At 39.8% G+C, this 144,179-nt stretch overlaps 1 protein-coding gene across 1 annotated transcript; it reads left to right on the top strand.

Annotated features, from left to right (window-relative positions):
• The first annotated feature begins 8,971 nt into the window (after positions 1-8,971).
• On the top strand, positions 8,972-88,964 carry si (sucrase-isomaltase). Its single transcript, XM_030108794.1, has 70 exons — positions 8,972-9,110; positions 9,562-9,653; positions 9,791-9,911; positions 11,114-11,223; positions 11,485-11,636; positions 15,116-15,287; positions 15,682-15,790; positions 16,324-16,436; positions 16,534-16,659; positions 19,087-19,218; positions 19,303-19,422; positions 22,452-22,565; positions 23,105-23,189; positions 23,822-23,939; positions 26,581-26,752; positions 28,513-28,629; positions 30,907-31,061; positions 31,975-32,059; positions 36,433-36,489; positions 38,747-38,871; positions 38,994-39,082; positions 39,357-39,406; positions 39,943-40,134; positions 41,329-41,478; positions 41,572-41,778; positions 41,961-42,115; positions 42,892-43,060; positions 44,132-44,228; positions 44,756-44,868; positions 45,054-45,179; positions 46,745-46,873; positions 47,034-47,147; positions 47,268-47,330; positions 47,443-47,559; positions 47,639-47,735; positions 47,862-48,000; positions 48,172-48,305; positions 49,118-49,152; positions 50,330-50,446; positions 51,955-52,103; positions 53,076-53,160; positions 53,281-53,337; positions 54,320-54,444; positions 54,815-54,903; positions 56,368-56,417; positions 57,646-57,837; positions 61,247-61,396; positions 61,494-61,700; positions 61,781-61,935; positions 62,450-62,618; positions 64,149-64,245; positions 64,773-64,885; positions 65,318-65,443; positions 67,052-67,180; positions 67,342-67,455; positions 67,576-67,638; positions 67,751-67,867; positions 67,947-68,043; positions 68,170-68,308; positions 68,480-68,613; positions 69,445-69,479; positions 70,554-70,670; positions 76,238-76,386; positions 77,533-77,617; positions 77,744-77,800; positions 78,807-78,931; positions 79,302-79,390; positions 81,076-81,125; positions 84,176-84,343; positions 88,652-88,964. Exons 1-70 carry the CDS (start codon positions 8,972-8,974, stop codon positions 88,721-88,723), a joined length of 8,211 nt encoding a protein of 2,736 aa, XP_029964654.1. The 3' UTR covers positions 88,724-88,964.
• The last annotated feature ends 55,215 nt before the right edge of the window (positions 88,965-144,179 follow it).

The raw sequence follows: 144,179 nt of genomic DNA on the forward strand, positions 1-144,179 counted from the left end.
GTTTATGGAACACACAGCATTTGAAATGCTTTCAACTACAAGTAAGTGAAAAATAAACATTTGTCCTTTGTTTTTGTTTTTTTTTTTTCTACCTTTATGATCACTGAATAGTGTTTTACGATCTCCCTGAACTTTTCCTGAACTTTACTTCGTCACTCAAGATTTCACAACACGGTTGATGTCAGACGGCGATAGCAAGAAAAATAAAGAAAGCATTCATACGTGAACCTTGTTACAGCAGATATCTACTGCTGAACTTTGTGCCAAGCGAAAAACAACATGCGGCTCACAAACCAATAGTGATTAATCATTGAGCTAAAGTTAATGCATGGCATGTGAAAACTAGTCATCCTGGGTAAGCATTATTTTATGAGAGCACGTACTCACAGCACAGTGTGTGCACATGTGAATTTGGTCAAAGGGGGAGTGGAAATCTACTCCCGTCAAAGCACGCAGAGAGTACCGGCAGGATGGAAGACGTCCCTCGAAGGAATGACAAAGCAGAAGCTTGGAGTGTGAGTACGGGGTTTAAGCTGTGCATATGCGTTTGCCTCTTCATTGCTGCCCCCCCCCCCCCCCCCCCCCCCCCCCCCCCCCCCCATACGGGTGTAACATCTGTGCCATGCTTATGGGGAAGGCTGCATAATGGGAACACTTAGATAGGCCACCTGCATAATATGGCTGATGCAGCCAGTGGTGATATAACAGCTACAGACACTCACACACACAGCCGCACACCGAGAACAACAGCGACAGCGCAGTTTAATTGCTTGATGACTTTGTCTCCGAGAGGGCTGAATAACTATATCAGCATGGACAGTTTATTGTTCTGGCTTCATTTCTTAAACTTTACTACCACGAGGCTGAAAGGCATCGCTTTCGTTAAACCGTAAACCATATAATTTGGCAGCAGATTATCAGTTTAGGAAACGGGACTTATCAGAGCCATTACAAGCTACAATAAAATATGTTAGTATTTCACAATACAGCGAGAATAAAAAGAAAAACAGACACTTCATTTTGTGAATTAAATGACATTGAACAAACAAACTTTCTTCCTTATTGATAAATTATGTTCTTTCTGACATTTCTGATAGTGTTGATTTTAGAGTGACTTACTGTGAGGAAATTGAATGATCAGGACCACCGCCACCCAGAAACCAGTTTGCTTTGATCAACACTACGTCACTTATTCTCTGCAGTTTTTACTCACAACTTAAGATGCATGTCCAATTTTGGGAATAAAACCCTTCTGTGTGGAAGTTGCATGCTTTCTCGACGCACATTTGTGTGACTTTCAGCTACTCCAGCTTCCACCCACAGTCCAAAGACACTAAGTGTGTTTGTGTTCATGTGAATTTCTGTATTTCTCTTTGACAGACTGATAACCTGTCCTGAGTGTGTTCTGCTCCTAACCCGTTTGCTGCAGCCGCTTGCTGCTCTAAGTTTAAAAAAGCAGTATAACTACAAGTACATCGGGACCTTTGTCACCCAGTAACAAGCTAGCTTTGATCAAAACCATCTTACACTTATTTTTCATAAAGGAACGTGTCTCTGCACAGTGGTTTCATGGTTGACACAACTTTCCTACAACAAGAAGAATGAAGTTGAGTTATGTGTTTGGGACCTTTCTGTGAGGGGTATTATTTTACAGGATTGTTTCTAGCATGTGCTTCACCCCACTAGTCATTGATATGTTCATTTAAATGGTGACTCTAACTTGTGGGTAGGTGCGAATGTGTGATTGTCTCTCTCCGTTTGCCCTGTGGTTGACTCAGTTATTTGCATTGGCTCCACTTCTCCATAGATCTCCAACATAAGATTGGATGGATGGATGGATGGACAAACTTTACCTCATTGAAGAAAATACAGTTTTACAGCAAAGGGAATCATCATCTATAGAAAAAAGCAATAGAACCTGGTGCTACAGTAATATAACCATCATTAATAACCAATTAGTTTTAGCTGCTTTTTAGTGCGGCTGGGTTTGTATTATATATTTAAAAATGTCAAAATTGATCACCCAAAATGACATAAATACCACAGTGAAAAGGGCGTCTTAACTCACTAACTGACAATCTGGTCACTCAAAAGCTGCAAAAAAGACCAAATACATGTTTTGTTTCAAGAAGAAAACAGACATGAGATAAGTATTTATTGTTCATTGACTGTAAGTAATAAAGTAGCAGGCAAAGTACAGAAAAATAGAGTCATTTGTGTTGTAAAACGTTTTCCATTGGCGTTCACCCACACTCTCTTCCATGAGTGTTCGGTGTGTATGAAGCACTACCAGGCTTTCATTTTCACACGCAAAACCCTGGGACACCAGGTTAATTGGTGATGCTGCTGTCTGAGTGCTAAGCAGTATATCTGCGTGGACTATAATTACACCCTGCTAGACGCTTGTTAGGCAGACAAACTTACATTTAAGGAAACATCTTACAAAATGGTGCATTCCTTGAGATCGGAAACTGTATAAATGTCCAATGTAATGGCACTAATGCCATTAAAAAAGAGGCAGAGATACATGTTGATGATGGCAGGACACAAACTCAGTCATGTGCGAAACTTATTCAGCTTTTAAAACAGCCACACTCTCTGAAAATATGTGAAAATGAGCTGGAAAATCTGTATCTGAATGGAATTTCTTAGATCTAACTTGGAACATCTCCCACTTTAACACTTTTCTCTTGAAATATAAAGTGTTTGGACGCCATGCTAATACCAAATTGGTGTTGACTAGACCAGCTTTTGGTTTTCTTGCAATGAGATTGAAAACATAATGAGTGGTATCACAAATTTCTAGTATTTAATCTCAACTGGCAGGATGTGGAAAAAAACAAAACAATTCATGATGAAAGTAACTGCAGCATTTTCTGTGAATGTATAACAAAGCTCCTTATTTATACACGTATTTAATAAGCATAACCAAGTAGAAGTAAATGCAGCTGCAGTTTAATCCACCGATGTTTTGCTTTATATGAACCCACGGCATCTGAGCTGATTTCAGAATGTTACAGCCAAAATAAATCTTTCACGAGCAATCTGACATTTAAACACGTGACTACAGCGGAGTAAAAAGTCTACACGAAAACACTTTAGGGCTTATCGTTTGCATTGTGCACAACTTTATGGCTTTCAGGGTTCATTCTGCACGGAATTAAACTGCAGCATGTGGGCAGAGGAGCCACAGTTAGCAGCACAAACTAAACAAAGAATGCCGGAATCCAATTAAAATTGCATGAGTTCGAGCGTGCTCACGGGACAAAGACAAATGGATCGAATGCAATAACTACACAATATTAATTTTGGGAGCTGAAATTAACATTTTGAGAGGATTTTTGTACTAAATAATCTAACTACAGCTAAAACAACTTGACAACATCATGTTGAGGAATAAAATGAAGTGATACATTAGCCCTCTACAAAGAAGCAAAAAATAATGTTTACTCTGTTGTGCATACAGATAATTAACAAAAAAAAAAGTACACTATGCATGGCACTAGCAGAAGTGAAATCACCTTATAGCAACAGACAATATAGTGATTAATTTGTCCCAACAGGTGGCGGATTACTCACTTCCATAAACTGAGGCTAACATAACTGATTGTGTAGGTAAAAGCACAAACAAGAATCATCTCTAATCTCAAGCATTAGACAGAATATGTATGAGTATGCGTCCAAACAGCAGTTAAGCTTGCCATACCTTAACGCTGTCAGTTATTAATAGAGCTGGCATTTATCACTGGGGGGGGATACGTTAGTGTCGACATATAATCAGAGAGCTGGTGGAAAAATAAAAATCAGCATAAACACGTTTAATCAATCTAGACCTGAGAGAGTTCCTCTGTCACCAGCGGTGAAAATGTGATAACAGTTAAATGGGAACAGTATCAATAAAAGATCATGTGTACATTTCCATGAGAAAATATATGATTAATATCTGGTAGAATGTCAAAGTGCCTTTCTTCTGTGTTGGCGGGGAGTTTCCCTTTGTATACCGAAACGCACACAAACAGAAACATATGTGCACAAACACACATGATCCCGACTGGTTGGCAGCTCTCAATGTGGAGTGCCTAGTTTTAAAGTGACTAGATCAATACAGGGGAGTGAATTGCCAATTTCAGTTTGTTCTATTGAAATTGGCTGGTGCTGCATTCTAGTGGGAGAGCACCTGAAATTGGCAGTGGCAGAGTGGAATTGGATTTGTGGGGAGAGAGAGAGAGACTGAAGAGGGAGCAGAATGATCACAGGAACACTTGGACAATCACAGTCGTACGTACGTGCAGTTGCACGCAAAGATGCTCTTATGCTATAGTTGCACACGTAATAACGTTGAAAACCTGCGAAGACAGCGACACATCCCCTTTCACATCCTGCCTTATAAACGGCGATACTTACACACACTTGTTCAAAGCTCATCTCACCTTCTTCGATCGTCCAGTTCACCGCAATCTAGCTCTGTTGGAAGAGCGAACAATTCTGTGTCTGAATGGCTCCATGACTTGATCCTCTCCATTCTTTATATTGGGATTATATGGACTGAAGCTAACAACAACCTGCAGAGTACCGTGACCTTGTTGGACGTCTTGTCACAGAAACTGCACACGATTTCAACTGTAGTGATGCAGTTTTTTTAACAAGCTTCACAAGCTGAATTTGCAGATAATGTTGAGTTCCTTGAACTTTCACATCCAAATTATATTCAACAGGTGGGACTGAAAAACAAGGCCAAAGGTGGATCAATAAAGTCAAAGTCAAATCATCAATCAATCGATGAGTCAGTCTATCTGTCCATTTGTCTGTCAGCGTGACAGACACATGACATTAAATCAAGGACAGAGTGCAAACAACCTTGCCAGATCAGTCCGCCAACACAGAAAGACACAAGCAGTTTAAAGTCAGTCCTCACTCTAGAAAGTGTGTGTGCGGATTGTGAGATGTACCCGGTCTACCATGAAGTTTCACCCACAGACTCCAAGTAACATAATATAGGCATCTCTCATTGAAATCTTGTGCAAATGGTTCCTGGACCTTCCTCATAGAGAGCATTTTAAAGCTGCTATGGACGGTTTTCACACAGCATGTAGAGAAAGCAGCCATTGAGTGTTTTTCTGAAAGACACTAGCGGATATGGTTAAGAGGAGATGAAGCATAAATCAAACAACCTTGTGATTTGAAGCAAACCTGCTCTACCGACTGGGCAATAGTAGTTTGGGCTTTGGGCATAAAATCAAGGAAACTTCTTTCATCAACAGGTTATTTAGCAATGCTAATATTTAGTTTTGCTTGAAAAAAGGTCAAAGATTTCTTTTTTTTCTCTCTGCTTTCTTTGGCTCCCACTCAGCAGCCCAGAGGTGAGTATTCATCACAAGTGATGACCTGCTGCACAACGGCGACTGTGTCAATGTTAGTGTCACAACACAATTATCTGTCTTCATCCCACAAATCTCAGCGAGCACTTTCGCATGTCAAAAACGGTGCAAAAATGAGTCATAGTTCCACTATCCACTGCAAAGTCGGCAACTCTAGCCGTGATAAACTATGGAGCGCGGATAGCAGCGACAAGGTGAAGACTTCACTACAAGAATAGCTCAAAATTTAGGACAACGCTTATGTGTTTGTATCTTTCTGTATTGTAATATTTAGATTGGATGGTTGATTTATTCCTCATGTGGAGCCAAAGGAAGCATTCTTTTTTTTTTCATTAAACACAAGAAACAATACATTTTAGAAAAAAAGCATCAGTCCAAAAGTTATTGATACCTTTGACCACCTCTCAGTTTAGTCTCAGGCTACTGTTCTGACTGTAACTAACCAAAATCATTATTTGTTTAATCACTTAGCATTTATCTAATCCATGATTTTTGCCATTTGATGAGCACTTTGCAGTTTGCACACAGAGATGTCTCAGGGTCCTCTTGTGGTTTGTGGAAGTACGTAGCAGTGAATTAATCAAGAAAAACAGGAAAAGAGGGGACCCACGCAATGCTAGAAATGATATCATTTTGTAATGGCTTATCAGTGTATTCTGCAACATGGGATCTTGAATGAGCAGAACATATTGAAAAGCCTCATTTCAAACAGGTGGGCTTTCACACAGTGATAATGTATTTTTCCTCAAACAGGTCGCCATCTGTCACTGTGATGAGTGTGATGTGAAATAGTCTCCTCAAAGAGCTGTAAAGCATGATGAATATACCAAAGTATTTACAGGGGATAATGATAATTCACATTGCTTATCTGACATAATGGCTAAAGCACACCAAAAGAACAACTGGACTAAGAGTTAACACTTTCAGCTATTGGAAAAGTAAATATGGATCGAGACACCTCCAGACACATCCGAGTCAGTGGACTTTGGACTGCGTGGTTAGGACCACTAAATAGAGCCATAAACATTTTTGCTTTGTTGAGCTTTTAGTTTGATCGGATGTCCCATGAAGGAATATATTAACAGATTTCGGTATATCTCTTCCTAAAACCAGTCGCAATACTAATACTAATGATAATATCCTGCTTTATGCAAGTACTGTGTTTGGTTTAATGACACCTTGCATAAATTGAGCTGCATTGCATGCTCATATGAATAGAGTACACTTCTACATGAAACGTGTGAAGGATCTGCTAAAATTTGTCCACAGCAAGTCAACGGAATTGTCATTTCCTTGTTCAAATACTGCAAAACCCTAGAAGGGGCACAAAATGGATGATATTCTATAATAAAGTTCACAACTAAGAGTTCTTGTGAGCCAACTGGGGACCTGTGTCTCCCGACAGTAACAACACAAAGAAAAAAAATAAATAATCACAGCAAAAAAAAAAACAAAAAAAAAAAACAGGAATATTTAGGACTGTAATGGATTGTGTTATTGTTTTGTGCAATCCTTATTGCACGTGAGGAGATCAGCTCCAATGTTTGTGTGCTTGAAATATGAACTTTTTAATCCGATTTTATATGTGCAAACTTTCAAAGGATCAATTGAAAAATACACTTGAAAACAGTGTGAGCATTTGAACCATTTGCATTTGTTTTTTTGTGTTTCTGCTATCAATATTTGACACCAGATGAACATATGAGTGGATATCCGAGTACAATTACAGGGATGTAGCGACGGCGCGGTAAAGATTACTGCTGTTGAGTAACATTTTACAGTACATAAAAAAACCAAAGCCAGATGTTGTTCTCGAGGTAAACTGTAACCAATATAGCAATACAAACTTTGACAAGCATAACACAGACAATCGCGAGAATTGTGGAATCAAAGAGGATCGAGAGATCGATTACAAAACGCTGATGTGGTGGTAATTTGCAAAAGGTTATCTAACTTTTTACGACTACAAGGTTTGTCGGATGAGACTTTAACAAGGACAAATCCGTTTTACACCGGGGCTGTAAAGCAGAGGTGATCATGTGACCACAATGCATCCTGTGGATTATAAGAGTGCCTCTGGCTTGTGTTGCACATTTCAGACACCACTGAAGAGAGCCAAGGTAAGACCACCACTGCAGTGTGCTTTCATGTCTATTATCACATGATAATACACTTATTACAAACAAATATTATCTGCAATGCTGTCAGTCTCTGTCACTATAGCATTTAGTTCATAAAACAGCTTCATTTACAGACATCCTGAGGAATGATTATCATTTTGACATAGGTGGGGTTTAATAACTACAATATCAACAAATGATAATTGGACGAATTGATCTGTTTTTGAAGTCACGGTCAATATTGATGTGGGTCTGCAAGAAAGGGATGTTTGGGGCCTTTGTTTTGTTTCTTTGTTTGCTTTTGTTTTCAGCGTTTTGTTGCTCACAGATGTTTGAATTATGCAGTTCTTCTGACATTAGCACAGACAGCCTGCAACTGCGTTAATGGTAATGTTGGTTATGCACAGCTCTCTGCGAGCAGAGTAAAAAGAAATCTACTGTAAATTGCAATGCAGCTTAGAGGAACAGATGTCTGTGGAGAGTTTTGCAAGCTGATTTTATTTATTTATTTACTTTTAGCTCAGATACACACTACACTGATGCACAGTGTTTTTTTTTCCTTTAAGGCTTAAACATAATTACAGGAAACAAACTGCCTCTAGCTTTTACTTTTGCGCATACTTTCAAGCGCATTTAACCACTGAGGTACAAGTAGTGCGTTAAAGTTATCATGAAAGGTTATATCTCTATATCAGAAATTTCAAACTGCCTGAAGCTATGGGGAAAACACCAGTAAAGCAAAAAAAAAAAAAAAATAAAAATAAAAAAAATATATATATATTGCTGGGGGCCGCTGGAGAGGTAACATGATAACCTGTATGGAAGCTATTTTTAGCCGATTAGTAAAAGTTAAAAAAAGAAGCGGTTTAAACCCAGAAGGGTTTGTCCTGTATGAATGCTTCTTGTCTGCGTATTACCTCGCATGTTCGCAGACGTCTTTCTATGTTTCTACCGGAAGCACAGCTGATTGCTGATGCACAGGGGCGTGCACACATTTGGCTCTCCATCGGTGCCTCTCTGTGCCCTCACCTGCTCTTCACAGCACATTAAACAGGACAGCTATAAGCCTCTCAAACACCCAAACAGAGATATACCCACCCACACATACAGACATTCACCTTGCCTTTGTCGCTTGGAGTACACTGGAGTGAAGCCTAATTACTTGAGTGATTTGACAGGTGCCTTTGCAAAGTCCATCTGTTATTATCCTGTTTAAATCACTTCCTGTCTCCAAGTTGTTATCTTCACATTTTTATTTGTCTCTTGCAATGGGAAATTGTACATCGTATGTGTTTTCTGAATACTTAGATTTTGTGCATATGTGTTTGATTGTGTCATTAGGTTGACACACTTCTCAAAGATTTGACATTTCACCTTTGAGAGACACTGGTTGTTATAACTGGATGTTAATTATATTGGAATTTTTAAGCACTAAAATGTGTTTGTGTGTGTTTATTTCCTGATGTGCATTAGATGAAGAAGAGAAAGTTCTCGTCGCTGGAGCTGGGCTTGATAGTCCTGCTCATAATCATGTTTGCAGTGGCCATAACTTTCATCGTCTTATTTGCCGTTGATGGAGCTTGGTCCAGTGGAGATACGGGTCCGAATGAAGGTAGGAAACGTAGACATACAAGCACATCAATTGCCTTAAGTCAAGAGTCACTGCAACACCACACGTCGCTACTTGTTAACATCCACATACAGATGACATCTTCATTCAGAACGGAACAGCAAAACCAGTATTTTAAACTGTCCTTCAGCACAACTCATACATATATTTCATATCGCTCAGTATTTTGTGGCATGTTCAGTTACCGCTGTTAAAATGTGAACAGGTGGTTATGCAATGAAATTGTCATGGTTGAGAGTCGTGGGGGTGGGGGGAAATCTCGGTTTCTGTGAATAGAATGAATAGAAGACTACACTCATCTGTTTCACGACTTGCATGTTTTTAATGGTGAACAGTGAACACAATCAATACTTTATCATCAACATAAAATCTTGGGAAAGTGCTATTTTTTATTTCTTGTTTTGCTCCAAACACACATTTCTTCCATTGACAGATACAGGAGATGATGATGTGGGTAAAATCACATGTCCGAACATCGAAGTAGGCCAGAGAGTAGACTGCTTCCCTGAAGGTGGAGCTTCGAAGGTAATTCAATTTCCTCTCCAATGCTTTTGTGGAGAACAGGCTGCCTAAAGACCTTCAGTGGTCTGTAATCATTTTGAAAATGATGCTGATGTTACGTGTGAACAATGATTACAGCATCAGTCTCCCTATTTGCGCAGCAAAAATGTGAAGCCCGTCAGTGTTGTTGGCAACCGTTGAATGAGAAGAACGCTCCCTGGTGTTTCTTCTCAAGTGAACACGGTTACTCTGTGGTAACATTGACGAAACCAACTGATTATGGTAAGCACCTCCTCCTCCTCCTCCTCCTCCTCCTCCTCCTCCTCCTCCTCCTCCCTCTTTGCGATGATGCCTGATGGAGCTTGTATTCTAACCACCCCACATCTCGACAAGCTGTTGGTCCTCCGCGAATCATACAAATTTCCGTTTTGGCTTACTTTGCCTAAGGCGTGGCTTTCTGTGAAATATGACATGGATGGCATATCAGAAAACATGATTGACTTTGCAGGATGCAGGTTTTTCTATTTTCTGCTTGATCTCACTGCCTTATGTGAACTCATTTGTTGTGTAAAGGCTTGAAATACATTGGACAATTTATATTACAACTGAGTGCAAACATTTTCAATCACAATGTCAATCTATAAAAAGGTATCTTAGAAACAACCACAATGTTTCAAAGGTGAGTAAAAACACTGATGATTTCCTATAGACTAAAAACTAAAGGGTTTACCCAAGACAATAAAACAAAGGCAAATCATCCCCATTTACTCTGAGATGGGCTTTGTAAACATATTGCATCTTTGACGACTATGGGAAAATAATAACCTTGGAGTAGATTTGTGCAGTTTCCAGAATGACCTTAATCAGTGTTGAATTATGTTGTCATTGTTGCAGTACAGTCATAACTGGAGCAAATAAAGTCTATGTCCAAAGGTGTGTCGATGGCGTTATGTTGTTCTCGTCCAGCCTGCTTTCATGAAGTTCAGATCTCAAGTATTTTCTCTAAAACTGATCAGAATTGAGTAACTAAAAATGACATGAAGTGAACTAGGTCAGAGGTTTTGGCTGTATTTGTTTTTTCATCATGCTTGCTGGATGCCTGTTGGCAGCCAACTTGCAAAGACCACAGGAGGCATTGAAATAACAACTATTTATAGGACCACTGCGAGGCTGCGTTCACACCAAATCGGTCAAAGCGGCACCTCCCCGCAGCGTTGCACGGAGGTCTGGGTGTGTCGCTACACCGCAGTTTTGTGTGACATTATATTGTAAACATGCACTCAAGATTGGCTTTCTCAGTTAAATGTTTTCACCTCAACAGATTTACTTGTGATCAGACAATCTTTATGCAACAAGCCAGCAAGAGCAAGCACTCTTATTAGCTGTTTTGATGTGAATCCAGCCTCACTGTAACACATGCACAGTACAAATGTATTGTTGTAAATTAACTTTACCATTCTTTTACAATCTGTTTGATTTCACAGAGATGACAGCTAGGCTGAAGAGAAAGCCCTCTGCTTCCTTATTTGGTGGAGATATACAGGAGCTGGCATTTCACGCTGAAATGCAAACAGGCAATCGACTCCGGTTTAAGGTGCGCACTAAAGCTACACATGCGCTAACTGTCTCAACAATTCACTCAGCCACAGTTTGATGGGACGAGAGGCACAAGGAGATAGATTTAGTCAATTTAAATTACTTTTAAAAGGAGTTGTTTAATCAAAGGACAGTTGAGATGAATGCCAAGAAGAACAAAAGAGAATCAAAATAGCAATGCACACAACAAAGCGGAAACATGACTGCGAGCTCGGAGGCCGGGCTCATCCTCACTGAACACTTGTTTCCTTTCCCTCAGATCTACGATGCCCACAAGCAGAGGTTCGAGGTCCCTCATGAGCACATCAGAAGCGTAGCGAGCAACCCATCGAGGCCGATCAGTGACACACTGGAGATCACACGGGAACCCTTTGCCCTCACTGTGCGCAGGCCAGACAACAAAAAAATCCTGTAAGTGCTCACTGTGTGTGTGTGTGTGTGTTCCCTTTGTGTGTTAGAATTTGAAATTCTATCTATCTACGTATCTTTATGTATAATAAATAAACGCAAACGATAATGATTGTATGAGGGAGTACGATCATGTGAATTGAGCCATGCGCAGTTATTTCTTTTTACTGATACTGTACTATTATGGGTACCTTTACCTGTTCAGAATGAGGGGCACATTGATTTGTTGAATCATCAAATGCAACTTGAGATTATTGAGAAGTACAAGCTGAAAATGGCACAGCAACTTCTGTGAGCAGTGGATTGTACAGGCAATATTTCTGAAGTGCCACAGCACATCAAACGCAAGCAAGCTCACTTTGATGAACATGTGATGTAGCGTCTTAATTCTCCCCTCCCTGAATTCTCACCTTTGAGAACTGACAGTTGCCAATAGATTAGCATTGATCCTGTGGGTCTCGATTGATGCAATTATCTCAGAAACCCCCTACGGCCTAGTGCCACATCATCTCATTGTCATGCATTATTGCCACATAATGGCATATTGCTCCATCCAGTGCTTGCACATTCTTTTCCCTGAGCAATAAATAATTATGGTCATGTTGGTCCAGGGCACACTTGGTAGCCCCTGGGTGATATCACAGTGATAGACTAGCTCTCATAATTGTGTGCCCTCTCACAAACACCATAAGGCACTAAACCATTATTATCATCGGGCAGTATGGGATATGCCAAGTTATGACCGCCAGTGCAAAATAGTCCTTGTTTATATGAATGTCACAAAGTGATGGACCATGGGTGTGACTTCAAACAACAGTAACGCCTGATAGTGCTTTGAACATTGTTAAGATCTGATGAGTAGTTACGGAGCACAAAGAAACCCCTGACTTGACATAACTTTATCTTAAATATAGATGACTGACATCACAAGAGGGAGAAATATTAGGCGCAAGTGTGATATGCTGCAATTCGGTTATTGTTTTGAACTGCTTGTTAGAAGTAAGGGATGTCAATAGTTTTGATGCCTGCCAACTGTTGAGAAATAACTATATTCAGATAGCTGACCTGTAAAAAAAAAATACCATAATAAAATAAATAAAATAAAATAAATCCCTCTAAACATAATAAAAGCAGACATCTCTGTTAAGGATGATATATGATTTCTTTCAAAGTGTTAAATGCAACCAAAAACAACACAACTGCTTCTGGGCATTACCAAATAGACAGATGTCATTATGCCTATCTGTAAGACACAGATTTCAAACATGTCTCTACAAATCAGGCTTCATGTGAGCAGAAGTATTTCACATGTTTTAAAAACAGGGTACAAAGACGACACTTGCTGGTTGTGGTGCTTGACTACCTAAAATAAATTAGAAAAAACAGTTAAATCTTTTTTTTCTTCCCTTCTTCTCTCTCTTAAAATTGTTCAATTTTGACCTCTAAGTTGGTCAGTCAGTCGGAGCAGGCCGAGGACCAAGACACAGAAAAGACCATGACGTTTTGGCACATTGTCTCATTAGTTTGTTTGGCTGTGTAACATTTCATCCCATACAGTGCAACAGCAATGCAAAGTGCACAATCAGTTCATCACAGCTTATTGTATGAAAAATATAGAAATACCTCCTGGAGCTCATTAGCAGTAGGAAAACAACAGATCATGACATGGCAACATGTACCAAGACTCATACATATTGCTGACTTAAACTTACAGGAAAAATATGAATAATAATGCTCTTCTATTGATTCTGTGATTTCAGCATTTTTTCTTTGCTGGCTTTCACAGCACATCAAAACATTTTAACTTGTCTTAAAGGCTTTAATTTCCATTGAGCAGAGTTCTTATTTAATTACTTTCACACTCGCACATCAACAGGAAGGCTGGTGTCAACGCCGCGGCAAATCACAACCTTTGCTTTGAATCGCTGACTTGCGCCACAAACCAAGCAACACGTATCAAGTAGCACTTTTACCCTCCATAACACTAGAGATGACCTTCAACCAGAAGCTGCAAGATTGCGCTGCAATTTAGTCGGTGAAGATTAGTGGTCATTTAGTAATCAGAAGCTCCAGTGTTGCGCTCACACTGCTGTCTTTATGAGTGCACTTGCAAGACGACTTCCTATTCTAATTTGCATCACTTTATTCAAGGAAAGACCAGCCTTTGGCTCTTCAGGAGGTATTTCTCCTTCAAGTGTTCTTCGACATACTGTATTTTCTGATTACAGCTTTGTCAAATCACAACAGTAAATACAAAGATCATAAAAGTCACTGTTCAGCAGACAGAAGGACAAAAGCAAATATTTGTATTTTTTGTTCTGTTGTCAAGAAATAAGCTGAAATATTCCTGGGTTCAATGCTGTATTGTAAATGTTTTGTCACTTTATTAGTAAGATTAATTACTAAAACATTTATGCCGTGCTGAATTGGCGGACTGTTCTACGCACTACTCCATTACCACTTTTGCAGCTGTAAAAAGATCACATGGAGCTTCAGCACTTCAGTGTGATCTATGCATAAAACATTGACGATCCCCCCCATTGCCCCCTTTTGGGCTGTTCTGGCTTTGCTTTTGAAACAGTGTTTAAGCTTGTTTTACAATGTTTTAGAACATCTAACATAGCACAGCAGAACACTGCAATGTTTTACATTGAGAATAAGAAATATATATTCGCAAAAATGCATACAATTACTCAACATACTCAAACAGTGAATTGTGTCGTTCTATAATTGTTTTAATCAATTGAAATGTTAGTTTTTTTTTTCTTTGCAAACTGCTTGTAAATCAAACTTGGCTTGAATATGTTGAGCATTTCTCTTGCTGTTGACTGATTTCTGCCTCTGTCAGCAGACACATTGTCCATTACTGGCCTAGTCATGCGTCACTGTTTCACAAGGTAAAGGGTAAAGGTCAATACCTTTCCATGTATGGAGTCTGCATGTTCGCACCGTAAAAACCTACGTGCCGTCATTCCAAGCTACCTTGATCCCCCCCGACAGTTATCAGCTGATCTCATAAGGAGAAATGACTAATGAAACAAGTCTTTGCTTCTGCCATTTGTTTTTATGACTATTCAATAACAATGAGTATTTACATCATTTACTTGTGTGTTTTGACAGCTGTTTGCAGCTTCAGCAGCCTGAGCATTTCAACTAACAGAGTATATCTTGTTCTGGAGACAGGAGAAATGCTACCCAGAGGGCTTATTAGAGCTTGATGGGATGGTCTGTCTTTTCACTGCTTTTTTTTTTTTTCCCAGCTCAACTTCACCACAAGTCCTTGTCTCGCTCTTACTTTCTCTTCTTGCTGGATCTCACTGTAATATTATTTTTTACTTCTTTGTCTCGCACATTCTCCCTCATACACCTGGTTTTCTTTTTGTTCACATCCCAGTGCTGCCCCTCAGACATCATCCTGATAACTCTCTTCCCAGTTTTGATCAGTGTTTTTTTTTTTTTCTTGTCTTTCTGAAAATATTCAGGTTTGACACCAGACTGACTCCGCTGGTGTTTGCAGACCAGTACCTACAGCTGTCTTCCATGCTGCCCTCTGATTACATCTACGGTCTTGGAGAACACGTTCATCAGAACTACCGCCATAGCACAAACTGGAGAACCTGGCCCATTTTCACAAGGGATTCTTTTCCTAACGGGGTAAGGAGGAGACCACATACACACATGCGTGACACACATGCAGTCGCATCTGTGTCATGGATCCCTCCGGTTCGAAGGGTTTGCTCTGACCTAAATTCATTTCCTGCAGACTTAGTCGAATCTGAGCCAGAACTACAATGTGCCAAGCCGTAACACTTGTCCTGCTCTGTAATCACTGTTCAGAAAGCATAGTATGTGATAACAAAAGCAAGTAAACACGTTAGTGGTTAACACTGTACATATGTCTGCCACATGTGTATTTTCCTGTTTCATTGGATTTATAATTAAATATGTTCAGAGGTGATTAAGTAGCATGGTAACCACACGTTCAATAGGTCTCCTACCTCTCTACTGCAGTTCACATCTCACATGCTATTTCCCCCCTTCTCTGCAGGGAATGCACAACATGTACGGACATTATCCTTTCTTCCTGTGTATGGATGAAACAGACATGTCAAGTGGAAGAGCATTCGGTGTCCTGCTACTGAACAGCAACGCTATGGGTAAAGGATGAGCGCAAACTCATAAACAAAACATGCATCAGTTACGATACTTTAAGATACAGAAACACACACACACACACACACACACACACACACACACACACACACACACACACACACACACACACACACACACACACACACACACACACGTGTAAACATTAGCTCTAGACTGCACTACTACAAAGAAAAACTTCAGGATACAAATTTAAAAGTTACTTGCCATGATTTTACTGATATGGCCCACTCAAGATGACACTAGAATGAGTTTTACTTGTTACATGAGTTTTCACATTATGTTTTTCCTTGTTCATTGTTTTTGTTGTTTTGCTTTGTTTTTTTTTTTTGGTTTTTTTTTTTTGTCTTGTCAGGTACATTAATTATCAACATCTTACTGTGCTTACATGCAAAACCCCAAATGACCCAAAGGATTAAGAAATGTTTAATAGTATTGTTAAAAAAAAAAAAAAAAAAAAAACAACATAATTTTATATTTTATGTCTGACTTTGGAGTGTCTTGGTTTCTTTCACAGAGGTGACTCTGCAGCCAGCCCCAGCAGTGACCTACAGGACTATTGGAGGAATCCTTGACTTTTACATTTTGTTTGGCGAAACACCTGAACAAGTGGTGCAGGAATTCCTCGAGGTGACTTCATTCATTTCAGTTTTCTTTACATGACTGTTTTGTGAGTTATTTTCACAGAAATAGTCACAATAAAAATGACTGTCTCTGTTCTGTGCAGCTCACTGGAAAGCCCGTCATCCCTCCCTACTGGTCCCTGGGCTTCCAGCTTTCTCGTTGGAACTACGGCAGCCTGAGTGAGGTCAAAAAAGTGGTGGAGAGGAACCGTGCTATTGGAATCCCATATGTAAGAGCTGACTTCCTTGCATTTCATTCTGCCTATTCTTATTTTTTAACATGATTTTTGATACAGTGTATTATGCTGAATAGTTTTTTTCATGCAGGCTTCCATTAACCGACAGTTACCTGTCATTGTATAATTGCATTGCATTATAACTTTAGGGTCATAAAACGTTATCATGTTTTGGAGACGGTCATGCCCCGTGTCTCAGCTCAACATTATAAAACTTAAGCTTATAAAGTCGGATCACGATTTGGATTGCTCTGTACTTATCACAGTGAAAGTACTATAAAGTCATACTAGCCAAGATAAAGATGCAGAGCATAAGCTTTCAAGTATCACAATATCTTTGTTACAAAAAAAAACAAAAAACAAAAAAACAACTGTGTGACAAGATCCAGAAAACATTTGGTCAGCATGAGATGTATTAAAGACAATTTGGGAAGTTTGTGTGACTCAGTTTTATTGTTATTGGCCATTTAAATATAAATCATTCACCTTCTAATCTGAGGAACAACAGCAGATTGGGTGCATAAACCTTGCATAAGACCTTGGTTGACAAATGATTACAGATATTTTCAGTATCAAGATATTTTGTAGCTTCAGTTCATAAAGCATGAGACCACCTCCATTCAAATGATATCATAAAAATACATGTTATGGATGGATGTGGATTTTTTTAGATGTGAAGGCAACAGTCTAACTTTTACAGGTGGTAGCAGGAGGTGGAAGCAATCAATACCTGACCTTGTGCATCCCTTGATATATTTAAGTTACTTGTGCACCATTGCGTGGGTCCAGAGGCTGAAGCCTTAACCACGACTATTTGTGGAGACGTGATATGAAGGTTGAAGCAGGAGCTCGACCGACAGTCAGAGTGATAGGGATGGCCTTTAGCTTAGACGGGGTAATCCAGCTTTCTGTCAAATAATGGAGAGTCTGCTGGGCTCTATGGGTTCAATACCAGGACCACTATTTTTCAAGCGTCACTGAATGTTAGTGCTGATCAAAGATCAATCGACCGAGTTCCTTTCATTATCTCATTCATCCTGATCTGAATGTTAAAACTACTTCAACACTTCTTCCCCTCTGAGACATGTGATAAATACCAGTTCTGGTTGACATTATCTTGGGAATGAGCCTCATATCTTATCTCTGCCAGGCCTGTGAATTCTAACCGCAAGAAGTCCTCTCTGTAGGTTCAATCATGTTTGATGGACTTGTTATGTCCTTAATTACCAATGTAAACATAAAAGTCTAATATTTATATTTCTACATAAAATATTCCTGCCATATTGGAATTCAGGGGCGATTGCCCCAATCACAGATGCAGTTTGAACGGAGTCTTATCTGAAGATCAAACACAAACAAATGTCCCACCCATCTTAATATTTCACTCTGATAATCTCCAATCTCTCTTTCATATCCAAAGACATTAGGATGCAGCTGCTTCCTTTCCTGCTATACTCTGGGACATGTTTGATACCCATTAGACAGACCACAGAGGGCATTATCACATTCTCCCTAATATGTCTGGAGTTGATTACCATTAGAGGGAAGGATCTGGCAGTGCCTTCCAAACCATCTGCTCCATTGATATGAAGTAGACTTTGGCAGGCAACAGGCAGGCACAGTCAAGCATAAAGTCACACCCAGGCAAAAAAAAAAAAAAAAAAAGAAAAAAAAAAAAGAAAAAGGACGTTTTAACACTCCCATTGTCCTCAAAGTCCAGCAAAGGCAGACCAAGAGACAAGCGAAAACTATTTGGAGGAGCAAAGTTGTTTGAAGTATGCAAACAAGACTGGATACATTCATATTGTATTAAGGGTGATTTTCAATCCATTTCATTCATATGAGAAGCAAATGTGATTTTAATAGCTTGAAACCTTTCCAGCAATTTTTTTTTTTGCACTTCCAATTGAGTTTGGATAGGCTATCTAGTGACAATTGCATTCTGAATGTGTAATGACAACAAGCCTCTTTTAAATAAACCTATTATGTTATCCATCAATCCATTTTCTTTGCCAATTTCTCCAACTGAAGCTTGTGAGTGCCACACCCGATTCCAGCTGATTATGGAAAAATGCAGGGTACGCATTAAATATGTCACCAGTCTATCACGGGTTAAATATTTGGTGAAACGACTACAAATTAACGCCAGGAGCAGTTTGGAGGCAGTTGAAGTAAACTGGGCCAGTAAACCTGAGGAAAACTCAGGATCACACGTGGAGAACATGCAAACTCCATCCAGAAAAGTCCAAATACTCAAAGTCTGCATATTCCAGCATTAAATACCTGCTGTGCTGGGCTTAATGCGATCAACACATCTCAATACAACCTGTAATGCAAAAGTAAATATTAAATGTGGCCTGTTTTGAATGCATATGATATTTATTTCTATATTTTTTATTTATTAATTTATTTACTTTGCAGGAAATTCAATATACTGACATCGACTACATGGAGGACAAAAAAGACTTCACCTATGACAAAACGAAGTTCAGTGAGCTACCTCAGTTCGCAGACTATCTTCATGAGAAAGGACAGAAATATATCCTCATCCTGGTAAGATGTACTCAGTTGTTACTCATCACATATGACATACAGATTTAATATCTTGTCTGATAAAATACTGTTTTTTGCGGCCAGGATCCTGCCATAGCCACAAGTAAGAGGCAAGGAAATGCTCCTTATGAGGCTTACGACCGTGGGACTGAGAGAAATGCTTGGGTCACCACATCTGATGGAAAAACTCCACTTTTAGGAGAGGTAAGATGCATCTGCATGCACATGAGAACACACTACTCCTTTCTTTTTTTAAGGGGTATTTATTCGTGATCATCACAAATAGTTTTAATAAATCTTAGAAACTCAGTATATAATTACTTACAAGTTAAATTCACATTAGCCTTCACCACAACTTGTTCTCTTCAGTTACCTTCTTCAATTGTTCATTTGTTCAGGAAGTCTGATCTCAGTTATTCTGGTTTGGACCTTTTTTGGACATGAACTATCACTGCGTTTTTAAAAGACTACAGAAAGAGGGATATAAATGAAGTGTGTGAAGGCGTCTGCCAGCTCGTTGTCACATGCTTTGAAAACTCAATCCAGGATCCTTTAGGACGCAGAGCTTATTGTGCTGAGTTATCTTGCTGATGCTTATCAGTACCTCTCATGTGGAGAACACGAGTCAGCAGAAGTTGTGCTTGTTAGCACTGAAATGTCTGAAGGAGGAGTTTTAATCTAACCTCTACATAAGTTCCATCCATTTTTGATATTTCTGTTTTGAAGTGAAGATTCTTTCAGCTAATACAGTGTAACAAGAGTTTACAACACCATTCCAACTAAACACTGTCTTCAAAAACACAAAGTCACACATGTTGTGTTGATGCACAACACTAAAATCTAATAATTCAGGAAGTCAAGCAGGTATGGCTACATGTGCCTGCTGACTTCAAGACCAAACTGAAATTCTACTGATAGCTTTTGCATGTATTTCCATTCAGAGTTAGAGTTAGATGCTACATGACACAACATGTCATGCAGCATAAATATATTCATTTGATAGGTTCATGTCTATGCATGCATGGCTGGTTCTTCACAGCATCTATCAAACCAACTGATAATCCTTAATGGAAGTTCAGACCTGCGGTATGTCATTTTTTGATCCTTTTTCCCAGAGAGCACATATTTAAAAAGCTCCCCCCTGCAGAGAGGATGGGGGTGGGCGGGGAAAAGTATGTTGCTCTCATGCTTTTATAGTGTTGCTTTTGATTACGCACACGATTAGCCCCAGTCCCAGCGCTAATCGCTTTTTCATGCTGTTTATAACAGGTCAAACATATGCATTGATTCTGCATTAGTGTTTAATCTTAAAATGTTCTGCACCGCTGCATCACAGACTGCATATATGTGTGTCTGTGTGTGTGTGTGTGAGAGAGAGAGAGAGAGCGAGAGAATGAAGAAGGTGGAGGAGAAAAGAGAAGAAAAACATTGTGTGTGTTCATCTATGTGTTTCCAATTCTCTAAATTAAAAGCTATTCTTAGCTGTTTGTGCTTTATGTCTGTGCACGCATGTGTGTGATTATAATTGATTCTGCTTTATTTCCATATGAATGTATGAGTCCTGGTTATGGAAACAGTAAGGTCTTGGCAAAACGACCTCTGCTCTCGCAGCTTCGTTAATAAAAGGAGTTGCAGCGGCAGGCTGGTATTTATTCTGCTTTTAAGATAGCTAATTGCTTGCAAAGATAAGGATAAAAGCTTTTCCGTCTGGCCCATATGTTCCAGGGTGTGAGTAAAATCACAGCGAGACCTCACTCACACACTTCTGTTCAGAACACAGATGCAAAAAAATGGATGGGTGTAAACAAACCTGCAGGGAGAGAAAAAGGACTCTCTGCGGGTTTAAAGGTAGGGATGACAGACAGAAACATGGGCGCAGGAAAAGGCAGGTGCAGGAAGACAGACAGACACAAATAATAGATTAGAGTGAAACGCACCGGGAAGACAGACTGGCTGTCTTGCTGAGTGGCACCGTGACAGGGACACGCACAGAAAGCCAGCCGGAGTGAGAGACAGGAGACAAAAAGACAGATTATTGGGTACACACAGTGAAAGGGACAGATGAGAATGGAGGTAGAGAGATGTTTCAGAAGAAGAAATAAGCAGACAGACAGATGGAAACAGGCGTAAGAAAAGAAAGACAGATGGGTAACAACACAGATAGGCAGACTGACATAAAAAACACGAGATAAAAAGTTGAAGATAGGATGAGATATGCCGCAACAAATTCCTGTGGATTTGTTGAAAGTGTTTACCCCGTTGTCAGCATTAGTGCGCTGTCGGAGGTGGCAAAATCGCGACTTAAAGGAAGGAATGACTTTACAAAAAGAGGAAGATGGCATATCTGCACGGGACTATCAATAAACTCTGACCTTGGAGTTCTGACCACCTGCCAAAAACATCAGCCTATAAATCTGTGTGTGTGTTTGTGTGGGCGCGTGTGTGTGCACACATGTGAGCATGCATAGGCATGATTCATGCCTTTGCTACAAACTGGGTTGTAAAGTTACTGGCAGTGGAAGTAAAGGTAAAAGATAGCTAGAGTGAAGCAACCTTGAGATTTAATATCTTCAGTGTTTGACAGGAAGGTTCACGCACAGACATGCACACACAAGAAATAAACGTGTGGGTTCTGCATTTTGGTACCAACAAGGTATCTTTGCAGATCTCACACAAAATCTATCGACTGCTCACACAAATACACATAGAACCTCTGCTTTTTGCTGTGGATTAATCTTTTTTTTTTTTTTTCCAATACATGTCATTAGAGACGACTTACAACACACAGTCACGTCTGCACATTTCTATTGCATTATTGATTTATCCTCTCCTCAGCTCTCTTCCTCAACTTGTCCATCTCTTTATTCCCACTTTAGCATCTCTCCCTCCAACAACAATTTGCTTCGCTTTGTTTCTGTTGTCTTCTCTCAGTTTTGCCAACAGCTCCAACAACACGCTCTCTGTGAAGCAGAGCATTCGCCCTATTGTGCCATGTGCATGTAGGCTGATTGTAGCATGGTGCCTTGCTCTATAAATGACACACTGCAGAAGCTTTTACACCTGTAGAGAAACAGAAAAAAATCAGATGTCACAAAACCAGAAACAATATGCATGAGTAAAACCTGAAGTGTACGCAGTCAGCAGAAAATCAACCTGTAATGCCAAGCCATTGCTCCAGAGTTTCATTTAAAGTGAGTGTAAATAAATATCCTTTTACATTCTCTCCTTCACAGGTGTGGCCTGGGGAGACTGTATTTCCAGATTACACCAGCCAAGACTGCATCGACTGGTGGAGTGATGAGTATGAGCGATTATACAGGGAGATCAAACATGACGCTCTATGGATTGTAAGTCAGTCTTGAATGCATCAGACAGATTTGTGTGTCCACAAATTAGCTGAAAAACATCTTGAAAAACACCTTTTGAGAAGATAGACTATGATATCTATGAACTATGATTCCAATGAACATCGATATTCTGGATTCAGCTCATCATTGAAGGCCACTGAGGCCAGTGCCAGTTAAAAATAAGGCAGGGTACACTCAAGTCAGGTCACCAGTCCAAACACAAGAAACACCTACAATCACACACAGTCAAATTCACAACTCAAGTACAATCAATAACCTCACATGTGTGTTTCACTAACCATCCCTGTGAACATGTTCTGAAGATCCATCGATATTGTGAGTGTACTCAATAGTGATTTTAAAATTATCAAAGCTGATTAAATGGTATCAATTCACAGTCCAGAAACCCAAAATTATTACCAGATTCAGCAATGTGAATATTTGTCGTGTGTTTGTTTGTTTTGAACTGCTGAGCTCCTGTGAATGCCTGTTAAAATTCAGTGTTCACAGTTGTGTTCCTCATGCCCACAACTATGCAGGACATGAATGAAGTGTCAAATTTCAAGAAAGGATCCATTGAGGGCTGCAAGGACAACAACCTCAACTATCCTCCCTACACTCCAAGTAAGACACGATAAGTTCTACGACGACACAATCATAGTCCTCTTTTTATACAACTGCGGCATATGCCAACTGTATCCTTTAAAGGATGTGGATGAGTCTCAAACCTCTGTTAGATCAGCATTGTTAGTCCCCCCTCCCCATTTCCAAAACTATTCTATAGTTTCTGACAGCCTGAAAGTAGGAGCACAAGGTTATCCTAATACAAGGTAACAGAGGATGTCAGCCTGCAGTACAAATACTGTGGAGAAGTTGATAAATTAGCCACAATAGCTCATAAAGTTCAGGGATGGAGGAAAACTCATCTGAAATAGTTGGTCCCTGGTGAAGAATTTTGAAAATGGCTCTTCTGCCATGTCTCTAATTCCGAATGTGTCCCAGACAGGATGATCATGACTGGAAAAGGCATGCTCCCTTGATGCCACCTTTTTTTTTATTGCACTCCTCCTTAGTCATCCTGTTCTTCCTTTGCGGTCCACTCTGTCATTTCCTCATCGTTCCCACAGCCTATTGATATTATATATCAATGTCTCTCGTTCCCTCTCTACCTCACCTCTTTGCACACTATATTTTATTTGTATTCCCTTCATACCTCCTCTCACCTAACTCCATCCTTCATCTTTCCTCTCCCCCAGAGATTCTGGATGAGGTGATGTACAGTAAGACTCTGTGTATGGATGCCAAGCAGGCCTGGGGGAACCACTATGATGTCCACAGCCTGTATGCCTACTCCATGGTGCTGGCTACTGAAAAGTGAGTGCATCCATAATCAGTGACAAGAGCGGTTTGGCCAGCTTGTGCTACGGGGGCCAACTTGCTGCCACCCCTTCAGAGCAATGAGGCATTGGCAAACTCCAAATGCACTGTGCAATGTGAAAATCAAGTGTTGTAGAATCAGGGGTTATTGAGCAATGGCCCTTGAACAGAATTATGGAGCTGACATGCAAAAGTGAAACAGTGAAATCTGTCTGTTCGGTGCAGTGAAGTGACTTATGCCCACCGCTAAATCCTTGCCTGCGACTCCTGCAGACCTATTGCAAGCTGGATCCCATGTGATAAGTGCAGAAATATGTTTTAACAAGCCCAGCTCCCAAGGTGCCTGAATGAATTTCTCATTTAGGTCTGCCACTGAAACAGTTTAAGGGCCCATTACGCACAGACCTACAAACCAGCATCAATGCATGCATTGCTTGTTATCACTGCAATTTCAGAATTCATGAAACACACGTGTGTACAGACACACACACGCAAGTGTGCATGCACACATCATTCCAAACATCTTGATTGCTACCTGCAAGTTCTTTGTGTTTAGACACATACTGTTGCCTTGTGCATTGTTCATGTACAGGAAGTAGGACACAAGCGGTTCTGTATGTCCTATATTTAAGTTATGCTAATGGATGTAAGACTCATTAAGATACATTAATCATGCTACATAAAGTCTGCCTCACCCAGGTGACTTTGCTTAAGTGCCTCACAAATGATACAATGAGGCAGGTCTGCTGTGGAAAAACTGTATTTGCAAAGCAATACAGCATAATTTAAAAGGTTCCCTCAAGCACATCATATTGTTTCTGCAATGACAAAATTGTGCAGCCGAAATAGTGAAATGACTCAGGGCAAGTCTAACACTTGAATAAGGTACACATAAAACAAAGCCCAACCACACATCACAGAAGTTTAAATGAATAATGCAGAAATTCCAAGGTCTCTAAGTCCTTCTACAGTCCTTGAATATAATGGTAAAGTGTTATCAGTAGCCATGCACACATGATGTGGATACGGTAAAATGCATTATCTTGAAAGCAGCACATACCTGCTCGACCAGGTTTTAGGCTGATGAAAAAGAACCACTTCTGACCCTAAACAAATACAATGCAAGCCTTTGTATGCAAAGGCATAGTGAGCCACTCATGAAAATAAGGAAAACATAATGTTGAAGGCTCAAGTGGAATCTATTTTCATGTTCAATTATTTTCATCAGTCATCATTGTTCTTTAATTTGTTTTTAGTATATAGATATTTTTAACATAATCATGAATATACAAACTATCAGAGTACACTAATTAAAAAAATGTTTCAGGGTCCTTTCGCTTTTATGCAGTACAACTATTATAAATATTATAATTAATATTATTATGGTTAGGATTAAAAGTTTATTTGTTCTAAATCACATATGTTAACCTCATTCCGCCTCTGGTCAGTAACAGGATACTGGACAGGATCCTGCTGATGCTTTGTTCATTATGCAGCTCACACTACTCCAAACACAACAAACTAAACCTTCAGCATTTTCTGTCCATTCCACTTAGGCATTATGAAAACATTTGCAAAAACAGGAAAATAAAACTGGCCAGAATTTTATGGATTGCATCCACTTTTTTTTTTTTTAATCCAGCTATTCTGCATGTTTTAAAGTTTGTTCCAATTCTATTGTAAAGCTCTGCAACTGTGTCCATATGAGGGCCGGCAGGCCTCTGCCTGAACCCGCAGGCAAAAAACTGTTAGAACTTAAGCGTTCAACTTGCTTATTTTATATTTCCATTAAAGATGCAGTTCAGCTTCTGTATATTTTAATATATTCTGCAGCTACTGTATCTGATTCTTCACTGCTATAAGCCTTAAGATGTATCTCAGATGCCAATAAAAAAATCAATGTATAAGGCCACAGTAACCTTTGAGGTGTTACTTTTTCCCCCTGAATATAGCTGCAGTGTTTTTTAATACCATATTGGTATGGCAAAACTGTCAAAAAGATATCACGGTATTCCACTACTATTTGATCTCAGTGGATTTTGACACACACGTATTGATGACATTCCTCGAAGGGTCTATTATTGCCTTCTCCAAACTGCAGTGAATACATACTGCAAAAAATATGCACACAAAGCGGACAATGCAATACTTGCTTACACACGGCACACATACACAAGTCTGCTCTCACAAGTGTGCACGCACACACAAAAGGTATCACAAGAGACTGAAATATAAGGTCTCAAGGCTGACTTGCTGAGTCACTCTTGCAGTAATAAAGCAAGCTCATCCCTTTTTGTCTCCTTTCTTACTCCCTACAGTTATTTTTACTCTCCCTACTTCCACTAATTAAAATGTATTATTGGCAGGAGACACAATTTGTAAACATCATCAGGGCTTGTGTATTGTCATAAAGATCAATGCGGCATTGATTACCCTCAAACAAAGTAGTATACAGTAAAGAAGAAAAAGCACTGCCAGTCTGCACATGACCTTTAGTTATCTTTCTTTTTCCTTCTTGAATGGCGATCCCGTGAACAGTTATATGCGTGCATTTAATGTGCGTCTCATTTGTGCATGCTCACTTTGCCTCCTGGGTGTTTTCCATGACGCAGCGTGTTTCCTCCTCTCCGTCCCACAGAGCTCTGCAGCGCGTCTTCGGACAAAACCGTACCCTGATGTTGACCCGGTCCTCCTTCCCAGGTGTGGGAAAATATGCAGGTCACTGGCTGGGAGACAACGCTGCCAACTGGAACGACATTAAATGGGCCATTCCTGGCATGCTTGAGTTTAGCCTCTTTGGAATTCCTTATGTGAGTAGCAAATCTTCATGAGGGTTCAAATACTGTTCACACTACTGATGCTACTGTTAAGAAGATGCAACATGTTTACCCATGCCTTTACACGTTTAAATATTGTTATAAAACAGTAATAACATTACAATCTGGAGTTCATCAACAATTTTGTTTCAGCACAACAAAATGTAGAGTTATATTTCATATTTACCTGCAACAGATTAAATTGTTATTAATGTGGCTTTTAATCCTGGTGTCAGATTGGGGACATTTTGTGAGCCACCTATAGCAAAGTCAAGGCTTGTTTCAGACCTCAGGATTTCTCTCCCCACCAGTCTCTGCTTTAATCTCTTCACAATGGGCAGTTTCACTCACTTAAATCAAGCAAGACCCTGATTTATGAAACATGTTGAAGCATCAAGCTTTTAATTTAATGGGTGACATCAGTTTTTGAACATTTCATCCTGGCAATCTTTATTGTTCGACTCACTTTTATATAATGTCAAAATCACCTGTCAAACTCCCTGTCTCTGTTCATCGTCCAGCGATCTCTGTGTGCAAAACTCAGTGAAAGCCACTATCAACTCAAATTCAAACAACTGTATTTCAAGTTTGTTCCAGTACAGTATACATTATAGGAAACAACAGAGGTTGTGGGAAACACTGGGCCACGGGCAATATTCAATTGCTCCGATCCCCTGTTCACAGGTGATCTGCCTGCCGGTATTCGTAAGGCAGTATATGGGTACATAGATCATTTGCATAATACAATGGGTCTTTCTTCATTTTTGAAGAGGATATAGCTGTTAATTGAGATTTATGTAAAGACATAAATACAAAGGTACATGGGCGGGCAAAGGCACTGTGCCGGGAATGAGATTCATTGTTATGCCAGGAAGAACACCAGTTGTCTTTGCAGGAACAGCAACATCCAGTTTAAAAGAATAGGCTTGAGAAAACGCGCTGCTAGTCGATGCCAAAGTGCACTCTATACTGTGTGCTTGCATGTGTGTGCCTCGAGAGAGTGCAGTGTGCAAACAGCAGTAAGAAAACAACAGGGAGTCGAACGTACACACAAACACACTGACACACATAAAAACACATGCACACTCCCCAGTTGTGCACATCAGGTGGTTTTATAGATGCCAACTACTCCTGGCGGGACTATGTCAAGCTAATTTTTGGTTCTTCAGGATACACACAGAAAAGCTCACCCAAACACAGACAGAGAAGAAAGGAGAAATGGGATTTGGATCGATTCCCTCCCATTGAGTCTCTTGTAAAATATGGCCAGGAGTAAACAATAGAAAGCAAGGAGTCTCTGTGGAATGGCCTTTGACTGAAGTCTCTTTCTTTTATTCCATTGTGCAATTAATGTAAATAAAGATTACTGCCTACGGCTATTGTCTGCCAGCAAATCTTGACTGAACTGAGCCAACACCATCAATGACATCTTTAAACACAAATATGTGGCCGGTTATCACAATGGTGCCCTTTTTTCTTTATTTTTGAGCAACTGTAGAGCATTTGTTGACTTTATATTCAGTTTCTTTTTTTCTCTCTCTGAAGGTAGACTGACATTTATTATCTGGTGATATGTTATTTTATTTTCAATATACCAAACTGTAATCCCCAACACTCCCTGGTCCCCAGGTTCGTCGAATGCCATTTCAGCTTTGTGTTTCCGGCACAACAATATTCATACATTCAGGACATTGGTGGATATATGGTGTAGGAAGCGGTTAAATGTCAACCTCTCATCCACTGATATGTTTCAGATTGGAGCTGACATCTGTGGATTCTTTGATGACTCCAGTGAGGAGTTGTGCCGTCGCTGGATGCAGGTGGGGGCTTTCTACCCCTTCAGTCGGAACCACAACGCTGAGAAATACAGGGTAACGTGTTCATGTCCAACAACACTCACACTGAACTGTCAATCTCTGTCAATCTTAATCACTCTCAAGTCAAAAATACTCCACGGTATGTCCCATATAACATAATTCAGTGTGGATGGTGATCAGAAACGATCTAGAGCAATTACACTGATGAACTCTGCCATTTGGTCTGACGCTGTTTAAAGGCATTTTGTGATATTGCTTTAGTTCAAGCTTTTCGACCAAAGGTACAAAGGTTCCCACCTCGTCTGTCTCATCATCGCCCTTTCTGTCATAAGATAGCGTCGCGAGTCACTTTAGGACAAAACGACACAAAGACAGAAGAAAGTGGACGATGACACTGTTAGATAAAACACTCACTAAGATGATGGATGGAATGCTTATCAACTCCACAAACTAAAAACGGACTAAACCCAGACACTCAAAGCACATAAAGTGTAACAAAGTTCAGAAGCTAGACACAAAACTGCTACTCAAAGAAGTGAAACTTTTATCAGTTAATAAAGCAAAAAGTATGGTAAAACTGTGACATGACTATAATCTAATGCACCATATTGCAAATACACCGCCACCACATTGTAAAACAATTATCTTGCCTTCATGTGCACAGTTCCTTTCAAAATCTGAGTCAGCGGATCTGTAGATACTGTATAGTGATATTGATTTGCCTACGACTGCATCCTTGAAGCAGAGCATGGTCAGTTTTGATTCATTTCAATCCAGGTTTATTTACTGTATAGGCCTATAGAGTCAACAAAATTGTCATCTTGCACCAATCACATTACAATAAAACAGAGCGACAAAATCCGACGGGAATGCATGGGCAAACACAGGTGACAGCAGAGAAGAAAAAAAAAACATCTTTTAAGAAGAATAAGCTTTCATCTAAACCAGATTCTCTCTCCACTCAGTACTTTGGAAACACACCAGCTGGACTCATATTTTAAATAAATGCTTACAAATGTTAACAGGAGTTAACTACAATGTTCTAATGTTTGCAAAAAAACAAACAAACTCAAAAAAATTGAACATTGTTACCTGTTGACTGCATCTCCATGAAGTAAACTAAAACCAAGAGCTTTTGCCACACCACGCTTCAGTTTTCAAGTTATCAGTAGAAAACCCTCGAAACGAGAAGAAATTTAATTTCAGCCAGGATTCTTGTTTCTTTGTTTCAAACCAGATTTAAAAGATCTCTCCCAGAAGGTACAAAAAATATGTTAACAATGTCGATGTATTGACGTTTATGTTTATCTTTGACAGCACAGCCTAAATTTAAACTATAGATTTAAATGCCATAATGTTGGCTTAATATCACTGAAAGACACAGGGAAGGCGCCTGCTGAGCCGAGAACTCTGTTTATATTGCCGCTGAGCTATTTTTGAAGATGAACACAAATAACTTGAGAGAGAAGTCAGTCTGCGGCATTGAATAGCGTGAAAATTGATGCTCTCACAACGTTCTTCATGTGACATTTTCATATTGTGCTCATCACTGCTTCAAAAATAGCTGCGGCGAGGTGGGGCGGATGAGGGGCCATGGAGAGTTTGGTCGGGGGCGGGGGGTGGGAGAGGGTGTGTGTGTGCATCTCAGAAGAGGAAAATGCAGGGAGGAAGTATTTTCTGGTTACAGGGAAATGATGATGATGATGATGATGTTGATGAAGACAAATTCAACGTACAGTTTCCACTCAATGAGACGGCTAACGTGTGACCTTTGGTTTGCCCTAATCATGACTCTCATCACATGCCAAACACACGAAGACACAAACAGACACACACAAGCCCAAGTCTACACACACACACACACACACACACACACACACACACGGACACACAGACACACACACTGACGAGTTCTCATCACAGTCTGAGAGGTGCTGAGGGCATAAATGATTAGCCAGATGAGAGGAGCGCGGACTGCCAGCGGCTAATCACCCTCTCACTCACCACTCTCATAGAAATGAAGTCATACCTTTATTTCATTTTGTAACTTTTCCTTTTCTCTTGTTTGACCTTGTTCTTTGCAGCCCCCTTGTTTTTATAATGGTCACAAAGTGAATTCCTGTTTTATATGACAAATGTAATTAAAATAGTCTTTAAAAATAAGCTGAAAATGCAAATAGTTCCCTTTTATTTCTTCATTTCTCCCAGGCACTGTCCCGTCAGGCTCCCTCTTTCATCCTTCCATTCTTGTCATGTTTTATTTCTCGGTGTGTAGGATATACTTCTGACAAATCCCAAACAGCTTCACTTTATCCATGTCTCTGTCTCCAGGACCAGGATCCAGCTTTTTATGGTGCTGACTCAACACTCGTCAGGTCATCTAAGCATTATCTGAACATACGCTACACGCTCCTTCCCTACCTCTACACGCTCTTCTACAAGGCCCACACCACGGGGGAAACCGTTGTACGTCCCATCATGCACGAGTAAGTCATTCTTTCATAGTCACTCGCAGGTTTTTAGTCAAGATACTGTATATAAATTCAGCAAAATATTAAACAAAATTATATTTAAAAAATCTGCAATTTTATATAAGCTGTAAATGTTCATAATTCACCACAAACTGATTATGGGAAAGATGTGTAACTCATTAGCATTGTAATCACATTAATGGTAGCACAACAAGCAAAGCAGCATTATGGTGAATCAATATCTGGTCAATAGATCCTGACTGAGTGTTCCCAGTCCGGTTGACTGCATGGATGTAAAGCACACATTCGTCATTTAATCTTTAGTCTACTTGTTCAAAATTACTTTCACGAGCAACGGCCAGGTGAAAAGTAACAGCCAATTAAGGAACAATGACAGAACTCAAAGAATGCAATGTACTGTAGATGGTGTCAACCTGTCAAAATGTTTGATTCTAACCACTTTGAGACAGAAGTGGATACTTTAGTAGCTGTATTGATATATTTATCATCCAGTGAGACGCGTTCACACCTGAGTCATGGTCATGCTTGAGAGAAGCTTTTTGAGATCAGGCAATATTTGGTCAAGACTATTGTCAGCATTTCAGCATCAGGGCAGTGATAATACCAAAGAAATATTACAAAAGAGAAAAAAAACAAAAAAAACAAAAGGTTATGAAGACAACAGCAATATTTTTGTGTCTGCCATATCCATCTGAAACATTAGTCATCATCATGAAACATTTTTTTAAAGAATTCTCTCGTATTGCCTCAAAGATTTACATAAAAATAATCCAGACATATCTCGGCTAGAGACTTACGGAGCGAGAGCGTGAAGGTTTTACAAGCCTATTTCAGTGTGAATTATGTCCTAAATCGCATAAACATTTATGCATTTCATGAATTCAGTACTCCTCTTTCTGTGATCCAGGTTCTACCATGACAGTACTGCCATGGTGGCGGACAGGCAGTTCCTCTGGGGAAAATACCTGCTCATTACACCTGTACTCGATCAGGTCAGTAAACTCCAACACTCACACAACCATGCAAATGAAACAACTACCCACTTGATATGTATAATATCCAACTCAAGAATGTATACACACACACGTACATGCACTTCATCAAAAAAATATGTTGTACAGATAAGGTCATCAGCTACTCTCTCACATGTCCGTACAGCCATAAGCACACACAGCCTGACCTCCACTGGGAAAACATGACATGGGATTTTCTTTGTTTCCCTCCCCTCCTCTCATCCCTTTTTCTTCTTCTCTCTTTCATATCCTCCCCCTTTTCTCGGCTCTAATGAGAGCACTGACCTCATTACTAGCAGATTAGAAGTGTAGATAGAAGTGTGCACACTTGTGTTCGTGCATTTGTTTCTGTGTGAGTGTGTGTGTCTGTGTGTAGCCGTATGCGTGTATGTAAATGTGTGTGCATATGTATTTGTGCATATGCAGTGATTGCGGTCATGTCAAAGTGGCCTGAATAATGAGCAATTTAGCATGGTCTCTTGTGTATTACTGAACAGTGGAAAAAAAAGAATTGGATTCATTGTGCGGCCGTGGATGAAGTAACTTCAATCAGTGTGATTGTAAAAGAAAGTTTCTAATATAAGAAGCGTTTGTGTGCTGAAGGAGGTTATGCTTGAAGTGCTTTGAGGCATATTGATCGCAGGCACAGGAGAAATCATGAGATTTGTAAACATTTGCAAAAAATGTTTTCCCGCAAACACCGAAAACTTTTATTCCGTTTTCGGTGTCTGTTTACACGACACTGAGCCACTGAAAATGCTCCTTTTTGGAAAAGGCTTGCAAGGTGGAACTTTTCCAAAATGCTCTGACTCTGTCTCCATGAGGAGATAACTCTATCTCCATCATTTTCAAAACGCTGCAAAGTAATTATTACTGTGAAAGTTTTCTGAAATGAAAATGCAAAAACTATGAATTTTCACTTGAAACTTTATAATATAAAGGGGGCGTAAAAAAGAAAAGAGAGAAAAAAAAAAGAACAAATGCCTCAGAACTTACATGTTAGGGCCTCATTTCAATTACGAACATGAGCTGGTAGCAAATAGCACCAATGAACTCATGAAGTTCATCTCCAGGCATACTTTGATTGCTTGAAAATACCACGGGGGGGATTTACAATGTCACAGCAGCAAAGTGACAGTACAATATGAAAAACAGAGAAAAACAACAATAAATAATGCATTTAAATTTGAAAGGAAACAAAAACACAATGTTGCTTTTGAAGGTGAACAAAGACCCACAAAGGACAAAACACTAGATAAACTCACTTTGTATGTGGATTGAGGAACCATGTAGCTATTGTGTGTTGTTGATGCTCTGAGAAATCACAGGAACACTTTGGGCAGAAAAAAGACATCCACTACTGCCTGCCTGACATTCACAAACCATGAATACAACTCTAACTTAATGCATCGTGGCACCGTGTGACAGCACTAGGGCTGGAACCAGCAAACTCAATCACAAATACAGTTGAAAGGAAAATAGAAAATATATGAATTTTTTTTTTCTTTTTCTTTTATACATCCCTCCTTGACAGTCTTTGAATCTGAAATTATTTCTGTCAACTTATCGTACTCTGTAAGCTATGGAGTAACAGACTTCTTGTTTGCGGACTTTGGGGTTTAACCAGAAGCACCATGCTTCCAAATCAATCCTGACAAGGCCCCTCGCCTGGATATACCACCTACTGCCTTCTGCATACTGAAGTCTATGTAGAAGGAACATACCAGCAGAAAAGGAAATCTGTAGGTGATAGAATCAGAGCAACGGTAACAACTAGCACTGATTATCAAATACGATCAAGTTAAACTTGAATTATCATCTGAAAACAAGTGTATAAATGAATCGTTTTGTGATACTTTAAAACAGTGGCTTTCAAGGTGTGAGGAGGCCCTCCTCACCTATAGTTAGCAGCGACTGACTCCAGGGTCCTGCAACTCTAATTCTTGAAGATGAAAAATGGATGAGGTGGGTACATGAATAGGCTAAATCTAAGGGTAATTAGGGATACTTTTCATCTGAATTTATTTTCTTTTGTAACTACAGCGGATAAAATATATATCATACATATCAATATAATTGCACAACCTATTGCATATGGGCCCAACCGGCCAAAAACAGGTATATATTCTAATGTCAAAAAACACTCAGAAGAGCATTTTCAGCTACAAAATACCTGCTTGTCAGACAAATCGTGTGTGGCGTGAATGTTGGGAGATCTGGTGCAGTTCAAGCTCTGTGTCTATGGAGCTCATCCTCACATACTTTGAAAACCATTCAAGCTATTTTATCAAGAACATGTGCAAATAACACCAAACTATTGAATGGGTTACGATGTTTGGCCTTGACAACATCGCTGCGGACAACACTGATAGGAAGGAGCACGCTGTAGCATACTGATCCCAGCTCTCAAAACATTTGGTTCTTTTGCTTTTCCACCTCTTTGTGTGTGAATATTCACTGAGCTGCTCCGTGGTATTATGGTCTAAGGCGAGAGAGAGGCCAGGTACTGAAACCAGAGTGCACGCTGCACGTTAGGAATGTGTCATACGCTGAAGGGCTGCATAAAGAGATAGTGTCAACCGCTTGAGTAGGGTCACAGGGTGATCTTTAACAACCCTTGACAACCTACTTTCACTTTATTTTTTTTTTCATAGCTCTCATCTCTCTCGGTCGATCTGTCTATCTCTGCCTCCCCTTTCTCTAATGATGCTCCGGCGCTACCATTCAGATCAGTTGATGCTTTAACCTTGATCTCTGTGATAAACTGGGGAGATCTCCTGCTCTCTTCTGCTCTCTCTCTCTCTCTCCCTCCCTCCGGTCTTCATCCACACTTCCTCTCCTCACGCCCATTACTCCCTTTTCTTTTTTGCTCCATCCTTTCATCAAACGTTGGCTCCCTTATCTAATCTGCATTCTCTTAATCAGCTGCTGTCAAGCCATCCCTATGATCCCATTTCATTTCATCCCGTCTGTCCTTCAGTCTTCCTGACACTTTCCCCCCTCTGTGGCACTCGCTGCCCCTCTCATCTAGCTCACCTACCATCTGATCATTCTGCCAGTATGAATCTTTGGCCCACCTGATCAAATCTTACCTTATGGCTAACACAGCTTCAGCACTCTAAATGAGGATACGGGCCTCACGCCGTGTCCCCCTCAATCACAGTTAGCAGCCATGCTAAGTCCTGCGGTCCCCTCCCATTAGTCAGCGCGGTGAGTGATAGGCGCCGCGAGCAAATCAGACACCAGAAAACGAGGTGTAGGGGGAGCATCCATTTCCCCAGGCTGTCATCCCACAGGCTGTGCAGCGGTTGTGACAGGTGATTTGCGTCAAACTGCTAATGTGGCCCTAAAGGGGACATAAAGTCCTTCAATTTGGTTAACAGGCCACCGTGTCGATATGCCTTTATGATCATTTCTCTTTTGGGTAGTTAACATCAACTTTTGACTTTTTTGGGGGTTGTTTTTCCTTTTCAAATTCAAAATTGTCTTTGTGGATGCTGTTAATACACTTTCTTTTGTTTTTTTTTTTTTTTCCCTTGTTGTCTTCCATCCTTAGTTTATGTTTCTAATGTCAGGATTCAAAGGGCAACAAAATAGGACCCTGCTGGAGAAAGGGAGACATTGATGCCATCAGTGCATTTGACAGACGTCCTTGGCCTTCACAGTTGACATAGTGTATTTCAACATTTTTTTTTTTTTTTAGGAGTAGGACCTGTAGTTTGCTCTTACTTCTGCTTTGACCCTGTGTTTATCTCTCTTTCCTTCTCTCACGCTCTGTGTTCTGCACTGTCAGAGAGAGCAGGGAAGTGACAATGCTATCAAAGACCTGGCGCTCGCCTATTGATTGTCCCTGTCTGTCCACCACCTTAAGCCATCAAAGGCTGTCACCTATCAGTAGCTGCTTGATGCGGCCTTCCTCATCTTCCTTTGCATCAAACCACTGTAGTCTGAAATGTCACAAGGCCTTTGTGGAAACTTTATATTTGAAAATGGTAAGTTTTAAAATAGCTTTTCCTCATTGATAGGAACATTTTATCTTTTTTTTCTTTGCCATTAAGTTCCAGTGATTTACAGCAGTAAAAGCTACCCACACTCCCTTTGTGCTGTACCATAGCTCTTTCCCACATGTTTGGCTTTGTGAGATTAAAGTGTCAGGACTGGTGCTGTGAGCTTTTAGAGGCATTACAGCCGCAAACACAAATCAAACACAGGCGTGCTCTCACACAAAACTACAAGTTGACACATTTTGGTGGCTATTGATACAAAGCTGATGTGAAAGAAAAATCAAACGAACACAACATGTTTTAATGAGCAGACAAATGAAGCAAATGATTTGTTCTTGTGTGTTACAGGGTGCGCATCACGTGGATGCATATATACCAGATGCTCGGTGGTATGACTATGAGACGGTAGGAATATTCTCTCTTTTGAAATAATTCCTATGAAGTATAATAATCCACCTTCACATTTAAGACAAAGGCCAATTGGAAATTGTGCAGTTGTGGCATTTCTTGTAATTGGTGCATTATTTTTTCACACATAGCACCCACTGAAAAAGTTACATAAGTGCATCATACTAACATGAAAAAGTAAAATAAAAAAAGAAACATATTATTATTATTATTATTATTATTATTATTATTATTATTATTAAACACCTGTATAAATAAAGGTTAAATAAATAAAATAAATGTGATGTGTGAGTGTTAAACCACAAACAAGTTGCTGCTAATTTGTGCTGAATATGCACATATAGATTACCTGAACCATTCTCATGGTTGGTAATGACTTCATCAATGTACAAACCAAGGAAAAAGTTTAATCGCAAATAGTTATAAATTATTCATTTTTAATTAAATGAAGCAAGGCCATTTTTACTGAAAGGTTGCACTAATTCTGGAAACATACATTTACTTTTTTGTGGAAACTCACGGGGGGGGGGGGACAGCAGTGTTGTTCCGATGTGAACAGAGTGCAACTCCATGAGATACTTCAACTGTTATTCTGAAGGGGATTTAGCAGCAAGTGTACTACACAATAGGTTTGCAGGAGTGTACAGCAAATCATTGCAAATGAGCTTATCAGTTTGGTGTTACATTACTCACAATGAGGTTTACGCAAAGTACACGGAATACATGAAAGCCTTTGCCTCCGGTCCTTTGTTTGGGACGGAGACTGAAGTGATAAGACAGACTGAGAGTGAGGACAAAGATCTAGTGAAAAGGGGGACAAGATGGGACTATCTCCCTGACAGAGAGATAAAAGAGGTGTTGAGTTCCTTTGGGACCTTATTTGGGCGTCACAGTGGCGATGTAAAGTGCTCACTGATCAGATGAGCGATTAGATTGGCTGTCTTGCTGCCGGTCCCTTGTCCTGGTTGGTCTCCTGTGATTATCTGGGTAGGAGGGTGGAAGTGTGAGGAGTGGGTACCGATGGAGTGAAAATGACCACGAAAAGAAGTTACAGAGAAAAGAAAGAAAACAAGAAAAAACAGAAGGATGACAGTGGAAAAAAAATAGATGTGATAGGAGATGAATGCAAACACGTTAGAGGGAAGGTAATGTGAAATGGAGAAGAAAAACAGACCCAAAAGAAGGGATGAGGAGGAAAAAGATGGAATGAAAATTACAGTAGGTGGAAAAATGGAGAGATTTGCCCGCTTGGAGCTAAAGAGAAGCAGAAAAGATACAGCTATACAAGACCTCCTGAAGGCAGATGATGAGGGGGTGATACTATCTGAAATTGCTTAAAGACGCTCCACTAACTCCAGCCCACACTCACACACACACACACACACACACACACACACACACACACACACACACACACACACACACACACACACACACAAAGCCATACTGTACAACATAAACTGATGCACCCCCCAATAGAAATGGAGAAAAAATTGGATTAAAACAATGTAAGCCGTATCAGGTCGAAAAAAAGGTAGAAGCATGTTCTCGCAAACTACAGGAGGTAGTTTGAAATACAAGTTTTAGGTCTGTGTGAAGTGTCAGTCCTCAGTGAATTGATAATTAACTGTGGTCTGTTTTGACACCTAGAGAAAAAAAAACAGAAAAGGAAAGAGAATATGATATGGAGAAATTTCTTCAAGAAGTACCCACTGGAACAAAACAGTTGCATAAAATCCCATGGTCATGTTAAAAGTTAATATACAATAGGTGAATAAATTGGTCATCAGATAAATCATCTCAGTCGCTTCAATTCATTTTGTAGTTATTTCTGAAATGCTTAATAAAATTTCATTCTTAAAAAAAGAAAGAGCATAAGAGAAACACATCTTAAGGATATCCTCAAAAAAGATTAATCAGGCTTATAATGTTCTACTAAGATTGCAATCTCTTTTACAAGGGTGATCTGGCCAAGAGGTCCACAGCATATTTAAAACCAACAAATTTAACAGTAAAAAAATGATAAAATACTTGTTCCCATTATGTCTGATGAGGTTCTCAAACTCGTCCTGGTCTAGTTCACGTTCATACTTTCTTTAAATACATCCCCAGGGTATGCACATGGCTGTTTTCTGCACTCAGAAGCAGTTTATCTCAGCTTCTCCAAATCTTTAGGGAAGCTGTAGCAACAGTCTTACCAACAAAGTACAATGAAGGTGAGTTAATATAAATATTTTCTTGTCCCTCTGATCAGATGGAACTATCGCCACACCGTAAAACGAAGGTGAGGTTGGACATGCCAGCCGACAAGCTGGGCTTACACATCCGAGGTGGCGCCATCCTCCCCACCCAGAGACCTAATGTCACTACCACATACAGGTAAACACAGACGAGCGAAGCCAAGCGTGCCGTTGTGTAGCTCTTGTTATACCTCATTTATCCACATTTGTTTGCATATGGCGTTTGTTTGGTGATGTGCGTGTCTATGTTTATTCCTCCAGTCGACGTAACCCAATGGGTTTGATTGTTGCCCTTGATGACAATGACCAAGCGCTTGGGGAGCTTTTCTGGGACGACGGAGATTCCCGACGTATGTCTGCTTTTGCTGTTTTGTTGTTGTTGTTGTTGTTATTTTGTTTTTGCATCTGCAAATGTTTTGCGAGAGTATCTTGATGCTACCAGTGATAATAGGTTTTTATGTAACAAAACATTTTTGTGCACACAAAGGCACACAAGTCAGTGTAAATATCAAATAATCTTGAGTCATTTGAAAAGAACAGAGGAGCCCAGTGACTGTGCGGTATTGGTTGTGTGACAAACAGCATCAACATCAACATTTTTTTTTTTTTTTTTTTTTTTTGCAGAAACTGTTGAGACAGGAAATTACCTCCACTACAAGTTCTCCGTCCTCTTTGTAAGTTTTCCTCAGAAGACCTCTTTTCCCGTCCAGCCCACATCATTCTTCGTATCTGCACTCACAAGTTCAAAGTTCAATACCACCAGAGGTTTTTGATTGTCTCAGCCGGGATCCTCAAGCGTGATTGATCCATGCTGGCGCCGCTAAAGCCTTGCTGGATCAAGTATCACATGTAACTACTTCACAGTGCACTGAGGATTACTTTGCATGTTTAATGAATGTGGTTGATGATTCTTCCCGTACATTGGCAATGCTCCAGGGTGGGAGGTTGTCCAGATTAGAAAATCTATCCTAACAGTTGCTTGACTGATCAAAAGGGGTTTACAAAGTTTGTACGCTCATTGCATCACCTGTAAACTTGATGGAAGGTACAACTGTGACACCTTCAGATGGAATTTTGATGTCTTCACTGAAAAGAGCGAATCTACCTACTTTTGAGAAACACATCTTGCAGTTCAAATTCAGGGGCTTATAAAACTTGATGCAATTAACATTGGCTGTGATGTCAAGATTGTGTGTCTGTTGTCTCGTAGGGAATCCTGAACATACAGGTGACCCATAACGGATATAAAGACCCAAACAACCTAAAGTTTGAAGACATCACCATCCTCGGGGTGACTGATTCTCCCACAACTGTGAAAGTGACCCAAGTTGGCACAGGAAGCAGCCCAGACTCTACAACTACAGTGCCAGACAGCAGTATAACATACGACAGCGTCAAGGAGGTAAAGCATGACCGTGCACCAAAAAAAAAAAAAAAAAAAAAAAAAATCAGCACTGTTTCATGATTGAATACCAGATGAAATTGCATTTTCAAGGATTAAAGAGTTAGATGATAAAACATACAACGTAACAGTAGTAAACCTTTATTTATCTTCTGTTCTCTTGGGATAATGTCACTGAGCACTGCCTCAGTGACCCTGCTGATGGTTGACCACTTAGTCTCCTGTGGATCATCTCTGACAGATACTGGCCATGCAGACTGGAGACACCTAAAAGGTGCTGCAGTGTAGACAATGGTTTGCTTGGTCCTGTTGAAAGAAAATAAATTGGGTAACACTTTACTTGAAGCCCACCTTTATAACACATTATAAGTAGTTATAAACACTAATACATGATCACAATGCTTTATAACTCACTATACAGCATAGGATTAGGGTTAGGGTTAGGTCATGGCATTGTGATCATCTATGAATGTTTATAACTATAGCTACACGTGTTATAATGGCATTATAATGCTTTATGAATGTGTTATAATGTGTTATGCAGGGGGGCTTCAAGTAAAGTGTTAACATAAATTGTTACCTTGCTCATTTTTCTAATCTGAACAAATGAACTGAGGAAGAAGAAGCAGCTCATTTGCCCTCTTTATATCCCACTCACTTTACAGTCACCACAATAAAGACATAACCAGTGCTCACTTCAACTGTCAGTGGTCACAATTTCATGGCTGGTCAGAGTTTAAGCAGTGTGTCTCTGGATTGTACCGTACCTGACCGTCTTTAATTTCTTTTTGTTTCTTGTTGTCTCTACAGCCTTGTCTTTTTCACTTTTCCCCCAAAAAACAATAATGAGCTAAGCATGATATCAAAGTAAAAGAATCTAAATGAAACACTGAGTGATAAAGATATTACATAAATGTGTTTATGAGCTGCATATGGATCAGATTGTGACTACAGTGAAAGGGTCTCCCCACGATTTGTTTTGAGAATGATTCATTAGGGAAAATAACAGCTGCCTCTTAAGCGACAGCACAAGCAACGTCAAATCCATATGTTTTCTAAGGAAAGTATGTCTGCTTTCTTACATGAGGATATAATTCCCTGAGAGAGAACTTGAGGACAATGTCTTCACACTGTCTAATAATAATCACACTATTCTCAAAATGATTTTCCACTTGGGCCTCGTCATGCACACAGGTTCTGTTCCTGCATGGCCTCTCTTTGACCCTGGGAGAGAGCTACCTGGTCGAGTGGGAAACAGAATCCAACGAATATGAACGCTTCAACTGCCATCCAGAGGACGACGCAGATGAGTCTAAGTGCAAAGCCAGAGGCTGTGAATGGAAGGTGAGAGATGAGATACTCAATGTCAGCATGTCGGGACTCTTATGCATTATTTCTACATTGTACTAATAACTTTTTTTACTTTTCCCTGATCAGCAAAGTACCATTGAAGGTGTACCATGGTGCTTCTATCCGAAAGACCACGGTTACACCATAGGAGGAATCAGACAAACTTCGACCGGCATGACGGTTGAAATCATTCAGAACGTGAAGTACAGAAGCAGTGGTCGTCCAAAATCACCAGACATCAATTTACTCCGCGCTGAAATTGTGTATCACAGCAGCGACATGTTTCAGTTCAAGGTGTGTAGGAGAAGCGTGTGACATTCTGGCAGTGACAAATTGATTCCTGTTCCTTCTATGTGAAATCCTGTCCCTTTGCTCCTTTGAGGGCCTCTTTTTTTTTCCACACTCCAAAGCACTTTCTCTGCATGCCTGCTTCACCTAAACACACACTTACACACGACCAATCGTTCTACATTTAGATCTGGGATCCAAGCACAGATCGCTATGAGGTACCTGTTCCGCTGACAGTCCCGTCTGCCCCTGAGCCTGATGAAGACAAGAGGCTTTACAAGGTCATCGTTACCGACAAGCCGTTTGGCATCCAGGTCATAAGAAAGAGCACTGGAACAAAGATGTGAGTAATGCATTTGGTGAACTGCTATTTCCTTTTTCTATTTTTTTCCCCAGATACACCATATATACTTCTTTATACTTTTTTTTTTTTTTTTTTGCTTGCTTATGAGCCAGGCGGCAATCGATGAATTTAAAAAAAAAAAAAAAAAACCTCTCAAAAGTTTTGTACAGCTACTTAAAGTATACCAACTTTCTCATTACAACAGACAAACAAATATACATTGCATGCTATATTTTATTAAACCCCTCAAATGGCCCTTCTGGGCGAGGATTCACCAGGCGATTTTTGGTTATATAGATGATCTTATAAAAGATGCATCAAAGATTTAAATTGAAAAGAAACTTGAACAATGTTCAGGGAAGATTTTTATTTTTTTCTAACTCCACTGAGATTAAACGAATGGTGTCCACTCAAATCTCGCTTTGTTACCCAATCAGAAACAATAATAAAGTTTCCCTGTGTGTCAGTGCCTAAAGTAGTTTCTCTGTTGTTCAGCAGTCATGGTTTCATTGCATGAGAAGTCTTTGGAGTCTATTCAAAGCATGGGTGACATGATTTTATATTTAAGCCTCCTGTGTTTTCTTGTTTTTTTTTTTTGTTTTTTTTTTTTTGAAGGTGTCAGCTGAATTTTTGCTAATTAAAATGTATGAACTATGTTGAAGGGATGCCTGGAGGTCCTATGGGTCATTATGCTTATTTGTGTCAGACATATTGTGAAAAACTCCCTTTGACAATAATTCCCTCTTGTTAATTTAATCCTCTGTCGTTTCTCTCAGTTGGGACTCCGCCGTGCCAGGTTTTACCTTCTCAGACATGTTCATCCAAGTATCAACCAGACTGTCATCCGAGTTCGTCTACGGCTTTGGGGAGACGGAGCATACCACGTATAGACACGATCTAAACTACCATACCTGGGGGATGTTTTCCAAGGATCAGCCTCCTGGTGTAAGTAAACACACACTTCAATGACCTACATGTGAAAATGTGCAAAAAATGTCAGTGCTCTTGCTGACAATATTTAGTTATTTCTCACTCCTGCTTTTTATGCATAGTTTACTTGATATTTTGTCTCCCTGTAGCAATGAATGAAAGATAATCGTTTCCATTTTTCAAACTCTGACGACCATCAAAGTATAATTCATTGCTGCAACAGTTTTCCTTCCCTTTTTTTTTTTTAAGTATGGTCCTGGCAATTTTATGCTTGTTAATGCTGATGTAAGGCGCCCTGCACCGAATGCTTTTTTTAACATCAGCATGAGAAATACAATGTGTGACGTGAGTGCGTGACAAAAGACCGAAATGCGTGACAGTCAAGCTCACTGTCGCATGGTGGCGCAGTGGTTAGCACTCTCGCCTCACAGCAAGAATGTCTTGGGTTTAAGTACCGCCCGGGGCTTGGGGCCTTTCTGTGTGGAGTTTGCATGTTCTCCCCGTGTGTGCATGGGCTCCCTCTGGGTAAAAAAATAAAAAATAAAAAAAAATCCGGTAACTTTGTCTGGTGCTCCGCTGCTATGGAACCGGGAGGAATCAAATCACGTGTGCAAGCCTGTCACTTACCTGTCAATCAAAAAAGGAAAGGGGCGGGCTAAAATAGCGCAACAACACCCAATTTAACACCCGGTAACTCAAAATGTTTTACACTGGGAAATGAACACTATAGAATTTGCTGTGCAGAAATGCAGGAGGCTGATAGAGTGTGATGTACCCATGAGTTTTCATTGCTGGATGGTGACATCTGAAAGTGGCAGATTTCCTGTCCCTCGCCACCTTTCTATCTGTTCCTCTTCGCCCAGTCTGTCTACTTCCATCCTCATCCAAACGCTGAGGAGGAGGAGATTGTTCCACACACGTTAACTATCGAGGAACAGCAGATAACCACCGCCTTTGTCTTTCTACGTTAACAAAACAAACAGATTCAAAAGTCAGGGTTGTTATTAACCACTGAGATCACGTGAACCGTTGCGTTCAACAACATCCACTCACATTGCACTCTCCTTTCTTGTCTCTTTGTTACAGTACAAGATGAATTGCTACGGAGTTCACCCCTTCTACATGGGCCTTGAGAACACTGCTGACGCTCACGGTGTGCTCTTGCTAAACAGCAATGCCATGGGTAAGACAAAGGCAAAGTCCAACAGTCACTTGTGCAATCACCCTAATACACACCCAATTACAAATGCAGTGCACATGTAGAATGCAATATGAATGAAGGTTAAAGAATGACTTGATCATGTGTCCTTGAACAGGCTCCGTCATGGGTCTGTTCTACTGGTTCCTTTTCTATATATCACAAAATTAAGCTCTAATGCATGCTTTTAGTGGTTGAAACATCAACATGCATCACATACATCCTTACATTTCTTACCTTGAAAGACAAAGTGATGGACTCCTCATGGATATTTCATCCCTGGATTAAAATTTCTCTTTGTAATGAGTAATGTGGTATACACTCATGTCATGATCTCTTGTGGTCCAACTAATTTTTTTTAAGTTGGTAAATCAAAGTGTACCACTGTGTATTACGTACATACAGTGTTACTATTTCATGGTTTCATCAGTCCAATTTTTTGCTCTACAGCGTTTTTCCTCAATAATTACATAATTACTCATTTGTATCGTCTTTCTTTGCTCCACATCCAGATGTGACTTTCCAGCCCACTCCTGCTTTGACTTACCGAACTCTGGGAGGCATTCTGGATTTCTACATGGTTCTGGGACCTACCCCTGAGATGGTCGTGCAAGAGTACACTGCAGTAAGTCTTCTTGCACTTCTGAGTTTTTTTTTTTTTTCTTTTTTAAACACATATACACATCCCAACACAATCAAACAAACACTTTATGGATGCCGTCCCATTTTCCTGACAAACAACTTTCTTTTTTTTCTGTATTTTCCTGTGTTGAACTGCATTGACTTCTGTGTTTATTTTCTCCTTAACAGCTCATTGGTCGACCTGTTCTACCTGCCTATTGGTCCCTTGGCTTCCAGCTCTGCCGCTACGGTTATAAAGATGACACCGAAATTAAAAATCTTTATGAAGACATGAAAGCAGCTGGCATTCCCTATGTAAGTTCCTGGATGAAGATGTTTGAAGAAGTTTATTAGATTTTGATTTTGAAACAGGACTTATTGATATTTTGTCTGGAGGAAACAAGAACAGGAATCAAAAATGAAAACACATTTTGGATGAGTTTGAAATCAGGTAACCAGAAAGACATCCTTGTGCGTCGTCACTCTCGCAGTTTTCATTCTCTTTAGGTCTGTCTGGTAGAAGTTCAAGATATCTCTATTGTCATTGTCGTAAATATTACTCTTAAGAAAAAAAAAAGTGTATTTTATTGTTTTCCACGGTGTTTGGTCAGTTTAAGCAACACACATAATTTACACTACTTCAGAAAAAAAAGCACATTTGTTACTTCCACAGTTTGTCGTGTTACACAGACCATCTGATACTAAAATAAGCATCAAATTTATCTCATTGTTCAATTTCTGTCAAATGCTGGTTAATCTTGCGCCTCTCTGAGCGTAGACACCCTCAGTGAACAAAGCTTGATGTATTGATTGTCTGACGGTGTGGTCACTTTTGGATTGCCTTATTTTACAGCCTTTTATTCAAGTAATCGAAAAAAGGCCTTAAGCGCTGTGATCTGCCCCGTTTCAAAGCAATCATTTTTGTCACGATTTGATGCTCACCTCAGTCTCATACAATAGCTCCCTCAGTCAAAAGATACCAGCAAAGTAAAGTTTTGTACAAAGGAACCTCAAATGGGTCAATGCTCCATATAGCTTTTCTTCCAAACTCTGACACCAGATGAAGATATCACAGAAAAAAAAAAAATGAATAAAACTTACTCCCTACATGCAAATGTCACATTTTTATTGATCCTACTTAGTCGCTACACAACAAATATATCAAATTTATAAGCCCACAAACATGTCATCCAAGTAGGTTGCAGCATGGTTTCTTGCTTTGTGCCAAAAGTCTGATTTCATTCAGTCAGAGCCTCAGCATAAGGAATCAATTCATTGGTCTCATCTAAACAAATGTGATCTGAAAGCTTCCTCCATTCAGTGCAGGTTATACGGTACAGTAAAGATAGACTGAGCCAAATTCAACATAGTATCCACCCATCATTTACAATATAATCACTGTATGTGGACAGTGGCACTGTAAAATTAAATTTGATATAATTTGTTGGTACGGTGGAAGCAAATCTGATACATTGACTTCTTAGATTACAACGGATACATCCAGCATAATCAAATCAAACATGACCTCTAATCCCATTTGAAATTCAATCCACTTTAGTCTTCGCAGTCTTCAGATGTTTGAAGCTGATTTTTCTCTGTCACAATGCAATACGATTACGGCTCCATATTGTGGCTGAATACTGTCTACGAGAATCAAAACATGACAGAGAATGAAATATTCTGAACATATGACCATGTAGTTTCTATGTTTTGCAGAAATAACGGCATAAACTTTTTCCAACTTCATTCCTTGTCTTCATTGTTTTCAAACACTGATGATAGGCACCAGTTCTATTAAGTTTTGAAATATTCTTACGCGGTAAAACAGTCTGAAGTCAGTGAATCATAATTTAATTTGAGCATTAATTGGCATGTTACAGGATGTGCAGTATGCAGACATCGACTACATGGTGCGTCAGATGGACTTCACCCTGGACAAAGAGTTTCAAGGATTACCTGCCTTCGTTGACAAAATCCGATCCGAGGGCATGAGGTTCATCTTTATGCTGGTAAGGACATTTCATTGTCTGCTCTTTAATTTAGTCTCATGGTATCTTACAAAATGCTTAATTTCAATATTTTACGAATTAAAGTATCTGGAAAAAACAGCAATGTGACACAAGCCACACTCTCCTCCTGAATGCTTGGATTTTGTTGGATTAATTCCAGGATCCAGCCATTTCAGGAAATGAGACCAACTACCTTACCTTTGAGAGGGGCAAAGCACAAGACGTCTTCATTAAATGGCCCAAAGGCCTCAGTGATGATATTGTGTGGGGAAAGGTAAGAGGAAATGTGTTGTCATAATACAATCACATAATATTATTGATTAGAATATTAGAGAAATTGCAAGGCCAAATTGTGTATTTTTCAGGTGTAATTATTCATTTTGTTGACCTTCAGGTTTGGCCTGATTACCCTAATGTCACTGTGAATACCTCGCTTGACTGGGATACCGAAGTAGAGGTAAAATATCTCCACCCGTCACCCTGTGGGGACAAGCCCAGATTTCACACTTCACTAAGACAATAATAAATACTTGATATTTCAGCATTTCATTTGACTGTCCCACTTCCAGCTCTACAGGGCCTACACCGCATTTCCAGACTTTTTCCGCCAACGTACGGCAGATTGGTGGCAAAATGAAATGCGAGAATACTATGAAAAGACACTGAAGTTCGATGGCATTTGGATTGTGCGTATCACAAATGAAGGCCTTTTCATACTAAGAAATACAGCCTTTTTCAATCGTGACATTTTATCTTATTTTACAGGACATGAACGAGCCTGCCAGTTTCGTCCATGGCACAGTTGGGGGTGCCGGTAATTGTCTTGGAAATAGAGACCTTGAATTCCCTCCATACATGCCACGTAAGAGATACACAATTACATTTGAGCCTCTTCTGTTGCAACTGTACTATTCTACAATACCATCAAGATATAGAGTAAGTCCTTGCAATATCATATAAACAATGAGTTTGTTTGTGCTTTCTGCAGCCTTGGAGTCCAAACATATGGGCTTAAGTCACAAGACTTTGTGCATGAACAGTGAGCAGATACTCAGTGATGGAACACCGGTCAGGCACTTTGACGTCCACAGCCTCTATGGGTGGTCCCATTCCAAGCCCACCTATGAGTGAGTACTGATGTCATTTTACATATGACAACATGGGTTTTTATTTGTGTCAACATGACAGGACCCATATTGTACATATTGACACTATAATGACGATTCAATTTATGATGGATACTAAAAGTTATGGTTGTGGTTTTCATTTTACATCCATAATCTCGTCTTCTTGCACAGTGCCGTCTTGAGCATCACGGGTAAAAGAGGCATCGTGGTGACCAGGTCCACTTACCCCTCCAGTGGAAAATGGGTTGGACATTGGCTAGGAGACAACTATTCCGGATGGGACCAGCTGTACAAATCTATTATAGGTACAGAAAGATGTGTTCTGATAATGTTTTGGTTATTGGTAATTATTGTCAACACTTTGTGGGAATCCCATTGTCTTGTATGTTGAGAGAAAATGGTGTGATCTCACACACTGAAACAACACCGCCCTAAAATATTACAGCAGAGGTTACCAACACCTGGACGGCCATAGTCAGTGCCACATTTGGACCTTACTGTTACTGGTCAAAACTCTCTATGTCTCAGTGGCTTTGAAAAAACACCAACCAATCACATGCAAAACTGGCACCCAAAATTATATCAATCAACAAATCAAATCTGTGCGCTTCAGGTTGGAAATTACAGTGAACACACATGACAAGTCAGAGGCATGGCATACATAATCATATAATAGAAAGAAAATACAGTGATACGCAGAGAGAAAACTAAAGGAGAGAGAACTGAACAGTGAAATTTGAGTAAATTAGATAATAGATTGCAGTCTTTAAAAAGAACAAACTGACGATGAAAACGGAGCATTAAATCCAGAAAGGACAATCTCATATGTACCCATACTGAACTAATGTCTCATGTTCAGAAACCGTTGTGCTCCACAGAAATACCATTGAGAGACACTATTATGAGAACAAACATAAACATTGCCTTTCAAATTTAAAGTTAAGTCACAGAACGTGACTGGCCTCCAATGCCGGGGTAACCAGAACCTCCTGGATCTGGAGTTAGACATTCATAAAGAGAAACCTGCAGGGAGATGCAGATTTTTTTGTTTTTCTTGAAATGCAGCGGTATGTAAAGGGTTATGTTTTATAGCAACCGCTTTGTATTTGTTTTTCAGGTATGATGGAGTTCAGTCTGTTTGGCATCTCTTATGTAAGTATCATCTTCCCATCTTAACTTTGACAAGATGCAGTCGTATGGATGTGACCTTGTCCTTTCTAAACAGATTAAAGCTGCTTCAGAGATGTTATTTTGTTTGCTTCACCCTCTGATCAGAGGGCATTGTGCGAGATGACATGAAGCATATTATTACAAGAATCAGCCCAACAGAGCAGCTATGTGCTGTTCTGTCATGGCCAGGGGTCTGCAACCTTTTTCACCAAAGGAGCCATTTTCTGTGACTTTCCGCCAAGTCAGTTTGGTCTGGAGCCGCAAAGCACATTTAACCTTTAAAATGAGGCGAATGCAGCTCATGAAGTTTCATGTATAGTTTTGAAGCACATAGGAAACCTAATCTGATGCATTTCTGAAGTTTACAGTTGAGAATAGAAACATTTTCTTACATTTGACTTATTTTGTACCTGATTTTAACAATTTCTCTTGTTGACAATTTTGAAATTTTAACCTTTTTAACCATCTAATCTCTTTTAAAGACCATTTAAAAGGCCTTTTAATCATTTTTTAATTTTCTTCTTCTTTTAGAAATTCTTATTTTTTAAGCTGTTCTATCATTTTTCTTATGCATTTGTTGTCGTTTGAGTTCCCCCCCCCCCCCCCCCCCCCCCCCCCCAATTTTACTTGTACGTTTTCTGAATCCCTTTTGAACCAAGAGTGGCGAATCATTTTGAATAGTACTTTGGTGTGGAAACAATCGTAAAACTAAGTTCAATGTTTATTTATATTTCATATTGTGAAAGCTTCATGGAGTCGCTACAGAGGGACTAAAGCGCTACATGTGGCTCCAGAGCCGCAGATTGCAGATCCCTGCTCATGGCCAATTCAAATTTGTCAGTGACTGACCGGATTCAAGTCAAACTTACATTTATATTGTTAAAGTTTCTGTGTGTTTACCACCCTTCAACCCTTTGTCTTGGCATTCATTTGACTTTCCTCCTTCTCTGTGTTCTCCTGTAGTCTGTCATATTCTTATTCATTCCAATAATAATCACAATCTGACACCATATTGATTGTTAGATATAAAACTATTCACAGCCCCTCAAGGGCAATGTGGAAACATGATGCTTGATACTAAAATGACCCCTTCTCGTGTGGCTGAAAGGTGTTTTACCAGAAACATTCACTGCAGTGTTGTCCTGCCACTCTCTTTCAGACCGGGGCAGACATATGTGGATTCTTTCAAGAAGCTGAGTATGAGATGTGTCTTCGCTGGATGCAGCTGGGTGCCTTCTACCCATACTCTCGCAACCACAACGGCAAAGGCACCAGGGTGAGAGAACTGAGAAACTATTCACACAGTGATGTACTTTTAAATGAGCCTACCATTTCTTATTTATGTTTGTGAGTTGGGTGGACCCATTTTCTTCACTTAAGCCATCTCCACTTGAATTGAAAATCACTATTGAACAGATGCCTTCATTTTTGCTCGAATGAACATTAAATTTTATGGCTGTTTGGCAACATGGGTGAATGTTGCTTTTTATTCTTTTAGCTCTAGTGACTCCTTTTTTCCAGCAGCATTTCCAGCTTGCTGTACAGCTGTGTGAGACGATAATGCCACATCAAAAGCTCTGTGGACATTTCCACTTTTTGTTCCTTGAAGAATACCACACTAACTACCAAGACTTCAGGCCTCAGGCTTTAGATACTTCAGAAAATGTCAAATCAGATAGAAATGTAACATTTACCAATTGTCAAAAACGTTTATGTTTAACCATTTTGATTTTGTAAAGGCACTGAAGGCCATTTACACGACACCTTTTCAAGTGAAAGCACACACTTTTTATGTTTTTATTTTAGAAAAGTCCAGAAAACAATGTCCCATTTGCTGGGAAATGGCAGAAACACGAGAAACAATCCGGTTTTCATGTTGTGCCACTAGTGGGTGCTGTTGGTTGTAATGACAACACACAAACCTGCAGAGATCAACACACCAGGGTGCGCATGAGCAGTAGCAGCTTTTCAGAAAGGAAGGTTAGCTCTAAACACAGTTGTGTAAATGAACCCTCAAAGAGCAACGTCGGTTTTCTGTTTTCCCTGGAAAACATGTAAACGACGCCCTAATATTTACCATTTTATTATTATCCTCCTGCTACTGACAGGCGATGGCAGAGGCATTTTCCCATAATGATTACTGATTTCTAAAATATTTAACACCACTTAAGAAAACAACATAAAAAACAGCTCAGACAGGAAGTATAATTTTGATTTCTTCTCAAAAAATGTCAAAACATTTATAGTTTTTTTACTGTAACATGTTCTGTGTGTTCAATTATTTTCTTTCTCTTTCCTGTTTAAGGTTTTAGCAATAAATCAGTTTTATTCCTTACGTCTAGATAAATATTAAATACTCAGACAAATCGGAGGATGAGTGAACCAAATTTTTTTCTGTTACAAATCTTGTTCTAAAGCATAATATAACAGAGTAAAAGTGTGAGAAATGAAATACAAGGTTTCCATTACCTGACTGAATATGAGCTTTTCTGTATTAGTTGTTCTTTTTTTTTGTGTGCCTTTTTTCATGTAAAAGCAGATTAAAAGTAAGGAAATAATAAACTATAGGTCTTTTTTGGGAAACGTAATCAACAACTAGGCTACTTTGATTTTAACCAAATCAATGTAATTTATTTTAAAGAAAGGGGATCACACCTAATGATATCCAACTCAGCACAGCTGCAGTTCTTTTTACACTCTCGACATTGGTTATTTGATTTCCATCAGAATAAATGTCTCTGTGATTAAACGTTGCTTTTTCTTTGCTCTCTCTTTTCCTGACAGAGACAAGACCCCGTTGCTTGGGACGACAAATTTGCAGAAGCTTCCCGCGATGTCCTGAACATCCGCTACACCCTGCTGCCGTACCTGTACACACTGATGTATGAGGCTCATACCGAAGGAACCACAGTGGTCCGACCACTCCTGCATGAGTAAGCAAGCACAAGACAACACATACACACACACACACACACACACACACACGCACAGTCTCGTATTTCTATCCTTGTGGGGACCTTCCATTGACTCCCATTCATGTCTAGCCCCTAACCCTGACCCTTACCCTAACCCTAACCCACACCACAATAAAGCCTAACCCTAAAGAAATGTTTTTGCACTTTTACTTTTTTCAGTAACAACAACATGGTCAAGAAAACACTGTTTCTCCTACTTAGGACCGGAAAAAGGTCCCCACAAGGCACGTCGTTCCACGTTTTGCTATCCTTGTGGGGACATTTGGCCCCAACAAGGATAGAAATACGAGAACACACACACACACACACACACACACACACACACACACACACACACACACACACTGTAACATGTAGTCACCCAAACCATTCACATTTATAACTGAGTTCTGTTTGAAGCATTTTTTCTGGTTAGCTGCAGATGCCAAATTAGACATTTAAAAAAAAAAAAAAAAAAAAAAAAAAATTTGCATTTGCGTGCATTTTGCAGCAAGGCAGGCTAAATTGGGGAATTTGCTCATTTGAACAACTTGACAGGGTTAGAAAATGAGAAGTGTCTTTCCTGACACAACAGCTGTCGCTAAAACGCTCTTGAGCAAGGCACTTCAATCCCAGTGAGACCAAGTAGAGGCCAACTGTATATGGCTGTGGCTGCACTTGGCAGATGTAAATATGTGAAATCATATGGAAAAAAGGATGGTTTTTTTTTTTTTATTTGTTTCATTTTAAGAGACTCATGAAGTCACAGATGGTATTTAAGGGGCTGGCAGGGTGAGTCTGGATGGGTTGTTTGACTTGCACCTTCAAACCATTGACTTCTGAATGAGCCTTTGAACCGTCATCTGGACTTGGGACGCATGAGCGAGTGTTGGTAACATCTATGTTTTCTCTTCAGTCGGGCTTAATGACGCCTGTGCTTGTATGTCACAGGTTTGTGGACGACAGAGCGACATGGGATATCCACAGACAGTTCCTCTGGGGACCTGCTCTCATGATCAGCCCTGCCTTGGATGAGGTATGTGAAGAGTGCATTACTTTTCTTTCAGGCACTAAAAATGTGCATGCCTTTATGAATATTTGGCCTTTTTTTTCCATTCCTTCTTTCTTTTTTTCATACTTGTTATTTGACCAATAGGGAGCCAGGAGTGTGGATGCTTATGTTCCTAATGCGCGCTGGTACGACTACTACACGGTGAGTACTTTAAGGGTCAGGGTGATGCCTTTTCCCACCACGACTTTAAGGTGAAAAAATAGGTGAAGGAAGTATAAATGCTACCAATCCACACATCCATCCACAATTTTAATGACTTTTAAAAATGTAAAAAAAAAAAAAAAAAAACACTCCGTTTCACAAACTTTATCTTCATTTTTGATTAAATGTTTTACTTCAAGCACACATTGAAAATTAATGTTCTAATTTTTTTCAGCCTGATCACATTTCAAAATGAGTCCAAATACTTTGACACTTTGTGCAACAATACAATCAACACTACTCAGGAAACATTAAAATATTCTCCTGGAAAAATGAAGCTGCATGCACAGAGTACAAAAGAAACATATCCATGACTTGCTTCATGTCTAAAAATATATATGCTAACTGACCAAATCCAGAGAGCCTGACTAAACCATGTCAGCAGCAACAGCTCAATTTACAATCTCAACCAGTCAAACACACTATTTGACAACAGCATGAAGAAGCTTCACCTGGGAGACAACGCCATAATAATGGAAGCTTGGTCTCTTTCTCGCAAAGGAACTCCCCATCTGTTAGTGCTATAAACCTGAACAGACGAAAAAACAAAAGTAAATAAAACAACAGCTCCATCGAGGGCAGAAGAATGTCGGGGAAGAGTGGTTATCTCTGTTTTAGTTCAACTCACAGGAGGCGCAAGCTGCGAGAGCGAGAGCTAGGAACAAAGTAGAACATTTTAGAAGAAAGCAGTTTAGAAATGATTCCCTTGATCTGCGATAAATCACTGAAATATTTCAGATGTAGCCTTTAAAAATGTCACCTGTTCTACAGTGCGCCCTGTGATTTACCAGTGCACAAACTGCAAATTCCTGCAAAAACGATTTATTGAATGAAGCGGATGAAAAATAATTACCTGTAGTAGTTTCTTTATTTTTTTTTTTTTTACTCTGAAATTTGTGTTAATGATTACTGCTTTCACCAGTCTGAAGACATTGGAGTGCGAGGCAAAATGATCAACATGCCAACACCTCTGGAACACATTAACCTCCATATCAGAGGAGGATACATCCTACCCTGGCAGAAACCAGAAAACTCCACATTTTACAGGTAGGTGCATGAATATCTGGCCGAGAGAGAGAAAGTGAAGTGCGTCTTTTTTGCTCTTCAGTGCCCATGTTGTGAGACAGTGAATGTTTAAACATTCAGACAGGTGTGATCATCATGGTGAAACATGTCAGGAAGCTTGTTGTTTATGACCAACAGTCTTCAGACTGAACGGCATCTACATGACTGTCATCGTACATTAGCAAAGAGGCGGTGAGAATGAGATAGAGTGAGACATTCAGGAATCTCACAGCTGGAACGAGCAGATCTCCCCCGAGCTGGAATGTTGATGTATTAATTCTTAGCAACAGGTAAAAATAGGTCCAGTCCTTCAGCAATGTGCTCTAACCCCTTCTGTCCTTTTTCTTTTCAGTCGGAAGAATCCTTTCGGACTGCTCGTTGCTCTCGATGACGATGGAGCTGCACAAGGATCACTATTCTGGGATGATGGAGAAGGAATAGGTAATTTAGGAGGAAAAAAAAAATCATAACTATGCATTTTCTCAATGTTTTCAAGAGTTATCAATGACACTTTCATTGAACTCAACCAAACAAAGACACACATCAATAAATGCACACATAATAATCCACAAGATCCTGGCACAAGCACTGCTTTTAACCCTTTCATTTCTTAATTCTCTTTGAGCAAATCTTCAACGTTTTGTGTGTAAGTTGAAAAATCTACATAAAGATTCAATATTAGACGTTTTACATATGTGGCCATCTGATGTGGTTTTGCGATTTTCAACCATGTTCAGATAAAATACCATCAGGCTAAAATTCAAGGTGTAGATTCAAACCTGAGGAAAATTGGGTCTCATTGAGCATGGTCTTTTTGTCATCTTTCGAGCAAACTTTAAAAAAAAAACAAAATCCATTTCAATGCAGAGAAAATAGGACCAGACGCCAACTGTGGAAGGTTTTAAGGATGTGCAGCTATATGTCGGGAAACCTCCACAACTTTTGTTTTTCTGCAATTTACAGTCTGAGAAAGCCCACAGTTATTTATTACCATTAAACAGATTTCTCGGTAGATTCCTCAGGAAAGACACAGCCGAGTGCTGCACAGTTCCTGTGAACTTCCTCACTCATTCTTAGACACACATGTATCCATAAAGTCACACACACAAGCAGAATGAAGTGCCTCTGTGAGAAGATGCATTCCTCTGTGGAAGGCATGTTTGTTTGGGACAAAGCAGCGAGAGAAAGAGAGAGAGAGAGAGAGAGAGAGGGAGAGGGAGGGAGAGAATGAACAATGAGAAATGCAGAGAAGAGGAGTGACATTAACTATTACAGTAATTCCCCGTGTCGCTGCCTGGAGATATGCTCTCCATCACTCTTCTTTTATCTGGTCCCTCGCTCCTCTCTTCTGTGTCTCCCTGTCTGGCTGCCGTGTAGTTTTCCGTCTTTCTTGTTCTGCTTTGCTCCTCCAGTACAGTGCTAGCTTACCTGCTCTCAGCTGTTTTCGCTTCACTTCAGAGGGTTGACTATTCACTCCGTTGTTGGTCAGGCTGATGCGTCACCCATTCACCCGCTAAACTCATTCATTTCACCATGTCCAGCTTCACTCATTCATGCAGTGCATCTATTATTCAACAATTCATACAGTGAAAAGCAGTCCAAAAAATTTTTTTTTTTTGGTTTTCTTTTTCAATGAGAATGACTTTGTGTAGGAGTCCCTCAATAACCTGGGACTGTGTTCAATGACTCACTCACTCACTCATCAACCCAGTTAGGTGAATATGTACTTGTCCATTTCGTCGGCTGAATAGTAATACAATGCTTAGTTGGTAATAACATTACTCTTGCTTAATATGTTCAGTTACTACCTTTCTGTACCCATGCTATTTTGTGAAGAAGACAGACAGATTTTCTCTGTCAACATCGCTGCTCTGTGTGTAATCCGCTTGCATTTTCTCTACTCAGACACCGTCGGAAAAAAGGAGTATGTTATGACCACCTTCAAAGTGCAACCGGTGAGTTCAAGGGCCAGCAACATATGCTATCTCTTCATATACAAATAGCCAGACCAACTACTTACTGTAGGCCCCGATACAGTTCAAGAGAGCTGCAGCAGACAGACTTTAGAAGGTTTGAAACCATTACTCTTTACTAAGGAAGGTTTTTTTCTGATTCTCATGATTGTTTGACTGCTGTGTTTTGCTATTTTGACTTGGGTAACATTTTTATTTCAAAGAAATGTGTTTATGCTACAAATGAACAGAAATACTAAATCAATCCATTTTAAAGCAATGACATGAATCTAATTAGATATAATTTTATTAATCATTATAACATAAACAGTGAGGTTTGGGTTCAGATCTTGCTGCCATTTGTTGCCAGGAAGGGTCACATTCAAGAAAAAAAGTCATCTTTAAAACAAATCAAAATGTAATTCTTTAAGTAAAACTACATAGCAATAAAGACTATGCGGTTTAACCTGCCGTAAAACAAAAAAGGTTTGACTTAAATAAGTTTAAAAAAATAAAAGGACAGAAAAATAAACTATATTTGTAGGAATAACTTCAATTTCAAACATTAAAAAGTGTAAGTTAAAGCCAGTGAGGTGTTTGCCTTGTTTTTTTGACAGGAGCCTTCCATTTTTGGCTATATTTTTGACACTTTGATGTTACTGCTCACATTGAAGGATATCCTGTCCTTGTAACTTTAAGTGTAGAGTTCAGCCGTGCACAATAAAAACAAGAAGTTATTATTCAATTTCACGTCCAATAAATACTCACAAGTTCAAAGTTCAATACCACCAGATATTTTTGACTGTCTCAGCCGGGATCCCCAAGCGTGATTGATCCATGCTGGGGCCGCCAAAGCCTTGCTGGATCAAGTATCACATGTAACTACTTCACAGTGCACTGAGGATTGCTTTGCATGTTTAATGAATGTGGTTGATGATTCTTCCCGTACATTGGCAATGCTCCAGGGTGGGAGGTTGTCCAAGATTAGAAAATCTATCCTAAAAGTTGCTTGACTGATCAAAAGGGGTTTACAAAGTTTGTACGCACATTGCATCGCCTGTATATTCTATGTAAGGTACAACTGTGACACCGTCAGATGGACATCTGATCTCTGTATTGAAATTAGTGAACGTACCTACTTTTGAGAAACACATCTAGCAGTTCAAATTCAGGGGCTTACAAAAATTAACATTGGCTGTGATGTCAAGATTGTGTGTCTGTTGTCTCGTAGGGAATCCTGAACATACAGGTGACCCATAACGGATATAAAGACCCAAACAACCTAAAGTTTGAAGACATCACCATCCTCGGGATGCCTGATTCTCCCACAACTGTGAAAGTGACCCATCTTGGCACAGAAACCAGCCCAGGCTCTACAACGACTGTGCCAGACAGCAGCATAACACACGACAGCGCCAAGCAGGTAAAACATGACCGTGCACAAAAAAACAAAAAAAAAATTAGCACTGTTTCATGACTGAATATCAGATGAAATTGCATTTTCAAGGATTAAAGAGTTAGATGATAAAACATACAAGGTAACAGTAGTAAACCTTTATTTATCTTCTGTTCTCATGGGATAATGTCACTGAGCACTGCCTCAGTGACCCTGCTGATGGTTGACTACTTAGTCTCCTGTGGATCATCTCTGACAGATACTGGCCATGCAGACTGGAGACACCTAAAAGGTGCTGCAGTGTAAACAATGGTTTGCTTGGTCCTGTTGAAAGAAAATAAATTGTGACCTTGCTCATTTTTCTAATCTGAACAAATGAACTGAGGAAGAACTTCTCTCAACTTATTTCAGACAATAAAGACAACCCCCGGTTCCTCTTCTCCACCTTCAACATTTTAACTGGCACTCATTTTAATAAAGCTTTTAAGGAGCCGACAGACGCTCTCTGTGAAGAGTTTGCAGACCACTTCAGAACTAAAATCATGGACATCAGGTCCAGTCTTTTACCCCAACAGGTTCTATCAGTGAACACAGCTGAACCGTTGTCCATGCCTGAGGAAACACTGGACAGTTTTGACCTGGTTGACGCGAGGACTCTTGGTCGAGTTTTCTCCCAAGTAAAATCAACAACCTGCCTTTTAGATCCCATTCCCACACCACTTTTTAAATCACTTTATGGATTCCTTGAGGAACAGATTTTAAATATCATGAACAGCTCTCTTCAAATGGGTGTCTTCCCCACTGCCTTTAAAACGGCGGTGGTGAAGCCCCTTCTGAAGAAGAGCAATTTAGACCTCAATGTTCTTAATAACTACAGACCAGTATCCAACTTACCATTTTTAAGTAAAGTTTTAGAAAGGCTGGTTTTTAACCAAGTGAATGACTTTTTAATGATCAATAACATTTTAGAAAGACATCAGTCTGGTTTTAGAGTGAACCACAGTACCGAGACGGCCCTTTTAAAGATTTTAAATGACATCAGGTGGAATTTAGATAATAAAAAACTCACAGTGTTGGTTCTTCTGGACCTGAGTGCTGCATTTGATACAGTAGACCACCACATTTTAATAAATAGATTGAGTCACCTGGTGGGCCTCTCTGGTACTGTTCTTAACTGGTTCAGTTCTTGTCTCACAGATCGATGTTTTTATGTAAGTTTGGATACTTGTTCCTCAGGAATCCATGAAATTAGGTGTGGGGTTCCCCAAGGTTCAATTTTAGGTTCCATACTTTTTAATCTCTACATGCTTCCACTTGGGGACGTCATCAGGAGACACGGCATCAGTTTCCATAGTTACGCTGACGACACTCAGCTGTACATCGCCGTGTCTCCTGGTGACTCAGGGCCAATAGAAACCCTTTTTAACTGTATTTCAGACATCAAGTCATGGATGGCAGTGAATTTCCTACAGCTCAACCAGGACAAGACTGAGGTTTTAGTTATCGGTCCCGAAGGTCAGAGAGAGAAAATTTTACCTAAATTATCAGATTTTAAACCAGAACAATCAATTAAGAAACTGGGCGTGATTTTTGACTCTGAGCTAAATTTTATTCCACACATTAAAAACATAACTAAGATTGGATTTTATCATCTTAAGAATATAGCCAGAGTCCGCCCGTTTCTCTCTCAGGCCAGTACAGAGGTGCTAATGCATGCTTTTATCTCCTGTAGATTAGATTATTGTAATGCCTTGCTCTCTGGTCTTCCCAAAAAGAACATTTCAAACCTACAGTTATTACAAAACTCAGCCGCTCGCGTGCTGACGAGGACCAGGGGGCGGGCCCACATTACACCGGTTTTACAGTCGCTGCATTGGCTCCCTGTCCGCTTCAGGATCGATTTTAAGGTTCTCTTATTAGTTTTTAAATGTCTTAATGGCCTTGCGCCTTCTTATCTAGCTGATCTGTTTTTACCCTATCGACCCTCGCGGGCCCTGAGGTCCTCTGGCAGCGGCCTATTGTGTGTTCCTAAAGCCAGAACCAAAACCCATGGTGAAGCGGCTTTTAGCCACTACGGCCCCCGCCTGTGGAACAGCCTGCCGGAGAACCTCAGGACCGCAGAGACTGTTGATATTTTTAAAGGGAGGTTGAAAACACACCTTTTTAATCTGGCTTTTAATTGACCTTTTATACCTCTTATCTCCATCATTTTTATTTTTGGTCATTTTAATTTTTAATATACTTATCCTATTTATTCATTCTATTTTTACTATGTACTTTTAATTTATTTTATTTTCTATTTTATAATCTTATCTTACTTTTTATTTATTTTTTATTTTTTTATTTTTTTTTTTATTTATTTATTTTTTTTTTTATTAGCTTTGTATCATGTCTTTTTAACATCTGTTTAACTCCAGTGTTTCCTCAGGGGGGTCCTTCACACCGGGAGTTGGTCCCGGTCCTCTGCTGGGGTCGCTGCGCTCTGGTCCTCTGGTCCTGGCTGGCCTGGGGTCTCCACACCTTGGTGTGCGGGATCCCGTTGGTCTAACGGGGTCGGGGGTTGAGCGCTGGTGCCCCAGTACTAATGACCTTCGCCTTCTCCTGGTGTGAACGGCCCCACTGGTAGTGTTTTCCCATGATGCTTAGTGCCATGCCATGTCTCCTCTGCCTTGCTATGGGCATAAATTGGGTGTGTGCGTGTGTTTGTGTGTGTGTGTGCGTGTGCGTGTGGTGTACACTTATTGATGGTGCAGCTTTTGTTTTTGTTTTTTTGTTTTTTACTGTTAAGCACTTTGCGTTGCTTTTATTATCATGAAAAGTGCTATACAAATAAATAAAGTTTGAAGTTTGAAGTTTGAAGAAGAAGAAGCTCATTTTCCCCTTTATATCCCACTCACTTTACAGTCACCACAATAAAGACATAACCAGTGCTCTCTTCAACTGTCAGTGGTCACAATTTCATGGCTGATCAGAGTTTAAGCAGTGTGTCTCTGGATTATACCGTACCTGCCTGTCTTTAATTTCTTTTTGTTTCTTGTTGTCTCTACAGCCTTGTCTTTTTCACTTTTCTCCCCAAAAAAGCAATAATGAGCTAAGCATGATATCAAAGTAAAATAATCCAAATGAAACACTGAGTGATAAAGATATTACATAAATGTGCTTATGAGCTGCATATGGATCAGATTGTGACTACAGTGAAAGGGTCTCCCCACAATTTGTTTTGAGACTGATTCATTAGGGAAAATAACAGCTGCCTCTGGAGCGACAGCACAAGCGACGTCAAACCCATATGTTTTCTCAGGAAATTATGTCTGCTTTCTTGCATGAGGATATAATTCCCTGAGAGAGAACTTGAGGACAATGTCCTCACACTGTCTAATAATAATTACACCATTCTCAAAAATGATTTTCCACTTGGGCCTCGTCATGCACACAGGTTCTGATCCTGCGTGGCCTCTCTTTGACCCTGGGAGAGAGCTACCTGGTCGAGTGGGGAACAAAATCTGAAGAATATGATCGCTTCAACTGTCATCCAGAGGACGACGCAGATGAGGCTAAGTGCAAAGCCAGAGGCTGTGAATGGAAGGTGAGAGATGAGATACTCAATGTCAGCATGAAGGGACTCATATGCATTATTTCTACATTGTACTAATAACTTGTTTTTTTTCCATTTCCCTGATAAGGAAAGTACCATTGGCGGTGCACCATGGTGCTTCTATCCGAAAGACTATGGTTACAACGTGGAAAGAATCACAAATACTTCGACCAGCATGACGGTTGAAATTGTTCGGAACAGGATGTACGGAACCAGTGGTCGTCCAAAATCACCAGACATCGATAAACTCCGCGTTGAAATTGTGTATCACAGCAGCGACATGTTTCGGTTCAAGGTGTGTGTCCAAAGCACTTTCTCTGCATGCCTGCTTCACTGAAACACACACAGACATACTATCAATCGTTCTACATCTAGATCTGGGATCCAAGCACACCTCGCTATGAGGTACCTGTTCCGCTGACAGTCCCGTCTGCCCCTGAGCCTGATGAAGACAAGAGGCTTTACAAGGTCACCGTTACTGACAAGCCGTTTGGCATCCAGGTCATAAGAAAGAGCACAGGAACAAAGATGTAAGTAATGCATTTGGTGAACTGCTATTTCCTTTTTCTATTTTTTTCCCAGATATAGCATCTATACTTCTTTTTTTGTTGAAATTGGAAAGAAATATTAACAATGTTCAGGGGAGATTTTTTTTTTGACTCCACTGAGATTAAACGAATGGTGTCCACTCAAATCTCGCTGTGTTACCCAATCAGATACGCTAAGAAAGTTCCCCTGTGCGCCAGTACCTAAAGTAGTTTCTCTGTTGTTCAGCAGTCATGGTTTCATTGCATGAGAAGTCTTTGGAGTCTATTCAAAGCATGGGTGACATAATTTTATATTCAAGCCTCCCGTGTTTTTTTTTGTTTTTTTTTTTTTAAAGGTGTCAACTGAATTTTTGCTAATTAAAATATATGAACTATGTTGAAGGGATGCCTGGAGGTCCTATGGGTCATTATGCTTATTTGTGTCAGACATATTGTGAAAAACTCCCTTTGACAATAATTCCCTCTTGTTAATTTAATCCTCTGTCGTTTCTCTCAGTTGGGACTCCGCCGTGCCAGGTTTTACCTTCTCAGACATGTTCATCCAAGTATCAACCAGACTGTCATCCGAGTTCGTCTACGGCTTTGGGGAGACGGAGCATACCACGTATAGACACGATCTAAACTACCATACCTGGGGTATGTTTTCCAAGGATCAGCCTCCTGGTGTAAGTAAACACACACTTCAATGACATACATGTGAAAATGTGCAAAAAATGTCAGTGCTCTTGCTGACAATATTTAGTTATTTCTCACTCCTGCTTTTTATGCATAGTTTATTTGATATTTTGTCTCCCTGTAGCAATGAATGAGAGGTAACAATTTCCATTTTTCAAACTCTGACACCCATCAAAGTATAATTCATTGCAGCAACAGTTTTCCCTTCTTTTTTTTCTCTTTTTTTTAAGTATGATCCTGCCAATTTTATGCTTGTTCATGCTGATGTAAGGTGCCCTGCACCAAATGTTTTTTTAACATCTCACTCTGTGAAGACTGCAGAGGTGACTTGTAAACAACCTTCCTCCACAGTGTGTAACCTTGTCTTTCTTCCTCTGGTGTCACTCTGATGTGGGCTTTTTGATATGTTCGGCCTATATGGAGTCCCATCATGCTTTCACCAGCTGTGTCAGGGCCGGACAGGAAAAGGTTTCCACCTCTATCAGCATTATCAAGCGTAATTGCGGAGTTGTCAAGACAGCTCCGTGGGGTTCAGACAAATGTTATGGAGCCCCTCGGAGAGCAGGGAAATTAAAGTTGGGGGGAGAAGAGTGGGGGTACAAAATCAGGGGAAAAAATAATAAAAGTGACAGGATGACATGAACTCTGGATTTAGTTTTTAATATAATATCACAAGGTTCATAATAAGAATCACCTAAAATAAGAGACGAGACACTGAAGACTGGATGCCCACAGACACAAAGAGGCTAAGTCCAAGTACTATAAAATAATTAAAAGGTTCTGATCTAAATGAATGAGAGCAGGTTTTACTGCTAATTGCATAATGCAGATGGAAATGCCGCAATGCAAGTGTCTGTTTCTACATTGTTGTTTCTAGCAAGAAGTAACAAAAGATCAACAGATAGAGAACAGAAGAACACTGGATTTCACTTATCTGTCGTGAACAAGCTATGACCTTTTTTTTCTCTTGAATCAGGACTCGTGCAATATGCAGAAAACCTACAAGAACACATTCACTTAGTGAGAGAAGCACACATTTAAACGGAAATGACAGACAGAGGAGGACATAGTCCTCAGAGCCCGAGGATTACAGTTTAACAACTTCTCATGTAGCAGAAGTGCAGGAGGCTGATAGAGTGTGACGTGCCCATGAGTTTTCATTGCTGGATGGTGACATCTGAAAGTGGCAGATTTCCTGTCCCTCGCCACCTTTCTATCTGTTCCTCTTCGCCCAGTCTGTCTACTTCCATCCTCATCCAAACGCTGAGGAGGAGGACCCTTCTCAGCACTTACAAGGGGAAACACTCATCAATTTCACACTCATTCCCGCAAGAAAGTAGATTGTTCCACAAGCGTAACTATCGAGGAACAGCAGATAACCACCGCTTTTGTCTTTCTACGTCAACAAAACAAACCGATTCAAAAGTCAGGGTTGTTATTAACCACAGAGATCACGTGAACCGTTGCGTTCAACAACATCCACTCACATTGCACTCTCCTTTCTTGTCTCTTTGTTACAGTACAAGATGAATTGCTACGGAGTTCACCCCTTCTACATGGGCCTTGAGAACACTGCTGACGCTCACGGTGTGCTCTTGCTAAACAGCAATGCCATGGGTAAGACAAAGGCAAAGTCCAACACTGACTTGTGCAATCACCCTAATACACACCCAATTACAAATGCAGTGAACATGTAGAATGCAATATGAATGAAGGTTAAAGAATGACTTGATCATGTGTCCTTGAACAGGCTCCGTCATGAGTCTGTTCTACTGGTTCCTTTTCTATATATCAGAAAATTAAGCTCTAATGCATGCTTTTAGTGGTTGAAACATCAACATGCATCACATACATCCTTACATTTCTTACCTTGAAAGACAAAGTGATGGACTCCTCATGGATATTTCATCCCTGGATTAAAAATTCTCTTTGTAATGAGTAATGTGGTATACACTCATGTCATGATCTCTTGTGGTCCAACTAATTTTTTTTAAGTTGGTAAATCAAAGTGTACCACTGTGTATTACGTACATACAGTGTTACTATTTCATGGTTTCATCAGTCCGATTTTTTGCTCTACAGCGTTTTTCCTCAATAATTACATAATTACTCATTTGTATCGTCTTTCTTTGCTCCACATCCAGATGTGACTTTCCAGCCCACTCCTGCTTTGACTTACCGAACTCTGGGAGGCATTCTGGATTTCTACATGATTCTGGGACCAACCCCTGAGATGGTCGTGCAAGAGTACACTGCAGTAAGTCTTCTTGTACTTCTGAGTTTTGGGGGGTTTTGTGTGTGTGTGTGTGTGTGTGTGTGTGTGTGTGTGTGTGTGTGTGTGTGTGTGTGTGTGTGTGTGTGTGTGTGTGTGTGTGTGTGTGTGTGTGTGTGTGTGTGTGTGTGTGTGTGTGTGTGTGTGTGTGCGTTTGAGCCCATGCCTGCGTATGTGAGTGTGTGCCTTGTGTCTGGCACTGGATGGCTGCTGATGGACTGCAGCAGCTGGGAGCTCCTCGCTTCATTGCGCTCTCTCATTTCGCCAATCTAAACACACATACACACCCCAAAACAATCAAACAAACACTTTATGGATGCCGTCCCACTTTCCGGCAAAACAACTTTTTTTTTCTTTTTTTTTCTATTTTCCTGTGTTGAACTGCATTGACTTCTGTGTTTATTTTCTCCTTAACAGCTCATTGGTCGACCTGTTCTACCTGCCTATTGGTCCCTTGGCTTCCAGCTCTGCCGCTACGGTTATAAAGATGACACCGAAATTAAAAATCTTTATGAAGACATGAAAGCAGCTGGCATTCCCTATGTAAGTTCCTGGATGAAGATGTTTGAAGAAGTTTATTAGATTTTGATTTTGAAACAGGACTTATTGATATTTTGTCCGGAGGAAACAAGAACAGGAATCAAAAATTAAAACGCATTTTGGATGAGTTTGAAATCAGGTGACAAGAAAGACATCCTTGTGCGTCGTCACTCTTGCAGCTTCCATTCTCTTTTGCTCTGTCTGGTAGAAGTTCAAGATATCTCTATTGTAATTGTCGTAAATATTCCTCTTCAGAAAAAAAAGTGTATTTTATTGTTTTCCAGAGTAGTTGTTCAATATGTTGCTTCAGATGGAGCAAAACACATACTTTCCGCCACTGTGCTGCATTAAAAAAAAAAAAAAATCCACCACTTTAGAAAAAAAAGCACATTTGTTACTTCCACAGTTTGTCGTGTTACACAGACCATCTGATACTAAAATAAGCATCAAATTTATCTCATTGTTCAATTTCTGTCAAATGCTGGTTAATCTTGCGCCTCTCTGAGCGTAGACACCCTCAGTGAACAAAGCTTGATGTATTGATCGTTTGACGGTGTGGTCACTTTTGGATTGCCTTATTTTATAGCCTTTTATTCAAGTAATCGAAAAAAGGCCTTAAGCGCTGTGATCTGCCCCGTTTCAAAGCAATCATTTTTGTCACGATTTGATGCTCACCTCAGTCTCACACAATAGTTCCCTCAGTCAAAAGATACCAGCAAAGTAAAGTTTTGTACAAAGGAACCTCAAATGGGTCAATGCTCTATATAGCTTTTCTTCCAAACTCTGACACCAGATGAAGATATCACAGAAAAAAAAAATGAATAAAACTTTCTCCTTACATGCAAATGTCACATTTTTATTGATCCTACTTAGTCGCTACACAACCAATATATCAAATTTATAAGCCCACAAACATGTCATCCAAGTAGGTTGCAGTATGTTTTCTTGCTTTGTGCCAAAAGTCTGATTTCATTCAGTCAGAGCCTCAGCATAAGGAATCAATTCATTGGTCTCATCTAAACAAATGTGATCTGAAAGCTTCCTCCATTCAGTGCAGGTTATACGGTACAGTAAAGATAGACTGAGCCAAATTCAACATAGTATCCACCCATCATTTACAATATAATCACTGTATGTGGACAGTGGCACTGTAAAATTAAATTTGATATAATTTGTTGGTACGGTGGAAGCAAATCTGATACATTGACTTCTTAGATTACAACGGATACATCCAGCATAATCAAATCAAACATGACCTCTAATCCCATTTGAAATTCAATCCACTTTAGTCTTCGCAGTCTTCAGATGTTTGAAGCTGATTTTTCTCTGTCACAATGCAATACGATTACGGCTCCATATTGTGGCTGAATACTGTCTACGAGAATCAAAATATGACAGAGAATGAAATATTCTGAACATATGACCATGTAGTTTCTATGTTTTGCAGAAGTAATGACATAAACTTTTTCCAACTTCATTCCTTATCTTCATTGTTTTCAAACACTGATGATAGGCACCAGTTCTATTAAGTTTTGAAATATTCTTATGCGGTAAAACAGTCTGAAGTCAGTGAATCATAATTTAATTTGAGCATTAATTGGCATGTTACAGGATGTGCAGTATGCAGACATCGACTACATGGTGCGTCAGATGGACTTCACCCTTGACAAAGAGTTTCAAGGATTACCTGCCTTCGTTGACAAAATCCGATCCGAGGGCATGAGGTTCATCTTTATGCTGGTAAGGACATTTCATTGTATGCTCTTTAATTTAGTCTCATGGTATCTTACAAAATGCTTAATTTCGATATTTTACGAATAAAAGTATCTGGAAAAAACAGCAATGTGACACAAGCCACACTCTCCTCCTGAATGCTTGGATTTTTGTTGGATTAATTCCAGGATCCAGCCATTTCAGGAAATGAGACCAACTACCTTACCTTTGAGAGGGGCAAAGCACAAGACGTCTTCATTAAATGGCCCACAACCCTCAGTGATGATATTGTGTGGGGAAAGGTAAGAGGAAATGTGTTGTCATAATACAATCACACAATATTATTGATTAGAATATTAGAGAAATTGCCAGGCAAAATTGTGTATTTTGCAGGTGTAATTATTCATTTTGTTGACCTTCAGGTTTGGCCTGATTACCCGAATGTCACTGTGAATACCTCGCTTGACTGGGATACTGAAGTAGAGGTAAAATATCTCCACCCGTCTCCCTGTGGGGACAAGCCCAGATTTCACACTTCACTAAAACAATAATAAATACTTGATATTTCAGCATTTCATTTGACTGTCCCACTTCCAGCTCTACAGGGCCTACACCGCATTTCCAGACTTTTTCCGCCAGCGTACGGCAGATTGGTGGCAAAATGAAATGCGAGAATACTATGAAAAGACGTTGAAGTTCGATGGCATTTGGATTGTGCGTATCACAAATGAAGGCCTTTTCATACTAAGAAATACAACCTTTTTCAATCGTGACATTTTGTCTTACTTTACAGGACATGAACGAGCCTGCCAGTTTCGTCCATGGCACAGTTGGGGGTGCCGGTAATTGTCTTGGAAATAGAGACCTTGAATTCCCTCCATACATGCCACGTAAGAGATACACAATTACATTTAAGCCTCTCCTGTTGCAACTGTACTATTCTACAATACCATCAAGATATAGAGTAAGTCCTTGCAATATCATATAAACAATGAGTTTGTTTGTGCTTTCTGCAGCCTTGGAGTCCAAACATATGGGCTTAAGTCACAAGACTTTGTGCATGAACAGTGAGCAGATACTCAGTGATGGAAAAGCGGTCCGGCACTTTGACGTCCACAGCCTCTATGGGTGGTCCCATTCCAAGCCCACCTATGAGTGAGTACTGATGCCTTTTAACATATGACAACATGGGTTTTTATTTGCGTCCACATGACAGGACCTATATTTTACATATGGACACTATAATGACAAATCAATTCATGAGGGATACTAAAAGTTATGGTTGTGGTTTTCATTTTACATCCATAATCTCGTCTTCTTGCACAGTGCCGTCTTGAGCATCACAGGTAAAAGAGGCATCGTGGTGACCAGGTCCACTTACCCCTCCAGTGGAAAATGGGTTGGACATTGGCTCGGAGACAACTATTCCGGATGGGACCAGCTGTACAAATCTATTATAGGTACAGAAAGATGTGTTCTGATAATGTTTTGGTTATAAGTAATCGTTGTCAACACTTCATAGTCATCCCATTGTCTTGTATGTTTAGAGAAAATGGTGTGATCTCACACAAACAGCACAGCCCTAAATTATTACCACAGAGGTTACCAACACCTGGATGGCCATAGTCAGTGTCATATTTGGACCTTACTGCAACTGGCCCACCTTTTCTCTTCTTTACTACCTTAGTGGCTTTGAAAAGACCAACCAATCACATGCAAATTAGACATCCAACATGATATCAGTCAATAAATCAAATCTGTGCACTTCAGGTTTGAAATTACAGTGAACACAAATGACAAGTCAGAGGCGGGATACATCTAAACAGACAATTACAAAGAAAATATATAGAAATACACAGAGAAAACTAAAGGAGATAGAGAGGATTGAGCAGTGAAAGTTCAGTAAATCAGGTAACAGACTGCAGTCTCTCATAAGAACAACTTGACGGTGAAAACAGAGCATTTAATCCAGAAAGGACAACCTCATATGTACCCATACTGAACTAATGTCTCATGTTCAGAAACCGTTGTGCTCCACAGAAATACCATTGAGAGACACTATCATGAGAACAAACATAAACATTGCCTTTCAAATGTAAAGTTAAGTCACGGAACCTGACTGGCCTCTGATCCCGGGGTAACCAGCCCTCCTGGATCCAGTGCTACACATTCATTTAGGGAAACCTGCAGGGAGATGCAGGTTTTTTTTGTTTGTTTGTTTGTTTTTCTTGAAATGCAGTGGTATGTAAAGGGTTATGTTTTATAGCAACCGCTTTGTATTTGTTTTTCAGGTATGATGGAGTTCAGTCTGTTTGGCATCTCTTATGTAAGTATCATCTTCCCATCTTAACTTTGACAAGATGCAGTCGTATGGATGTGACCTTGTCCTTTCTAAACAGATTAAAGCTGCTTCAGAGATGTTATTTTGTTTGCTTCACCCTCTGATCAGAGGGCATTGTGCAAGATGATATGAAGCATATCATTACAAGAATCAGCCCAACAGAGCAGCTATGTGCTGTTCTGTCATGGCCAGGGGTCTGCAACCTTTTTCACCAAAGGAGCCATTTTCTGTGACTTTCCGCCAAGTCAGTTTGGTCTGGAGCCGCAAAGCACATTTAACCTTTAAAATGAGGCGAATGCAGCTAATGAAGGTTCATGTATAGTTTTGAAGCCCATAGGAAACTTATATCTTATGATGCTTTTCTGAGGTTTAAATTACAGGCGAGAATCGAAACATTTTCTTTAACGTATTTTGTACCTGATCTTAACAGGTTTTTTTTTTTTGATAATTTTGAAATTTCAGCCTTTTTTTTTTTTTTTTTTTTTAACAATTTCATCTTCTTTAAAGCAGTTTTGCCTAATTTTTTTCCAACCATTTTTAATTTTCTTTTTTTAGAAATTCTTGACATTTCAGGTTTTTTGCCGCTGTATAATTTTTTTCCTTCTATTTCTTGGAGTTTGAGCTATTATTCCCAATTTTACTTGCACCTTTTCTGAATCCCTTTCAAACCAAGAGTGACTAATTATTTTGCATAGTTCTGTCGTGTGCAAGCAATCGTAAAACTGAATTCAATGTTTATTCATATTTCAGGATTTCAGTCAAACTTACATTTATATTGTTAAAGTTTCTGTGTGTTTACCAGCCTTCAACCCTTTGTCTTGGCATTCATTTGACTTTCCTCCTTCTCTGTGTTCTCCTGTAGTCTGTCATATTCTCATTCATTCCAATAATAATCACAATCTGACACCATATTGATTGTTAGATGTAAAACTATTCACAGCCCCTCAAGGGCAATGTGGAAACATGATGCTTGATACTAAAATGACCCCTTCTCGTGTGGCTGAAAGGTGTTTTACCAGAAGAATACACTCACAGTGTTGTCCTGCCACTCTCTTTCAGACCGGGGCAGACATATGTGGATTCTTTCAAGAAGCTGAGTATGAGATGTGTCTTCGCTGGATGCAGCTGGGTGCCTTCTACCCATACTCTCGCAACCACAACGGCAAAGGCACCAGGGTGAGAGAACTGAGAAACTATTCGCACAGTGATGTACTTTTAAATGAGCCTACCATTTCTTATTTATGGTTGTGAGTTGGGTGGACCCATTTTCTTCACTTAAGCCATCTCCACTTGAATTGAAAATCACTATTGAACAGATGCCTTCATTTTTGCTCGAATGAACGCTAAATTTTATGGCTGTTTGGCAATATGGGTGAATGTTGCTTTTTATTCTTTTAGCTCTAGTGACTCCTTTTTTCCAGCAGCATTTCCAGCTTGCTGTACAGCTGTGTGAGACGATAATGCCACATCAAAAGCTCTATGGACATTTCCACTTTTTGTTCCTTGAAGAATACCACACTAACTACCAAGACTTCAGGCCTCAGGCTTTAGATACTTCAGAAAATGTCAAATCAGATAGAAATGAAACATTTACCAATTGTCAAAAACTATGCTTAACCATTTTGATTTTGTAAAGGCACTGAAGGCCATTTATACGACACCGTTTCAAATGAAAGCAAATACATTTTGTGTTTTTGTTTTAGAAAAAGTTCTGAAATCAGTGTCCCATTTGCTGGGAAATAGCAGAAACTTGAGAAACGATCCGGTTTTCATGTTGTGCCACTAGTGGGTGCTGTTGGTTGTAATGACAACGCAAAAGCCTGCAGAGATCACTGCACCAGAGTGCGCATGAGGAGTAGCAGCTTTTCAGAAAGGCTGTGGTTTTTCACCTTTTCACACAGACAGACTCAGAAAGTTTTCGAAAAGTTCCACCTTGGGACCCATGTTAGCTCTAGATACTGTTGTGTAAATGGGTCCTCTAAGAGCAACGCAGTTTTCTGTTTTCCCTGGAAAAGCTGTAAACGAGGCCCTAATATTTACCTTTTTATTCCCATCCTCTTGATGCTGACAGGCGATGGCAGAGGCATTTTCCCATCATCATTAGTGCTGTCTAAAATATTTAACACCACTAAAGAAAACATATAAATAGCACTTTGTGCCCATACACTAGTCATTAACTATTTTTTTAGTCTGATGGTCACATCAAAATACACACAGAATTATTAAACTGCTCGATGTTGAAATTAGGATTTTACATGGGTACGGTTACGAAAGGAAGAACGAAAGTTTCTTCATGTTGCTTTGGGAAAGTAAAAATATAAAAATATAATGAGAATTCATTCTTTACAATTAGCTAAAATGTAAATATAGTGCGTACATTTTCACTGGAGAGACTTGACAATGGTGTAAGTATACTGTACTAATGGCGGTTGATGCCCAGAGAAAACAAAACTTGAAAATGTGTCAGTCATGCATTTTTGGAATAAACAAAGTTTGAAAATCTGCACCAGTAAACAGCTAATACTGTCTGTGCAAAAAATTAAAAAAAAAATGTCCCCCTTGCCTTGGCCATCTCTATATTAATCTGCGTCTGACATACGTACACACCCACACAAACACATAAAAAGAATAGACCTGTTCAATGGTGTAGTGTCGGTGGCATTCATTCTAGGAGTGACCTTTAAGAGCGTTGGAACACATCTGAGAAATCCAATAACGCCCGTCCGGAGATCGATCCCACCAGGCGAAATTTCTTTGCACTGGAGTCTGCAAAACTAGACAGGACACATGGTGTGTGTGCAAGTGTGTGTGTCTGTGTGTGTGCGTGTGCGTTCTCGTATTTCTATCCTTGTTGGGGCCAAATGTCCCCACAAGGATAGCAAAACGTGAAACGACGTGCCTTGTGGGGACCTTTTTCCGGTCCTAAGTAGGAGAAACAGTGTTTTCTTGACCATGTTGTTGTTACTGAAAAAAGTAAAAGTGCAAAAACATTTCTTTAGGGTTAGGCTTTATTGTGGTGTGGGTTAGGGTTAGGGTAAGGGTCAGGGTTAGGGGCTAGACATGAATGGGAGTCAATGGACGGTCCCCACAAGGATAGAAATACAAGACTGAGCGTGTGTGTGTGTGTGTGTGTCACTGCCTGTGCTTTTTACCAACATGGAGTGGGGTTATAATTGAATTTTCAAGGTGATTTGGGCACCACTGTGCAATACCTAACCTCCACTCCACACATAGGTACACCCTGCGATTCTGATCATTTAATAATGGCTTGCAAATCGGTGTTTAAATGTGGCAGGAAAGAAAAAAACAAAAAAACAAAAACACACACACATACACACACTGTTGGAGAGAGAAGTGCAAAATGGCAGCTTAAGAGGAGTTGGTAAAGTCTGGGAAACAAAAGGGACAGGAAGAAATGATGTGTGTGCAGTGGAGGTGTTTCCACCATGCAAGAAAAAAAAAAGAACAAAGTGGTCGAGGAGAACCATACTGACAAGTAAACACAGATAAAGGAGATGGGGAGGGCAGGATAAGTTCACAGACTTCAAGACAGAAAAAGACAATAAAGAAAATGGAGAATCTCAGCAAAGAAATGAAACAAGATGCCAATTTTAGTGCTGTTAAATAGTGGTGACACAAGGTTGTAGAAGTATGTGAGAGGTGGGGCAAGACTGAAGAAACAGTTTACCAAGTTTGAAACACTTGCATTTCAGGCAATATTGGTGGAGAGATGGCATTTATTGAGAGAGCAAAGTAAGCAAAGAGGTAGTGGGAGACAGTAGAAAAGAAAACCAAGGTCAGATGTATTCTTTACGGTAAAGACTGTATTTTTTGTCTCCAGTCAGCCATATAAAATACTCAATCCGTAGACAGTTAGGGACTGTAACCTCCAGTCTGCCTAACAAGGCATTTGACAACAAAGTATTACCACCACCACCCGACTGGAGGGTACACAAGGTCGGAGACGTTGGGGAGAGAAAGAGAGGAGAGTTTTTGCAGAATCATTCCCAGAGCTCTGTCACGCCTAGTGTCTCTTTGCCCTCAAGACAACTTTCAGCTTTGACCCCGAGATAATTTATCTACACTGGCAATATTCTGAGACGTCCATAGTCATATCAGTACAAAATTAATTAAAGGTTGATGTATTCTCCACCGGGCCTTGCTCCACCAATGCAGTCATATTGGAGTCATGAGAATTGCTATTCACCCACAGGGACATATCCATTGTTCATCCAAATATATTTTCTTTCTGATGCAAGATCTGCAATGCAAAACAGAAATGCAAAGGTTTATGAGATGGGGTGAGGGAGTAGATTCCAGACAGATAGATGAAGAGAAGGAGAGGAGGGGAAAAAATGAGAGGGATTGATGAAGCCAGATAACCTTTTTGCTATTTTCCCCTCCTTTAAATTGTGCATGGAAGTTTAAGCACACACACACACACACATCCGTCTGCACACCAGTGTCTGTCACAAGCACTTTTGCCACAATAATTGTGGCCATAAATTAAGCGAATTCATGAGATGGATTCTCTGTCTGCTCCGTACTTTTCTCCCATCTCTCTATCAATCCCTTCTCTAGTTTTTTTCCCCACAGATGAAAAGTCTACCTTAAGGGCTCAACAGTGGTATAACTCTCAGGTCAGGATTTGTGCAGCTGAATGTTACAAAGGGAATACAGAGGAGCTGATTTCAGATTAAAAAAAAAAATCTCTTACTTCAACAAAATGAGAATTGAGGTGAAATAGTGATTGAATAATTTAATAATCACAATGTCAGAGAATAGAAAAAAAGAAAAAAAAAGTGAATACCGGTGACTTGATTGTACGTTTTCAACTACTGGTCTGAAATTGATCGGGAGAGAGTGAATGTCACAATCTTTCACTTTCACTGGAAACCCTTTAACTTAAATGAAGAAATTTTACCTGGTAATCCAAAATATAAGGCTTTTATCAAATGATCCCCCAGTATTGATATTCATCCAGTATTGTCAATAATCAATTTTCTGTTAGACGACAACAAGCTTTTTCAATTGTGAGTAGGACATCAAATTTCTGCAAATCATGATAATGCCATTTTGCTCGGCAATTATCATTTCTGGTATAGTCATATTAATCTCTATTTGGTATTATCTTAATGAAATAACCTGGAGAAGAGATGTTTTAAGATGGGGGTGATGGGAAGGAGGCGGTTGAGTTACGTGGATGACAGCTTAATAATACTCACAAAAACCCCAGAATGAATATGCATTAAATAGACAAAGAAAATATCACAGCTCAGATGGGAATAAATAAGATGGTAAAACGAACAAATATAGCAAACATGACAACATCCTGACTCACAAGTGGCGTTTACTTTAGACAATAAAAAAACTGCCTGCCAAAGAAAGAGCAATAAAAAAAAAAGAATGAAAAACAAGTAGTATCTGATGCTTCATTCAAAATATAAAGCTGGTGAAAAATACCATATGCTCGGTTCAATATGTTGTCAGAACTCTGACAGAAGGAGTTGTACTGTTTAAATTATGTTATTTGTGGCAGTCAGAACAAAAATAATATGGTCAGATTCATTTATTCAGGATTATTTACGACACACACACAACATGGTACAATAGTCACCTTCCAGTGAACGCATCTGATTATACAGTATGTCACCAGAGTGCACGAAGAACAGCAGGACCGGTGGACCTGGTGGGTCTGCAGATAATTCTAATCTTGTACGTTTCTTTTTAAAATTAGATGATAATCGAGTAAACTCCTTGGGTCAGAAGATAATGGGAATATTCTCTGTTCAATCATGTGCATTTAGGCCAAACCTGAGCAACCACCGAGGCACAGTTAATAATTGTTTTTAAAACACACCCAGGTAAACCTCAGCAGGAAAAAAAAAAAAAGTAGATTAAAAATTGTCCTCAAAGAGCTTACACGTTTAGATGACAGCACACCGTGTCCTCTTTATGTGTCCTTGTTTTGTAAAAAGCTGTTACTCTTGTTGCTAATTAAAATGAGGTAAATATTATAACTGAGCTCCGCATAACAGTTTAGACATCATTTATTTGTGTAAACTCCTTTAGGCCAATTTTTTGCAGAAACCAAAGGTTTTTTTTGTTTGTTAGTTTTTAACATGGCAAGACACAGCACACAAAGGAAGTACATTTTTGATTTCTTCACAAAAAAAATCTAAACATTTATAGTTTGTAACTATATTGTAACATGTTCTATGTGTTCGACTATTTTCTTTTTCTTTCCTTTCTCAGGTTTCAACATTACATCAGTTTTATTCCTTATGCCTAGATACATATTAAATACTCACAAATCGGAGGATGAGTGAACCACTTATTTTCTGTTACAAATCTTGCTCTAAAGCATAATAGAACAGAGTAAAAGTGTAAGGAATAAAATACATGCTTTCCATTACTTCATTGAATATAAGATTTTCTTTCACACCATTATTTCTTTTAGTCAAGTGTTTTTGTGGCTTTTTTTAAATGTATAAACAGATTAAAAGTAAGGAATGAATTAACTATAGGTCTTTTTTGGGAAACGTAATCAACAACTAGGCTACTTTGTTTCTAACCAAATCAATGTAATTTATTTAAAAGAAAGGGGATCACACCTAATGATATCCAACTCAGCACAGCTGCAGTTCTTTTTACACTCTTGATATTGGTTATTTGATTTCCATCAGAATAAATGTCTCTGTGATTAAACATTGCTTTTTCTTTGCTCTCTCTTTTCCTGACAGAGACAAGACCCTGTAGCTTGGGACGACAAATTTGCAGAAGTTTCCCGCGATGTCCTGAACATCCGCTACACCCTGCTGCCGTACCTGTACACACTGATGTATGAGGCTCATACCGAAGGAACCACAGTGGTCCGACCACTCCTGCATGAGTAAGCAAGCACAAGACAACACACACACACACACACACACACACACTGTAACATGTAGTCACCCAAACCATTGACACTTACAACTGAGTTCTGTTTGAAAACATTTGCCCTTATTAGCTGTAGATGCCAAATTAGACTTTTAAAAAAAAGCTTTCTTTGCATTTGCGTGCATTTTGCAGCAAGGCAGGCTAAATTGGGGAATTTTGCTCATATGAACAACTTGACAGGGTTAGAAAATGAGAAGTGTCTTTCCTGACACAACAGCTGTCGCTAAACGCTCTTGAGCAAGGCACTTTAATCCCAGTGAGACCAAGTAGAGGCCAACTGTATATGGCTGTGGCTGCACTTGGCAGCTCCCAGATGTGAATATGTGAAATTATATGGAAAAAAGGATGTTTTTTTGTTGTTGTTGTTTTTTTTTCATTTTAAGAGACTCTTATGAAGTCACAGATGGTATTTAAAGGTGCCTTAAGGAGTTTGCACGTTTTATGCGAAACAGCGCCCCCTGCAGGCCTTGGGCGTAATGCAGCTTTGTGAAAAACTCGTCCCTGTGGCTCACGTGCACGGAAGAGGGGGACTCCGTCTTCGCTCGTTTAGTAGCGCTCAAGTAAAATGTAAGTTTCTTTTACCTGGTGGAGTCTGTGCTGGAGCTGTGGCAGTGCTAGAAGCCAGTCTTTTCTTACTTTCTGGAAGCTCCTGCTCAGTTGTTGCTCACTAAGTATCTGGCGGAGTAATGGCGGACAAAGCGAAACTTAACAAGCCGGAGCGCGCATTACATCATTCCTGTCAAATTCTCCCCCAAAAAATGCTGGTGCCGGACCGGCACTGCAACTTTCAAGTGACAATTTAGCGCTGTTACAGGTACTTGTAATGAATATGTCAGGGCACATTGTACACAGCATTAAAAATGTGTAACATATTTATGGTGGAAAATAAGTATTTTTAAGGTTGAAAAACTCCTTAATGCACCTTTAAGGAGCTGGCAGGGTGAGTCTGGATGGGTTGTTTGACTTGCACCTTCAAACCATTGACTTCTGAATGAGCCTTTGAACCATCATCTGGACTTGGGACGCATGAGCGAGTGTTGGTAACATCTATGTTTTCTCTTCAGTCGGGCTTAATGACGCCTGTGCTTGTATGTCACAGGTTTGTGGACGACAGAGCGACATGGGATATCCACAGACAGTTCCTCTGGGGACCTGCTCTCATGATCAGCCCTGCCTTGGATGAGGTATGTGAAGAGTGCATTACTTTTCTTTCAGCCACTAAAAAATGTACATGCCTTTATGAATATGTGTACTTTTTTTTCCCATTCTTTCTTTCTTTCTTTTTTTCATGCTCGTTATTTGACCAATAGGGAGCCACGAGTGTGGATGCTTATGTTCCTAATGCGCGCTGGTACGACTACTACACGGTGAGTACTTTAAGGGTCAGGGTGATGCCTTTTCCCACCACGACTTTTCTAAATAAATGTTTGTTAATGGAGTAATTATCACAAAAAATAGGTGACGTATGTATACATGCAATCCAATCCACACATCCATCCACAATTTTAATGACTCTTAAAAATGTAAAAAAAAAAAAAACACTCCATTTAACAAAATTTCCAACTCATTTTTGATTAAATGTTTTACTTCAAGCACACATTGGAAATTAATGTTCTAATTTTTTTCAGCCTTGTCACATTTCAAAATGAGTCCAAATACTTTGACACTTTGTGCAACAATACAATCAACACTACTCAGGAAACATTAAAATATTCTCCTGGAAAAATGAAGCTGCATGCACAAAGTAGAAAAGAAACATATCCATGACTTGCTTCATGTCTATAAATATATATGCTAACTGACCAAGTCCAGAGAGCCTGACTAAACCATGTCAGCAGCAACAGCTCGATTTACAATCTCAACCAGTCAAACACACTATTTGACAACAGCATGAAGAAGCTTCACCTGGGAGACAACGCCATAATAATGGAAGCTTGGTCTCTTTCTAGCAAAGGAACTCCCCATCTGTTAGTGCTATAAACCTGAACAGACGAAAAAACAAAAGTAAATAAAACAACAGCTCCATCGAGGGCAGAAGAATGTCGGGGAAGAGTGGTTATCTCTGTTTTAGTTCAACTCACAGGAGGCGCAAGCTGCGAGAGCGAGAGCTAGGAACAAAGTAGAACATTTTAGAAGAAAGCAGTTTAGAAATGATTCCCTTGATCTGCGATAAATCACTGAAATATTTCAGATGTAGCCTTTAAAAATGTCACCTGTTCTACAGTGCGCCCTGTGATTTACCAGTGCACAAACTGCAAATTCCTACAAAAAGGATTTATTGAATGAAGCGGATGAAAAATAATTACCTGTAGTAGTTTCTTTCTTTATTTTTTTTACTTTGAAATTTGTGTTAATGATTACTGCTTTCACCAGGCTAAAGACATTGGAGTGCGAGGCCAAAGGGTCAACATGCCAACACCTCTGGAACACATTAACCTCCATATCAGAGGAGGATACATCCTACCCTGGCAGAAACCAGAAAACTCCACATTTTACAGGTAGGTGCATGAATATCTGGCCGAGAGAGAGAAAGTGAAGTGCGTCTTTTTTGCTCTTCAGTGCCCATGTTGTGAGACAGTGAATGTTTAAACATTCAGACAGGTGTGATCATCATGGTGAAACATCTCAGGAAGCTTGTTGTTTATGACCAACAGCCTTCAGACTGAACGGCATCTACATGACTGTCATCGTACATTAACAAAGAGGCAGTGAGAATGAGATAGAGTGAGACATTCAGGAATCTCGCAGCTGGAACGAGCAGATCTCCCCCGAGCTGGAATGTTGATGTATTAATTCTTAGCAACAGGTAAAAATAGGTCCAGTCCTTCAGCAATGTGCTCTAACCCCTTCTGTCCTTTTTCTTTTCAGTCGGAAGAATCCTCTAGGACTGCTCGTTGCTCTCGATGACGATGGAGCTGCACAAGGATCACTATTCTGGGATGATGGAGAAGGAATAGGTAATTTAGGAAGAAAAACAATTCTTAACTATGCATTTTCTTAATGTTTTCAAGAGTTATCAATGGGACAGTTTCATTGAACTCAACCAAACAAAGACACACATCAAAAAATCCACACATAATAATCCACAAGATCCTGGCACAAGCACTGCTTTTGTCCCCTTTCATTTCTTAATTCTCTTTGAGCAAATCTTCGATGTTTTGTGTGTAAGTTGAAAAATCTACATAAAGATTCAATATTAGACGTTTTACATCTGTGGCCATCTGATGTGGTTTTACGATTTTCAACCATGTTCGGATAAAATACCATCAGGCTAAAATTCAAGTTTATCCGCTGACCTATCCCATATTATATCTGTTTCATTTGAGCCTGTTTTAATTCAGTACATCGTAAAATTATTCATTAGGCTAATGTAAGCTCAATGTCGATAGTTGAATTCAACAATCAAAAGTTGTTCGTGAGTTTTCAGCTGCAAAAAAAGCCATTGCATAAATTGTAAGTGTAGATTCAAACATGCACACAGAACTGGTGTTGCCTGAGAAAAATGGGGTGTCATTCAGTTTTTTTGTTTTTGTTTAGTTTTAATCTTTTGAGTAAATGTTACGAAAACTAAGTCCATTTCAATTTAGAGAAAATAGGACCAGAATGAACACCAACTATAGAAAGTTTTAAGGATGCACAACTATATGTCGGAAAACCTCCACAACTTTTATTTTTCTGCAATTTACAGTCTGAGAAAGCCCACAGTTATTTATTGTTATTAAACAGATTTCTCGGTAGATTCCTCAGGAAAGACACAGCCGAGTGCTGCACAGTTCCTGTGAACTTCCTCACTCATTCTTAGACACACATGTATCCATAAAGTCACACACAAGCAGAATCAAGTGCCTCTGTGAGAAAATGCATTCCTCTGTGAAAGGCATGTTTGTTTGGGACAAAGCAGACAGAGAGAGAGAGAGAGAGAGAGAGGGAGAGGGACGGAGAGAATGAACAATGAGAAATGCAGAGAAGAGGAGTGACATTAACTATTACAGTAATTCCCCGTGTCGCTGCCTGGAGATATGCTCTCCATCACTCTTCTTTTATCTGGTCCCTCGCTCCTCTCTTCTGTGTCTCCCTGTCTGACTGCCGTGTAGTTTTCCAACGTCTTTCTTGTTCTGCTTTGCTCCTCCAGTACAGTGCTAGCTTACCTGTGTTGTCGGCTTACCTGCTCTCAGCTGTTTTCGCTTCACTTCAGAGGGTTGACTATTCACTCCATTGTTGGTCAGGCTGATGCGTCACCCATTCACCCGCTAAACTCATTCATTTCACCATGTCCAGCTTCACTCATTCATGCAGTGCATCTATTATTCAACAATTCATACAGTGAAAAGCAGTCCAAAAAATTTTTTTTTTTTGGTTTTCTTTTTCAATGAGAATGACTTTGTGTAGGAGTCCCTCAATAACCTGGGACTGTGTTCAATGACTCACTCACTCACTCATCAACCCAGTTAGGTGAATATGTACTCGTCCATTTAGTCGGCTGAATAGTAATACAATGCTTAGTTGGTAATAACATTACTCTTGCTTAATATGTTCAGTTACTACCTTTCTGTACCCATGCTATTTTGTGATGAAGACAGACAGATTTTCTCTGTCAACATCGCTGCTCTGTGTGTAATCCGCTTGCATTTTCTCTACTCAGACACCGTCGGAAAAATGGAGTATCTTGTGACCACCTTCGAAGTACAATCGGTGAGTTCAAGTGCCAGCAACATATGCTATCTCTTCATATACAAAAAGTGAGATCAACTACTTACTGTAGGCCCCGATACAGTTCAGGAGAGCTGCAGCAGGCAGATGTTTGAAGGTTTGAAACCATTACTCTTTACTAAGGAAGGTTTTTCTGATTCTCATGATTGTTTGACTGCTGTTTTTTGCAGTTTTGACTTGGAAAACATTTTTATTTTAAAGAAATGTGTTTATATTGCAAATGAACATCAATACTAAATCAATCCATTTTAATGCAATGACATGAATCTAATTAGATATAATTTCACTAATCATTATGACATAAAGAGGAATAGATGGCCTCATGACAGTGAGGTTTGGGTTCAGATCTTGCTGCCATTTGTTGCCAGGAAGGGTCACATTCAAGAAAAAAAAAGTCATCGATAAAACAAACCAAAAAATTTAGTCCTTTAAGTAAAACTGCATAGCAAAAACAAACCATGCGGTTTAACCTGCCGTAAAACAAAAAAAGGGTGTAACTTAAATAAGTTCAAATGATAAAACGACAGAAAAATAAACTAGATATGCAGGAAGAACTTCAATTTCAAACACTAAAAAGTGTAAGTTAAAGCCTGTGAGGTGTTTGCCTTGAGTTTTTGACAGGAGCCTTCCATCTTTGGCTATATTTCTGACACTTTGATGTTACTGCTCACATTCAAGGATATCCTGTCCTTGTAACTTTAAGTGTAGAGTTTAGCCGTGCACAACAATAACAAGAAGTTATTATTCAATTTCACGTCCAATAAATACAGTTGGACAGCTAAAATATGCCACTGAAATCTAAAGATCTCACTTTTGCATTATCAACACTGAGCCAGCCGCTCGAAGTCAGACCGAACAGTTTGAGTTGCCAGACTTTATGATGCACAACTGCACAGTATTTACATCCTCTCCAAACCAGCATGCCAGTTTAAAGGTGACCAGAGTGCAGCCACTGTCGTTGTGGTAATGCAGATTAGAGCGTGATTATGGTGGTTGTTTTAGCACAAAACGGTACTTACATTTTCTGCCCACTCGCACAGCCTCTCACCACAAACACATACACGGAGTAATTTTGGAGCTTGAGTTGGCAAACACAAAAAAAACACTGTTTCTGAAAGGGGAAGAAAAAGGATTCTTCCTCTTCGTGTAATCCCAGACTGACTTGGTGATATTGAGCGCGGGCTCTGCGGGGGCCATACCATCTGCTGCACTTTTTGGTCTTCTTGTCAGTGAAGATAGCACTTTACAACTCGGACTCCAGATTTATAGTTGTTGTTTTTTGCCGGATGAATTTCGGAGCCATCAAATCCCTTTGTGATGGCATCGGGCATTTGCCAATGCATGAGAATGAAGAAAAAAAAAAAAAAAACGGAATCTGTCTGGGCATGGTGCTGTATATTGATTAGCTTTTCTCATAAAGTTGATATATTTCAACCAATTTTCAACCGGTAATTAAAAGCATAATTTTTTGCTGGTTGGATTAATGAATGCGTAATAACATCACTATGCAAACATGTTGGATTTTAATATTATGTTTTCATGACATAAGATGAATGTCAGCTCATCACAGAACACCAGTACAAAGAAAATTGTGCAGTATTTTGTCTTTAAATAACGTATTGCCCATTATAAAAACGAGACAGCCAATTCAGTACAAGACTGTTTTTAAGTAGCAGCTTTAACAACCAGCAGTCAAAATATATTTGGGGATCATTAAGACAGCAAAGCAATGGTGCCTTAGCGTTCGCTCCATTTCTTCCCAGTTGTTTCTCAAGGGAAAGACGGTTTAACCACTTACTACCATTAATAGCTCAGAATCTTAAATGTTTATTTTTAACTCGTGACTCGGAAGCATAATTTAAACCATATGAATGCGCTCATACAGTTTTGTGAAGATTATGACAAGATAGGATTTTTCTAACTTTTCAACTGAAATATCTTATTTTCAAAATGGGAAACTGTGAGTTTATATGCAGAGTACGAGAGCAATGAACCAAAGCAAACCAAACCACTAAAAAGATTTCTGAGTTAAAAGAACAAACATTTAATCATAAAAGCAATAACCTGTCCAGCTTTCAGCACCAGTAACATCATCTGAAACGTCACCAAATTGCCCCTGTGTTTTCATATGGAGCTCAGACACTTCAAAGCACATTTAAAAAATAAGAGCGATAACATAAAAAGCAATGAAACAACAAACACGAAGTTTGAGAGAGTCTGTTCCATTTGTACTGTATTCTAGTTTTATGTCCGAGTCCAGCATGAAGCACATTTTTAAGTGGCCACAGTTCTATCGCAGTTTATTACAGAATCCATAATCACTGGGACAAATGGGGCAATCCCAACTCCATTTGGGTTTTCACCATGCAGAGAGACACAGACGCACGGAAACAAGCACATGTTTAATCACAATCACACAGGCGTACGTATACGCACACAGCTATAGTCGACACGTACAGCTGCCACGGCCAAACATCTGTGGCTGTCCTCTGCCTACCATCAGGCTCAATCCAAAGCAATTTCACAGCGATAAAACAGGCCCAGAGTCTGACAGCCAAACGAGGGAGAGGGAGTAGGAGCGAGTGAGCGTGTGTATTTGTGTGCAAGCCTGTGGGTGTATGTGCGAACAGGCAGATGTGAGAAGATGAGGATAAGTTGGACAATGAGGCCAGTGTGGCCTGGCAGATTAGTGGATTGTATGCCATTTTGGATGCCTATCTGAACATCGAGGCGTGTGTGCGTGTGTGCGTGTGTGTGTGCGTGTGTGTGTGTGTGTGTGTGTGTGTGTGTGTGTGTGTGTGTGTGTGTGTGTGTGTGTGTGTGTGTGTGTGTGTGTGTGCTTGCGTGCATGTCCGTGTGAGTTTCATCCGTTGTAGCTATTTTACTTTTTTTGTTAAAAACATTTCTGCCTCCCTCAGTCATAAAGGATTTGTCAATACATTAATTCGTTGTGATGACGCCTTTATTTAGGCATTTGCCTTTTATAAACGAGCAGTGAGACATGAACTGATATGTCATTCTTCTTCTTCTAGAATACCTTGGTGTCTACACCTACAGTTCACGGATTGAAGGCTGAGGATCGGCTGATCCTGGGTGAAGTGAAGGTTTGGGGTGCGGGTACCGTTCAGATCACCAAGGCACTTCTTGACCAAAGTGGAGCTACACATGACCTGACTGTGAACCACAACATCAATACTCAGGTCAGTTTGGGTCTTCTCATGATTTGTGTGCCATCAGAAACTGAACATATTCAATCTGTGATCTGGCCTCTTAGAATGTTTCCTTTTGTACTAATGTAATATGTACAGCCAACACACAGGTCATACTTCAGTTAAAACTGAAAATAACTCAATTTCCTGCTTTTGTTTTGGGTTTTTCATGTACTCCTAACACTCTCCACCAGTGTGAAACTCAAATTTTGCATGATGAATGCAATTCAATACCGACCTGAAACTGGTACTTATAGGAAACAGGCTATACCCACAACACAACTCCTAACACAAATTAAATACCCGTTTCTTGCAAATGAGAGTTCTTCACATAACTGTGGGGTAAAAAAAAAAAAAAAAAAAAGCAGAACAAAGAAGAAAAGAGGTATGGGTTAGTGTTATTTCGATGCACAGTGAATTGCCTTATATCACCAGATCTTTAGAAGATGTTTTTCAATGTCTTTCTTTCAAAACATCTTTCATAGCATTATGGAACAGAAAAAGCAAACCAATGTTTCTAGTTGGAGAGATGTAAAAAGATGCCATATATAAAATAGATTACATACAAAGGTATTTACTTAGTGGATTTTCTTTCTTTTTTTTTGTTATTTTCTATCTTTTTTTGTTGCAATAATTTTTCTTGGCAATAAACCCGACAATATTGGAAAGTCTGTTTATATCCCTTTCAAACTGTGCCACATGTGTAAAGAACATGCGTTTGCAGGATGTTCCACGGAGCTGAATGTGTGGGTTGCACCCATCAATAAAGAGTAATACAAAAATGGAATCCACTCCGACTGGTAATCCCACATTGCTGCAATATGAGATCTAAATCTATCCATCACACAGAGTGTGGTTTATCAGGTATTCTCCACAATTTTGGAGTTGTTAACATGAATCCTCTGCCTGCAGTTTCAACTGAAATGCAACGAACAGGAGCAGGATCTGCTTAGTCAAATAGCAAATACAACTTAGCAAATTGTTCATGGGAGCAACCACATGAATGCTTGTTCCTTATAAATCTGGCACAATATAAAAGGGAGCGAGCTTAAACATGTTTTCCAATTGTATAGGACTTGATGCCAAGAGACATTATTGTAAGAAAAAAAAAATCACGTCTCAAACAAAATTGCAGTTATTATGCATGTAATCAATCGTACATCAGTGTCCACTGCATGTATCCTCAAATATCCCTTCAGCAATCACTGATCATTGTTTAACATACACACATGTCCAACCAATTGTCAGCTCCTGTATGTATAATATCATCATTGCTCCATGATCTTTTCTATCATTACTTGCTCTGATATCATGAACTCAGGTCAGCTTTCAAGTTGACTGACCATTTTCCTGCCACTCAATGGCTGTCAGTAAAACAGAACAATAAAAAAAACCCCAGGTTCAGAACCCTCTGACACCTAATAGCTATCATCAACTCTGCATCCCCCCCCCCCCCGACACTGTTGTTTTGTGGTGAGTGTGGAGCTGAAGCCTTGACTCAGGACAGTGATTTTAAAGCAGCTCATGTAAAAATGACTGTCATTTCCTACTGCTTTCCCCATCATCTGCTTCAGCAGCTGGGCAGAAAGGAAAACTAAAGAGAATCACGAGAGACCGTGCCTCTAAAGAAAGGTCCTATCAGTACATCCAGAGTGCATTACACTATGACAGTCACGTTATTTTATTTATTTTTTTTGGAGTGTGTGTTTTTTCACCATGTCAAAAAAGCATTTCAAGTGTTGGCTGTTCGTCAGGGGTCTGTGCACTGGTTGGCACACTTATCTCATATTGAGCAGACCCCAGAAGGATTTCATGTTTGTAGCTTTTCATAACAGGGTTGTTATGATAAATAGTGAGTCAGAATTGTCCACCAGCGTGAGAGCATGTGCGACTGTATGTATCTTTTTGTTTGCTTTGGGCTGTTGACCTGTCCAGGAGGTCCCTTCCATTTAGTCTAATGTCAGCTGGAACCCTAAATCGAATAAAGACAATGAATTGAGGACTGTGCATGCATGTGCATTTCAGTCTTTTATGGTGCAGACAGGAGATTGCGTGTCAACTCAGAGTGGTCAGTGAAAATTCTGTCCACTTCTGAAACAAGTCAGTGCAGAGCTGTTGGTGAGACATTTGTAAATCTTTTTGTTGTTTCATACCATTATTGTGGAATCTGCTGTGTTTGTGGTGTTACTACAAATCGTAAAGAAAAAAAAAAGCCTAGTGGGACAGAGCATTTTTTTTTTTGATCTGTTAACCTACAGTTTGCACTGCGACAGCTTACTGACTTTACTGGTTGCCGCTGATTGTAGGTGAAAAAAGACAGTCGTCTTTGTAGCTGACATATGAAATATCAACAAGTTATTAGTTCGTTGTGGACTTTGTGTTAATGATTCATGGAAGAAAAAGCACCTAGTTATGGAATCAGTGCTCCATTTAGCATGTTTGCCCTAACAAATATACGATATTGGACGTTTCTACCAGAAGAAACAAAATACAAGTACATGCGTTGTAATTTCCAATGCCTGAAGGCAGTTGTGTTGTTAATGGTTGTGTCTGTATTCAACATATTTGAAATAAAGGGCAAATGAGCTCAGCCTTAAGCAGAGGTGGCTGCTATTATTGTGGCATTTCTTTAGCTGATCCTCGCCAGTGTTATTTGCAAATATTTCTATCATAAGATATTTTTGTCTAGTCTTGTCATAATTTCTTTCTTCAGTTGTTTTTTGCACAGTGTTTACTTCTTGACAGATAATTCTCTATATTTCTTTTTTTGTACCAGTATTTTTTTTTCCTTTTGCTTGCTTGCTTTTTCTTTGCTGAAACTCTCCAATAATTGTTACTTTCAACACAATGATATCACATTTTTATTTGTACTTGTAGAACTCACAATTCCACCTGACCTTTTCAAGATAGATACAAACCACAACAAATAGACCATTAAAAACACTAACTTCAAGTGCAAGCTGTTTAGATGAGCAATGTAATTCAACACCCTTAATTTGGGATGTTAATAAATCAAGCCGTCAGTTTTCCACATCAGGATGCTTTAGTTATGTGTTACAGAAAAATGAACATGATTTCCTTAATATGAAACACTTGATGTGCAAAAAACAAAATCTAAAATGGCTTTTCAACAAAGAGGCAAAATCACATAAAGAGAAGCATAAAGCATGTGTAAGGTTAGCGAAGGCTTGATGGGAAAAAGAGGAGTGACAAGCCCAAGTTCAACAGAAAAGAAAAAAAAAAAAATGTGTTAGTCCTTAGTTCGCCGGTGATAAACTATTCCTGTCAAGGTTGTGTACTGTACTCAGTGCACTTATCAAGAACATGAGAATGATAACTACAGCAGCTCCATAAATAATCATGACTGAAAAAAGCCCAGGAGCTTTGCATTTGTACTGTTCTTGGAGAAGATGGACAAGGAGAGACAAGATGAGAGGGGGTGAATTGCAGATGAAGAAAGTCAGAATGACGAAGGGATTTGAAGTGTGTGTTGGGGATGCGAGAACGGGCCGAGAATAATGAAGAGACAGACAGACGGTCCATCTTCAGGAAGGAGTGCAGGACGGACATACTGCGAGCGAGAGAGGGAGAATGCATCGCAGAAAGCAGATGGAGAGGTGAAAGAGATAAATACCAAGGATGAAAGATGGGTGGGGGAAAGGAAAAAGGGCAGAGTGAAACAAGAGAAAAGGGAATGACACAGTATGTGCATGGTAATAAGTGCTTTTTCAGTGTGAGACCATCCATTCATCTTCTTAAGTATTGTCTGATGGGGTAACAACTTGAAAGAATCAGTAAGCAGCTGGTGCTGTGTCATTTAAGAACTGCGAGGTGTCGGAGAGCTATTTCTGTCTGTTACAGGACAAGATGTTTTATCCTGAAGACATATAGACCTGCTATCTCTGTCATATACAATATCCGATCACATGTATAAGGGCTGGCTTTACCAAGGACCGGTGCTGTTTAGACTGCAGGAGTAAAATCGGAGCATTGTCTTTTGAATCAGGCGTGAAGCAGCGAACAAAACAGAATGAATGTACTGTACACTCTTTCCTTTAGCTTTCTTTCAGTTCCTCAGCGAAAACAAGGAGCAAATTCTAATAATTCCATTTTGTCCATATACCTTCAGTTGGTCACGCTGTGCAGTGTCGAGTTAGGCTTGAGGGAATGAAAAATGCAGTCTCCGACTGTTACAAATGGGTTTGGTGGTGTTTAGGACCTCAGACAAATGAAGATATACAGCTTATGCTACACAAACAATGATTGAGGTTTTCCATTTTTCTCTTCTTTTCTCTGCAGGAGCTGATTATGGATGCTACAGACAAGTCTGTCCGTCTGGACTTACCTTTTACCATCACATGGAGGATATGAATCCAAGTGCTATGACTGCATTTTTCTTGTGAATAGTTGAAGTATTTAAACATAATTGTGCATGTATGTAAATTAAATTGTGGGGAAGAAAAAATGTCCTGGAACAAAGAGATGTTAAAGTCAAAAATACTGAAGTGAGTCATGAACTCACAAGTCTAATTTGACTGCTTTTTACAACTGTCTTTATTTTTTTTAAACTGAGATTTGCATATTTAAAAACAGTACCGACATATTCTGTTTGCAGTTCATATAAAGTTTGCCTCTATATGCATTTTGAATCCATGAATATGATTTATACATGAATAACATAACATTTCTTCAAATAAAGTCATTTGAACATATAAGCTCCGCATTCTTCTTTTACTCGAACCCCTGGGTGTTAAATTAATCTTTATTCCAGGCCCACTTACAGTGCAATTATATATAAATGGGGCCAGTTTGAAAAAAAAAACAAAAAACAAGAGCATATTGAACTATCAATATTGACAACTCCAACAAGTTTCAGTAGAAAAAATAGCAATCCCTAAATTACTTGGTTCAGATTTTAAGCACATTATAGAAAGAAAATATAATCTGGAAACAAAAACATCAACAGAAGTGAAGAAGTGCCACAGCGTTGGTATTTTTAGCTCAACTTTAGCATGAATGGGATGGCTTTGACGATACTAAATCCTCTTGCAGCTTGTGGGCCACATGTTTGACAACCCCACTTTCAGTTTCTCAATGCAACAAATTCAACTTTCAGTTCATCTCATATTGTCATATAACCCATTTAACAGTGCAGGGAAAAAAATGTTAACCTAATTTTGCGTCCACAATACATGGGGAGTGAGTGATTTTATGAAATTGTCCTGGCCCCTTTTTCACACCACAGATGCAATACCAGGAAACTAACAGCTGTGCAAAATGACTGAACAGGTGTTTATAATAAAATAACAGCCAGCGCTAATGACCAGTGGAAGGAAACACATGCACAATCTCAAGGAGCCTCTTCTTAATAAATGCTAATGTTTTCTTATCCAACAGATGCATGATTGATGCTCGGTAGCACAGCAGTTACAAACGGCGACAGTAACGACAGTGGTTTATCATGATGTGCACATGACTTTCAACTACAAGTTGTGTTATTGTAATTTTACCATTGTGTTCTGGCACCTGTGCATGACCACAATACATACACACGCCTCTATATGTCTGTGGGCGTGTGCGCTGGCGTAAAACCAACTAATTATAGCTTTCACCTGCGGCAAGCTGTCTACCTGAGCTTTGTCTCATCCCATTACTTCCCCCATGTAATGATACACTCATCCATTATTCAGCCATTGGTGAACGTAATGATATCAATTTAGCCATGGGCACCTTAAATTGATTTCCTCTCTAATCATCACTCGACAGGAAGGAATGTATAGGGAGGGAAACGCTGATGGAAACATTCGTCTGTATCTCAGCGTTTTTCTGTGCTGGTGTCTAAAAAGTTTAGATTTCAGATTGCGTTGATTAATTGCCACACATCCCTTCAGGTTATTTCTAATTTTGAAAGAAAACTTGTTTGTGATTTCAGAAAGCAATGCTCTGACCATATAGGCCAGTGAGACATAATTGAAGGAATAGCTTTATCTGAATGGTTTTCACTTTTATTATTACTGAAACGTGTAATGAAAATAACTAGTACAAAGATGAAATTGTTTTCTCATGAGGTAGTGGTGGCCTGCAGGTCACAGCTGCGAGATTGTGACCGAAAATTTATATGTACACCGAAATATGCATTTTTCCAACAAAAAAAACAAAGTATATTCACAATGTAGAAAAATATGTGGATTATGGCGCCTGAGGATTTCATCATGAGTAAAGATACTTTTCCAAACAACATGAATAATTTAAATTGATTGCCATAAACTTGACAAAAGGTTGATCTTCTAAGCTCATTAAAACATGACATTTTGGATGTACATGTTCTTCAACGAACATCAATTATGTGCAGCTCTTTACAGAATGTAACAGCCAGCCTCCGTGGTGTCTAAAAACTGCACTTTCAATTCAGTCTGGTGAGCACGATTTGTACATGATTTCCGACATCTTCCATAGGGAGTTCAATTCTTTCTCCACAGCAAAAATCCACTTTTTTACAGAAAGTCTCACTTATATCTCATTATTTGTGGATCAATGTGTTTTTCTCTGACTTTCTGAAAGAGAACCCATCTTACCAGACAACATGCCTTTAAATGAGTTGCAGTAACAATGCGTCTTTGTTACCGAGGTGACTGACAGATACAAGTGTGTCACAGATGAATGGGGAAACAAAAAGATAAAACAACATGAAAGATAGAGGGAAACCACTTTGACAACATCAAAGACTGCCAGACGTGACAGGTGTGAGCGTGTGTGTGTGTGCCCGTGTTTGTCTATACCTCTGGGGACCTTGTTGCTCACTAACCTGCAGGGCTCACGGGTTGGATGGAAAAATGTGAGTTGGATCGGGCAAATGATCGCATTTCAGAGGAAAACTTCTGTCTAGGTTAGACGGAGGCTAGGATAAGATTCAAGACTACGGCTTTATTAGGATTATATGTTAATGAATGTAAGCCAATGCAATGCTCCTGGCAGGTATGGAAACCAGACATGTGTGTTTGTTTCAAATGTAGTGTTGGTTTTGTTTGACCTGATGTTTGACTTATTCTTATATCTATGCATGTATCCTGAATGAGAACCTGGCAGATATTGATGAGAAAGCCACCTTTAAGTGGTTACAAAACATGATTAAAAAAGTATGATAAAAGCACATGCATGTGTATTAGCATGGAGCATTATGTGAAATTCAAATGATAAAAAAACACAATTTCCTGAAAGCACAACATGTCACAATAAATCATGAAAGGCACAGGATCTGTGTTCAAATCAGATAAGTTAATATTTGAATTTTCTTAAAAAAAAAAAAAAATGTTTTGTCAACATGGTGAAGTGAGCAAAGATATTGGAGCAATAGTAGTTTAAGCAAGAAAAATAATTCTGAATTCAGCCCAAAAAAGGAAATACAAAACAAAGCACTATATGACCAAAAGTATTTGCTCACCCATCGAAATGATCAAAATCAGGTGTTCTAATCACGTGGCTTGGCCACAGGTGTTTAAGATCAAGCACCTAGGCATGGAGACTATTTTGACAAAAATTTGATACACAGTGTGATACACACACACACACACATATATATATATATATATATATATATATATATATATATATATATATATATATATATATATATATATATATATATATACATATATATATATATATATATACACACACACATATATATATATATATATATATATATATGTGTGTGTGTGTGTGTGTGTGTGTGTGTGTGTGTGTGTGTGTATATAAATTGTGTTCTCGCCACCCCGTCTGTATTGTATATGTCTCCTTCAAGCTCGGGTCCTCTACCAGAGGCCTGGGAGCTGGAGGGTTCTGCGCAGGATCTTAGCTGTTCCTATAATTGCGCTCTTTTGAACAGAGATCTCAGATGTTGTTCCTGGTATCTGCTGGAGCCATCCTCCCAGCTTGGGGGTTACTGCTCCCAGTGTCGCGATCACTACTGGTATCACTGTTGTCTTCAGGCCCCACACTCTCTCTATCTCTTCCCTTAACCCTTGGTATTTCTCCAGCTTCTCGTGCTCCTTTTTCCTGATGTTGCTATCACTTGGGATTGCTACATCTATCACTACAGCTGTCTTCTGCTGTTTATCCACCACCGCTATGTCAGGTTGATTGGCCATCACCTGCTTGTCAGTCTGGATCTGGAAGTCCCACAGGATCTTGGCTCCATTGTTCTCGACCACCTTTGGAGGTGTTTCACATCTTGACCCTGGGACCTCCAGTCCATACTCGGTACATATGTTCCTGTACACTATGCCCGCTACCTGGTTGTGCCGTTCCATGTATGCCTTGCCTGCCAGAATCTTACACCCTGCTGTGATGTGCTGTACTGTCTCTGGGGCTTCTTTGCACAGTCTGCACCTGTGGTCTGGTTTGGTGTGGTAGATCTGGATAGTGGCTCTGACACTCACTAGTCCTCGGCCTCCCTCCTTTCTCTTGGTGTACAGCCTCAGTATGCTGGACTTAGGGTGGAACCCTCCGTGCATTGTAAGGAGCTTTCTTGTCTTGATATCAGTGGCTTGCATTTCTTCCAGTGGCCACAATATTATGCTAGCAGGGTATCTGATTACTAGCAGGGCGTAGGTGTTTATGGCCTGGATCTTATTTTTGCCATTCAGCTGGCTCTTCAGGACCTGTCTTACTCTCTGTAGGTATTTGGCTGTGGCTGACTTTCGAGCTGCCTCCTCATGGTTACCATTCACCTGTGGGATCCCCAGGTACTTGTAGCTGTCCTGCACATCTGTTATGTTCTCTTCAGGTAATTCAACTCCTTCAGTTGTGATCACCTTCCCTCTTCTAGATACCATTCGTCCACACTTATCCAGTCCGAATGACATCCCAATGTCATTGCTGTATATCCTGGTGAGGTGAATCAGGGAGTCGATGTCACGCTCATTCTTGGCATACAGTTTGATGTCGTCCATGTAGAAGAGGTGGCTGACAGGTGGCTCTTCCTATCACTGTGATGCAGAATTCACCAAGCGTTGGATTGTTCACCCACTAATAGGGAACGTGAGCTGGGTTTAGACCATCGTGAGACAGGTTAGTTTTACCCTACTGATATATATGTATGTATATATATACATATATATATATATATATATATATATATATATATATATATATATATATATATATATATATATATCAAAGTGAAGCTGCCAAAATAGAAGAGTAAATCAAAAGGTTCAGAAAAAAAAAATCCAACCATGTAAGTCAGTAGAGAAACACACAGAAAACACATTCATGAAGGCAACAGCACTAAATTGGTAGTTCCTATCATTGTGCATGTCTCTCAGTTGCATTCGGAACATGCAGAAACTTTGGGTAGATCAGGCCCTCTGTGTTTCACCTCTGATGACTTGGTCACCTTTTCAGCATGCACCTCATGTACAACCTTAGATGGCTGTCATCTGCTCCAGTACCTCACATTTATCAACACAAGCACACCTTTGACTGTGATCATTTAATTCATAAAAAGCACCATTGGTAAGATCGCTCAGTCTTACTCACCCGACCACATCCCCGCTGCCACTTTTACAAACAATGACACTCTCACCTGTTTGTCATGAGCAATTTCATGTGTTTGACACCATGCTTTAGCAAGGCAATTTTCCCTTCACCTCCACTAAGCTGCCACTTATTTAGAGCAGTCAAGCACACAAGTCACCTGAACACTGAGAGCCTACTATGCTAATTACTGTTTTTCTCAGCATTAAAGAAGCATTAATGGTTCCTGACCCTGAACAAAACAAAAGCAGGCTCATCCCAAAAACCTTAGGTTAGAGAGGATGGAAAAAAAAATCAATGGAGTAAACCTCAGGAGATGCAATTCAAAGAGAAATCTTCCTTCTTTGAACAGTTGGGGGTGCAACAGGAGTCTCTGGTTTAAAAAAAAAAAGTGACGAATAAGGACTGTGAAATATTTGTGTTTTGTGACTCTTGGCCAATTTAAATATGGCATCGCCTCATTTACATAAATCGCTGACTGCACTGACAGTTTTTAGCTTTGGCGATGGAGGGCTTGTGAAGTGAAGTTGATGACAGCATGATAGCACCTGCATCACTTCTATCTTCAACTTGTTCCACTCCACTGCTTAATTTGACTCTCGTTAAGTCACATTGAGATTAATGATATTTCACACAGGCAGCCTGCTAGCAGGTAGCGATAGTATTACGCATAAATTATTGACATTAGCGATTCAGCTCAGCGCCTATAACACGCTCGCACGCACAAACTGAGAGCAACAAAGATTAACCAAGCTACAGAAAGGTGACCTGGCAGATATGGTTAATTGAAAACATGAGACCTTTTCAGACAGGTCAGTCTGAGGGTTCGACAGTGGACAGATTATGATTTCCACATCAACTGGAGTATGATGGGTGAGATATGCAGCAGCGTGTGCTGAGCAGCTATTTTGCATTTGAGTGAATGACTACAATTAATATACGCTATTAAAACACATCTGTCGACACTTGTGCTTCCCCTTCAGGTGCCATGGCAATCATAATTGCGCCATTACCATTCTCATCATCGTGATCCCCATTGTCATCATTCTTTAAACGTCTCAGTCAAGAACAAAAACATAATGTCCTTAAATAATTCTCATGACAGAGCGAATGGAAGGGAGTATTTTAAACAGAGGATCAAATTATTGATTACATCTGGGCTTAAAGCTGAAGAATACAGTGCATGTCAATATTACAGGGTCGAAGAACAGATTGCTGAAAGTTCAGGCAACTCAAAAAGAGGCAAAACATAAGTCCACTTGCTTCAACTACAATATAGTAGAGAAGTGTACTCTGTGTCTTTAGATCAAGTCTTTCCATGCATTAGATATGTTTTGCCTCATATAGAAATACAATGACTGCAAAAAAAAAAATCAATTGAGGGTGAAAATTTCATTAAAATTGCTGAATTACTGTGACACCAATAACTCTTTGGATTGTTTGAAATGAGTTCTCATTTTTCAAGTGGTGGCAGGTCCGATTCAGTTACAATTCACTTTTGTTTGTTGACTGTGGCTGCTCCCTGAGCAAGAAGCCGACTGTTTCTGTTTGCCTTTTAAAATTACCACACAATTACACACAAATATTAGTGTAAGCCTTGGGTGGAGTGGAAATGGTGCAGCAGTGAATCAGTGGTTGAGCTTCGGTGTACAAGGGAGGAAAACTGAGGTTTCTTATGAGTCAGTGCTGATTGACTCATGTATGAGTGCGAGGACTGAGCGTAAAAAACAGTTTTTTTTTTTTTTTTATCAGCACATTCAGAATTAGGCATCAAGGGATGGCCGCACGAGCACAAATCACATCAAGAGGTACAATGGCACTCCCACGTGCCTCTAGACACACACAAACATTCCTCACAAATCAAATGAACAACGGGGCATGCACGGAGGAAGAACGGTTTGCCAATTGGCCAGACCATCCATGCAGAAAAGGATTTAAATATCACTGGAAATGGGGCCAGCATGATTGCATCACTTCCGGTTCAACAGAGCCAGTCAATACTTCAGATGGTCTGCATAATATTGTGAACCACATTTCATGTGTGATCACCAGGAGACTGCGCGCTCAAATAAGGCTCATGTAGTCGGACTGTCAATGATATATGCTGTTCGACACAATGCATTCTGCCCTTGAGTGCAAAAACATCAAGCTAATCACAAATAAAATATGGAAACCATCGAACTTACTGCCCATAACGCCTGAATTCTAATTCTGTTGGTGCGCCTGCTTCATCTGAATATGAGAAGGTGCATTTGACAGCTGCTCCCTGTAGCTGTCAGCTGATAAAATAGGGACAAGAGAAAAAAAAAGGGACGACCAATAAACAAATGAATAATCCTTTGCTCATTATGTACCCAGAGGGTGGTATATTCCCTCTGCTTATTCCGCCTATTTTGGGTCTGCTTTCTATCTTTTTAATAGTTACAGCGTTGCAATAGAAACGCGGGGACTGAAGCATCCTCTCACCTCACTGTTGATAAATATCACCCCCAGAATATACATACGTGATTCATTCACACACTTATGTTGGCGCAGGCTAGACTGAGAATGTTGGTGGATAAGACATGCTAGATTTTCAGCACAAGCAGAAAAATGTGGCAAAGGCTGACAGTCATGATGCATGGCTGTAATTGCAAAGCTAAAACTGGAACGCAACCCATTTAGTTTATAGCTAAATGTTGCCATGACGGCACACATTACCTGACTGACATTTAAAAAGGACACAGTGGGATTGCTATAGTCATTTTATAACACACACACACACACACACACACACACACACACACACACACACACACACACACACACACACACACACACAAATGATAGCCAGATGCACTGCAAATGAAACACAAGAAAATGGTAAATAGCAGTTGCATATTTGAAGCGCAGTTTTATTTGAAATATTCTCATTTTTCAACAGGCATAACAAGTCTGATATTTACAGGCAATAGAAAATGCATTTAAGCTAAATTATGAGTAGTTTAAATGCAATTTCTCAACAAGGTGAATGTTTGTGTGAACATGCATGTGTGTACCAGTATTCATAGTCACATTATTTCAACTTCTTGAAGGCATTATTTTGCAACTTCTTGAAAATGAATGAGGACTTTCCTTTACGCCGGGCTCACACTGGATGCGTTCCAGCTGCAGAACGGACACCACAGCTAATCCGTAGTCATTAAAATCAATGATGTGGCCATGGCCGCGGGAAGGTATTGTCAAAAGGGGGTGCTGCGCCTGAGATGCGCTTTCATCCAACGGGGGGGGGGTGCGGGGGGGAGCAGAGCGGAGCGTGGCACGGGCGCCGGGGATACCAGCGGCGCAACATCGGCGCACCAGACAACTTTTTTTTTTTCCATCGTGAGAAATACAATATGTGGCGTGACTGCGTGACAAAAGACCGGGTGCTGCAGCCCCCCCAGCACCCCTACTTCCCGTGGTAATGGCTGTGGCTCACACTGGCTGTGGTCCAGCTACGGAGCCCTTGCGGAGCTCCGGAAACTTTCCGCTAGCATCCTATTTTTCCGGACGCCGTAGACCTACCGCGTCAATTCAGACAGAAGCAAGTCGGGTGCTGGAAGGAAACTCCATACGAGTTCCAAAATAAGTGACTTCAAAATAACATCTATGTTGTGTTTGTGCCTTAATATTCTATTTTCTTTATTCTTCTTGTAGAATACATAAACAACGTGATGTAGTCATTATTAGTGCTGTCATTCGAAATGTCAAAAAAAATAATCTAATTAATTACATGATTTGTAATTAGTTAATCTAATTAATCACATTTTAATCTCATATCTGTTTTAGGTCCCCAAGTGAGAAATTCAATTTCAGGGACGTTATAGACTCATGACTCATCAAATGAAGACACCAAGAAGAGAAGATGTGAAATCCACATTTTTGTTAATGATGAATTAAAGCTAAGTCCGGACGTCTTGTCCAAAATAAATTCCAAGCCCAATCAGGCAACTCAAATAACACTTTCAGTGTGTTTCATTAAAGAAATTCAAAATAAGAAAAAGTTTAAGTACATCCCAGCAAGCCAATTCGGCCTGGTGCACTATTCAAAAATGCAGCATAAAAACAATTCTGAAATAAAATAAGACTGAGTCTCAAACAGCCACTTCAGCAAACTAAATTCAAAATTAATACTGAAACTAACTTAAAGGTCTAATACACGATTTTCTCGAAAAGACGAAGCCCCAAGTCTGTTACTCACTTTTTGAACAACGCGCATGCGCCAGACCATCCGCCCGGCTCTCCTGCTTCTCCCAGGAAACGCGGAAGTGTACGAGCGTGATCTCCTCTTCTCTGGCGTGCACGGCTCTGTTTACAGTTTCTGCGATCCGCCTCGCTCATAAATAAAGCTTTTTTTCCAAAACAGTTACAGTTTCATTATGTCAGACTCGCCATCGGTAAGTACTAGCTCAGAGGCTCACGGCTACATAAACACTCTGAATGCGCAAAAGGGAGAAGCTGATTGGGCGCAAGCACGTAGAACCGCCTTACGAAAGCAGCTCGTCAGAATGATTGACAAAGAGACCCACCAGTTTTTTAGGTGATCCACCCGGAAATCAAAATCGTGTATTATACCTTTAACAAAGCAATTTAAAATGAAAACTACAAGTATAACATGCTTCTAAATAAGACAACAGTTCCATTCACATTGAATTGCCACTCAAGTGTGCTATAATTAATCTTAGATTAGTTTTTTAGTGCACTAATTTGCGGTGTAATTAATTAATCTAATTATTGCACTAAAGTGACAGCCCTAGTCATTATACACATTAAAAGAATGAACGACACAAAAATGGAACAAAAAAATAGCTGTATGACCGGAACGGCTCCGTGTTGCCAGATTGGCCGCGTTTCTGCCAAATCAAGCTTCTTTTTTGAACACGTCGGACGGGTTGAAGAAATGGTTATGTGTTTATGACGTGTTTTTTATTATACAAATACGGTTTTTATGGTTTTAATGTGCATTTTCAACCGAGATGCCGGTTTGGGCTGCTTTCTATTGAGTTAAATGGGTTTCATATTGTTTGGGAGAGAGAGCAACGGATCTGTCAACCTCCTCCAGCGGACTGCAGTGGCACCGGAGGCGGTGTGAGTGGCAGCGCTGCAGTGATTCGTACTGGAGACGTAACAGAGCCGGACCGGAGCCAGTGTGAGACCGGCGTTAAGAAACATATCCGGATGGAAACGTGCTAGGATTAGTCAAAGTTAGGATTAAGAAAACGGTGATGTGTGTGTGAATTGTATTTAAGCAGAACAAAAAAACAAAAGAAAAACAGGAACTTTTCTTTCTCATTTTCCAAAAAAACAAAAACAAAGTGGACTTTTTAAAAATACATTTTCCTGCACACAGCTTGTGATAGCAAACTTGAAAGTTCCTCAGAAGGACAGATTACCATCACAGAACAATATGGCCGATGATGACAAATTGAGAGTGATCACAGAGACTGGATGGGGGAAGATAAGAATGGAGAGCAGAACACGAGGAAGGGAAGATGAGAGATAGGGAGCACTGACATGGTGAGGGATGGGTCAGGAAGAATAAAGGATGGCGGATGAGAGTCAGGAATATACTGAGAAGGAGGGATTGATGGAGGGAAACAGAGAGCAGGGGAGTGTCCTCTTGGTAGAATAGTTCTGATTGAGGTCAGTTTTCCCAGCAGATGAGACACCACTTTAATCACCCTCTGCCGGTCTCATCACCATGGAGGGGCTGGCCTCATCAGGGAAAGGAGAGAGATGGTGCTGGGGGAAGACAGAGAGGAAGAGGCATATCAAGAAAAAGAAGAAATTACGAATAAAGCGACACATATAAATTGGGAGCGGAAGATGCTGAATAAGAGTGGAGAGACTAACTGGGCCCCACTAACAAAAGAGAAAAGCGAAGAAGAAAGACAGTACCACATATACTGCATAATATATAAAGTTGGGCCAAGGAAGCAGTAGAGTGTGTCGTATATGTCAGAGGAAGCGAGTGGAAGTAGTTTAAACAACTAACAAACATGTCATCAACATCTAAAAGTTGTGAGTCATGCTGGTAAAAAGTAAAAAAAAAAAAAGGGAAATGATTTATTAATCAAAATAATGGTAATAGCGCAAGGTTGTGATTAGAAAAAGACAGGAAAGTAGCGTTTGACACTTCAGTGAGGAAGTACATTATAATGAGGATGTAGCCCGATTTTATTCTAATCCTCTAATGTCATGTTGAACAAAAACAGTTATCAACAAAGTGTTGCTTCATACTGAGCGAGCAATACCAGCAAGTGCAAGAAAGTACAATTATGAACAGTTTTTACGTTTAATTGCTAGGGAGTTTTTTTTTTTTTTTTTTCCCTCAGAAAACCATGAAGTGATATTGGATGTTTGTGCGTCCTTGTTCTTTCAAACCTGACTGAATGACAGGATTTCATGTCACCGTGAAAACAAAAATAGTTCTACCAAACAGGGAAATCAATGACAGTTTATGTAAAGACTTTATATCAGACTAAAGTTAGGCTCAGTGTAAAATGTAAGCAGTGAGTCCACAGCAAATGAATGCAAATCAAGGTAGTGATCCCTCTGTGTGTGTGTGTGTGTGTGTGTGTGTGTGTGTGTGTGTGTGTGTGTGTGTGTGTGTGTGGGTGGAAGAAAAAAGAGAGCAACCGTTAAATGAATCAGAACAGATGAATGTGACCTTGTGTTGTTCTGACAACCATAATAAGCAGAGCACAGACGTTATAAGATTTACCATTCAAGTTCAGACAGCATATTGAATCACACTTAGGCAGTTTTCAGTTTGAGTCAAACTTCAGGATCAAGTTGGACAGGGCCGAGCCGCCCATTAGGCGTTTCTGAGGCAGATGCTAATTGCGCCGTGGTATCCAGAAAGCGCTAGCAAAAAAAAAAAAAAAAAAAAAAAAAAAGGAATTCACCTACAAAATTTCAACATCAACAAAGCAACTGTAGAACTGAACTTTGTCAGATTCATTTACTTGAACATGAAAGCCTCATACAACGCAGGGGTGTGGTCGACTGCAATATTCCTCTCATGCACGGTGCTACACAATTATGACACACAGAGCTGGCCTTTCCCAATGTGGCACCCTCCTCTCCACAATGAATGATATCATTATTCTAGAATCATCGTCATGTCAGGAGCTCTATTTAGTGAAAATCCATCCATCCATCCACAGCAGTTACTCGTTCTAAAATATTCTCAGTATAGTTTTTCATTATCACTACCGAAGTTTTAAAAACATATACATACTATACATATTACATATTATTAGACAAATGAAAAGGTAAGAGAGAGTGTGTTTGAGTGTTAAGCAGTGGCTTCATCAGTGACATAAATATTTTAAAGAGGTTATTAGTGAGAGTTTATCGTTTACGTTGGGTAGACTACTGTCAATCACTGAGGCTTGCTTCGTCTGAAGGTCGCTTTACAATCATTGGGAAGTGCCCAACCTCCCTGCCGGGAAGGCCGGGTATCCATCAGTGCCTGGGGCCATAACAGACACACACTCAACCAACCGCCTTCATTCCCCAAGTGCAGACTGCAAAGAGGGTCTCCAAAGATCTCTTAACTGACTTCTGCCTCCCCTTGGCCACATTACAAAAGAGTTTGAATGAGTTGGTGCCACTGCTGGTGGATTGCCCCACAGTGTTTCTGCTGGCCATGTTGTGCGTGTGCCTCGGCCTGACTCAGTTTAGGGTTCACAGTCTCGACCCTGTGGGTTACTAGTAACATGCCATGAGGGCCCCCCTGAAAACTCCAAGCCTGTCAGGCTCCCGCCTACCCCGGCAATCCATGCCTTCTGTCTCTGGGTTCTGAATTCCTTACATTTTTCTGCCTAGTTAATTAAAATAGAGGGGATCCGGTGGAAATATTGCTCTCGATCATACCCCACTCCATTTGAGCGGCACTAAAGTGAACCATAGGTGAAATTCTCTGACAATCTCCAGTAGGCACTCATCTTTCTCACTGGTGGGTTGTCTTCTAATTCACTATCACACTCACTGTTATCTGTTTGTTAGATTTTAAAGGTGAACTGATTTTTTGTGTGTGTGTGTGTGCTCTCAGTAAATTTAATTTCATGAACGTTCTGAAAAGCATGAGCTCTCCTTTCACCATTTCAGACACATGCTTGAGACGAAGTAAAATAAAATTTCCACAAACACAAAGATGTTGTAAGTTGGGATTATAAGATGGAAATCCAGACATTTTCATTTAAGTGAACCCTCTGGTGGATTCCTTATATGAAAGACATTAATAATCTTTGCAATGAATGTGTTCTTTTAGATTAAAATAAACTCAGTCATGTTCATACAAATTCGTTCGTCTGAAAGCTAACAAAGAGAAGGAAGGTTTATGGAAAAAAAAAAAAAAAACTTTGAGGAGAGACTCAGAGAGATGTCAGAGACACAGATGCCTGAATATGAGGTGTCCCATCTGTATGTGGACAGACTGACACCTGTTTAACTCTGGTTGACAAACTGTGCACTGAGCTTTGACAGAAGGTGCACATGTGAATAAAAAGCACAGAGGGACTGTGCACACATATGCTCAATCCCACAAATGTCAACATAATAAATTGAAAGTGAATTAGTTCCCGCTCTGTCAGGCACAACACATACATAGAACTTGGTGCACACGGAAAAGCAGTAAAAACACCATCTACAATGTTTGACAGCTTCTTCGCTGTATGGGATCCTTACAAGTGTGTAAATATGTGGCCTCAGAGTCCCCATGTTGTGAAGTACTGCTCAGAAGTTCCACTACTGCCACATTGTAAAATGTGTGGCTCTATTCTTGCAATATTGATGCAGAATGACGTCTGTAATGGCAGTTTACTTAAAAATAGAACAAAATACTTTAAAATCCAATAGGGGCAAAATTTCTGTAGAAAGAAACAATGGAAATCTGAGAGGAGACGAGAGGTTTGAAGATAAGTTATGCAATATTTGTCACAAAATACCATGTGATGTGATCTGATTGTTAGTCAAGGACCGTATTCATACAGTATAAAGTGGGTTTTCTGACATGCACAGAATGAATCTGGCATTCGACCAACCGACTGGTGTACCAACTGCAGCTGCATAATCAAACTGCAGGCTATTAATCTTTATTAGAGAAGCAGACGGTAAATCTCTCATCCACCATTACAGACATACAAGCTTCCAAGTGGCTTTTTGCAAAAGCTGGAAACCACTCTTGCCGCCACAGGGAAAAAACTGTCACCAGTTGAGAGGGATGACCACACCACGGACTGCAGCATGCATGTGGAAAAGGTTGACCTGAATGTTCACTGTGGTCCAGACTTGGGCATTTCAGTAAAGCTGGTTGCCGGCTGGATGCTGATGATTATGTGGCACATGTGGGCGTCTGAAGAAGAGTTCATGATGACAAGAGGACTCCCATATCACACTCATCATTAATACTACCCAGCTAGTGGTGGCACTTTCTGTCTTTATAGCCTGCGTGTACATTACATAAGGCGGCTTTGCTTTCTCTGCTATTCTTGGACTTGAACCCCTGAAGGATCTGTTGTCCTACACCTCTGTTCTTTCCAGTAGGCAGTCTCATAACATCCTCTTCACATAAACCTCTGCTGTCCTATGAAAGTAATAGCTGGACTATATAAATAGCGATGGGGATATGATGATAGAATCCTTCCCAAAGGTGGCTGTGAAATCACGAGACGATAAAACAGAAAAGAATCTGATTTACAAAAACAAAAGTAAAACAATACTAAATACTACATTTCTGAAGATAACAGACAGTAAATGAAGCATCCCTCTTTGACACGTGAAAAAAAAAAAAAAATCAATAGGAACAGCTCAATATCCACAATTGTTCTTTGTTTTTACAATTGATGATCACATACAAAACGCCACATTTAATTATCATAATCCATCAGCAACATTGCATACGCCAATCTGCCTTAACCCTATGGTGTATTCTGACATCTTTCTGCAAGAATCACTGTTAACGTCACAGTTAAGCTACAATTGCTTCTCTGTTGATAGGACCACAAATCACTCTCAACATCAATAACCCTCGGCCACCCATGACCTTATGGCGAGTTTACTACTTTAACTCCCTTGAGGGCCACTTTTGATAGATACTGACCACCACAGACGTCATCCACCCATAATGCTTTGGTTCAGACATCAAGCCATAATTTTTTTAAGCCATATCAATCTCTTCCAAATCCTCATAGTTGCTATTTTTTTCGGCTTCAAACATCAAATTCAAAATCATGTCTGCTTACTTCAACATCCCAGTGACGAGCCTGCCTGTCAGGCTTCAGGCTTGACCACAATAACACTCAGTTTATTGGAGCTGACTCCCAAAGTTACAACATATCATTCAGTGAACAATACATTATATTAATCGTCTTTTTTTTTTAATTTATGATATAGACTTTACCTTAAAAGACACCCACCTGCTCGAAAACCACATATGTTGATGTATGACATTATTGACATATAGCATGGTTCAGAGGAAGGACAAAATCATAAAAAAACATAAATAAATAAGACTGTTGGGTGAATCCGAACAAATTCCAGGTTACAAATTTTACAATTTCCGATACAACATGAACCATTGCTGCTGTTTCAATTGTAATTTCACACAAGAATTCAGAAAACTGTAAAGCCATGCTGAAATCAAGCATAGTGTGACACTTTTTTTCCCAAAAACTATGCTCAATACCAAAAACTGAAAAATAAATCTTTCAGAAAACATTTTCACTTAGCAGTATATATAGTGAGTGCAATACCATAAATAAAATAATGTGTGCTGTAATTGTTTGACCCTGATTTAACATGCAAGGCTGTTTGCCATGAAGATATGCATAAGTTTAAGCATCTGGGAATGATTCCCATACTTATCATATTGAAAGAGCACAGTTTTACAGAAGCAATACACAAAGGAGACGGATCGTGTGAAAAGAAGAATATAATCCCATTGAACTAAAACAAATAGTCTTAAATACTCTTCAAAAATTTCTCAATATGGGCTAATATAAAATGCAATCTTTTTTCTGTGTGGGGACAAGACTGCACATCACACTGGATTATAAAAACTGAAGCAAAGTAATTTATGTGATAATTGTATGAGCCCTCCTCAAAGCACTTGTCTCAACATTAAAGCTTCTGCATACAATTATTTCACAATTACTTAAGAAGAAAATTACATGATTCACTGTATCGTTGATCTGTTCCTCTCTCTCTCTTTTTTTTTGTGAGCATTATTGAACCTACACTTTCAGTCAGTCTGCAATCAGTGGATACATTTTAATGAAGTGGAAGGAGAACATGCTGGAGACGTGACGATGCTTTGAGTGGACACACTAAATAATGATCTGCTAATTTAGCTTCCCTTGCGTAATGACATTTAATGACAATAGACTAACAATGTCTCCACCTAAAATACACCAGGGATGAACTTTTAAATGAAAAAGTATTTTCTACTTTGCTCCATTAGCATCCTCTGAATTTGTGTATCAACATATGTGGTGGTATAATGTAAGATTTGTGACTTTGACTCCCAGTTTGCCATATTGTTATAGTTACAACACCAAAGCCTGTTGTTCTTTGTCTACATGGCTGATAATATCACTTTATATGCTCGTACCATCTGCCAGATACCCTTGACTTCTACTGGTCCAAATGAAGCGTGAGACTTCACTGAGCTCAGTTCATGTGGTTTAAAAAAAGCTGTTGGATGAGGGGAAAAAAGCTGAAAGAAAAGTGTGTGTTAACTTAATGACATAATGTTAGTGCATTTAGATACTAAAGGAAGTGCTTGTTGGTTGAATTACAGACAGAGAATGATAGCTTCCTTGACACTAGTTAGAAGTTTCATATCAGTTTAATGTGTATTAAAGAGGCAATGTCTATATTCATAGGTTTGTAGGCATGTTTGCCCCTTTTTGTTTTGGGTAAGGTTCGGCTAACCACTGGATCTAAATTCATTGTTTTTCTAGAATTTGTACCTAGTTGTACATCATGTATATGTATGCTATGTATCAGTATGCATATTTTCTAGTACATGTATGTCTTCATTATATGTTTACTTGCATGTTGCTGAACTGCTGGTTGCAGTTGTACAGTCTCTTAGTTAACAGTGGATAGCTCACTCGTTCAAATGGTAAGTCCACATCTACAAGATTCCAAACACACTGAAGAGACAAATACCCTCAACCTCAACTCACACCATACAACTATTTAAAGACTCTTGCAAAAGGAAGTGATCCACAAGTTCTCAAACTTCACAACTGTAATTGTGTATTGCTTTATTGTTTACTGATGTGCCATAATAAGAATCTGGAACTGCAGTCTTAGGGATGCAGTCGTACTGATATTGATGACCATTGCAGGGAAGTCTGGCCATCAAACCACAGTATTAACAACACCTAGACACAGATAAATGGTAGTGCTGCAGTGTTAAAACAGTATCTGATGTAAACAGAGGTAGAATGGGATTGTTAAAGCGTAAGATGTTTGATTTACAGAGGAAGAAGCACAAGCATATGTAGCATTTCAGCAAAGCTTTCAATACCTATTTTTCAAGACTTGCCTTCACTGTTCAGAGGAGGGTTGAGTCTAGGAGTGACCCGAGAGCTCAGAGCCACTGCATGATGGTAACCATAGCATCATAGACATTTTGAATAAGATGATAAACCATACCCATATTTCTGCTCAAAGTTTTTATCATATAGAAACAGTTTCATGGTTGTTTGTGCCTTTCATAGCATACACTACTCAATTTTCAACCTTACCAATCATATGAAAACACCTCTGAGCACACGGAATCACAATGAATTCAAAATTAGAATATCTATTTGATATGTAGCCATGCATGTAACTGTGCTTTATGAGAGGGAAAAGCTAATGTGTGACAAAATTGCTTGCAGGAGTGGAGGTAAACACGTAAAGCAAATGCCAGTGCACAATATATATGTATAAGGGATGGGAATGTCTGAATGTGTAAGCATAAATTTGTATTTCAATCACTTGTTTGTGTGGATGCATACAGCAGGAAGAATAATTATATTCATTTGATGCACTTCAGACAGCTACCTGAATTCTCTGGTCTTCAGCTTGACATTTTGAAGCTAAAGACAGTGTGAAGACTGTAGGATGTGTGAGTGGAAGACTTAGCCTATATGCCCACACAGTATTTCCATTGTAGGAAAGAAAATGTTTATGACAAAGGCAGCAGTAATCCTTTGTAAGTTCTGAAATAACATCAACAGATTTTGTTATTTTAAGTGTCGTTCAACAACACAGCGCAACGCCACTTTGCCAGAAACACGGCCAAAGGGACAGATGATGTATCTGCTTAAAGTGTAACCAAACAAGCTCATGCTGCTAATAAAGAGGTCAGAGAAAAACAACCAGCGTTGGATTGCATTGCTGTGCACAATGTAGTTTCCACACAACAGCAGGGCAGAGTAAAATTGATTACCTTGCTTGGATGTTGGAGGTGTGCCATCTTTCTCCTGCAGCTCTTTAACAGCTCACTGCTACTGCTGGTTCCCAATCTGGTGATCTACAGATTGAAAATGAGGAAAATGGTCATTGTCATGTTTGTAGTATGACAGGTTGATAAACTGGTTGAGGGGGGTCAATGTGGGGGGTGTGGGACGGTGGGGGTGATGGCAGGAGCGAACTTGCACAACTCACAAAAAGGCCCCAGTCACCAAACTGAAGCGCAGACATGATTGCTGTGGGGCAACCACTGCAGTACCACTTATTACATTATTCAGCTGCTACTGATTGACAACTGATGAACAATTTCTGTTTTGATGGCAAATCAACAATCTGTGATGACCAAATGAGATGGTGGGAAATCAATTCATGCCACCAAATTAATCTCACATGCATGTTTTTGAAGTGAACCCAGAGAAAAACCACAAGCACACACGCACACATGAGGAGACCAAAAATGCAAAATTCCACACAGAAAGGCCTGTCTAAATATTGTGCCACCATGCTTCCGTATATGAGGATATTCAAAATGTAATGCAGGCAGCAGTTGTGTCGACGGCTGTGCACCACCAGTGAAGCATGCATTATTGGGTTGAGGCCCCCCCTCCCTGTTTTTTTTTTTTTTTTCTGATGTATGCTTGTCCCAGCAGCTTAGAAGTGAATGGCTTGTTCTCACAGATACACACCGACATGCTCTTGCCCTGTAAGCTTTTGAGTGAGTGCTGTCCAAGGTGCTGAGAGTTAAGCTCCTCTCTTGGCTTTGGCTGTATCGCTGAGGCTGCCACTGGCCGTGGTGCTGAAGTGGCAAGGCGTACCGCTGTGCGTGTGTGTGTATGTGTGTGTGTGTGTGTGTGTGTGTGTGTGTGTCCGTGCGTGCAGAGTGCACGTGGTAGTTTTTGTAAAAGGTGTGTGCCACTTCTGTGAGGTGGTGCTTTCAGGTCACACCTGCTCCTGGATTCAGTGCTGCCAATCCCAAACAGTTTCTTTCTCGAAAGGACTCAGAAGAGGAGAAAAAAGTAATCTCTCTGAGTGGAGGACTCTTTCAACCTGTTCACAAAGCCACAAAATGACAGGGATAAAACATATATGGCCTATACAAAAGTCATATTTCCCACATCGTCTTCCGTACAAACAAACACACCACCACTGGGGCTCAGAGGCACTGAAAGTCACCTTTTAGCAATTTGAAAAACATGCAAGGCAAAAAGACAGACATCTGGTGGAAAGAGATAAAGACAAGATGCTCTCTGACTCAATGACCCTCAGCATCTCTTTCCTTTTTATATGTCCTCCCCAATCCCATCAACCTCACTCCATCATCCTGAATGGGCATCAATCAGATCGTTGACAGCAAATCTCAATAACTGGCAGTCTAAGCAGCTCATTCACTCTCCTATGGCCTCCTATAGAAAATATCAAGCTGGTGGATGGACGAAAGGAAATAAAAAATGCCCATCTGAATAATGCAACAGGCTATTGGGAGGGGAGAGGAAGCAGAAAGAAGAAGAAGAAAAAAAGAAGAGCTGAACAGAAGGGGAGGGGGTGACTGACAGAGGAAGAGAAGGATGAGAAGAAAAGTGAAAGAGCAGCAGAAAGACGAGTAGATGGCATCGTTACAAAATGGGAGAGACTACCAGGAGGAGCGAGAGAAAACAGAAGAAGAAAAATGAATAATAATTCAAAACACGCACGCATGCACGCATGCACGCACACACGCACACGCACACGCACGCACACACACACACACACACACACACACACACACACACACACACACACACACACACACACACACACACAGGAAAAGCAGTATAGAACAGGAAGGACATATCTGAAGTATGGAAGGAGAGAAGAACATAGTGGAGTTGCTGGATAGGGAAGTAAAAAAATAATTGTGTGAAAACAAGAATAATAGAATTGGAAAAACAGAGAAAAATCAGACAACGGCTAGCCCAAAAACCGTCAACAGCTCTATTCCATTGTTTGTTTTTTTTCCCAAAATCCTGTAAAACAGAGTGAAGAAGAGAACAATTCTGCTCTTTTCTTCCTCTGCTGTGTTGTTGTATCACCTCATTATAAATTGCTGTAATTTGTTTCTGTCCTCCTTTTTAGCTGGTTCCCCCCCCCCGCCCACAGTCACACCTATTTCAATATGCTGCAGTTTTTCTTTCTGGAAAATTTTTCAGACAATTTGAGAACAATATCCGAAATATGTTGTAAAATAGCTGAGATTCACAGAATGCTAATGTTGAGTCACAGGGTCTTACAAAAGTGTCGCTTGATTTATGCTTTTCATCAAACTCACTGTTAGACAACAAGTACCAAAAATGTCAATTTTTGGTTGCTGAAACATTCTCCGATCATCATGTGAATGTTAATGAAGTGCTGATGATGCACGCATCAACAGGGGTTAATGCACCGTGCAAATCATGCAACATGTGCAACGTGCTTTTTCTGTGTGATTCCATGTGAAAATTGTTTGCAATTTACATACGATGTTTGGCTTTTCAGTCCCAAATATGTTGTTAATTGTCGCAGCACAGTGTGATTGGATCTGAAATGCTAATCCGGCAGAGCATTTCTAATCCACGCCTATGTACTCTCACACACACAAACATCACGACAGCTAAAATGACAGGCACGTTGCATTAAGTGCATGGTTTCAATGAACACTTCATGTGTTGGAGAGGGTGGGAAGTTAATCGGGTATGAGAATGATTATCTCACACAGGTTATTTCATGATATGTACCACTTTTACTGTACTGTCAGTTTTGATCTGTCTGAGATAAGGAGCTGCAGTATGACAACACGACTGCACTGTCGCAGCAGTGATGTTAAATTGACGACTGAAAAGAGAAAGAAATGGTGGGGTTTTTTTCCCAGTTTGTTAAAATTTTACACAGACAAGCGAACCCTTTTGATTAAAAAATGAATAAATAAAAAGAATGTGTAAACAATGTTTGTCTTTCAAACTCCAGCAATGTAGGCAGATTTACAGAAAGTTACCCAATACTGCTGGAACAATCCATTTCAACTATTAACTGTACGTAATAAAGTGGTGTTTTAAAGCTCTTCTTTTTTTAAACTTTTTGTTTATCTCTGACAGTGTTGTGTATTTTTACTGATACACAAAAGTGAATTACTGGATTCCAAATGTGTCATTGAAAGAATGTTCAAATGAATGGTGTGGGTTCATGTACCAAACAGTTATCAACACATGCAAGTTGTGAACAATCACAAAAATGTTTAAGGCTACATTACAATAGGAATCAATTATAAGTTATTACACTTTTTATGTTGTGTCAGTGTGTGACACATTACCAATAGCTCAGACAAATAATCAGCAACAGTTGTGAATATTACCATGCTGTTTACAAGGTCTCTATATTGTTTTAGTTACATCCATATTTTTTAATCACTCAATAATTAAAGTGGCTGTGTCTTATGCTCATATATTAAGAAAACATTGAGGCAGAAATACGAGCTGCTCTGCAGCTTCTGACCTGTGTCGCAATTCACTTCCTTTTCTAATCAAACAACTGTTGGTCTGATGACCGTTTATTTTTGATGCAAATGTTATTTATATACATATACACAATGAACAAATAAACACACACACACACACACACACACACACACACACACACACACACGGAACCACAAGTTTGTTCTTTTGCCAACCCACCTTGCATTTTTCTTTTTTTCCAAGCTTTAATTCAGTGAGCTCAAATTGAATGCTTTATTAAAATGCACTTATTGTTTTGATGCATTTTGCCAGCGATCAGCTAAAAATATTACTGGCAACATTCAAAGAGGAATAATTCAAATTAGGTTTCAACCTGCATTATTGCATGTTTGCCATGAAAAGATTGGATGGAGCTTTGAGTCCCAACAAACGTGCCAAGTTATGAAACATATTGCAGCATCACTGCAAAATGAATCAGAATTTGACTAAAAGACAAACACAGTGTGTGAGATAATATATCACAAAATTTAAGGTGTTGAAAAAAGAAGGGCACCAGAAGAAATACGGGAAATATTGCAAAACGTAAAAAAAATAAATACATAAATAAATAAATAAATAAAATAATGCAGAAATGTATTCCTTTAGTTTTTTAACCAGATATGGCCTACAGCAGACAAAACACAAGATATCTGAGGAAAAGATGAAGACTGCATGTGCAGGGCTCCTGTGCTGCACGCAGCATCAGGTCAGTGATGGAAGTTTAAAGCAGAACTAAGGTCACTGGGGTCGAGTCTACACAGTCCACCTGGTGCCCAGTGAATGAAAACCAGACAACAGTGAGAGTAAAATAACTGAGCCTACTCAGGAATTTGTCTTTCTCTGGTGATCAGTGCAATTATAGCACTGCACCATTTGGACTGAGTCTGTCATTCTTTATTAGTGACATTTCATTCAACTTTCTCGTTTGCTTTGTTTCATAGTTACTGCTCAGTCTGACAGTCACCTCTCCCTTTCTTTCCATTCCGCTTCATCTCATCTTTCTCTCAATTAAATTTAAAAACATTTGATGTGTTGATTTTTATACTAAAATATGAAAAAAAAATAAAGACAGAAAAGGACCAGGGGGGATGTAGATTGAGGGGACATTATGCTGAATAATGCAGACACCACAGGCTTCGAGTTGTCATTATTTATTATTTTATTTATTTTCTTGGAGGGAGAACACATCTCTTCCTCTTCTCAGGCAATTACTTTTAATTGGATAACCTTTTCGTTTGCTGAAGAGCACTATTTTTAACTTAGAAAGCACAAGGTGTTGAAGCGCCACGCTTTCCCTCAGGAATAACTCACTGCCTGGATAGGTAGACTCATGAAGGGAAACTCTGTTAATATGGAAAGGAGATGCAAGAAGTGGGAGGGAGACGGGGTGAAGCACGCACATCAAACAAATGGAAATTCCTTGTTTAGGGTGATTTCTATGAAAAAAAGTAGAATAAAGTTTTGAAGACATCTCAAAAACATTGCGTCTAAATATGTATGGAGTAACGCCATGTGAATGAATAAAAGTATGAATTATTCACTCTAGAAAGTTGTGCAATTTGTTCTATTTATGTTACTGATCAGTCTAGTTTGATGGACTGACTTTTTGCAGTTAAATTGATTTGATTGATCTCGATCATATTTGTGTTTTCAGGTAACAATAATTTGCTGCTTGTTGACTGTGTTGAAACAAACAAAAAAAAAAAGACACCTATAAAACACAGAGGACGAAAAACATAGATCATTTTTTAACAAACGGAAGAATAAAACTGTTTGTCCCTTGTTTAAGTCGCTCTTTTTTTATGGATAACGTGAAATGTCAAACTGTGAGGTTGTTTCTGAGTTCCACCAAATGAACAAGCAAACATCAGATTCAAAGATTTTAGAACGAACCACAAACGGACTCTTCTGAAGTCTGTAGCAAGCACGAGACTCTACCCATTGTGTTCATGACCCATAGAGCATGTGTTCTGGGCACCAGGGATACATAAAAGTGCACAAGAAGAGCATGCACCTTTTACCAAGAGACAAATGAATACAAGTCTTCACATTTGGCCCATTCTGCAAAAATTCTGATGAAGGATCAAATGTGTATTGGCAATGTGCATCATTAAAACAGGTGGGATATTATTGACAACAGAAGAGATCGGTAAATAATGATCCAGGAATAAAAATAAATAAATAAGGGAGGGGGGTCTTGCTATGAATTCCAAATCCTTGCATCAATGTGTAAATGTTACAGAGACAGGATGTCATATTTAGCACCAACAACAAGACCGGATTTTTAATGGATAAAAGGCAACTGGAAAGCAGAGCCATGAGAGAGCCTGTCCAACTCTTCTTTGTGAACCGTGCACTTTTACATCTAATTCACAGTTTTGTACAGCACTTTGGTCCACTGTGGTGTTTTAAAGTACTTATGCTACCAAAAGACTAGGACTACAGAAAAAAAAAAGAAAAAAAATTATATAAATGTATGGCTCTGTCAGTTTTTGTGTTGGTTGTCGGCTCTGTTTTGGTGTTGTCTAGATTGGGGTTTGGGATGATTCTTGGTTGCGTGTGGTGCGTTGACAACACCGTTTTGCATTTGTTGTGAATTTGTACATAGGTTGTGCCCCCCCCGTTCTCCCTCTCTTTATCTCTCTCTCTTTTCTGTCTCTCGCTCTCTGAGCGTTTCCGTCCCGGTCCTGTCCGGCAGCCATGCCGGACGCCAGCTTTAAATAAAGGCAGCAACAGGAGGAGATTCATTCTCGTCCTGCTGCTAACATTAAAATCTGTTCAGATAGTAAAAGGCTACAATCATACAATATTGCACGCCCCAGCTGCTGAACAGGACAAGGGAAAAAAAAAATAAATAAATAAATAATAATAAAAAACAAAAGACTAGGACTACAGGACCACGACTATCAAAGAGAACACAAAGGAAAGAGAAAACTGGACACAAAAACAAAGCACTGGGTCAGCACAGCTCGCTTGGTCTCCCCAGCCACCACTCCTCTATACTCCGATAAAATGGGGGCAGAGTGGCTAAACATCAAATCAGGATCACCTGCAGCAGATCACTCAGGTCAAATCCACCTGAGAGGCTGAGAGAGGAGGGAAAGGAGAGCTGGAGACAGAACGGCATGTAACAGGACCGCACCATTCAAGCTTAGCACAAGTTCAACTGTGGACGTAATGGATAACCAGGCCATGTACACAAGCTGTGTATATATGTTCACACGCAAATGTGCTGTGAAAAATTAAATGAGACAGCTATAGAGAGCTTGTGTCAAGTGAATGTGCACTGCTCTGTAAAATAGTGGCGAGTGTCACTGTGCATCAGTGAAATCCAACTGTTTAATCTGTTTGCATGCTCCATGTGTCAAATCTCATTGTTTGCTGTAAAATATTTCTGGTGTTATAGGCTTTCTAATCAGGGGAGTAGAAAAAAAAAAGAAGAAAAAAAATCCCATATAAGGCTGAATCAAAAGAATGCACATCTGTCAAATCCACTGCTACTTACTGTAAATGTTTCAGATGTAATGTGGGGAATTTAATTCCTCGTTTCCTATGACCGTTGTTGTCAAAAGTCAAAATAAAGATGGTAACGTTTTAATTTTGTCCTGCAAATTATTCACAGTTCGGACTAAAAACAGCAGGTGTTTCAGGGATTAATGTGTGTTGCATTTAATGTGTTAATAACACATCTTTAAAGCCACACACTGTAGCTAAACAAGGGTTCACGCTCTGTCCCCGTCTGTCATTAGTGGGGGGTAATAAGAAGGTATATCCTGGAGCAGGTGTACAAATTACCAAGTGTATTTAATGTGCATTATGTTGCAAGCAAAACAACCTTTTGCTGAGGGCTTATGTAAACAGGCAGTGTACCACGAGGAACGTAGGAAGCAGACCAAGTGTAAACAAACATACATATTTCGTTCTGTTTTGGGCAACCCCGCAAGTAATTGACAAGGCATGAAATCAGAGGGAAAGGGCTACAAATAACTAAGCTCTTGTGATCTTGTTGTCTGGATTGCCTTCAGTGTATTTTCAGGATTATTCTATTTCCACAGCACGCTTCAAACTGTTGATGGTTATTTCACCCCCGCTCTCTCGCTCTCTCTCTCTCTCTCTTTGTAAAAACACAAACGTGTGATGCTGCACGTTCAATGGCACCAATGCTGTGCACATTCAGGCCTGAGCAAATTACAAAAAAAGGAAAAAAAGGACAACAGATGCAAATTGTTGCAAATCATTCTCTGACAAATGGAAACTTCCGGGGGTCTATTAACCATGTGAAATAACAGAGCTCTACATGCTTTACTGACAAATGCTGCTTGTCATTTTCACATCTGGTATCCATCCTCTGCTCCTCACCTCGTGAAAACATATATGCAAATGTGATTCCAATGGGTGTATTTGTTCAGGATAGATTAGTTTAAGATCCTCATTGTTCCCTTTGAGGAAAGGATTTCTCTCCATTTTCTACATCTCATTCATATATGTATCTATATTTGTCATAATTGTTAAATATGTCTACTTGTCTGAAATGTGTTTACTGCTGTGCAAAACTAGAGGCGCTGATCTGTGCTTCATAGCTCTAAAAAGCGACGACAATAAAGAACTGAAACTTCAACAGTTAACTTTCAGTACAGACACTAGAAGCAGCGGGCCGCTACAGCGAAGCACCCAGAGAGCTGCTGGAGGTCAAAGGGCCTCACTCAGGGACCCACAGTAACCTGCCAGCAGTAGAATTTGAACCAGCAAAGTTCAAGTCACAAGCTCCCTTCTTCAAGCTGCAGGTCATTACTGTCGCCCTCTCACTCTTAAAATGAGATGTGGTCAGACACATTGTTGGCACACGTCCACCGTGGGACATTAAAGGGGAACGGTCGTTTTTACAATCTGGACCTTATTTCACATTCGTCACAACATTTACTCACCCGTTTGACTTTCGTGTGATTTGCAGTTGGTTCGGAGATAATTAGATGCTCCCATATCCATATAACGGCAGCGGGCGGGGCACCGACATGCAGCTGTTACAGACGCTCTTTTCTCTTATGTTTGTTGTGGGGTGGTAGATACATGTAAATTTATTAAGTCAGCATCACTTAGCGCTATTGGGAAGTCTGTAAACCGGCTAAATTGAGCAATTCTCCGGGAGCGCTGAAGCGATGATGTCATCACACTGCGCCGTGGCGCACATTCATTCTGTTTGTTTACATGGAAGTAGCGTCTCTGCTCTGCAGTCAGACCACGGCATCTCGATCGGCTTTTTTAGGCAGTCAGAGTTTATTTTCAGCTGGTTGTAACTTTGGTACAATGGTTCCAGTGTGCATATATCCTGGCTGTGAAAGTGAAATGACAAGCTGGACGTCACTGAGCTCACAGGCTCCCACTTCGTGACCGGGATTTATTGAAGCTATGGCTAATAGCGCTCAACATGGACCCCGGCATCAAAGTTCCAACTTTACCACATTTGGATTATCGGGTGTGTAGTGCCCACTTCACATCTGAGGACTTCTTCCCAGTTCAGGAATGAAATGAAGGCCAGAAGATCCAGAGAATGAACCTCAAAAAGAATGCCATTCCAGCGGCTGCAGGAGGAGAGCAGGTCGAGGTAACGTGATGCTAATAATATTCATTTTTTTCTTTACTAATGTCTAGAGGCTGGGATGTTTACTGTTTAGTTCATTTGAGCAACAACAAAGGATGATACAAGTATATCTGTCAATGACAAGAGTTGTACATAAACAGTAAAATATTCTGTGCACTGTTGCTCAAAAGGAGTAGGAACAAGTTTATAACATTCTAGCCAACTCTAGACATTAGTAAAGAAAAAAATGAATATTATTAGCATCACGTTACCTCGACCTGTTCTCCTCCTGCAGCCGCTGGAATGGCATTCTTTTTGAGGTTCATTCTCTGGATCTTCTGGCCTTCATTTCATTCCTGAACTGGGAAGAAGTCCTCAGATGTGAAGTGGGCACTACACACCCGATAATCCAAATGTGGTAAAGTTGGAACTTTGATGCCGGGGTCCATGTTGAGCGCTATTAGCCATAGCTTCAATAAATCCCGGTCACGAAGTGGGAGCCTGTGAGCTCAGTGACGTCCAGCTTGTCATTTCACTTTCACAGCCAGGATATATGCACACTGGAACCATTGTACCAAAGTTACAACCAGCTGAAAATAAACTCTGACTGCCTAAAAAAGCCGATCGAGATGCCGTGGTCTGACTGCAGAGCAGAGACGCTACTTCCATGTAAACAAACAGAATGAATGTGCGCCACGGCGCAGTGTGATGACATCATCGCTTCAGCGCTCCCGGAGAATTGCTCAATTTAGCCGGTTTACAGACTTCCCAATAGCGCTAAGTGATGCTGACTTAATAAATTTACATGTATCTACCACCCCACAACAAACATAAGAGAAAAGAGCGTCTGTAACAGCTGCATGTCGGTGCCCCGCCCGCTGCCGTTATATGGATATGGGAGCGTCTAATTATCTCCGAACCAACTGCAAATCACACGAAAGTCAAACGGGTAGGGGTGTTTAAAAAAATCGATTCGGTGATATATCGCGATATGACGTCACGGGATTCTCGCATCGATTCAAAATACGTCCATATCGATTTTTAATTATGTATTTACCCGGCAAATATCCATTGCGGTGTCTTTTTGTGTGCTGCACTTTTACTCCTGGCCACTAGTTGGCAGCACACCACACCAAGAGCTTTGCAGAGCCTCCAGTCCGCCAGAGGAAGAACAGCATCTCGCGAGAGCTATCCCGGGTGGTTTCTTTACACTACCGTCTCGCGGTAATTGGATCACACGACAGTCTCCCGGCGGAGGAAGTGGGAGACGCTCCGAGGAATATTTATAAAGCCGGAATCTGGACGCACTTTGGCTTTTACATGGACGGAGGGACAGATAAGAGCCACGCCATTTGTAAAATGTGCTTTGCAAAAGTCAAATACCGCGGAAATACCACCAACCCACATGCATTTGAGCAGGATGTCCCCATGCAGGACACCCTGAGGGCTCTGGACAGCGGTGAGGGACAGGCTGCGTCCCCCCAGGTGTGAGAAGGAGCGTTGCCTCCTCAGCAGGTCCTTCCTCCCTGCTGCTATCAGACTCTACAGCCAGCACTGCTCCAACCAGTCCAAACACACACCACACACTGTTCTAAATGACACTCCTGTGTGTTTGTCTTCTCATGTCTCTCACATTTTTCTATAATATTGTACATATGCCTGTCCTATATGTATATTTAAATAATATGTAACTCATATCTGTTATTATTAATATTATAGTTTACATATGTGTTCTATCTGAAATGTATATTTAATTTATATTTGATTTATATCTGTTAGTGTATATCTGTTATTTCTTTATATCTGTCTGAAACTTATATATATACTATATTTAAATTATGTCATTTAGTTTGTATCTGTTATTTAATTATATTTATCTTAAATTTATAGTTAATTTTTCTATGTATGGTTGGACCTTGTAAATTCTCATATTTTGCATTTCTTTTCTGTTTCTTTCTTTTCTCTGTGCTGCTTAACAGTGCAATTTCCCCCTGTGAGACAAATAAAGGAATTTCAATTCAATTCAATTCAATGTTTTACAATGATTGCACTTTATTTTCTCAAAACATGTTACATTATTGAAGGTATATGTAGCCTTTATTTTTATTCACTGTTTAAATGAAAAAGTAGCCTGCAACTTGTTTGCTGTTAAATATAGTTGCTTGAGTGCTTCTGTTGCATTTGGGATGAATAAAATGTGTTTCATACAAGTTTTCTCATGAAGTACTACTAGTTTACAAATTTGTTGTTCCTAAAGTATCGCAATAATCGTCATGAACATTGTTATCGGGATATATCGGGATATATCGAATCGTGACCCATGAATCGTGATACGAATCGTATCGCCAGATACTAGGCGATACACACCACTACAAACGGGTGAGTAAATGTTGTTGTGACGAATGTGAAATAAGGTCCAGATTGTAAAAACGACCGTTCCCCTTTAAGAAAGAGAAGCCTGTGGTGCAGCGTGACACATAGGTGTTTTTTTCTTTTTTTTTTGGTTGTTTTTTTTTTTTTTTTTTTTCTTTGGCAACAGAGTCACAATCAAATTATGCTCAATGATGGAGTGAAGCTTGACCTGAAGTAACAATGAGCAACAATGAAGACGTAACACAAACATGCCACTATCTCTTCTGGCCTGCTAACAGGACACGCACACTATCAACCACTGAGAGAGTCTGAGGGTTTCTTTCAGATGATGCGTATCACTGTGGCTTAAAATCTTCATGTGAGGGCTTCCTTTATCACAGTTGAACAACCAAAGAAAGCCAGAGATCAGCTTCTCCAGCCACTAACACCCAAAACCAACAGGAATGTAGCAGGATATTATGCAGCAATCAAGTAAATCCAGCACTGCACCAAAACAATATTTCACAGGTTCCTGAGGATGTAAAATGCCAGACCGCATTCACATTCTTGTGTATTTTTCTGCACCTAAATGCTACAAAGGCAACTGTTCAATTCTAGATCTGTTTATTTGATTTAATTTCAGTGTACAACTTACTGTTATATCTTAATGAAATCTATGTCGCTCAGAGTAGTGTATTTAAAAAAAACAAAAAAACTCGTAATACCATTAAAATCAGAGGGTCAGCAGCAGATTACATTAGCATATATTCTCTGTCCTTGTGCACAAGTGAACATGTAAAACAAGTTGTTTGTATGGCTCTTGTCAATGCAGTATGCTTTTCTCTTTCTATATGCTGATATCTGCATAACCTGCACAGGGTTGTAATCGTTCACAGGAAAGCATCAATCTGTTCAACTGTGCACGAGTTCGAGTAACGATTGATAAACACGCAGGTTCATTTAATCTGAAATCAATGGCCAAGAAAATAGAATTCAGCAACTACAAAATAATTCAAATACCAAAACACTGACCAGGATATTTCCTGCAGTGAAGCCTATATTTGGCATCAATTAACAACAACAAACAGATAATGCATTCCACCCTTGCTGAGTGATCTGCAAATCGATTTGCTATTTTTTCTTCAGCTATTTTTTTTTCTCTCTCTATTTCCCACACGTTTTCCAATAATGAGACAAGCTGGGTTTATGAAGGGCTGCTTTATCTTCAACTTGTTAGTAGTCTGTATCAGTAAGTATATTCACAGAGAGAGAGAGAGAGAGAGAGAGAGAGAGAGAGAGAGAATCTAAATGCAAGCTTAATTCATTTTTTCATTAAATCTATTACAAAAATCACTTCCTTGTTTTAGAGCACAAAATGTTTATACTTTAACTTGACTTCCATGTCACTTGCATTATTTCTAAATGATTAGAGGCATTTGGGAAGGACTGTTGGGGAAATGATTCATTTATTAAATTACAAAGTGCATTGCACAGGAATGTCCTGCAAATAAAAAGCCACCTTCACTGATGGATATCCGATGAAATCACTATGCATGTTGGCCATTCGTTAGTCAGAGAGACGTCGCTATTTATCAATTGAAGGCGTGGTAGAAAATATAACCACGCAAATGACTCTCTTTTTTTTTTATCTTATTCCACTGCAGATCAGTGAATGAAAGGCTGATTTGAAAAGTATGACTGTTCTGTGTGCCATGAGCACTATAAGACGGCACCTCTGGATTTTGCCGTACACAATTTGAAGAAAACCTTTGCTTCGACAGAAATGTAGAACTGCCACAGTAAATATATATATTTTTGAACTGTTTAACAAAAATAGCTGTCTGAAATAACACTGGCGTCTATGAGCAGTGGTGCAGCCAATGAGCAGAGACTGTCTGAATTACAAAACGGCTGCAACAGTGAAGACAGACACTAAAAAAAAAAATCTAATAATGGTACCGAAATTCACTACAGTGGTACAAGAGTCCCTGCAGCCTTCTCTACTGTTGATCATAGTACTACAGTACTTTTTTTCAGCATGGTTATGCAATTTGCAGACGGTCCCTGCACACCAAGTGTTGTTTTCATTAACGATGACGACAACGAAAATATTTAGTCAACGCCCCTTTTTTCCATGACTAAAACAAGACGTGACGAGCTAAATATATCTCTTTAAAGATGGAAATTTGACTAGATCTGTTGTTTTCGTTAACGGGATGAGACAGGACAAAAATTTCAGTACTTTGACTATCAAAATAAATTAAAATAAATGTGATTCCCCCAGCTTGTTCACACACCCAGTGTGCTTTACTCTGAAAAAATATCTCAGGAGTTGTCTTATTTTGAAGGAATGTATTTTCAATAGGGGTGGGACTCGATTAAAAAAATTAATCTAATTAATTAGGGCCTTTTTAATTAATTAATCTCAATTAATCACATATCGATATTTGACCCGAGATCAGTGAGAACCTTTCATTTTCTAATGGATTTTGGTATAGTGAATCAATATAGTGATACATAAGCTTAAGCAACAAAACACTGTTCATTTTTTCAGCAAGGAAGGAGGAATTTAACCAAGACAAATAAACCAATACACATTGATTAGTGCAACTTTTGTTGGGCTGGGTGAGGGTCCTTGAAGTAGTCGGAGTGACGTCCTCTTCAACTCTAGCTGTATGCGAGGCTTGCGTGTTGGCCGCTGCTGCGACAGGCTTAGCATTCAGATGATATAGCAGACTCGATGTGCTGCGATGGTATGCAGATTCTTTGCTGCACAATGTGCATACAGCTTTGGTTTTATCCACGCTGCCATCCACTGGCTTTTTAAGTCTAAATTTTCTGTCCACGAGACCAAGTAGTGCGCTGTCATCGGGAGCAGTGTTGCCAACTCCCCAGTTAGGAAAGTCACTATTGGCTGTCCTAAAAGTCGCCAGAAGTCGCTAGATGAGGTCGTTACCTAATTTGCCATTTGCATGTAATTGTAATGGACGCTGTAGGAGAGAGGAATAACATCATGGGAGAAGCAAAATGTGAGTTAAAAAAAAACACCCTAAATATGTTTAGAACTACAAATGAATTTTCTTCTGTTGATTCTTGGTTTGTCAGCAAGTGAGCAGTGGCGTATTTGTGCACACGCGATCCATTTGAAGTGTGGAGGAGTGGTGTGGGTCTCCACCTCTCTGCTCTGACTGCAGCAGGGGGCGCTGCTGAGACTGACCGCCTGTGAGTGCTTTGGGACGGGGGAGGGGCTCACGCAGCACCGCAGCTCATTGAGGACAGCAGCTGCAGAACGAGACGTCCTGTCACGTCTCCAGAGCTCCAGAAAAAGTCGCTAAATTTGTTGCTAGTCGCTTTTGACAAAAAAAAGTCGGCAGGAGGCTTTGGAAAGTCGCCAGATTTAACGAGAAAGTCACCAAGTCGGGAGCTGTTTCGTTGTTGTGTCACAGCGAAATATGTCCGGGTGAAACTCATCCGGTGACAAACGTTCCGCGACAATTTGCGATAATTTTTTTATCGCGTTAAAATTTCTGTAATTAATTAATCGTAACTAATGCGTTAAAGTCACAGCCTTAATTTTCAATTTTGTTTAAAATTTCTATAAAGAAAATTCAGGTAAGGAATACTTACAAAGTTTATCAAACTCAAGTTATGTTTTTTCATTTCAGTTTTGGAGACTTCCAAGTGTTTCATACCATCAAGTGTACCCTAGGAATTTATTTTGTTGTTTTAATGATAGTATTTTCCTAATAACCATCTTAATATTGGTTTTATCGCTCCCCCAAAAGTAATAACAGGCAGCTACTCTTACCAGTTCAAATCAGTAAAATAAAACATAAACAGACCAAGTTTAATAAAAGATCTCAACCTTTATATTGGCATGGACGTTATAAAAAAATAGCTTTTAAGTATCTGTAAAACTCCCATCAGTCCTCTCATTCTGTCTGGCAGAGCTGATTCAGCTCACTGCATTACTGAGGTTGTAAAGTATCAAACTAGTCCAGTTTATTATTAAATGTTCGAAGGTATCAATGTGTTTTGGTGGTTTTGTGCCATTTAGGTATATTTCTTTTTTAATATATATATTTTTTATCTTTTACAAATACACACAAAACAAAAAGCAAAGAAAAATCAGAACATATAAGTATATTTCATTATGTTCGTTTGGTTTAAAATTTCCTGTGTCCGTCTTTTTCCTCATGTATTGTTTAAGCCTTTTTTTAATGACTAAAGCCGTTCAGTTTGGACAAAAACTAGACTAAAACTATCAAGTGTAGAAAGGACTAAAATGTGACTAAAACTAATAAGCATTTCATCAAAAAGACTAAATCAAAATAGGCTGACAAAAACAACGCTGCTGCACACTAGCCACACAGCCAGCTGCTCACAGAGACATTTCCGCTGCTCGAAAGATCGGTACTTTTTTAAAAAAAGTCTTATAGCATATTGTCAACCTTCCACAAATGACAAGGAGGTGTCGTTTGTGTGTTGATGACCTTCTGTTGGGGTTGCTGATGTCAGAAGTCCGAATCTGTGAACTGTAGTCAGAAAACGATGTCAAAATAATGAGAAAACTCTCTTGTTAAAATGAAGAACAGCTCAGAAACATTTCTTGGTAGTTCTCCATTTCTGTATGCTTGTGACTACAAAGAGTGAAATATTTCTGTGTCCTATTTAAGGGCGACCTAAATGTATGAAGGTATGATAACCCAGGCTTGCACGTTGCTCGAGAAGAAAAAAAAAAAGAAATCAGCAGTCTTTGATCATAATCTGACTGCTGCTATCTTGATGGTGTGTTTCTGAGAGTGTGCTGAGAGTGCAGATGTTTGTTTTTTGTTTTTTTTGTTTTTTCTTTCTCCCCACTGCTCATTGCTCTGCCTTTGGCGCACTGCTGTAACTACATTTCATTGTGTGTGAACTTGTTTGAATTGATTATCAAGAGTGTATTCAGACAGCAAACTCTGGGAGCTCTGGAGCTTCAGCAAGAACTGCCAAACGCAACTGGCAGCGATGCCACATTAATTCAGTTTTAATGGCGTAAGAAACAATGCTCATGGTTATCTCTGCCATACACAGACGCTACGTAGGTACACATAAAGCATAAGATGGTTTCCACAGACTAAAATTATTCCAGCCTGTATGTATGCGGGGAGCTATTGAATTTTACAAAATCTGCACAAGAAGGCAGAGGTCAAATCATAGAATCAAAAGTTTCACATGATCATCTTACTTGCTTTTTCTGTCTTTTATATAAGTCATTCTTTAATGTGACTTTGTGTTTTGCAATGTGGCCTCTCCAGACCGGCTCTGCTGTATTTGTGGCAGTAATGGGCTGTTTTCCAGCAATCTCCTCAAATTGCTATGTGCATTTCTCTGCTTCAGGCGCACCACTTACTTTGCTGGGCTGTGATGATGGATTGTCACTTTCAAATACCTGCATTGCTTTGTTCCAAGACCCATGGCTGGTATAACATAATACAAGAAAAATGTACTTGTGAGCTAACCATTACACAAGCCTCCTTTAAAAAGTTCACATCCTACCCATGACAGTAAGAGGTGACCCTATCCCACATCCAATATCCTCAGACCTATAGAGTTGTTGTTCTGAACTTCACTTTGCTCGATTTTTCTTTTTCCTTTTTTGCTTTTATATTTAAACAGAACATTTTTTAACTCTAGTGAAAAAAGCAAAACACGATTATCTGTTATTTCTGAATGGGGGAAAAAATCCAGAACAAAAATACCAATTATTTTTCCACGTTCAATGCATCTTCAGTCTTTCAATATTTTCAAAACAACCTCACAATAACTTTGAGGATACACTGGGCATCTGCTTGAAACTTGGCACTGAACATATAACTTGCACAAGTTTATGCACGCAGCGTGTCTCAAATATATCATGAAACTGTCTAAAAAATAGGTTTTCAAGATATTAAAAGAGGTGAAAAGCAGAAGTATCATCTATTTTCATAACACATACAATCTAGAAATTCTCTGAAAGGTGTGCCAATTTTAATGTTGAAATAAAACAACCTCTCAGTCTCGCAGCTACATGAATCGATGTTGGAGTCAGCAAATATGGTTACTTGATCAGTAGAAAGCTTAAATCACAAATGAAGATGGAAACAAAGGCCCCGTTTTCATCGGCACATGTCAAAATGGAACAATTTATCTATATTGTCAGGGTTCTATTTAAATGACAACAGTGTTTGAAGCCGCTAAAAACTGAGCACTTTTTGAAAACTCCCACTTTGACAACTGTTTTCAAAAAATTCTGACTGTATAAACTGGAAAATCGCAACATTTTGAAAATGCTCCGACTTCATCGCCATGTAAACAGTAGAAAATATATCTTTTCTGAAATGCTGCTGTTGTGTGTGTGCACCACGGCTGTAGTGGGCAGTAAGGATGTAGGACAATATTGGCACAACATCAGTATCTGCCACTCAATCAAGACACAGAAAAATTAAACATTGGCATAAAAGGCAGATGGTCGTAAAACAATTACTTTTCATTTCTTTTTTTTATGTGGTACAACCAGAGCACGCTCTTGACCACGTAGCATGCAAGTACTTCATTGAGCCCTACAAAGTGTTGACAGTAAACTGTCGTTCAGTGCGTCCCCCCACGTCATAAATGAAAAGAGAAGTCTTGTAGATATAGTACATCATGGTTTTGATGACATAACAGCCTAAACTGTAAATAGCAATGGTGTTCAAACAGATGAATGGATGATTAATAACGTGAATACTACTTTAATGTGCTAATTTGATTGTGCACAAAAAAGCATGTGATTCAAACAATGTGCACTTTACAAAAATTATGAATGTATTTTTTTATTTTTCATTCTTCACATTGCACTGCTGCTACGCATTAATCAAACCTGTTACAATAAATGCATGATATTTTAGATGATAAAGCCGAATTTAGGGTGACGCTTTGGAATTCAATCCAATATATTATGGAAAACATTATGTTCATAACTTTTATTTCTGCTGCATGTCTTCATTACCCATCAAAACCCAGGCTTTATGGGTTTCCACATTCAGTCTTGAAACTGCTGATGGCAAACAAGTATAAACCGAAATAGGGAAGTGTGAAAATGCTGCAAAAATGGGAAAAAAACATGCATGTTTGTGCATTAAATTACCCGAAAACCATTGGCATTAAAGCAAGAACAGTTTCAACTTTCATTTTTTTTCCTATCCTTATCAAAGGAGCAGACATTGTTTTCACTTCTTTTATCCCTTTGTACTTTGGTCTCACATCTCTTTTGTCTCCAGTTTTCAAGCTTACATTTTAGTTACTGCCCTCCAACTTTGAAATCTGTTGGTTCTCTCAAGATCAAAGTTAGTGCATGAGTGTGTGTCCGTGTGTGTGCATGCATGTGTGCCAAGGAAACGATCACTCTTTTTGTGTATGTGGTCTGCTGAACTCATTGTACCCTTTTATGCATGGATGGACATGGAAGCATACTTACTGCAAGTCTATTTAAATAAAGGTAAAGGTATATTTAATGACATTCTTTAGGGAAATGTCGGGACATTATAAGGGTAGAAGCTGGAAAATGCATCTGAAGGCTTAAAAAATGTATTATGTTCCTTTGGGTCTGTCAGACAGGTCGCAGTGACATGACTTGCTGAGGATTTTTTTAAATTTTTTTTGGCAGTTTGTTTGCTTTTTGTGTCATAATGTTCAATTTTACTATGAAAGGTCAGGCTAAACGCTCACACAGAGCATTGCTAATTGATGTGAACTGAAAAGGGACTGCATTAGAGACACTAAACTGAACGGAGATTATGTGCGAGCAAAACCGTGTGCATGTGTGTGTGTGTGTGGAGGGGTTATTTCTGGGTGAGTGCTTGGGCTCGGGTGTGCAACTTTGTGAACATCCGCATGCGTGTGTGTGTGTGTGTGTGTGTGTGTGTGTGCCCATTTGTGCGTCCACGTCTGTGTGTCTGCGTGTCAGTGTGTGTAATTGGCCTGACGTGGTTTGTGTATTTCAGCCCAGGGGAGGTAAGTTATTGGACTGACCTCTGTAGTGTGACAACAGTAGAGTCCGAGGCAATCTAAAGGCACAAACATCAGCAGCCACCAGCAACCAAAACACATTAAAGATTAAAGCAGTCGCTCAGAACAAAGCCACTGGTGTGTGGTTTGTTAAAAGCGGGTGCTGTTTGTATCGTCGGCTCCACTGGGGCTGGTGGGGGCGCTGTGCTTGTTTGTTTGTGTTTGTGTGAACATTTAGGAATTTAAGTCACTTTCGTGTGGCTCGTTACTGTGGATGGGGATGTATGAATGTAGCTGACTCCATGGTGACTACTGTCAAAGACGTTTATGAATTGTGTGGAATAACATTTTGCCGATAGTTTATGTGTCGTTACATGATTCAAAAAACATGACAAAAACACTTCCAAAATTACAGAAACTACGACAAAAACAATAATACATAAACAGAGCTGCAATGTATGGAAATAAAGCTTTTCTTTGCAGGTTTTCGGTAGTTTGCGATTCAAAATATAGTGGATGGGATAGTCATCAGTCATATTCATTCATTGATATATATTATTTCACTCATGGTTTGGAAAAGCAAAACTATTGTATTATACTACATCATTGTCAAGGTATTATGTTATTTGTTTAGTTTCATTGAGGATATTCAACATCTTTATTATATGATTATGTTATAACCATTGTTTTACTCATCAAGGCGTCAGAAGTTTTGGCAAGTCTGTGGTAGGACTGATTATGTTATCACAGTTTTTCTTTCACAACATAATTTAATACACAGAATTTTTCAAAACTCTTCAGAAAGCCTAATAATGATCACTGCATTACAGTCAATGATAATTTCCAACAGGTGTGTTGAAGTCGGGGGTCGTTCATGCAGGTCCTCCAGAACTACGAGTCTCCACCTCTGAGGTTGGTTAAAGGTGCTGTAGGCAGGATTTTGCTAGTCAATGCTAATTTTTCTGTTTTTTCTTTGGATTAAATGTTAGAGTATCCATTGATAATCCTTTAGGAGTGTAGCATAATTGCACTTCCGCGAGGGCGCAGCGTTTCCATCTGTCTCTGTTCTGAGCTGAAAAGGAATCTCGACAGCTCCAGGTATCTTTGACCAATCAGAAGAGCCCCTGAGGCTCTAACCGTGATTGGTCGAGGCGCATTCGTCGCACATTCTTGTGGGAAGGGCTTAACTTGATGTGAGAGAAAACAGGACAGGATTGGCTGTGCTGGGTTTCAAATGGCCATCTTAGATGGGTCAAATCACCATCTTGCTTAGGTAACCCTAAGTAAGATGGCGGAGATGCGGAATCCTGCCTACAGCACCTTTAACACGGGAGATAAGGTTTTTAGTAAGTCTTCCAAGGCTAAATGGAATGTCTTCATAAGGCAAAGAACCATGAGTGTCAATCTTGAGAGATTATTTCCCAGGGCTAAATAGTATTTTACTGTTGACTCAGAATAGATCCCCTTGTTGAAAAGGTGATTGAAAGTCATGTGCTCTGTAAGCTTTTTTGGAGTCAAGATGCCTGACACAAAACACAAGAGAAGTCCCAAAGCCACCAGGTGACGACAATCACACACTCAGGAACAGGTGAAAGGCATCAGGGTAGAGAAGAGAAACCAAGGAGCCTGAAATGAGACACCATCTCACAAAAAACACCAGAGGCAACACATGAGTCATGACATCCTCCCTTGTTAAATCTGTGTCCTATGGTCAATTTCAGTCTAAAGATGACTGTTTAGTCTCTATTACAGATGAATTTTGCATTATAACTCCCACTTGAGAAAGCCAAACTGAAAAGCGATCAACACAAAATGATCAGTACAAGTTAATAAACAAAGAGCGAAACCAAAATTTACTTCATGAAAGAAGAAACAAACAGTAAACCTTGCAATGCACACGTGCAATGACAACTCTGCATATTCTGGGTTTGTACATGTAACATTCTCAATGCATCAACTATTCAAACGGGAAGTGTTGTGCTTTGTGCAAAATAACAACTAAAAGTGAGATTCCATAGTTTTCTGATTTGTGCACATTGTTCCTTGCCTTTTGTTTTCCTATTATTTGAAAAGCTTCAGTTTTCAGGAAAAAAGCACAAAAATGTAAAAAATATTGCAGAAGATAATTAATAGATCCTACAAACCTCCCAATAAAATCAAATAGTAAGTCACATAGATCATGCATCAAATGGTTCCTAATCAGAGAGCATTATAAGTGTTGGATATGGGATGTTTTCATCAATGCAAGCAATTTTTGGACTATTTCCTAAACACTAATGTTTTTTTTTTTACATTTCTTTAGAAAGAGAAAACCTCAGCATATGGTTTTTGAAAAACAAAAAAATGTCCACACACAGGTGCAAAAAGCTCACAGACTCTCACAGCCAGACAGATCATTAAGTGCTATTTAATGTGAGAACAGCAGCCAATCGTCCAATCATAGTGGCGCCAGGTCTCCCACCCTGTGGGCAGAGTTGAAGCTTGCATCTCTGTGCGTTTCCCCACCAAACAGCTGGTACAAAATTATGTCTACATTTAATGAAGATTGTGTTATTATTTTCTTTTTACTTCAATGCAGTCATTCTGTTAAAGCTAGGGTAGGCGATGTTGTCCTAAAGCACTTTTTGTCATACTGAGTGAAATGCTCCTTGCCCCCTGGGAGACGTCAATACATTATGTGTACGGAAAAAGGTGCGGAAAAAATCTGACAACTGTGGTGGCCAAAGGACAGTAAAAACTCCAACCAGTCGTAAGGCGCGGACCGCTTCACCGCACCAACCCTAGCTTTAATGTTTGGTGAAAGGTAATGTAGGTGTCTCAAACACCCTGTGGGGTTTTGGTTCAGCCCGGCTGGTCCTAATTGGACCAATTTAGGCCTAGGCATATTTAAGGAGGGCCTCAGTCTGTGCAACAAAGAATACTGAGAGATGACTGAGAGACTGACTCTCTCACAGAGAGTCTGTGTCCGAGTCTCACAGCCTGCAGTGAGGCTGACAGTAAATGTGTGTATTTTTGGAAATTGCATGCCACAAATATATTAAGTCTTTTTTTAATGCCGAATTGCTACCTCATTCTTTGTGATCCTCCCAAAAAATATAAGTATATTATAAGAAAGTTATATTGAAAATTTTTAAACCTGTGCTGTTTGAACCAAACACATGTTGCATGGCCTGACAGGGGGAAAAAAATCTAGCATAAATAACCAATTTGCAGTTGTTCTTTATACATATTTAAAGACCATAGGGTGTCAGGAAGGTTGTCTCCTAGTCCCAAATCTGCCTTTGTGATCTTCTAATTTTGTTCTGCCTTTATATGCAGGCAAATCATTGAGAGCCATCACCATCAGTGTCTGAGTGTTTGTGTGACTGCATGAGTTAACGGCTGAATGTGAGCGACTGTATAACGTAAATTAAGACTACTGGGAGTTTTTGAGAGTGTGTCCACCTGTACCATTCCAACTTCAGAAAAACAAGAATGTAAATCTGGATTTAAAAATTATAAAGTGATTCAAAGAAAGGAACAGTACACAACATTGTTCACACAAGCTTTCATTTTGTGTCATTTTGTGTTTTCAATGCATTGTTTTGCAATGTACATTATCTACCAATTTTCTTATTCTGTGTAGTTGTCGAAGCTCAGCCACACTCAAATTGAGATGCATTATGCATTACATTATTTTATTTCCAGCAGACTTACTTTAAATGCAGCTTCAACAAGTAGTTGTCCAACCCTAAAACATGGATTTACCAAGTCGATTTCCATAACAGGAGATGCCCATTTTTATCCTAACAGACATGACATCCTAGTAGTTAGTGTGACATCAGGTTCAGTTCCCCACAGGCATAGGTGAACAAGGCCAAACACACTCACACACACACACAGAAACACAGACATTGAACATGGTTATTGATCTTGCAGTTTTGTCAAATATGTGATGGGGTATGAGGGATGGGGATGCTGTAAAAACCTGCCGGCCAAATGCTATTCATCACCTGAACAGTTCCCGTAACAAGCACAGGCCTGCACAACAATTCTCATATCCCCTCTTCCATTCTTCTGACACACAGACATGCAGTAAGTCTTAGACCGCATAGTGCTACTCAGAATTACTGGCAATATTTGTTTTTTTTTTGTTTTTTTTTTACAAGGATACTTTGGAATATATGTAATGTAAATGCAAAATACAACGTTTTACATATATTAAAACCAAAGCATTTGAAGAGCACATTCATTGTAAATCACCGCATGTTCTCACACAATGACGCAATTTAATAAGAACGATTACAATCATGTCATATTTTACAACCTCAAGGACACAGCCACATGCACATTCAGCGTGTAGCTTAGGTTGTCCTCTGCAGACCATCTTTCATTCTGAAAGCAGGGCACATGTTCTTCAAAGTTCAGCCAACTAAAAGACAAATCTCTGCAGATAAAAACTTGTGTTCATATAAATCTCCAAAAACTTTTCCAACACCTCTCACTCACTGATTTTTTTCCCCCCCTCTCGCTTTCCGTTCCTCTGCCCCAATGGGTGTTTATGTGTAACTGATGTCTTCGTCACTCTAACGGGCCTTCGGATAGAAGAAGTGGGGAGGGGGATGCTGTGGCTTATAGATGAATACGGGGTTAGGTTGGAGGCAGTGGAGGTAACGGCTAAGAATGGATGCAGATGACAAGTTGTAAACTTGGGGGTGAAAGTGAGACCGAGGCAGAATGAATCACAAATGAATCATCACTTTTAGCAACCTGAGGCACGCTGATCAATACAAAGAAAATTTCCTCCAGTCCATTCATCTATCTTCGATATTCATCTTTATTTGTTTCTATGACCTCTCCCTCAATTTGCTATCTGCCTTATTGCCTCTTCGTTTAGGCGATGACTATCTATTCATCTTGAGGAGGGCTGTGTGTGTGTGTTTGGCAGAGAGCCGAAATAGGTGCTAAATTTAGTGGTATACTGTGGAAAGTTAATAAAAAAATCAATCTGAATTTCATATAATAAAGGTAAAGGTCAACTGTGTCAAGTTTCAGGAGCTAAACCATCATTTTAGCCAAAGGATAATTTAATGGAAGATTTGCTTTATCATTGTCCTCACTGTAACTCTCCCCTCAGATAAGCATTGTATTTTATTCAAGAAATCTCATTTTCACATCCAAGATGAGTAAATAGGAACCAAACCCAGCTGATTTCTGCAGGAAGGCTTTGTTGGAAATCCTTCCACCATATTGGTTGTTTACGCTTGGATGCAATTTGGCTTCATGGTTTCCTGTACTGTCCCTGCTGGGACACCAGACAGGTGTGTGTGTTCAGGTGATTTTCTTTCGGTTTTTATGAGTGAGTCCTGAGAAAGCCTGGGAGGGAGCAGAAGAGATGGCAGGAAAACTGATTCGAAGGATTGATTTTTGTATGAATGTGGAGGATTGATTTGTGTGCTTGTGTTTAGAATGCCTCTGTGTGAAAGCTATCTGCAAATCCATATTAAATCCAGACCAGAAGCCCAGTTGCTCCGCACTTATAACACTGAATGGGTGGTCAGGTGTCTTTTGTGCAACCAAGCCAGAGAATCCCTTGGTTTCATTTGCAACCTGACACCGGTCGACTCATCATCAGCTTTCACTCCCTGCTGTCTCTCATGCATGAATAAAAATGGGCACACAGACACATGCAGACGTACACAAAGCAGCAAATCTTAAAGTCTCTAGAGCTCTTTGCCAACAGACCTGTAACCGTCGGCAACTGCTCTTGTTTACGCTGGAGATGAATGAGACAGATCGTTGCTGAACTCGCCTAAATAGTTCCCCAAACACTGAGACAGGTGGCGCGCATGTGTCGTGCTGTTTGTGTGTTTTGGCAGTGTGTGCTTGTGTGTGGCTATTAGGTGGTTGTAGGGGAAGTTTGGCAGCATGTACATTTCAAAGATTCATTGGCAGGTGGCACCATTTGGTTTGTTTCTTTTGCCCCAGTCTTTCTCCAGCCTCTTCTCTTTTCTATTGTTTGTTTTTTCTCTTTCTTCGATGTTCAACTTTTCTCATATCTTCTCAAACATCCCTGATTTTTGACTATTAAATGGAGATCAAAGTATCGTATCCCTACGTAAACGTTACTCCCATATACTTGTGGTTTAAAGGATGAACAATCATTGCTTTTCTCTTGAGGGAGCTACCTGAGGTGGTACCAATCAAAAGTTAACCCCTGATTTATATCGGGCACAGCTGTGATGCATCATGATGCAGCTGGCTCGTTCTGAATGTCCTGCACCCAATTTAGAAAATATGGCACAATATGCTACCGGTTCACTTATAAATCAAAGTGCACAACCTATATGGATCATGACTCTGATCACTTTCAAAACAGAAAAAAATCTTGACTCCCTTAACCTTCAGCCAACAGTCCAGGGGCCTGATTTTCTAAATGTTGCTTATGCACAAAATTGGTCCCGAAAGAGGTGTGCACCACTTCCTACGCAAAGAATGGGATTTAAAAATGTAACAAGATGTGCAAACGTGCACACCGCTAAGCCAATTTTAATCCTGGCGCACAGACATTTTGAACACAGGAGAACCCGACTGCGCAGATGGTGAGGTGGAGAATTGAAGCCAGATTCATTTCATACATTTAATTTCATCATATCATCATATCAGACTTTTAAGGCTCCGTGAAGGCTTCATGTAGCTTTTATAATAAGCATGCTGTTCATTTTTTAACAGCATCTTTAATTAAGCTGCATTTTCAGACATGACGTCACGCATGATACTCATGACATGACCTTGCGGCGATGTTTCTGCTGCTTCTGCAGCATCCTGTCGGTCAGGACCCTGATTTGTCAGGTGTGCCATGCATTCCTGACGTACTGCTGTGGAGAGCCGTGACACATAGTGCCAAACAAGTTTCTAGGATCAGAAGTGTTTCCTCTGCTGTTTACATATCAGCTATCTACCTCAATGAAAGCTATTTTTATATTCTCTGCATTACGTCTTCCCCAAGTTGTCTGACAATGTCATCTCCTTGTAATAATGTAATATAATCATGTTGCTTGGTGATCATGCCTGCTGCCCTCATGAAACAAAAATATATTGCAGCATATTAAAAATATGAAATGTATTAGGCAATATGAGATCTAATATTTATGTGTGCATGGTATTATTCGTCAAATTGTTTTTAGGTTTTTTTGTGCATGTGTGTGTATGCTACTTTTGGCTTTTTAAGTGCACATATGCTTTTAGTATGTAACATATGCAATGTTTGAGAAATGAGGTCCCAAATTTGGAGCAAAAATCACCACAACTGAGAAAATCAACACATCGACTGAGATTCTTTTGGCCAGAAATACAGCCACTTACTTTGCAGAGAAAGACACTGCTGATGTAAATTTTAAGATGTTTGTTTTTAATTTTAAGAGAAACAAGCACATCAGTAAACAAAAGGTCGGGTGAGTTTAACTGCACCTTGGTACAACTACTACTAACAACGAAATGTATAGTTTACCTAAATACAGAATGTGTGCCTTATAAACTCTTGATTTGAAAAAGGAGTGGAGACTCATAATGACACCAGTTACTGTATATATCAGTACATGTACCCACTCAACATAAAAAGCACCCGATGAAGACACAGGAGTTACTCATACTGAAATTCATATTTACTACATTTAGCAGTACTCTCACCCAATCCTTTGAAGTTCAACGATAAACTTCCTCTTTCATGATAATGGATTCTTGAGTGATGATGGTAAATCGGATGTATAAGATAGGGAATCTCAGGTTTTAAAACATAGCTTCATGGGAAAAATAAAAAAAGTTGTTGTTAAAACAAAAACAGGAAACTATGACTTCTGGTTGGAAATGGAAGTGAGCAGCACTCTCCTCATTTCAAGTCAAGTGTTTTGACGGCATGGGCTGAAGTCAATCAGCTTCCCCATCCAGACTTTAATACTAAGAGTGTCATGTCTCTTTCTTCTCTAAGCAACTGGCACCAAGTTTTAGTCTTGTTGTGCAGTTTCTTAAATGACTCCATGAAAGAAACTTTTTTTTTGTCTGTCTCAGATGCACGTCAACTCTGAACAAACAAAAAAAAAAAAAAAAAAAAAAAAGAGTCAAGATAAGTTAAAACAATGAATCTCAAAAACACTTATATTCTATTGATTGGCATTTGAAACACACTAAGAGGAAATCAATAGACATCTAGCCTTTCTGTGTAATTGGTTGACTCAGCACCCTAGGGAGCAAAAGTTACTTGCTGGTGTATTTTTGCCATCTGTCATGCATTCTTAATTTACCCTTTGACAGAAAGACTGAAGGAAAACAAAGCTGAAGTTGTGGTAGCTCATCCAGGTAAGTGCATACTGGAGAAACAGTGTCATATACGGTCAAAAGACTCAGTGTTTGGCAATCAATGCTTCACTTTAGTACTCCCAAAATTGGTCGCTGTTGGCCGTGACCCCGGCAAAACAACAACAAAATCTTCTCGCATTCACATGCGTCCTCCTGCACACACTCACAGTCAGGAGTGAGTGTGTGCAAAATGTAAACAGCGTGGCGTGAGCGGCGGAGGAACAGTGAGCACGAAGAGATGAGTCGAAGTTAAGTGGTCCACTTCCTTTTTATTTTCTTGTGCAAAAATCAACAATAAAGTGCAGAAGTGCCAAAAGTGCAAAAAGGTGCATTGGAGGATTTCCGGAGTCAGGCTTCCCCAGCAGCAGCAGCACACAGCTCACAGCTGCCACCAACATAATCACGGTCTCTCTCTATTGAGTGTCTTCGGGCCCTTAAGTACACCCAGCTTAATAGGGTAAAACCATGTTCCCAGTGTGACGGGAACATGGCAAAAGTCTTCAGCATGTGTGTCAGCATCCTCGAAGATGAAGCATTGTCACCTGCTTCTGGAGATAGTGGAGCCATATACCCCCTTCCAGTCCGATAGCTCCACCAGCTACTTGTGAAGAATAGTACTTATCTGGAGCGGAGCCACTCTCCCCCGTCCAGACAAGCTCCTTCTGTTGGCTTCATACCTGAGTGGGGCATCCAGGTTTGGGCCTGTGTTGTCCCCTCCACACAAGCCCCGGGGGGGGTTTCCCTGGACATTAGCCAGTTTGTTGATCCGTCTCTGCATCTATTCAGCCTAGCTACACTCCCAACACACTACAGGCCTCAGGCCAGCGTGTGTAGCACTAGATGATGACTGTAGTGACACAGCACGGATCATTTCAGTCAGTTCGTCGGCCAATGCAGCCTTCTCTTGCCCCGTGTTGGCTTTTCCAGCCATTCCTTCAACAGAACTGCTTGACTCACAATTGCTCTCCAACATCCCAGCTGTAACATCCTCTCTTTCAACGGCCATCTCCAGTGCTTATTGCAAAGCGTGCAGTTGTGCCAACTGTGTCTGAATGAGCACTTCTCTCTGGGACAAGGATCTAAGGAACTGGTCTCTGGTCAGCTCACTCTGTACATTGTCAGGCTTGTGCGGATAAGCATGTTTGGCACGGGATTCATCATTAGCCAGCACACAAGTGATCCCCATTCCCATCTATGCCTCCTGGCCAGTCTGGACCACAGCACACCAGGATGATAACATTTTCCAAAACATCATTGCAGAGTGCCCACTAAAGTCCTTCTTTCATCAGGGCTAAGTTACAGCAGGCCTGCCAAAGCATCATCAGTGAGCCACAGGGTTAATGTCAATGCCATTTTTTTGTTTGTTTGTTTGTTTTGTTTAGTCTTCTCGGTCCACCCTGCTGTCCCCTCCAAAAGTTCAAAGTGGGCATGGTATGCAGTCCACTTTGCCCGCACACTTCAGTGCATTCACTTGCAAGGGTCCATTGCTTTCATGCTTAGTCAGCTTTGCATCTGTCGTCCTGCAGCGCGCCAAATCCTGCGATGGCCGAGAGCCTCCTCACTGACGTCCATTCTGATGCAAAGAAAAACTATGATTCCCACTCCGTATCATCAGTATTGTCACCCTCTGACATCTCTTCCTTGATACCCTGTCGGGTGTTGGTTCCATTTGGTCACACTGTCATGATGCCCGAGCCTGGGGACTAAAGCTGATAGCCCGACCTAAGTGTAGCAACAGGAATCAATCAAGTCCGGACTTTAGTTTCTGACACCAATGTAACACTCCCTGGATGGTCAAAGTAATCAGACAGTGGTTTGCAATACAACACTTGGGCCATAACTTATATGTACATGCCAAGATGATATTATCTATAAAAGCTGTCCTCATCTTTGAAACCACCCTTATAGCTGCCGCAATCAAGTCCCATGGCACATCATCAGCATACCACAAAACTTCGCACACAACACTCTCACAAAAACTTAGTTAATTAACTGTATTTAGAGCACATCCTTGGGGTAAATGTGTACGCATGCATATATATGGAGGTGTATGAGCTGGAGTGTCATTACTGTATGATATTTGCAAGGGACCTGGAGTTTTATGTGTGTGCAATCTCAGAATGAGGAGAAGGAGTAGATGAAAAAAAAAAAAAAAAAAAGCAGGTCGCATTGCTGGCTGTCAGTCCATGTTCCTCAGCATCTTTTCCATTCATGAAATATTCACACCAATTACAATGAGATCTCATCAAGTATTTACAGCAAACCTGAACACACCTCAGACTACTGGGACTTACGATGGCAAATGAATAGCGAAAGTATCACTGAATCATTTTAAATCTCAAGCCATAAATAATGCATTCATTCTATTTTTTTTTTTTTTAAATTTGGGATCAATCTGGAGAATCACAGAGGGTTAAGAAATAATAATAAAGACGCGTGTTCTGAAACCTACACATGAAAAGACAAGCTTGAACATTAATTCTGAAACAACAAGGCTACTTTTTGTTTGCATCAGAGCATTTTGCCTCATGCTTATGCTCTATGATACATTTAATTGCTAGATGTTCATGCAAGACTACTGCTGTATCAGAGCATTGATTTATTAGAAAATCAAGGATGTGCGAAAGTCTTGCCACAAGTGTCACTTAGCAATAGCCAAGCAGGACTTCTTGTCAGTCACTGAGAGTCAGATCTTGGCATGTTATTCAGAGTCTATATATACAGGGCTTATAGTGGCTTGAGGCCATCCAGCTCGAGTAAACCAACACAGAGGGAGCTGAGATCATCCCCAGACACCTGCAGACATTTTAGGAACTATTTACATGACAACAATTTTCAAATGAAAATGGAAACCTTTAGTTGTGTTTTGGGTGTCCGTTTGGGTGTACTGCGGCAATAACAGGACTGACGGCCTCTGGAACTGTCACTAGGTGAGAAGGCCACGAGACAATTCACCTATGGTTCAACCTGCCTTATATGGTATGACAGTGTGCCATACATCAAGCTGTTGTATATGTGGCTTGTTGAGATAAGCTGGACCGTTGTAAAACGCCCCCAATGGAAATAGCAAGAACGTCTGGAACTATCTGCACTTACTGTAACTGCCTAAATTACAAGGAGTAGTGTGACGAAACATGTCATCTCCCTAATTATGCAAAAATATAGCATAAGGTCCCCTCTCTGTAAGAGATCGGGACCATTTGCCTGGGGTTCTAACGAGGTTGGATCTCGCAGGGCGATGGACCGGGACGTCCTGTATCTTTGATTTTGTGCTAGCAAGGCCGTCTCCTCTGTCTGATCATCTTCATCAATGAATAAAAGAATCTGTGCTGAGACTAGAAGTTTCAAGCATCTTTATTGAATTTTAAACTTAGTCTCTACACTGGCCGTCCCTCGGTAATGCTTATTTGTTCTATATTTGCAGGCATGTGTGGTTTTATTTCACCAACAGCCAATCCTGTTGCATATCATGTTCACTACATTGTTTTCTGCATTTCTGCCCTTTCTAAAAGGCACGTTGTTTTTAAAACACTGCCAGGCAAAAGTCAAATTTTTCTGAAACAAAAATGCTAAAACTATGCATTTTTGCTTAAAATGTTGTGAACAAGTCCTTGGAGTTACTGCTTCAACATGCTTATCTCTCTCTCTCTCTCTCTCTCTCTCTCTCTCTCTCTCTCTCTCTCTCTCTCTCTCTCTCTCTCTCTGTCTCTAAAAAAACAATAAAAAATATATTATATATATATATATGTGTGTGTGTATATATATAGATATATATATATATATAAACTGTGTTCTCGCCACCCCGGCGGTATTGTGTCTGTCTCCTTCAAGCTCGGGTCCTCTACCAGAGGCCTGGGAGCTGGAGGGTTCTGCGCAGGATCTTAGCTGTTCCTAGGATTGCGCTCTTTTGAACAGAGATCTCAGATGTTGTTCCTGGTATCTGCTGGAGCCATCCTCCCAGCTTGGGGGTTACTGCTCCCAGTGTCCTGATCACTACTGGTATCACTGTTGCTGTCACTTGGGATTGCTACGTCTATCACCACAGCCGTCTTCTGCTGTTTATCCACCACCGCTATGTCAGGTTGATTGGCCATCACCTGCTTGTCAGTCTGGATCTGGAAGTCCCACAGGATCTTGGCTCCATTGTTCTCGACCACCTTTGGAGGTGTTTCACATCTTGACCCTGGGACCTCCAGTCCATACTCGGTACATATGTTCCTGTACACTATGCCCACTACCTGGTTGTGCCGTTCCATGTATGCCTTGCCTGCCAGAATCTTACACCCTGCTGTGATGTGCTGTACTGTCTCTGGGGCTTCTTTGCACAGTCTGCACCTGTGGTCTGGTTTGGTGTGGTAGATCCCAGCCTCTATTGATCTTGTGTTAAGGGCCTGTTCTTGTGCAGCCATGATCAGGGCCTCTGTGCTGTCCTTCAGTCCAGCCTTTTCCAGCCACTGGTATGTTTTCTCAATGTCAGCCACTTCTTCAATTTGTCGGTGGTACATGCCATGCAGGGCTTGGTCTGTCCATGATAGCTCCTCTGGCTCCTCCTTACTGGGATTTTGATGTCTGAGGCATTCACTTAGCAGATCATCACTGGGGGCCATCTTCTTGGTATACTCATGGAGGCTCTTGGTTTCCTCCTGGATAGTGGCTCTGACACTCACTAGTCCTCGGCCTCCCTCCTTTCTCTTGGTGTACAGCCTCAGTATGCTGGACTTAGGGTGGAACCCTCCGTGCATTGTAAGGAGCTTTCTTGTCTTGATATCAGTGGCTTGCATTTCTTCCAGTGGCCACAATATTATGCTAGCAGGGTATCTGATTACTAGTAGGGCGTAGGTGTTTATGGCCTGGATCTTATTTTTGCCATTCAGCTGGCTCTTCAGGACCTGTCTTACTCTCTGTAGGTATTTGGCTGTGGCTGACTTTCGAGCTGCCTCCTCATGGTTACCATTCACCTGTGGGATCCCCAGGTACTTGTAGCTGTCCTGCACATCTGTTATGTTCCCTTCAGGTAATTCAACTCCTTCAGTTGTGATCACCTTCCCTCTTCTAGATACCATTCATCCACACTTATCCAGTCCGAATGACATCCCAATGTCATTGTTGTATATCCTGGTGAGGTGAATCAGGGAGTCGATGTCACGCTCATTCTTGGCATACAGTTTGATGTCGTCCATGTAGAGGAGGTGGCTGACAGTTGTCACCCACTCGTGGATCAGGTCGGAGAACAGAGTGTTAATGGAATTGTACTATATATCTCATGTACCCTTTGGCAAAATGAAAGCAGCAGCACTATTGTATCAGCTGAAATGAAGAACAATCTGTAGGTAGACAAAGTCAGGCCGATAATGGCAATAAGATAAGAAGGAAATCAGGTAGAGTGACACAGTGAGAGATAAAGAAAGTGAGAAGTAGGAAAACTCAAGTGATAGATCAGGACAAAGAAAGTGCCAAATTAAAGGAAAAGAAGGCAACGGAGAAGAAAAACAAGAATGGAGTGTTAGAATGAAAACAAGACTGGCAGCCAGACAGAGAGAGAGTAGTGTAAGTGATGACAGTCCTGTGGAGCAGTTCCCTGAGCTCGAGTATGGAGCAAGGTGACTTGTTATTAAGCTGTCTGTGTTTCAATTTATTGTAATAGAGCTCACCGAGGCTTGCTTCCCATCTCAGCCATTCAGTCATTACCGTGAATATACAGATAGATGCACACACTCCAACCCCCTACCAGACTCGGAACACTGTTACTTTGCAACTACACACATGACTTGCACGGGCATGTTCGCACATCATCGCAGTCCTCTGAATTCACACGGTGAACTGCTGCCTTGATCTTTGACTCGCAGCTGCACGCTTGCCCCAGTGATGAGCTGCTATACTGTACACGTCCATCTGTGGCGAGCACTCATGACAGACGGGATACACTTTGAGGAGGCTTCAGCCAGTATACCCCCCCTAAGGAGCAACTACCTGAAATCACAGATCGCTCCTCTATTCATTCCCCCCCCAGCCCCTTTTTTTTTTTTTTACTAGCGTCTATTTTTTTTCTCCACAGGTGACATAGCAGGGGACAGATTTACCATGGCACACCGCTGTAAATGACAAAACCTTCAAGCACATGAGAAGAACAAACTAGAGGAAGGGCAGATGGGAAGCGGGAACTGCAAAGAGGATTTAGATATATTGGCAGATGAGAGAGAGAGAGACAGGGCAGGAAAATATACAGCAGAGTAAGACATCCAGCCACAGACAGTGGATCGGCATTACCAGTGATGTAAAGTGGAGCACAGCTCAGCTCAGCACAACCTGCATAAATTAGCACAAGCAAAGAGAAAGTGAGAAGAACTGATGAATATGAATTGGTTCAAAAAAGACAACGAGGGAAAAGAAGTGGAAACAAAAAGGAAGCATGCCTGACTAGACATTTTGACTCTGGGTTCTGTCTTTTTGATTACATGGAGGGTTATTTTGGGTTATTTAACATATCTTGTGCCAATAGAAACTAAATCTGAATGATAAAAACTGAATTTGAATAGCATAATTAGAACTTATGCTATTCATTTTTCATGTAGTTTCAGGTTATAAAATATGGTAAAAACATACTTTTACTTTAAAAAAGCTGATCTAAAATAAAGTTTTGTTTAAAACTGTGTTTACTGTTCAAGTTTAAATTAGTTAATTTTCAATATTATTTTTCTTTTACTCCAAATCTTTATTGTGCTTAGAATTTTCAAACTTTAGGCAGAGTGAAACTTTGAAACCAGGTAAAATTTTGCTGGTATTCTATATGTATTAAATGCCATTCCTGGGACTGTATGCCAATTTGCATTTACATAGAAAAAAAATCACACTCATCTATAAACATTGAAACTGTGCAGCCAACCAATAATTCCCTAGTGACCCAGATGTCAGACGTATTAAATCAACCAAATTTACTTTGAAAAAATGAAACTGAATTTTTGACATCTTAATCTGATTCTTTTTCAATTATCAAAAGTATTCTCATGTCACTTTTTTTTCAATTGAGTTTTACTTTCCATTTCAGAAAAAGTGAAAGCTGTCATACTACAATTTTAATTTAAAACTCATGAAATACATAAAAAACGCTATTGAATTTCAGTGTTTCACTGAATTTCTGGCAGCACAAGATTCATTCCATAGCTCTGCAACAACAACATATATACCAGTTCAAGCCTTTCTAAAAACTAAACAAGCATCCTTTTTTTTTTTTTTTTTGAAAGACTACAAGATTTGGAAACTACAACACTGGTCACATTTCTGAAATGTTGCTGGACATTCATACTTTATGCGTTCAGCTTGTTCAACAATGCAGTGTGCAGCATTACATCATGAAACTTTAAGGCTTCAGTAAGCATTTCTTTAAGGACTGCCCTTGAAAAATTAAAGAAAAAAAAAAAATCCTGATCGGTGGTCAGACTTGGAGTTGTGCATGGGTTAACAAAAAGAAAATCAATGCAAAGTCTCCTCAAGCAAAGTGATTCTTAAGGAGTTTGTGTGTGAGTATAATGATGTGAGGGCATGTGACAGAAGGCAAGCAATAGTTGAGAGGTGAAGATGGCCAAAGTGACAGAGACAGATAGAGATTTCAAAAGGCTACCGTTTCTTATCAGCAAAGGTCACTCAAGCAATTACGTGACACATTGATTTATATCCCCTGAGGCAAACTCTCCCACAAAAGAAAGCACAGCCCGCAAACACTCGCAGGCGCGGTCTCGAATACACACAAACACAGTATCAATCTGCCTCCCGCCCCTAATTATTATTGTTTTCTGTGGAAGTCTGGTGGTTGGCTGAGATCATTAAGGTCTTGGCCACTGGGATGCCCTGTTTTTATTCTCTCCACTAAAGTTTAGCCACATCCTGCCAAGTCAGTCCTGTTCATTACATAAAGCATCCGTCAGTCAGTACTGACATCCTGAACCTCTGTGTCTGGTCTATACTAATGCTTGAATCAGCAGCATGAATGTGGTTAATGTACTTTTAAAAACAGCCTGCATTGGCATTTAACTTACCATGGAATACTGCAACTTTAACTATTGTGAGTTAAGAGAAATTATTCAAACTTCAAGACCTTCACCAGCAGTCCTTTAAGTGTTTTTGAGTTTATTATAAAGTCGCTGTCTAAAAACTGTGATAACTGTGGAATACATAAGTGAAGCAAAGGAGATATTTTAGACACTATGATACAACAAGACTTGGTAATTAATTACTAGAATATCTGAAAGCAGCAAAAATAATTAGTCGTCACACTTTGACATCGTACAAGCAGGGTCACATATAATTAATGAAATGAATTACAGAAATGTGAGCGCTCAGTCTGAAGACTTAAAAAAAAAAGAAGAAGAAGAATGGTTTTGCAAACAAGAGGATTTCTGCACATAATGAGCAGTGTAAATGCCCTCTGACAAAGTGGTTATGATTTTCCATGTGTGCTCAACCAATATCTAGAAAAGTAATGAAAAAGTATGTTTGAACACGGATGGTATAATTTTTGTGTTATTAAAATTTGCAAATGAGAGACCGTGTCAAGATAATTAACTGCTATTGTACGGACGAAAAGGTATTTAAGGCATGACAAATCTGGACGAGAGTTTGAATGTAATAATCATCCTTTACTAACGGACTACTCAAAAATAAACATAATTGGTAAGTCAGTACAAGCAATAAAAATGCTTCCTTTTATCATTTTCTCATTGCTTATTAAGAGTCAGTTCAGGCGTGGAAGCATGCGTCTCTGTGGCAGTTCCTCCGGCTCGACACTCAACTCCATCTTGCAGAGCAGGGGCCATCGACCATTTGTTGACACAGCCACCACAACCAAGACACACAGGCTCCGCTGGTCATTTAGACTTGATTTCGTCTATGTAATTATTACACGGGATGGTGAAAGTGTTCACTTGCATTTCCTCCTCGTTGGGGTAATGGATTTACGAGCCCCTTACCCTCACTTTAATTTACAGAACGAAGAGTATTACCCTCAAAGTGCCATAAGTCT

Source organism: Salarias fasciatus, chromosome 14, assembly GCF_902148845.1.
Source record: "Salarias fasciatus chromosome 14, fSalaFa1.1, whole genome shotgun sequence".
Taxonomy (NCBI): domain Eukaryota; kingdom Metazoa; phylum Chordata; class Actinopteri; order Blenniiformes; family Blenniidae; genus Salarias; species Salarias fasciatus.

Coding starts and splice junctions, on each gene's coding strand:
- si (XM_030108794.1), top strand. CDS start 8,972: ATGAAGAAGAGAAAGTTCTCGTCGCTGGAGCTGGGCTTGATAGTCCTG. Junction 26,753..28,512: donor GCCTCTTTGGAATTCCTTAT/GTGAGTAGCAAA, acceptor GATATGTTTCAG/ATTGGAGCTGACATCTGTGG. Junction 61,397..61,493: donor CCAGAGGCTGTGAATGGAAG/GTGAGAGATGAG, acceptor TTCCCTGATAAG/GAAAGTACCATTGGCGGTGC.